The sequence below is a fragment of the Tachyglossus aculeatus genome, chromosome 26, assembly GCF_015852505.1.
Source record: "Tachyglossus aculeatus isolate mTacAcu1 chromosome 26, mTacAcu1.pri, whole genome shotgun sequence".
In the NCBI taxonomy this organism is placed as follows: Eukaryota; Metazoa; Chordata; class Mammalia; order Monotremata; family Tachyglossidae; genus Tachyglossus; species Tachyglossus aculeatus.
In genome coordinates this window covers 12,405,991-12,550,169 of record NC_052091.1, presented here as the reverse complement: position 1 = coordinate 12,550,169, position 144,179 = coordinate 12,405,991, and the positions used below count along the sequence as shown (strand labels likewise).

Genomic DNA, 144,179 nt, shown 5'->3' with positions numbered 1-144,179 from the left:
ATCCCTGCTCACATGGAACGTACAGCCTACAGAAGGAGACGAACATTAAAATAAATGATAGATGGGGGAAAAAGAATAAAAGGGTATTTACGTAAGTGAAGGTGGAGTGAGGATCAAAGTGTTCAAAAGGTACATAGCAAAGTTCATTAGGCCATGCAAAGGGGAAGGTGGGTAGTGGAAATGAGGGCTTAGTCAGAGAAGGCCTCTTGGAGGAGATGTAATTTTAGCAGGGTTTGGAAGGTAGAAAGAGTGGTGGTCTGTTAAATGTGAAGGGGGAGGGAATTCCATGCCCAAGAGAGGATATGGGCAAGGGTATTTAGAATCCAAAAGTTGAAAGGGACTTTAAAATAGTCATCAGAACTGATCCTCTGGGGAATGATTAAATTTTACAAAATGACTGTGGAGTTTGCTAAGCACTTGCTACTGCCATACTGAGTACAAGGGTAGAGACAAGATAATCAGGTCAGACACAGTCCCTGTTCCATGTAGGGCTCAGAGTCTAAGTAGGAGGGCAAACAAACATTGAATTCCCATTTTACCTATGGGGAAACTGAGGCTCAGAAGTGTCAAGTAATGTGCCCAAGGTCACACAACTGGCTAATGACAGAACTGAGATTAGAACCCACAACTTCTGATTCCCAGGCCTTAGCTCTTTCCTCTAGGCTTCTCATGCAGAGCAGATGGTGGCCACCCTATCTTTCAATATATTCAGGGATGTAATTTCTACAACCTCCCTCGGTAACCTGCTTGAGTTGGATTCCCCCTTAAAATCTAGAAGTTCTTTTTATCTGATCAAACTCTATCCTGCTTGCAATCTCTCTTATTTGTTCCTCAGAGATCAAGACCCTGCTTGTTCATTCAATTATTTATAGTGACTGAACCATCAGTGACCATTTTTATGCTTTCCCTCCTGATAAACTGCAAACTCCTTGTGGGCAGGGGATTAATTTTGGGTTTCTCCTGTACTCTCCCAAGTGCTTTGAACGGCACACAGCACTCACTAGGAGATCAATAAATACCACTCCTACTAATATTAATTGTGGTACTTGTTAAGAGCTTACTGTGTGTCAAGCACTGGTCTAAGGGCTGAGGTGGATGCAAGATAATAATTTTGAACACAATCCCTGTCCCACATGGGGCTCACAGTCTAAATTGGAGGGAGTAGGATTTTATCCCCATTTTACAGATGAGGAAACTGAGCCACAGGGAAGTTAAGCGTCTTGTCCAAGACCACGCAGCAGACTAATCGTGGAGTTGGGGGTTAGAACCCAGGACCTCTGACTCTTAGGCCCATGCACTTTCCACTACACCACACTGCTTCCCACTTACTTCTGAAAGTGGAAGTTGGGAACCGAAACTGAGGGAACCTGGGAATGTGGATGGGAGAAGGAAAGATGTTTGGAGCAGAGTCATCCCTCTGAAACATTCCGTGTATAGATGCAGCCATGGAAAGCTAGACAAGGCTGAGGCAGGGAGGCTTCTGCTACTTTCACTGCACGTGAGAAATTTCCTAATAGAAGCTGCCTTACCTGCCACTTTCTTTCACTGCCAATCTGTGATGATGAGTGATGAATGACATAAGGTCTGAAGGGTGTTTAAATAACTAGAAGGAAAATAAGTACTATATAAATTACTAATGATGAGGAACTTCATAAGAACCTTCAACATTTGAGTTCAGCGGAACTACTTTAGCCTCTTTGTAATTACTATGCCTTATTTTTTCTTGTTACCAAAAATATCCCAGATGATTGATAACTGTGTGTGAGCTTGAGTGGGAAACCTGTGTGCTAATTATAAAAATTCTTAATAGTTTTGGTACCTCAGACAAGCCGGGTAGTCACAACTGTTCCACGGAATCAGCGGCAGGGTGATTTTTTTTTTTTCAAAAAAGAGCTCCTCTCCTTCCCTCTCACCCATATCCCATGTAGCTCTTGCTAGCCAGCTGTTGACTGTTCACTGAGCACCCTGCTATATAATAATAATAATGGCATTTATTAAGTGCTTACTATGTGCAAAGCACTGTTCTAAGCACTGGGGAGGTTACAAGGTGATCAGATTGTCCCGGGGGGGCTCACAGTCTTCATCCCCACGGTACAGGTGAGGTAACTGAGGCACAAGATGCTTTTCACTTCTCTTGAATAGTGATAAAAAATAAATAGGGCAAAATCCCTGGTCATTTTCACCTTAATACTTCAAAAAAAAAATCATGATTTAGGTTCTCAGGTGCTTCTTCTGTTTCCTTCTGGCTGCCTAGGCTCCTCATTGATACAATCACACTTGCTTTTCCTTTTTCCTGAATAATAGCTCATGCAGGTTCCACCCTGTGGTTTTTCATCTCTAATGTTCCTTAGTCGGAATCGGAAAAAAAATATTTAACAAGGGCTTTTGTGCACGTGGCTGGTTGCTATGTGGATATTCAACCAGAAAGATTATAGTCATTTACAATCTGGCATTAATTTGACACACAAGAATGAACCTTTACAGCTCCCACTGAAGTGTGGCCAATGTTGGGTGGTCGATAAAGACTGTTTTTCATGGTGATAATCCAGGGACTGAAAAGCCAGTGTGCAGATTATCCCGATATTTTGCTTCTCTTTTTCCCATCCAGATATCCATTTGTGGGCCATTTCACTACTCATTAACCCTCTTGGCCAGAGGAAGGGATGAAGGTCAAGGGAAGAAAGAGAGGAGAAACCCATACCAGTCAATTCTGCTGCTTGGTGTTTCTTGGGAAAGGAAATGGTGAGAAAAGAAGTCGATTTTGTTGGCAAAGATTAAGTTTTGGAGTGTCTGTGGATTTGAATTAATCAAGTTTTACCTGGAGACCTGGGTTCTAGTCCTGACTCAACAAGTAGGGGATGGACTGGGCAACAGGAGAAGCAGTGTGGGCTAGTGGCTACATGGGCCTGAGGGTCAGAGGACCTGGGTTCTAATCCTGTCTCTGCCACTTGTCTGCTGTATGATTTTGGGCTTCTGTGCTTCAGTTTCCTCATCTATAAAATGGAGATTCAATCGCTGTTCTCCCTCCTACTTAGATAGCTAGACACATATGTGGCAGGGACTGGGACCTTGTCTGACCTGATCTTTTGTAACTCTCTTAGCACTTAGTACAACACTTGGCACACTGTAAGTGCTTAAACAAACACCGCAGTTATTATTATCATGAACATTTTGGCCTGAAGGACCACCTAAGGTTTCCGCGGGATGGATAGGCCCTAGCGGAATTTCTAAAAAAATACTGAGTTAATATTAGTGGCAACGACCTCAGTGGTGACCAAGGCCACCATCTTGCCAAGCTTTGGTCCTACGGCCCAGTGCACACCACCGTGGCAGCCGCAAATGGATCCAACATGGAAAAGGCCTTTGTGTGCCCTTGGAAATATGTGACACCTGTCTGCCTACTTGCTTCCCGCATTCATGGCCTAGAGGGTTCACAATGGGTAGGGATCACACTGTGCAAGTTGTGCCGCATAAAGCTTTAGCACCACAATCAGTGCCTCCATTCAGGTTCTTGGTCTGAAGAAGAATTGAGTCTCAGTATTCGTTCTTGATAGGAGACTCCATGAGAATAACAATAATAATAATAATAATAATGGTAGTTGTTAAGCACTCACTATGTGCCAGGCACTGTACTAAACCCTGGTGTAGATACAAGCTAAGCGGGTAGGACACGGTCCCTGTCCCACATGGTGCTCACAGCCTTAATCCCTTTTTACAGATGAGATAACTGAGGCGTAGAGAATAGAAGCGATTTACCCAAGGCCACACAGTCAGAAGGACCTAGGTTCAAATCCTGGCTCCACCACTTGTCTGCTGTAAGACCTTGGGAAAGTCACTTCACTTCTCTATGCCTCAGTTTTCTCATCTGTTAAATGGGGATTACAACTGGGAGCCCGGTGTGGGACAGGGACTATTTGCAACCTGATTATCTTGTATCTATCCCAGTGCTGAGAATAGTGCCCGGCACATAGTAAGTGCTTAACAAATGCCATTATTAGTAGTAGTATTATTACTGCCTGTGGACTGCAGGTGCAATCAGTCAGTTGATAAAGTCTACAGAGGAAACAGATATTAAAATGAATTATGGATATGTACATAAGTGCTGAGGGACTGAGGGTGAGGTGCTTCAGGAGCACAGATCCAAGTGTATAGGTAATGCAGAAGGGAGACGGAGTAGGGGAAATGAAGACTTGATTGGGAAATAACAACACCCTTCCAGTCATAACTCATAATACCTGCACACAAAGACCCTGAGCTATCTCTAATGATAGAGAATTCTGCCAGCTTCAAGGTGCCAGGAATTAAGTCCCATTATTGTCCTAAATTATAGATGCTTCTCCCTGACTGGAAGACAACATTTTTTTTCTACAGGGCAGTTAGGGAACATCAACTCAAATTAGTGCCTTCCACCCTAGATGGTGATTGGGCCTGAGGCATCAAAGGAGCTTCAGGAAACCAAATAAAAATAGACTTTATAGTTCTATGTTTGGCAACAACAAACGGTTGTCACAGAGAGAGGCTAGTTCAAGGCAAAAGCACAATCTGGCCACTGGTTAGGCCCTTATGACTCATTGGATATCAGAAGTGTGGGATCTAAGGGGTTTGAAATGACAGTAAAAGAAGGGCCTTATAAAAGATGCCAGTAGCATTAGCGAAATGCAGGGAATTATTCTTATTGAACCAATGAAAATATCTCATTTTGTTTCATTTGCAAGATGGTGCCACAGGGGCTGGTGTTGATTCCTGGTCCCAACATATAAAGATCTCAATATTAATGATGACCTTCTGGGTGTGGGGAGTAAAGCCAATGGGACTGAAGCTCCCTGAAAATCCCAAATCCAAAGAGAAACATCGGAATACACTCAGTTCTGCCGTCAGCATGTGCTTTTGATACACGTTTCGGTTAGAACACAATTAGGGGATTTGAGAACTTGCTTCCACAGCAAGAGTCCGTTTGGTTTCGGGGTGCGGCGTTAACAAAGAAATACCTCGGATGTGTGGCGACAGAGCGGGTGAGTACCGCAGTGCGAGTCCTCCCGATAGCAAGATTTTGTCAGAACGCGACTCAACTGGATGTAACACGGTTTCTCCTCAGTTATTCTCTTGGGTGTGGAGATTTTGAAGGAATCCTGTGGAATATTTAACGGTCACGTCTCTAACATGTCAGTAAGAAAGATGAAAACCCCTCAGGAATTCAGGGCAAACAGATTTCTTATTTCTGGAGCACTGACCTTTACGAGTCAAAAATTAAAAGGGATGGCAAAAGGCTAGTGGGAGAGTGTAGGAATTAATAGAGTCAGGCCCAGAAGCAGGAAATGAAATAGTCTGGAGAGGTGGTATTATTGCAACAGACAATCACCAGAAAATACAAGGTAAAAAGGGGGTAAATCAGCGACAGATAAATGAGTTTGAGTGGGCGGCTAAGACCCATTGAAATATCCTCCAGGGGTGATGAGTCTTTGATGGTCAAAGTTTTACTTTAGGTGAAAAACAGAGCGAATATACCCACCGTATCTGTGGCAGGAAGCGCGTTTCCACAGGATCCAGTGAAGACTATAGATATCTAATAGCTCCCAGGACCAGATTTTGTTATGAAAATGCCTTTGCCCTCTCTGGGGCCTGCTTGCACACTTGACTTGGGTGAACCATTCAGTCCAAACGCTCGGCAAGTTCCCCATCACTTTAATGAGTTGACAGTCACTTTGCTCCTTTACAATTCCAAAGCAATTTCACAGCTCACCTCTTTTACCCTTCTAAGGATGACAGGAATTTTGCCATTTGGGGTCAGAGAAAATGATTGCTGCCTCTCTCAGAGTTAGGCTTCCATCTCTCATTAACCCAGTGTGGCCTAGTGGAAAGAGCACGGCCCTGGGAGTCAGAGGATGTGGGATCCAATCCTACCTCTACCAGTTGCTTGCTGTGTGACCTGGGGCAAGTCACTTAACCTCTCTGGGCCTCAGTTTCATCAACTGTAAAATGGGGAGTAAATACCTGTTCTCCTTCCTGCTTAGACTGTGAGCCCAGAGTAGTGAAGTGATGTAGTATCTCATTCTTCTGGTTTTGTCCCAGAGCAAACTCGGTGTATTCTTTTGGAGAGGCTGAATCCTCAACTTCTCATAGTTTTCCTCACCCCTTACTAGCTTGCCTGAGCTCTTGTTGTTTCTGGGGTCAGATCCCACAGTGAGGATTTGGGAGAGAAAAATGCTTTGGTTTGGTTTGGTTTTTATGGTATTTGTTAAGCACTTACTGTGCCAGGCAGTGTTCTAAGCACTGGGGTAGATCCAAAGTAAGCAGGTTGGACACAGCCCCTGTCCCAAATGGGGCTCACTGTTTTAACCCTCCTTTTACAGATGAGGGAACTGAGGCAGAGAGAAGTGAAGTTACTTGCCCAAGGTCACACAACAGACAAGTGCAGAGCCAGGATTAGAACCCAGGTCCTTCTGATTCCCAGGCCCGGGCTCTATCCACTAGGCTCTGCTGCTTCTCTGAATTCCAGATGGATTCAATTTTTGCCAGCACAAGGGACCCTGATATCTACACGCAATTAGCCTTTACCATTTGTCAACAGGTTATTCCCACAAAATGCTTTTCCCAACTCTTGGTATAGGCTCTACACTTTGCAAGAATTTACGAAATACTATTGCTACCAGCACTGCTGCTGCTGGTGGCTCCTGGACCACTCTATGACATCACCCTTGTTTTACAGAATTGGGAATGGATCTCGAAATTCAGAAATATTAATTTTCCCAGCAGCACACCAGTGTATAAGCAGGCAGGCAGGGGCTCTTGGGTGACCCACTGTCATGCTGTAAGCAGCATGGCATAGTAGATGGAGCCCGGGCCTGGTAGTAAGCAGGTCATGGGTTCTAATCCCTGCTCTGCCACTTGTCTGCTGTGTGATCTTGGGCAAGTCACTTCACTTCTCTGAGCCTCAGTTACCTTATCTGTAAAATGGAGATTGAGACCACGAGCCCCACGTAGGACAGGAATTGTGTCCAACCTGACTTGCTTGCATCCACCACAACACTTAGGCACTATGTAACAGTACCTATTACACAGTAAGTGCTTAACAAATACCACAATTATTATTATTAAGCATAGCTGCTAATATAGGTACATATGAAGAACAGAGGATAGAGCATGGGCTTGGGATTCAGAAAGACCTGGGTTCTAATCCTGGCTCTGCCACTTGTCCAATGTGTGACCTTGGACAAGTCACTCGACTTCTCTGTGCCTCAATTACCTTATCTGTAAAATGGGGATTAGTACTGTGAGCCCCATGTGGGATATACAGTGCTTTGCACATAGTAAGCGCTTAATAAATGCCATTATTATTATTATATAGGCTGTGTCCAACCTGAATAGCTTGTATCTACCCCAGTGCTTGGTACAGTGCCTGGGACATAGTAAAATCTTAAAAGTACAATAAAGAAACTAAAAACAAAAAGCGACATAATCCCTACACGGGTGCAGAAGTAGTTGTCGGTGTGAGTTCAAGGGAGGAGAGGAGACAGGACATTAGGGAGAGGGCAAGCAGTGCTCAAAGACTTGAAATGGGATCTTTCCAGGCCTCAAAAGCTGTTCAGTCGGATCATTCTTTCATTCATTCATTCATTCATTCATTCATTCATTCAATCAATCGTATTTATTGAGTGCTTACTGTGTGCCGAGCACGGTTTTAAGCACTTGGGAAAGTAGAGTAGAACAATAAACAGACAGGTTCCCTGCCCACAAGAGACCTGGAGTGAGGAAGGTAGGCATCTAACCCCAAATATCGTAGAACGCCACGGGGACGATATCTCCCAATGTCCCCGTGAATCGAAGGGTACCTGCCCACGAGTCAGTGGATGGTATAATTACTTTAGCTGGTGCCCATTAACCTGGCATGAACGAAAGGCCTGGCCCAGAGTCAACCCCATCCTTTTCCCCAGACCTCTCCCCTGTGCATCCATTAAATGGGAAAACCCTTCCCAGGGCCCTAAGGGAATGAATCATCTGTGCCCTGGGTGCAGGCCCCGGGGATGGGGTGGGTGGGAGGGCCATGCCTCTCCTAGCTGTGCTTTTCTCTGGCTCACATCACGGTTCTGTCAGCTCCCTTGTGCGGCTGAGTTTCCCCTCTCTCCAAAGCCCTTTAAAAGGGAGGGATCCCAGCCCTCATGCAAGCTGAGTTCCACACAGCTGCTCTGCAGGGTCCTACTGCCCGTCTGGTCCAGGGATTTAATACCTCCAAAGCTCAAGTCCCTTTTTATTCTTCATGTCTGTGCCATCCTGACAGCTGAGCCCGTCTTCTGCAGTTTCTCCTAACGGCCGGTCCCCCTCGGCCCCTTCTCCCTGCCATGAAGAAGACAGACCGCCTCCTTCTCTTTGCAGCGGTTTCCCTCTTCTGGAATGGTGAGTGTTCCTGTTGTCTGGATTCTGTTTCGAGGGCAGGGAGGGGCCGTAGGGGAGGACCATTAGAAATGCATCTGGACTAACTTGCACGCTGACGGTCCGTTGGCGTGAAGCGGGGGAGGCGACCGATCGTTTTGAGCCATTTGGGCCGTGAGACGGCAGGGGTGTCCATTCCGGGGTGAGGATAGGCCAGGCCCTCAGAATAAAGCCAAAGAGTCCATCCCCAACCCCCAAACATTTGTGCCCGCCTTGTCACGGAGGTCAGCTAGTGATAGGGCTGTGCCGGAGAGCGGATGCCAATATGAAGAAAACACAGCAAAGCATCATCAGTCAAAACTTCAAATTCTCCCGGCAGCACGAAAACAGCACTTTGGCGACATTCACGCAACGAAAGCCGCTGTAAGATAGCAGGATCTGTCTGGTTTGGGTAAGAACAGGGCACCCCTCGGGGTTTTTTAGGTCCCTTCCTTTGACACAAACAGAGTTTAAAAAACTCTCATCTGTGGTCTAGCTATCTGACCAGGGGTGCGAAAGAAGAGTTTTGAACGAATGCTTTGCCTTCACCTTTCTCACGTCTTTAACCAGCTCTGCTAGATCTAGTAAGGTATCACGACTTTCAGAGTTCATTTTGGGGGAAGTAGTTCCCCTTAGAAAATGTCATCATCTGAGGCCTAGTCTAAATGAAAGGATAAAGGAGAGCTGGTTTTGCAAATGGCTGACCAGGGGAACGAATGTTTTTCAGTCAATTCAGTCAATCATATGTATTGAGTGCTTACTGTGTGCAGAGCACTGTACTCAGCTCTTGGAAGAGTACAATATAACGATAAGCAGACACAGTCCCTGCCCGCAACAAGCTTATCGTCCGGAGGTTTTTCCTTTAACAATTCCTGTGGATGGAAGAATCGCCATCCTTTTATGGCAGACTAGCCTGGGAACTAAATCCACTCAGGACCCTGAGGTGGAGGGTGGGGCAACATCATTGCCAGGCAAACTCCTCATGTCACAGAATTTGATTCTTATCATTTAGCTAAATAACAGGATTTTTTAATGGTATTGGTTAAGTGCTTGCTATGTGCACCGAGGTAGATACAAGCTAAATCGGGTCAGACGCAGTCCATGTTCTACGTGGGGCTCACAGTCTTAATCCCCATTGTGCAGATGAGGAAACTGAGATACAGAAAAGGTAAGTGACTTGCCCAAGGTCACACAGCCGATGAGTGGCAGAACCAGGATTAGAACCCAGGTCCTTTGACTCCCGAGCCTGGGCTCTTTCCACCAGACCACACTACTTCCTTGTCCAGTTCATATCTGAGGGTAGAGGGCAGGGGCTGGAGGAAGAGAGCTTTCGTACCCTGCTGGAAGAGAATTTAGCGAGAGGTCACAATCCAGCTTGAACGAGAATCACAAAGATCTGCAAAAACATCCAGATGTGGATGATCCGAACCGTCGAAGCAGGTCCAACGTGTGGCTGGACGGTGGTGGTGCTTTGAAAGGTCCATGGGATGTTTGCTTTCAGCCTTCCGGGTTCCATTTCAAGTGATTTGTTCAGCTCCTAGGGCACCGGCTCTCCTAGATCAGCACTCTCTTGATAGTATCACTGAATGATTGATCTTGGACCTCAGTCTCCCAGAAGAGAAGCCTTGGATTGGCACCTGAACTTGTCCCTTCTTCTTCCAGGAGGAAGTTCATGCTACAGTGAGGATAAACCCTCGTCTCCCACAGGTACCGTAAGCTACATAACTGACTGTTTCCTTCCGTCCAGAACGTGAGGGTGTTAAACGTCTTGCCTTTAAGAGGGCAGTATGGGAAACTGCCCTTTTGACCTCACTGGCCTCAGTAGAGTTTATTCTGGGGGTTATGGTCCATCAGGATGGGCAGGGCCTTAATAGTCTGCTTGACCAGTGTCTCGCTGTGTGACTTTGAGCAAGTCACTTCACTTCTCTGGGCCTCAGTTACCTCATCTGGAAAATGGGGATTAAGACTGTGAGCCCACCGTGGGACAACCTGATCACCTTGTAACCTCCCCAGTGCTTAGAACAGTGTTTTGCACATAGTAAGCACTTAATAAATGCTATCATCATCATCATCATCTTACACATCGACAGACAATCACTTTCCCTTCCTTCAAAGCCTTATTGAAGGCACACCTCCTCCATGAGGCCTTCCCCGACTAAACCCTCCTTTCCTCTTCTCCCAGTCCCTTCTGTGTCACTCTGACTTGCTCCCTTCGTGGCTCAGTGGAAAGTGCCCGGGCTTTGGAGTCAGAGGTCATGGGTTCAAATCCCGGCTCCGCCACTTGTCAGCCGTGGGACTTTGGGCAAGTCACTTAACTTCTCTGTGCCTCAGTTACCTCATCTGGAAAATGGAGATTAAGACTGTGAGCCCTCTATGGAACAACCTGATCACCTTGTAACTTCCCCAGCACTTAGAACAGTGCTTTGCACATAGTAAGTGCTTGATAAATGCCATTATTATTATTATTATTATTAACTCCCCTCCCAGCCCCACAGCACTTACGTACATATGTGTCATTCATTAATTATATTAACATCTGTCTCCCCATCTAGACTGTAAACTCGTTGTGAACAGGGAAGGTGTCTGCTATATTGTTATATTATGCTCTCCCCAGCACTTAGTACAGTGTTCTGCACACAGGAAACACTTAATAAATACTTTTGACTGACTGACTGACCTGTCCGGCTGAAGAGAACCGGGTCTCCACTCCAGTTGCCGAAAACGGTACTTGGAGATGTTCTCAGTGATCTTGCGGACATACGTGCCGGTGGCTTTTACCCTCTGGGTTACCTAGTGACGGGGCAATGTTAATTAGCACTGTGCAGAGAAAATGCAAGGGAAATCTACAAAAAAGCAGTTGTGGTTCAGACCCCCTTAAACCATTCGGGAAGAGTTATCTGTATATCCTTTAGAAATTGCTGACATCTAGTGGTGTTCATTTCCTCTCTCCAGTGCCGGAGTCTCTCCTATGTTCCTGACCACGTTTGGGTTACTCTCAGTTAGTCAATAGTATTTATTGAGCGCTTACTATGTGCAGAACACTGTACTAAGTGCTTGGGAGAGTGTGTTATAATCCTAAAACAAACATATTCCTTACCCACAATGAGTTTACAGTCTAAAGGGGGAGACAGACACTAATACAAATACATAAATTACAGAATATATGTAAGTGCTGTGGGGCTGGGGGTGGGGATGAATAAAGGGAGCAAGTCAGGGCAATACTGATGGGAGAGGGAGAAGAAAGGAGGGCTTAGTCAGGGAAGGCCTCTTGGAGGAGGTGTGCCTTCAATAAAGCTTTGAAAGGGAAGGGAGAGTAATTGTCTGTCAGGTAAGAAAAGGGAGGGCCTCACCGTACCTCGTTCTCGCCTGTCCCGCCATCGACCCCCGGTCCACCTCATCCCCCGGGCCTGGAATGCCCTCCCTCAGCCCATCCGCCAAGCTAGCTCTCTTCCTCCCTTCAAGGCCCTGCTGAGAGCTCACCTCCTCCAGGAGGCCTTCCCAGACTGAGCCCCTTCCTTCCTCTCCCCCTTGTCCCCCTCTCCATCCCCCCCATCTTACCTCCTTCCCTTCCCCACAGCACCTGTATATATGTATATATGTTTGTACATATTTATTACTCTATTTATTTATTTATTTTACTTGTACCTATCTATTCTATTTATTTTATTTTGTTAGTATGTTTGGTTTTGTTCTCCGTCTCCCCCTTTTAGACTGCGAGCCCACTGTTGGGTAGGGACTGTCTCTATATGTTGCCAATTTGTACTTCCCAAGCGCTTAGTACAGTGCTCTGCACATAGTAAGCGCTCAATAAATACGATTGATGACGATGATGATGATGATTCCAGGCCAGAGGCAGGATGTAGGCAAGAGGTCAGCAGTGAGATGGATGAGATCGAGGTACAGTGAATAGGTTGGCATTGAAGGAGCAAAGTGGGCAGGCTGGCTTATAGTAGGAGAGTAGAGAGGAGAGGTAGGAAGGAGCAAGGTACTTTAAAGTCAATGGTGAGGAGTTTCTGTTTGATGCAGAGGTGGATGAGGAACCACTGGAGTTTCCTAAGGAGTGGGGAAACAGGGGCAGTGGGGGAGAGTGATTGCCCATGGCCCCGAATTGTCTTGCAGAAGAGTCAGTGCTAGATGCTCTTGCCCAGACCAAATCAAGGTTCTGATAGGCGGAAGGCAAAGTAAGGCCCTCCGCAACCCAGATCCACTGTCAGTCTTTCCCTCCCTCTTCAGTACATTTCCAACTCTCAATGTTCTTCCTGGCATTTCAGGGGCTGCAATTCATGATAATAACAATACTAATATCTGTTAAGCGCTAACTCTGTGCCAAGCACTGTACTAAGCAATGGGGTAGATTCAAGATAATCAGGCTGGACATGTCTCTGTCCCGCATGGGACTCACAGTCTAAGTCAGAGAGAAAGCAGATATTGAGAAGCATTCTTAAAGCAGCATCGTAGCACTGATGAAGTGTGCATGACCTTCATGAATCTAAAGGGACAATATTACTTTAGTGATAATTGTAGTGTTTGTTAAACACTTACTATGTGCTAAGCACTGTACTAGGTGCTGGGGTTGATACAAGGTAATCAGGCCAGACCCAGTCCCTGTCCCACATGAGGCTTACGTTCTGAATAAAAGGGAAAATAGCCATTGAATCCCCGTTTTACAGCTGAAGAAACTGAGGCACAGAGAACTTAAGTGTCTTGTCCAAGATCACACTGCAGGCAAACAGTGTAGCCGGGATCAAAACCCAGGTCCTCTGACTTTCAAGCCCATTCTCTTTCCACTAAACTATGCTGCATCCAGTACTGTATTTTTATGGCCACAGTGTACGTATAGAACTCTTTTTTGTCCTCCAAGAAGTTACTGCTGATAGTGAAATTCTGCCGCTGCCCAACACAGGGGAGTTTATTAAGCACTTAATAAATACCATAACTATAGGCAGATAGGAGTGCCTCACACTGTGAAGCACGTGAGGTCTTCACGTATATTAGCCAGCTTCAGACAGAACCAAAACAAAAGCCCAGCTCTCCTGATTGCCAGGAAGTAAAGAAGAGCTTTGCCTTCCACCCTAAACATGTTAGTCAATACCAACTAAAGAAGTTAAATGGAAAGAAAAAGCAACATTTGGGAAATGCTTCTAAAAAGCAATAAATATTGCATTTGACCTAAATACTCCATGAAGCAGAAATTGCAGAGAAGCCTGAGAACATTCAGTTAGGCAACCCCTTCTCGACAGCTTCAATAAACACTGATTTAGACTGTGAGCCCACTGTTGGGTAGGGACTGTCTCTATATGTTGCCAACTTGTACTTTCCAAGTGCTTAGTACAGTGCTCTGCACACAGTAAGCGCTCAATAAATATGACTGATTGATTGATTGATCCTCTAGACTGTGCTAGGCATGATAATATAATAATGGTGGTATTGATTAAGGACTTACTATTTTTCAAGCTTGGTTCTAAGCATTGGAGTAAAGACAAGATAATCAGGTCAGACACAAGTTCCTGTAGAATAGGGACTTATAGTCAAATTAGGAGAATAGATATTACATCCCCATTTTGCAGATGAGGAAACTGAGGCACAGAGAAGTAACTTGCCCAAGGTCACTCAGCAGTCAGACTGTAAACCCCTTGTAGAACAGGGACTGTGTCTAACCTGATGATCTTGTATCTACCCCAACACTTAGACCAGTGCTTGACATATAGTAGGTGCTTAACAAATACCATAATCATTATTATTATTATAAAGTGGCAGTGCTGGGATTAGAATCTAGGTCCTTTGACTCCCAGGACCATGCTCTTTCTCTTAAGCCATTCTGCTTCTCAGAACAGTCAATGAAGGCGTCACAGTCCCTGATCTCAAGGACCAAACAGGGAGAAAATGAAATGACCCCACTACCCACCACTCAAAAATTCCATGTTCCTGCTGCCCTAGGGGAGTGAAGGTCAACAAACCACTGGAGACCATTCCATCTTTCCATTTTTCCTAGCGAACTTCAGACTTCTCTGAAACTCTCAACTTTGAGGTGGGCTGTGCAATCAAAGCACAGGAAATAATAATAATAATAGTAATGGTTTTTGTTAAGCTCTTACTCTGTGTTAGGCACTGTACTAAGTGCTGGAGTGGGTACTAGCAAATCGGGTTGGACAGAGTCCCTGTCCCACCTAGCGCTCACAGACTTTATCCCCATTTTACAGATGAGGGAACTGAGGCACAGAGAAGTAAAGTGACTTACCCGAGGTCACACAGCAGACAAATGGCAAATCCCCCCCCTTTTAGACTGTGAGCCCACTGTTGGGTAGGGACTGTCTCTATATGTTGCCAATTTGTACTTCCCAAGCGCTTAGTACAGTGCTCTGCACATAGTAAGCGCTCAATAAATACGATTGATGATGATGATGATGATGAAATGGCAGAGCTGGGATTAGAACACATGACCAGCACTTAGAACAGTGCCCAGCAGTTAGAACAGTGCCCAGCGCTTAGAACAGTGTTTGACACATAGTAAGCGCTGAACAAATACAATCGTTCATTCATTCATTCATTCAATCATATTTATTGAGCGCTTACTGTGTGCAGAGCACTGTACTAAGTGCTTGGGAAGTAGAAATCGGCAACATATAGAGACGGTCCCTATCCAACAATGGGCTCACAGTCTAGAAGGGGGAGACAGACAACAAAACAAAACAAGTAGACAGGTGTCAATACCATCAAAATACATAGAATTATAGCTGTATGTACATCATTAAAAAATAGAGTAATAAATATGTACAAATATACACAAGTGCTGTGGGGAGGGGAAGGGGGTAGGGCGGGGGGGTGATGGGGAGAGGAGGAGGAGGAGAGGAAAAGGGGGGGCTCTGTCTGGGAAGGCCTCCTGGAGGAGGTGAGCTCTCAGTAGGGCTTTGAAGGGAGGAAGAGAGCTAGTTTGGCGGATACGTGCAGGGAGGGCATTTCAGGCCAGAAGTAGGACGTGGGTGGGGGGTCGATGGCGGGACAGGTGAGCACAAGGTACAGTGAGGAGGTTAGCAGCAGAGGAGCAGTGGGTGCGGGCTGGGCTGTAGAAGGAGAGAAGGGAGGTGAGGTAGGAGGGGGTGAGGTGATGGAGAGCTTTGAAGCCAAGAGTGAGGAGTTTTTACTTGATTCAAAGGTTGATAGGCAGCCACTGGAGATTTTTGAGGAGGGGAGTGACATGCCCAGAGCGTTTCCGTAGGAAGATAATCCGGGCAGCAGAGTGAAGTATGGACTGAAGCGGGGAGAGACAGGAGGATGGGACATTAGTAAAGAGGCTGATGCGGTAATCCAGTCGGGATAGGATGAGAGATTAAACCAGCAAGATAGTTTGGATGGAGAGGAAAGGGCAGATCTTGGCGATGTTGTGGAGGTGAGACGGGCAGGTTTTGGTGATGTTTGGGGTGAACGGGAGAGTGGAGTCAAGGAAGACCTGCTAATCTCTGCTGCTAATCTCCTCCCCGTACCTCGTTCTCGCCTGTCCCGCCATCGACCCCTGGCCCACGTCATCCCCAGGGCCTGGAATGCCCTCCCTCTGCCCATCCGCCAAGCTAGCTCTCTTCCTCCCTTCAAGGCCCTACTGAGAGCTCACCTCCTCCAGGAGGCCTTCCCAGACTGAGCCCCTTCCTTCCTCTCCTCCTCGTCCCCCTCTCCATCCCCCCATCTTACCTCCTTCCCTTCCCCACAGCACCTGTATATATGTATATATGGTTGTACATATTTATTACTCTATTTATTTGCTTATTTATTGTACTTGTACATATCTATTCTATTTTATTTTGTTAGTATGTTTGGTTTTGTCTTCCCCTTTTAGACTGTGAGCCCACTGTTGGGTAGGGACTGTCTCTATATGTTGCCAATTTGTACTTCCCAAGCGCTTAGTCCAGTGCTCTGCACACAGTAAGCGCTCAATAAATACGATTGATGATGATGATGATGATGACCCCACTATGACAACCCTCTTCCCCAGAGCCATGAGACACAATCTTTGGAGGGCATCACTGGGTGACACTCTCCATGCTAAGACTGAGGCAAGGCTGGGTATGACCCACCCAGACTGAAATACCGTATTGTTCTTGTCTAAGGAAAGCAGAGATTACCTTCAGTATAGGTTTTAATTTTTCTACAGCAAGCAGGTCAGGAAGGAAATAGCCAAGAGTTCCTAGGGATGTGGCCAGGGTTTTCTTTGTTGTTGTTTTCCTTTTTTGTTTTTGTTATGGTGTTTGTTAAGCACTTACAATGTGCCAGGCACTATATTATTATTGTGGTATTTGATAAACGCTTACTATTTGCCAAGCACTGTGCTAAACTCTGGGGTGGATACCAGCAAATCAGGTTGGACACAGTCCCTGTCCCACGTGGGGCTCACGATCTTAATCTTCATTTTACAGATGAGGTAACTGAGGCACAGAGAAGTCAAGTGACTTGCCCAAGGTCACGCAGCAGATAAGTGGCAGAGCTGGGATTAGAACCTTCTGATTCCCAGGCCCGTGCTCTATCAACTAGGCCATCAATAGCATCAAAATAAATAGAATGAGAGATAAATACACATCATTAATAAAATAAATAGAATAATAAATATGTACAGATATACACAAGTGCTATGGGGCGGGGAGGGGGGTAGAGCAGAGGGAGGGGTCGGGGCGATGGGGAGGGAAGGAGGAGCGGAGAAAAGGGGGTATCAGTCTGGGAAGACCTCCTGGAGGAGGTGAATAAGGCTTTGAGGCAGGGAGAGTCATCGTCTGTCAGATATGAGAAGAGAACATTAGAGGCAGGCAGTTCTTCCAAAGACTGAATATTTGAGTCCGTTTCTGACCTAAAGTAGCAAACCCTTCCCTGTTTATTTGGTATTTCATCATCTAGTGAAAATAATAATGATGGTATTTGTTAAGTACTTACTATGTACCAAGCACTGTTCTCAGCACTGGAAGAGCATCCAGTACCAACTCTTCCACCTGCGGCACAAATCCCTTAATGCCTCTGTTTCCTCATCCGTGAAATGGGGATAAAATGCCTGTCCTCCCTCCCTCTTTAGATTCTGAGCACCGTGTGGGGACTGTGTCCAGTTTAATTATGCTGTTTCTACCCTAGTTCTGTGCATAGTGCTTGGCATGTAGTAAGTACTTAATAAATACCATCATTATTTATTGTTCCATTACAGGGAGCAGCAGCAAAACCAACACAGAAGAGAAGCTCATGGACTACCTTCTGAAGGAGCAAAAATATAATAAATTAATTCGCCCGGCTACCAACTCCTCACAGTTGGTGTCTATTGAGTTGCAAGTGTCACTAGCCCAGCTCATCAGTGTGGTAAGTCTAAGGAGGCTCTGCCATTTTGTTTATTGAACGGGGGCATTTTGTGAATGTGCATTCACGGAGTGGTTTTTTTATTTAGCAGCCTGAAGTTTTATACATGGAGTTGAATGAAAATGGACAACCTTAGCCAAGAAAGAGGCCTACATTTCCTAATTTTGTAAAAAAAATGGTATTTGTTCAGCACTTACTATGTGCTGGGCGCTGTACTAAGTGCTGGACTAATGAGGTGGGACACAGTCCCTGGCCCACATAGGATTCAAAGTCTTAATCCCCATTTTACAGACGAAGAAACTGAGGCACAGAGAAGTTAAGTGACTGGGCCAAGGTCACACTGCAGACAAGTGGCAGAGGTAGGATTAGAACCCAGGTCCTACTGACACCCAGGTCCACGCTCTGTCCACTAGGCCATGCCATTTCTCACAATTAAGGAAACTGTGATTAGAGATTTCTAAGGCAGAGGGGAGGTTGTAGGGTATGTGTAAAATAGAGACTCTCTAAATATCAGATGATATATTTAGGTCTGAACAAGAAGATGTCATTTTAGCCTTTATGTAATGAACCTGATACCTGAGAGTGAACGAAGGAGCTGGAGGTGAGGAGGGGGCAAGTATTGAGAACTGGATTAGGTCCTACCAGTGATTGAGGTGTTAGTGGTTCCTTGGGATCCGGGTAGTATTCATTCATTCATTCATTCATTCAATCGTATTTATTGAGCGCTTACTGTGTGCAGAGCGCTGTACTAAGCGCTTGGGAAGTACAAGTTGGCAACATATAGAGACGGTCCCTACCCAACAGTGGGCTCACAGCCTAGAAGGGGGAGACAGAGAACAAAATAAAATATATTAACAAAATAGAATAAATATGTACAAATAAAATAAATAGAGTAATAAATACATGCAAACACATATACATATATGTAGGTGCTGTGGGGAGGGGAAGGAGGTAAGGCGGGGGGATGGAGAGGGGGAGGAGGGGGAGAGTAGTAATAGTAGTAGTAGTAATCACACAATTCTCACTGTTCTCCAGCACTGTCAAGGTCCTAGGCAGAGTTCTCTTAAACCAGCCAACCAATCAATCAATTGAATTTATTGAGTGTTTACCCTGGGATAAGTACTGTACTAAGCACAATGGAGAACTCAATAAAATTAAAAGACGTGATCCCTACCCTCAAGGGAAGCAGCATGGCCTAGTGGCAAGAGCAGGGGCCTGGGAATCAGGGGACTTGGGTTCTAATCCTCGCTCCGCCCTTGTCCGTAATGTGACCTAAGACTTCACTTTTCTGTGCCTCAGTTCCCTCATCTGTAAAATAGGGATTAAAACTGTGAGGATTCTGTGGCATAGGGACTATGTTCACCTTGATTGTTTTATGTCTACCCCAGTGCTTAGTACAGTGCATGGCACATACTAAGTGATAAATACCATTAAAAAGAAAACATGCTATTCCTCATTTGAAATAATTATAATATTTATTAAGTTCTTACTGAGTATCAAAGTACTGCACCAAGTGCTGTGATAATCACAAAATAGTATGAATGGACATAGTCCCTGTCCCACAGAGGGATGTGTCTTCAGACCACAGATATATTAACGTCTGTCTTCCCCTCTAGACTTTAAGCTCATTGTGGGCAGGGAATGTGTCTGCTTATTGTTATTTTGTACTCTCCCAAGCACTTACTACAGTGCTTTGCACACTAAGCGCTCAATAAATATAACTGAATAAAGGAGGCAGTGGACTAAACAAGGTCTACTTTTGTTCAACCTATTAGAGGCGGCTAAAGCCGAGGAGGCAACAAGGAATCAAGAAGCTGGTTTAAGAATATGAATCTAGTCCTCCAGGAACTTGTTGATTTGGAAAATTTTAATAGCATCATTGAAAGTCCTTGAATTGGACATACGCTGATGACTATGCTCTAGAAACACACCTGCAAGGAAACCCACTAATGATTATGAAGCACTTTTTAGAATTAGCAAACATCACAGATTGAAAATTTGATTTGAAACCTAGATCATCATCATCAATCGTATTCATTGAGCGCTTACTATGTGCAGAGCACTGTACTAAGCGCTTGGGAAGTACAAATTGGCAACATATAGAGACAGTCCCTACCCGACAGTGGGCTCACAGTCTAAAAGGGGGAGACAGAGAACAAAACCAAACATACTAACAAAATAAAATAAATACGATAGATATGTACAAGTAAAATAAATAAATAAATAAATAGAGTAATAAATATGTACAACCATATATACATATATACAGGTGCTGTGGGGAAGGGAAGGAGGTAAGATGTGGGGGATGGAGAGGGGGAGGGGGATGGAGAGATAATGTGCAAGCCAGTACACACGACTAAGGTTCTCCATTGGTGACAATTCAGTTATGCCCCTGAATTCTGCTATTTGGGCAGCACTTTGCCCAATTACACAAGGATAGATCAAAAAGCAGGAAAGACCGTATCAAAAGGTCACCATTTCCTCTAGGAAACTAACTGAATATGGTGTCATCATGGCAAGTTTCATGCCGAACTGAAGTCTATAAAGTCAAAGCCAATGTAATGTTCAATCTTCTTTTTGGCTGTGAGACGTAGACTTACTAAGCAGCAGTGTCTGATTTCTAAAATCATTCCATCCCGGCTGTCGGCCCATTATACAGATCATCAAATGGCAAGGCATTCCCATAAACTATGAGGCCCTGGAATGAAGTCATGACACCAAAACTGAAATGATGCTTATAGAGATAACTCTTTTTCTAGTTAAGACCTGGGAAAAGAATGTACAATCAATAAATCAAATCTGTTGAGTGCTTACTCTGTGTAGAATATTGTACTAAGTGCTAGGAAGAGAACAACAGACACGATCCCTGCCCGCAAGGAGCTTACAGTCTAGACGAGGACCTTACAGCAAAATACTCCAAAATCTACTGGGTGAGCTGAAGTTGAGGGAGGAAGAGAAGAGGAAAACATTGTAAGCTGTGATTAGCTGGAAACTGGCCAACGACAGATGGACCAACCCTTGGTGTGGAAATGAGAGATGGAACGACGCTCAGAACAAACACTTGGCGATCACGATATTGAAAGGCAGACTCAAAAATGGCACCAGGAACAGCAGGAAGCAAATCTGACCACATAATGAGGGACAAGTCTTGCTTGTACATATGGTTCTCCCCATCTTCAAAGCCCTCCTGAAGTCCCACCTCCTCCAATTAATCAATCGAAGGGATTTATTGATCGCTTACTGTGAACTGTACTAAGCGTTTGGGAGAACAAAATAGAATTGATAGACTCATTCCCTGCCCACAATGAGCTTACAGTCTAGTGGACTGCATTCCCCCATTAATTTTTCTTCCCAGTTACTAGCCTTCCAGCTACTACCTCCACACTTATGTACACATCGTAGTCCAGTAAAAACAGCAAGTCAGGCAGGTGTTCACCTTTGCCATGGAAAAGTGCACCTCCAAGGGAGAATTATCATCATCATCATCATCATCAATCGTATTTATTGAGCACTTACTATGTGCAGAGCACTGTACTAAGCGCTTGGGAAGTACAAATTGGCAACATATAGAGACAGTCCCTACCCAACAATGGGCTCACAGTCTAAAAGGGGGGAGACAGAGAACAAAACCAAACATACTAACAAAATAAAATAAATAGAATAGAATAAAAATAAATAGAATAGAATCACTGGCCCCTTTCTCATCTGGAAGGACCAAACCCAGAGTTGCTGGAATAAAAATAAGGAAAGGATTAAAATACTTTAATGAATTCAGTGCTGAGAAAAAAAACCACCCAGAATATAATGATAATAATAACAATGTTGGCATTTGTTAAACGCTTACTATGTGCCAAGCACTACTCTAAGTACTGAGGTAGATACAATATACTACAGTCTCCTTTTGTAAAAGAAAGTCTTTGCTTATCCTCCACATTTTATATACCCGGCCTAAAGTCTGAGATTAAGGCTGAGTTGCCGAGTCCTTTAGCTATTCTCGAAAAAGACCCGAGTGGCTTAGCCAGGGTGGGTCTGTCAGCCACATTATAGCCTTAGCCAAGGACCATTTGCTTAATGACTGCTGAGACCATTTGAAAGAGGCTGCAGCTGCTGCTCTGAAATTGTCTTGATTAGCTAAATGGAGTTACCATTGGCAATAGCAAACAATCCGGGGAGGATTTACTGGGTCAGAGGTATCACTGGAGGAGAGGTTCTGTTTAGCGTATTTGGTCACGTGGTAGGTGGAATAATTCATTTTGATGTGAGGAACAGCCTGGCCCGAACTGAACTGAGCATGGGCCTTAGAGTAGGAAGACCTGGCTTCTAATTCTGGCCATCTGTCTGCTTTGTGACCTTGGGCAAGTCACTTCACTACCTTGTGCCTCAGTATCCTCATCAATCAATCAATCATATCTATTGAGCGCTTACTGTGTGCAGCGCACTGAACCAAGTGCTTGGGAGAGTACAAACAACAACATAACAGACACGTTCCCTGCCCACAAAGAGCTTACAGTCTAGAGGGGGAAACAGACATTAATATAAATACATTCTGCCACTAGAAAGCACCCTCGTGATATCAGACAACCTCCTTTCCTGCTCCTCTAGACTGCGACAGCCATTTTTTATCCTGACAGAGCAAATAGGCTTGAGTTGCAGCGTGAGAGATTTAATAATCAGGTAGACATAAGGAAAAACTTGCAGTCAGGGAGTGCTGTTGGCTGCAGAAAAGCATTGGAGAAGCAATCACCTGGAGGTATTTAAAGCCAGAAGAGATCCCCCTCTGTACTGGTGGAATAATAAGTTGTCTTTTCTAGAGGCGGGGACTGGAGGAGATGATCTCTTGATCATTTGCAGATTGTGTCCAACCTCATTATCTTGTATCTACCCCAGCGCTTAGTACAGTCCCTGGTACATAATAAGCACTTAACAAATACCATAAAAACGTGAAAGAAATGGGAGGGCCAGGATGAGAACCCAGGTCCTACTGACCCCCGGGCCCACGCTCTATTCAGTAGGCCACTGTGCTGCTTCTTTGATCTTTTATTCTGTTCCTGATCCTAACTTCACAGCTATGTTTCCCCATTTCCCTCCATCTCCCCCTCAGCGGTTGGTTGGATTTGCTTCCGGGTCCAGGAGCACCAAGAGGCAAGTGTTCAAGGGCGGCCAAAGGGATTTTTTCTTTTTAAATCCTACACTGCTAATCTGACAACATCATTCCGCTTTCATTAACGAATCCCAACCAACGCGCTGTTTTGGTGGAACGCTTACCAATCCTTTTCCTCCCTTAGAATGAACGCGAACAGATCATGACCACAAACGTCTGGCTTAAACAGGTATGTGTCCGACAAGGACTCCAGCACCGTCTCCCGGATCATCAATGCCCTTGCTTTCGAAGTGCCGGTCGACCCATTTGCTTCGTAAATAACGACATGCCATTTCCCACCCAGGAGTGGACTGACTATCGTCTGGCCTGGGACCCGAGTACGTACCAGGGAGTGAAGATCCTGAGGATCCCCGCCAAGTGTATCTGGCTGCCCGACATTGTGCTTTACAATAAGTAAGTGATGAGACCTAAACTCCAGCGGAGCAGGGGAAGGGCAGGAATCAGAGCTGAAGGTGAGACTTGGCAACCAGAGGTACTGTTCAAGTTTTGGGCACTAGACGACTGAAATCATAGCTCGGCAGCGAGGTCTTGAGTCCACGGAGGAAACCCAGGGCCCTGGGTCCGGTTAGAATAACCAGGAATCTGAATCTTGGTTGACCTCTCTGTCGATTTGGAATGATGGAGTTGGCTTGACCCACTGCCGGCCCATAAAAAAGTCTGGGAGCTGAGAAGAAATATCTGGGGCAGATCGCTGCCAGGAGGATTACGATGTGCCTGGGAGAGGAGAGACAATGGCAGATGCAGGGGTCACAGATTCTCAGACGGGTGCGGTTTCCAACGTGGGAGAATAGACGCAGTTAGCCATGCCTAGAGGTTAAAGGTGGCTAAGCTCTTTGAAAACAAGAAAGGTTGGCAGGGGAGGGAGGAGGAGGTGGAGTCAGCCCAAGTTTTGAAAACTGCATTTGGGAAAGGAGCCTCAGGGGGACCACAGAAGAGGCTCCAACCTCTAATATGTCCATTAAGTAGCAATTTACAAAGAATCATTTCTTAAATGGCATTTATAAAGCCATTTCATAATGATGGAGATTTATACTTGGCAACCTCGGTCACTGGCCGGACGTGTTTTAGGCTCATAAAGCATTCCTGTGAAAAGCAAGGCATCGGTTGCCAAAAACTTAATTATTCTGACTGGAAAGTCAGTCGGCGATATCTAAGTGCCAGAGAGTTACCCGTGTTTGAAGGGATTGAACTGCCTTAGAAACACACCAGGTCACAGAGGGGCTGGGTGGCTTGAAAGGTCCTCAGGAGATTCGACAGGCTCACCCAGAACTAGCTTCGGGGATTTGGGGATCAAAGTTGAAGAAATCAATCCACTGCCTCCTTCCTAAATTGCCCCCCAGCTGGGTGAGTGGGGAGAGAAAGAAGGCCCCAAGAGAGGAAATGTCAAGCAGTGTGGCCTAGTGGAAAGAGCACTGGCCTGAGAGTCAGGTGACCTAGGTTCTAATTCAAGTTCCACCACTTACTTGAGGTGCGGCCTTGGGTAAGTCACTTAATATTTTTTTTAATTGCTATTTGTTAAGGACTTACAATGTGCCAGGCACTGTACTAAGAGCCAGGGTAGATACAACCTAATCAGGTTGGACACAGTCCCTGTCCCACATGGGGCTGACAGTCAAATCCCCATTTTACAGATGAGGGAATTGAGGTACAGAGAATTTAAATGAGTTACCCAAGGTCACACAGCAGACAGCTAATCATATCAATCATTTTGATTGATTGTGTGCAGAGTACTGTACTAAGTGCTTGGGAGAGTACAATAGAACACAGTTGGTAGACAGGTTCCCCGGACAACAACAAGCTTACTGTCAAGAGCGGGAGACAGACACGTGCATAAATTATGGATATAGCATAAGTGCTTTGGAGCTGAAGGAGGGGATAACACAGGAAGGAGAGGGAGAAGAGGAAATGAGGGCTTAGTAGGGAAGACTTCCTGATGGAGATTTGCCTTCAGTAAGGCTTTGAAGAGCCGAGATTAGAACCCAGGTCTTCTGACTCCCAGAACGATGCTCTTTAATTTTCCTGCACTTCAGTTTCCTCAACTGTAAAATGAGGATTCAAAACCTGTTCTCCCTACTGCTTAGACTGTGAGCTCCATAGGGGACAGGAACTCTAATTTAGAACAGTGCTTGACACATAGTGAGCACTTAACAAAAATAATAACAACAATAGAGCGTAAGGATTGCTAAGCCCACTCCTCATCCAAGAAGGGTGACAAAACCCAGTTGCTGGTCTTAACCAGTGGAGCATAAAAGATACCCCATGATCCTATGTCATAGCCTCATTTCTGCCACTACACTACACTAGTGAAGCAATGTGACCTTATGGATAGAGCACGGGCATGGAAGTCAGAGCCCGCTGTTGGGTAGGGATTGTTTCTATCTGCTGCCAAATTGTACTTTCCAAGCGCTTAGTACGGTGCCCTGCACACAGTAAGCACTCAATAAATACAACTGAATGAAAGAAGGATCTGAGTTCTAATCCCAGCTCTGCCACTTGTCTGCTGTGTGATACTGGGCAGGTCACTTCACTTCCCTGGGCCTCAGTTTCTTCATCTGCAAAGTGGGGACTCAATACCTGTTCTCCCTCCTCTTTCGACTGTGAGCTCCAAGTGGGACCTGAATATCTGGTATCTACCCCAGTGCTTAGTACAGTGTCTGGCACATAGTAAGTGCTTAACAAATATCACAGTTTTATTATTATTATTATTACAGCCTGGAGTCTCAGGACCTCCCCCTAGCAAACAGTGGGACCCAATTCTTATTGCTAGGAGAAAGTAACCTTGGATCTGGCTTGTACGGGGAAAGAATGAACAATAATAATAGTGACATTTATTAAGGCCTTAGTAGGTACCATATACTGGGATAGTTACAAGATTCTCAAATCAGATACAGTCCCTGTCCCATGTAGGACTCAAAAATCTAAAACTCCCCATTTAATAGATGAGGAAACTGAGGCCCAAGGGAAGTTAAGTGACTTGCTGAAGGTCACAACGGCAGGCCATTAGGAGAACTGAACTACAGCACAGGTCTCCCGCCCCTCAGACCTGTGCTCTTTCCACTGGAGAAGCAGAGAAACATCTCGGCCTAGCAGAAAGACCCAACAGTTGGGAGTCAGGAGACCTGGGCTCCTACTGGCCTGCTGTTGTGATCTTGGGCAAGTCACTTAACTTCTCTTGGACCTCAGTTTCCTCACTTTATGCTGTGTGACCTTAGCCAAGTCTCTTTACTTCTACTGCGCCTGGGTTTTCCCATCTGTAAAATGAGGATTCAAAACCTGTTCTCCTCTCTACTTACACCGCGAGCCTCTTGTGGGGCAGGGATTCTTTCCGACTCGATTACCTTGAATTAACTCCAGGGCTTAGTGATTAACAAATGCCACAGCGATTACTTACTAAGCTATGTGGTTTCCTTCAGATTTGGCAACAGGATTCACAGAACTACAGGGCCAATTCTGCTGATTCTGCTGATTCTGAGAGGAAAGAGGGGGAGAGAATTCACATAATGTGCAGACGACAAGTTTGGCTTCCTTATCCGGTGGAGGGGGGGTACTCGGGATATATGTCTTCAATGCCCTTTCCTCATTTTCTCGCTCCTTCTTCCTCAGTGCGGATGGCACCTACGAAGTTTCTCTCTACACGAATGCAGTGGTCAGATTCAACGGGAGCATCTTCTGGCTGCCCCCAGCCATCTACAAAAGCGCCTGCAAAATCGAAGTCAAGCACTTTCCATTCGATCAACAAAACTGTACCCTGAAATTTCGGTCCTGGACCTACGACCACACCGAGATCGACCTGGTCCTGAAGAACTCCATGGCCAGCATGGATGACTTCACCCCGAGTGGAGAATGGGACATCGTCGCCCTCCCCGGGAGGCGGACCGTCAACCCGCTCGACCCCAGCTACGTCGACGTGACGTACGATTTCATCATTAAGAGAAAGCCGCTGTTTTACACCATCAATCTCATCATTCCTTGCGTGCTGATCACCTCTCTGGCAATTCTGGTGTTCTATCTCCCTTCAGACTGTGGGGAAAAGATGACCCTGTGCATCTCGGTGTTGCTGGCCTTGACGGTGTTCTTGCTCCTGATCTCCAAAATCGTCCCCCCGACGTCTCTGGACGTCCCGTTGATCGGGAAGTACTTAATGTTCACCATGGTGTTGGTAACCTTCTCCATCGTGACCAGTGTCTGCGTCCTCAACGTGCACCACAGGTCTCCCAGCACTCACAGTATGCCTCCCTGGGTCAAGCTGGTTTTCCTCAAGAGGCTGCCCACGTTCCTGTTTATGAATCGTCCCGAAATTCACCCGGCCAGACAAAGGCCCGGCCCCCGGAGAAGGAACAGAGCTGAAGCCACCAGCCCAGCGGAGCTCTACAAGAACTCCATGTACTTTGTGAACCCGGCCTCGGCCGGGAAGATCCAAGATACTGCCGACGGCACTGGGGGCCAGCGGGATTTCCGGTTAAGGTCGTCTAAGAAATATCAACCCGAAGTCCAGGAGGCCATCGATGGGGTCAGCTTCATAGCGGAGCACATGAAAAGTGACGACAGTGACCAGAGCGTAAGTAGTGGCAGATCAGGGTGGCTTCAGCTGAGAGGTCAGATTCCTCACTTCCAGGAAGCTCCGCACTCCCAAAGCTTAATCTCCAAAAGATCTAGTTTAAGAACCAATCTGCTCCATTCCTTTTCTCCCAGCTTCGGCCAGGCATCCGGAAACCTTCTCTGAGCTCAGAGTCTCTACCCAGAGGTTCATTCATTCAATCGTATTTATTGAGCGCTTACTGTGTGCAGAACACTGTACTAAGCATTTGAAAGAGTACAATACAACAATAAATAGACACATTTCCTGCCCACAAAGAGCTTCAGTCTAGGGATGGGGGGAGAAAGACATTAATATAAATAAATGAATTACAGATATGTACCTAAGTGCTGTGGGGCTGGGATGGGGGGAGAACAAAAGGAGCAAGTCGGAAAGCTGCAGATGGGAGTGGGGGAACAGGAAAGGAGGGTTTAGTCGGAGAAGGCCTCTTGGAGGAAGGGAGAGTAATTGTCGGTTGGATTTGAGGAGGGAGGGCATTCCAGGCCAGAGGCAGGAGGTGGGCAAGGAGTCGGTGACAAGACAGACGAATTCAAGGCACAGTGAAAAGATTAGCTTTAGAGGAGTGAAGTGGTGGGCTGGGTTGTAGTAGGGGAGTAGCGAGGTGACGTAGGAGGGGGCAAGGTGATTGAGTGCTTTGAAGCCAATGGTGAGGAGTTGGGGGGGATACAAGGTTGTTAATATGTTTGGTTTTGTTCTCTGTCTCCCCCTTTTAGACTGTGAGCCCACTGTTGGGTAGGGACTGTCTCTATATGTTGCCAACTTGGACTTCCCAAGCGCTTAGTACAGTGCTCTGCACACAGTAAGCACGTCATCCCCCGGGCCTGGAATGCCCTCCCTCCCAACATCCGCCAAGCTAGCTCTCTTCCTCCCTTCAAGGCCCTGCTGAGAGCTCACCTCCTCCAGGAGGCCTTCCCAGCCTGAGCCCCTTCCTTCCTCTCCCCCTCGTCCCCCTCTCCATCCCCCCCATCTTACCTCCTTCCCTTCCCCACAGCACCTGTATATATGTATATATGTTTGTACATATTTATTACTCTATTTATTTATTTATTTTACTTGTACATATCTATCCTATTTATTTTATTTTGTTAGTATGTTTGGTTTTGTTCTCTGTCTCCCCCTTTTAGACTGTGAGCCCACTGTTGGGTAGGGACTGCTTCTATATGTTGCCAATTTGTACTTCCCAAGCGCTTAGTACAGTGCTCTGCACATAGTAAGCGCTCAATAAATACGATTGATGATGATGATGAATAAATACGATTGATGATGATGATGAAGGTGATCAGGTTGTCCCGCGTGGGGCTCACAGTCCTCATCCCCATTTTACAGATGAGGGAACTGAGGTGCCGAGAAGTGAAGTGACTTGCCCAAGGTCACCCTGCAGACATGTGGCGGAGCTGGGATTCGAACCCATGACCTCTGACTCCAAAGCCCGTGCTCTTTCCACAGAGCCACGCTGCTCCTCTAACCTCACCTTGTAACCTCCCCAGTGCTTAGAACAGCGCCTTGCACATAGTAAGTGCCTAACAAATGCCATCGTTATTATTATCAGGTTGTCCCACATGGGACGCACAGTCTTCCGGGAAGCAGCGTGGCTCAGTGGAAAGAGCCCGGGCTTTGGAGTCAGGGGTCGTGGGTTCAAATCTCAGCCCCACCAGTTGTCAGCTGGGTGACTTTGGGCAACTCACTTCATTTATTTATTTATTTTACTTGTACATATTTATTTTGTTTTGTTAATATGTTTTGTTTTGGTGTCTGTCTCCCCCTTCTAGACTGCAAGCCACCGTAGGGTAGGGACCGTCTCTATATGTTGCCAACTTGTACTTCCCAAGCGCTTAGTACAGTGACCTCAGGAAATGTCTGGGTTGGAGAGCAGAATTAAAACGGAGCTGGAAGTTCATCCCTCTCAACTGAACCAACAATCAGAATATGTTAAAGGTTCACAATTTACAATTTTTAAGGGGTAAGCTCCTTTAAGGATGGACTACTCCCCACCTTCAAAGCCTTATTGAAAGCACGTCTCCTCCAAGAGGCCTTCCCTGACTAGACCCTCATTTCCTCTTCTCCCACTCCCTTCTGCAAAACCCTTGCACTTGGATTTCACCCTCTATTCACCCTTCCCTCAGCCCCACACACTTATGTATATATCCATAATTTATTTACATTAATGTATGTCTCCCCCTCTTGACTGTAAGCTCACTGAGGGCAGGGAATATGTTTACCAACTCTGTTATATCGTACTCTCCCAAGAACTTAGTACAGTGCTCTGCACACAATAAGCGTTCAATAAATATGATTGATTCATGGAAAATGAGACGAGCTTAATAATGATGGTAATTAACCACCTACTATGTGTCACGTATGTCCCAAAAGCTGGACATACAAAATAAAAGGACTGGGTCACTCACAGTTCCAGTCCCACTCGGGATTCCCAAGCACTTAGTACAGTGTTTCACACTCAGTAGGGGTTCAATTAATACCACAGAGGGTGATGACGATGATGACGACCATGACTTTCAGGTGGTAAGCAAATGAAGCACTGGGTCCCCAAATGACCTTTTTAGTTGGTAAAATCTGAGATCTTCCCTTTGGCCCAGGCCTAGTCGATTTTTCAGATTAAGATCGGAGTGGGGGAACTAGTTGATAATTTTTCCGTGCTGTACAGAGGGTAAGTGTATTTGCGATCCCTGGAGGCAATCATCTTACATCACCGCAAATGGGATTTGATGGTCCGTATTGCAGCCCGTAAAACCAAAATGTGGTCTAGAAAAGAGCACAAGGCCATTTATAATTATTTTAGCCGTGATAAACATCTTGACCATTTGAGAGGAAGGAAAAACCTTACCCGGAGATGAATGCAAATTTGTTAAGTGCTATTAACCTTTCTCTGTTTTTCTTCCAGGTCATTGAAGATTGGAAATACGTTGCCATGGTAGTGGATAGACTGTTTCTCTGGATATTTGTATTTGTTTGTGTTGTAGGGACAGTTGGTTTATTCCTGCCACCCCTCTTTCAGGATCACTCTCCACCAGAGAGCCCTTAACCCACATCTCAAACTGCAAAATATTTGGACAGACGTATATCTCTGTGTACTACAAGTGGTTTCTGGAAATTTATTTCATCATTTTCCATCAAAAGTGGAAACTGACCCCTCTGGAACATTGTTTCAATCTTATTAAAACCCAAATGTAACAGAGCTACGAAAATGACCCAATTTGCTAAAATACTCAATGACAGCAGAAATGATGAAGCTACTTTATACTCTGTTGGGGCCAATTTTATCCCAAGATTGCTATTTTATAGAAAACTATTGCTAAGGGCATTTGTTTTCTTCAAAGCTAGTCAACACTAGATAGCTATTCAAACGTCAAACTTTGAAAAGTCACTGGTGGGCAACAACCGTACAATTTGCAATTCCCCGGTTGGGGTCCTCTTAGATAAAGCCAAAAAAATCTACTGAGCAATCATCATCATCAATCATATTTATTGAGCGCTTACTATGTGCAGAGCACTGTACTAAGCGCTTGGGAAGTACAAATTGGCAACATATAGAGACAGTCCCTACCCAACAGTGGGCTCGCAGTCTAAAAGGGGTGCCCCCCCCCCAACAACCTGTCAAAGATTAAATACAATAAATCTCAGGAAGAAAGACCACAGCCTAAATCATGGAAGACCTTGCATTTACACCATTTTTCCTCCAAGAGTTCAAGTGCTTTATTATATTGTTATCATCCCTGAAATGGGGCTGGTTTTATTTATTTGGGGCACTTGGAGGTAAGAGGGCTAGTTCAAGGCCACCTTGAATGAGTAAGATTTCCTGGAAAAAATTCAGTGCCCACTAAAAAACATAGTGACTTGTGACCCTAACCCACCTCCCCACCCTCATTTGGTCTAGAAAAGTCCCTCCAGCACAGATCCGAGAAGCAGCATGGCCTAGAGGAACGAGTACACACCTGGGAGTCAAAGAACCTGAGTTCTAATCCTGGCTCTGTCAAATGCTGGCTGTGTGACCCTGGGCAAGTCACCTAACTTCTCCAATTTGTTTTTGATGGCATTTATTAAGCACTTACTATGTGCAAAGCACTGTTCTAAGCACTGAGGAAGTTACAAGGTGATCAGGTTGTCCCACGTGGGTCTCACAGTCTTCATCCCCATTTTACAGATGAGGTAACAGAGGCACAGAGAAGTTAGGTGACTTGCCCGAAGTCACACAGCTGACAAATGGCGGAGCTGGGATTTGAACCCATGACCTCTGACTCCAAAGCCCGTGCTGTTTCCACTGAGCCACGCTGCTTCTCCATACCTCAAGTCCCCTGTCCTCTCTCCTACTTAGACTGTGAGTCCCAAGTGGGACAGGGACTGCATCCAACCTAATTCTCTTGTATTTACACCGGTGATTAAAACCAGAGAAAAAGCCTGGCATAGTGGATAAAGCACCGGCCTGGGAGTCAGAAGGTCATGGGTTCTAATCCTGGCTCTGCAACACGCCTGCTGTGTGACCTTGGGCAATTCATTTCACTTCTCTGGGCCTCTGTTACTTCATCTGTAAAATGGGGATTGAGACTGTGAGCCCCACATGGGTCAAGGACAGTGTCCAACCTGATTTCATTGCATCCACCCCATCATTTAGTACAGTGCCTGGTGCATAGTGAGCACTTAACAAATATCACAATTATTATTATTAATAATAATAACAGTGTTTGACATGTAGTAAATACCGTTTAAAAACCCCCCGATGTGTCTGGTAGAGATAATAAGTTGACTAGGAAGGGGCTCCAGTTTGGGAAGATGGAAATGTCAGTTGGTTCAAAATGGACAAGGCAAAGCTGCTTCCCTGGGAAAGACTCTACCTGCCATTGGGATGAAATGTAACACTTCAGCATCACACCATTGGCATCCATATTCTGGCTGACTTCCCCAGCCTGTCCCAAATGGCGGAAACTGGAGGATTCCCAATGGTGGCATTAAAGCCAATCCTCTTCTAAGGAAGCCAGTGTAAACCTAGCATTGCTCCAAGCTATTTGGAAGCCAAATACCCCATTCGCCTATGTGAATTGGCTCTACACAGTCAGTTGGGATTTGCTCCTGGATTTTCACATTGGCTAATAACTTTTTAGACAGGGCCAACCAATGACTTAGCAGCCCCAGGAATTATCTCTGCGAAAGAACTCCATGAACCCTTGTCAATCAATCCACGAATGGTATTTATTAAATATTTCTATGCGCAGAACACTGTACTAAACACTTGGGAGTGTACAAAGAACAGAATTAGAAGACGCGGTCCCTGCCAATAATGATCTAACCCTCCCCACAGGGAGCTCAGAACTTGCTTCAGGATAATAAGAGGCTCAGGTCTTTAACCACCATGCTGCTGTTATTCTATTTAATGAATTTCTAGCTCCAAAGTGAGCAACTCCACAGTCCATTCCACCCAAGATTTAGACAAAAAACACACTCTCCTATGGTATCTCCCCCCCCCCACACACACACACTCACCTCTGCACAGCTGGTGTGATGGCTGGAAAATGACAGAAACCGGACTTGGATCTTTTGGAAATCTTCAGGAGTCCCTCATCCCGTGTCACCCTAGCTACTGCTCCAGTGGTGTTTGTTAGAAAGGCATTCCGGTATTAGGCAGTGGGACAACCCCTAATAATGCCCTGCAGAGGGGTCTGGGTGAAGGGTGGATATCTTTGCCATGGGATGACTGAGTTAAGGGTCTACGTCTTGAGAGCTTTCTGATCTTCATGGATCTGGCTGACCCAGAACAGTCTGGCGAGATGTAAAACCCAGTTCTGCCATTTGGCTTGGGCTGGACCGAGCAAAAAACCCCAGTAAGCTCCAACTGGGACTGCTCTGGAGCTGAGGATAGTGGAAGCCTCCTCTTGTCAAGGTGAAGCAGTGTGGAAAGAGCATGGGCTTGGGACTCAGAGGGATTGGGGTCTAATCCTGGTTCTTCCATTTGCCTGCTGGGTGACCTTGGGCAAGTCACTTAACTTTTCTATGCCTGTTACCTCATCTAAAAAATGGGGATTAAGTCCTCCTCTCTTTGATATAGACGACTGTGTATCTATCCTGTCTTTATTACAGTGCCTGACACATAATATGAGCTTAACAAGTACCATTAAAAAACAATCAAAAAAAACGGCTAGGTTAGGCTCACCCTTTTGAAGTGGAGGGAGAGGGAGGGGTTGGGTGTATAATGAAAAGCATGCTCTGATCATGACAGGAGCTGCAAAATGGAGCAAGGGTGTAGCAGCAGAGAACCACCTTGCTTCTTTGCCTACACTGACCCTAGAAGTTCCATAAACCATCTCTAGTGTGTTAATCAGTCAATCAGTTGTATTCATTGGGTACCTTTTACATACCAAGATTGAACTAAGTGCCTGGGAGAGTATAGTAGAATTAGAAGAAACCATCCATGACCACAAGGAGCTTACAATCTAGTGAGAAGACAATCACTAAAATAAATTATAAATAGAAGGAAGAAGGAGCATTGTTTAAGTGCACAAAAGTACTGGTGGAGCAGTTGGGATGGGGAAAATAGACATTCACCGGGGAAGGTCTTCTGTACACTCCCAAGTGCTTAGTAGAGTGCTCTGCACACCGTCAGCACTCAATAAATACCAATGATGATGATGATGATGATGGCGATGATGATGTGTTTTCAGAAGGGTTTGAAAATGGGAAGAGCTATTGAGCTGCCAGATTTGAAGAGGGAGGGAGTTCCAGGCGGGAGACAGCATGAGCCAGAGGTTGGCAAGAGAGAAAAGGATTAGGCACAGTGAGTCCATTAGCTTTAGAGAAACGAAGAATTCAAGCTGGGGTGTAGGACGAAAATAAAGTAGATTAAGCAGGAGGGAGAGAGCTAATTGAGTGCCTTAAAAACCGACAGTCCGGAGTTTCTGCTTGATGCAAAGAGGAATGGGCCAAGGCATTTTTCCGTGACCACTAATGGAGTTATACCTGTGATGAGTGGTCCAGCAAAGCACAAAGTCCCAAAAGCAAATGAGGTGTCTCTACACTAACTGAAATCAGACCTTCTAGAGAGATTTTCCTGGGAGAGGAGTTATGTTTTAAACCAGAAAGAAAAGAGTACCCTTGGAGAAGCCAACAATCTCCCCCAGGAAAGAGTTCCAATAATTCCAACTGTGTGTCACCAGTCAGCGATGTAAAAATCGCTTACAGAAAATTGCTTAGAGAAGCAGCGTGGCTCAGTGGAAAGAGCCCGGGCTTTGGAGTCAGAGGTCATGGGTTCAAATCCCAGCTCCGCCAATTGTCACCTGTGTGACTTTGGGCAAGTCACTTAACTTCTCTGTGCCTCAGTTCCCTCATCTGTAAAATGGGGATTAAGACTGTGAGCCCCCCGTGGGACAACCTGATCACCTTGTAACTTCCCCAGTGCTTAGAACGGTGCTTTGCACATAGTAAGCGCTTAATAAATGCCATCATTATAAAAAATACCTCCCTTGGTCACCAGAGGATAGGATCAGAGCAAAGGTAAAACCCATTTTCATTAGCATAATGGAATTAGAGGAATTACTGGAAGTTATCGGGCTTGGAGCCTGGAAATGATACCCTAGGACATGGGGGGCCAGGAATGGGATAAATAGATTCAAGAGAGAGGTCCAAGAAAAGTGACTTCTGAGTGTGGGGAAGGCTTTTGCGGTTGTGTTGGGGGAGGAGATGGGAAGAAGGGAAGGGGATGAGAGGAGGCCATATTCTGATGCCTTGATATCTGGAAACCTTGAAGAAAAGACCGCACAAATACATAGTTTTAGAGAAGCAGCATGGCTCAGTAGAATAGAGCGTGGGCTTGGAAGTCAGAAGGTCCGGGGTTCTAATCCCACCTCTGCCTTGTGTCTGCTGTGTAACTTCAGGCAAGTCTCAACTTCTCTGTGCCTCAGTTACCTCATCTGTAAAATGGAGATTCAATCCTGCTTCCTCTTCCTAGACTATGAGTCCATGGGAGATAGAGACTGGGTCCAACCTGGTTATCTTGCATCTACCTCAGTGCTTAGAACAGCTCTTGGCACTTGGGAATGCTTAGCAAGTACTAGAGAAGCAAGAAAAGCAGCATGGCCTAGCGGTTAGAGCAAAGCCCTGGGAGTCAGGAGGTCATGGGTTCTAATCCCAGCTCTGCCACTTGTCTGCTGTGTGACCTTGGGCAAGTCACTTCACTTCTCTGTGCCTCAGTTACTTCATCTGTAAAATGGGATTTGAGTCACTAGGCCCTACATGGGACAGGGACTGTGAAAAACTCCATTTGCTCCATCCACCCCAGCGCTTAGTACAGTGCCTGGCACATAGTGAGCACTTAACGAATACCATCATTATTAAGTATTATTATTGTTATTTATTAATAATATTAACAAATACCACTTCAGGAGAGACTCCCGTTGGTCCCAATTGCCCCAGCCTTTCCAGATTGTGAGGAATGGGGCTTCTCCCCAGCGATGGTGGGTGAAGAGGGAGGAGCCGCCTGTCGCTCAAGGGACTCACCACAGACCCCCACCCACCCACACACCAAAACGTGTGTTTATGTGAGTATTTTGTGGGGGTGGGAGGGCTACAGGTCACGAGGGCCTCACTTGAGTGAAGAGCCCTTACAGCCAATCCACCGGGTGGAGGGTTTGACTGCTTCTCAGGCTGTCGACGGACCGCACTCCATCAGCCCAAAAATCGGGATCCCGAGCCATGCACCCCCAGGCCAACACTCCTCATTGCCTCCCCTTATCCTACCCTCCTTTTCCCTCCCCTCTTTTCCCTTCTCCGATCACCTCTTTTTCCTCTCCTCTCCACTCTTCCCCTTCCCTCTCTACTCTTTCTCTCCCCTCTCTCCCCTTCCCCAACCCCTCCCCATTCCTGTGCTTCCTAGGCCCCCTCCTCCTTCCATTGCTGTTGTAATCCCCAAACAATTAATCAATCCTATTTACTCAACACTTTCTGTGTTCAGAGTACTGTACTAAGCACTTGGGAGAGGACAATATAATAGAGTTGGTAGACACATTCCCTGTGGACAATGAGTTTACAGTCTAGAGGGAGAGCCTGAGCTCCAACCCTGGATCACCCTCACAGATGGCTTCCTCTCACCCTGCACCCATGCAGCCTACAGAAACCCAGGTACCAGGGATGATTTCTGCTACCTTTCTTTTATTGTATTCAATCAATCAATCAATTGTATTTATTGAGCGCTTACTGTGTGCAGAGCACTGTACTAAGCACTTGGGAAGTACAAGTTGGCAACATATAGAGACGGTCCCTACCCAACAGCGGGCTCACAGTCTAGAACGGGGAGACAGAGAACAAAACAAAACATATTAACAAAATAAAATAAATAGAATAGATACGTACAAGTAAAATCAATAGAGTAATAAATACGTACAAACATATATACATATATACAGGTGCTGTGGGGAAGGGAAGGAGGTAAGGTGGGGGGGTGGAGAGGGGGAGGAGGGGGAAGAGGAAGGAGGGGGCTCAGTCTGGGAAGGCCTCCTGGAGGAGGTGAGCTCTCAGTAGGGCCTTGAAGGGAGGAAGAGAGCTAGCTTGGCAGATGTGCGGAGGGAGGGCATTCCATAAGCACGTACTATGTGTCAAACACTGTTCCATGGGTTGGGGTTAGGACATGCTGTGAGCCCCCTGTGGACTGGGATTGTCTCTATTGGTGTATTGCACGTTTCAATTGCTTAGTACAGTGCTCTGCACACAGTAAGTGCTCAATAAATACGATTGAACGAATTAGGTAGGACACAGTCCCTGTCACTATCAGGCATAAACCCCCTATAATCTCCCCTGTCCCTCCCCAATCCCTCCCTCCTCCTGCCCCTTCTTCAACTCTCCCATCTTTCCCAGCAATATCTCCAGAGGAGTTCTCCTTCCTTCTCTCAAAATCCAACCTCTCCACCTATGCATCCGACCCTATTCCTTTGCACCTTATCAAAACACTTGTCCCCTCCCTTTCTCCCTCCCTAACTGCCATCTTCAACTGTTCTCTTTCCAATGACTTCTTCCTCAGTGCTTTCAAACATGCCCATGTCTCCCTTATCCTAAAAAAACCCTCCATTGACCCCACAGCTCCCTCCAGTCATCACCCTATCTCCCTCCTACCATTCCTCTCCAAACTCCTTGAGCGGGTTGTCTACACCTGCTGCCTCAAGTTCTTCTCCTCTAATTCTGTCCTTGATCCCCTCCAAACTGGCTTCTGTCCCCTTCATTCCACAGAATTGGCCCTCTCACAGATCACCAAAGATCTCCTTCTTGCCAAATCCAACGGCCTCTACTTCATTCTAATCTTCCTTGACCTCTCAGCTGACACTGACACTGTCAACCACCCCCTTCTTCTGGGAACATCATCCAAACATGGCTTCACTGGCATTATCCTCTCCTGATTCTCCTCCTATCTCTCTGACCGCTCATTCTCAATCTCTTTCGCGGGCTCCCCCTCTGCCTCCCACCCCTTAACTGTGGGTGTCCCTCAAGGTTTAGTTCTGGGTTCCCTTATATCCTGCATCTACACCCACTCTCTTGGAAAACTCATACCGCTCACATGGCTTCAACTACCACCTCTATGCAGATGATGCCCAAATTTACATCTCCAGCCCTGATCTCTCTCCTTCTCTGTAGTCTCGCTTTTCCTCCTGCCTTCAAGACATTTCTACTTGGATGTCCTCCCGTCACCTCCAACCTAATATGTCTAAAACAGAACTTCTTATCTTCCCACCCAAACTCTGTCCTTTCCCTGACTATCCCATCACTGTAGATGGCACCGCCATCCTTCCTATCTCACAAGCCCATAACCTTGGCGTTATCCTTGACTCCTCTCTCTCTCATTCAACAAACATATTCAATCCATCACTAAAATCCTGTTGGTTCCATCTTTACAACATCACTAAAATATGTCCTTTTCTCTTCATTCAAGCTCCATCCTCCCACGTTAATCTAAGCATGTATCTTATCCTGCCTTGATTACTGAATCAGCCTCCTTACTGACCACCCCCAGCCTCCTGTCTCTCCCCACTTCAGCCCAAACTTCACTCTACTGCTCAGATCATTTTTCTATAAAAACGCACAGGCCATGTTTCCCCACTTTCTCATGAACCTCCAGTGGTTGGCCACCCATCTCCACAACAAACAGAAACTCCTCACCATTAACTTTAAAGCACTGAATCACTTTGTCCACTCCTATCTCACCTTGCTACTCACCTATGACAACCGAGCCCACACACTTTGCTCCTCTAACGTTACTTTTTTCACTGTACCTCAATCTCGTCTCTCTCACTGCCGACCTCTTGGCCACATCCTGCCTCTGACCTGGAACATCCTCCCTCCTCATATCCTCCCTCTCTCCATCTTCAAAGCCTTATTGAAGGCACATATCCTCCAAAAGACCTTCCCTAAGGCCTCCTTTCCTCTTCTCCTACACCCTTCTGCGTCACCCTGACTTGCTCCCTTTATTCATCCGCCCCTCCCAGCCCCACAGCATTTATGTACATTTCTGTAATTCATTTATTCATATTAATTCATATTCATATTAGTGACTCTTTCCCCCTCTAGACTGTAAGCTTGTTGTGGGCAGGGAATGTGTCTGTTATATTGTACGCTCCCAAGTGCTTAGTACAGTGCTCCTCACGCTGTAAGCACTCAATGAATATGATTGACTGACACTGATTCAATAAATACCATTAATTGTTTAAAAATAAAAACACTTGTATTAGCTTGTTTCTAGACTGTAAGATGGACATGTCTACCGACTATATTATATTGCACTCTCCATAGCACTTAGTAGAATGCTCTGCACACAGTGGATGCTCAAGAAATAAGAATTCATTCATTCATTCAAGCATATTTATTGAGCGCTTACTGTGTGCAGAGCACTGTACTAAACGCTTGGGAAGTACAATTCAGCAACAGAGACAATCCCACAGTGGGCTCACAGTCTGGGGGGGCGGGGAGGCAGATAACAAAACAAGTAAACAGGCATCAGTAGCATCATTATAAACAGAATTATAGATATAGACACATCATCATCATCACCATCATCAATCGTATTTATTGAGTGCTTACTATGTGCAGAGCACCGTACTAAGCGCTTGGGAAGTACAAATTGGCAACATATAGAGACAGTCCCTACCCAACAGTGGGCTCACAGTCTAAAAAGGGGAGACAGAGAACAAAACCAAACATACTAACAAAATAAAATAAATAGAATAGATATGTACAAATAAAATAAATAAATAAATAAATAGAGTAAAAAATATGTACAAACGTATATACATATATACAGGTGCTGTGGGGAAGGGAAGGAGGTAAGATGGGGGGATGGAGAGGGGGACGAGGGGGAGAGGAAGGAAGGGGCTCAGTCTGGGAAGGCCTCCCAGACATCATTAATAAAAATGTATAGAATTATAATTATAAATATGTACATATGCACACAAGTGCTGTGGGGTGGGGAGGGGGTAAAGCAAAGGGAGCGAGTCAAGGTGATGGGGAGGGGAGGGGGAGCAGAGGAAAAGGGAGCTTTGTTTGGGAAGGCCTCCTGGGTTGATTAACAAAGACTGTTAATATCAGTACTACCAGTATTGATGAAGCACCTCTTGTTGCAGAGCACTGTACTAAGTCCACAAAGCTGTCTATTGAGCACCCAACCTGTGCAGAGCACTATGCTGATCTCCTACAGTGTGCAGAATAGTGTACTGGTCACTAACTATGAGCCACGCATTATACTGAGTACCTAGTAAGTGCAGAGCACCGAACAACACATCCAATGGGGCAGAGCAGTGTTCTGAGTGATTACACACAGTTGTTCTTGGCTCTTGAAGGACATACTCTGGACAGTGAAGGATTCAACTATTTGTACAGGAAATCCTAACAACGTGAACAGCCAAAGAAAAATATTCTCTGACTATGGTTGTAACTGGGTACAGATTGAATCCCCAGTCTATTTAGGTACTAAGGGCTGTGATTATAAAGGGCTACTCATTTTGAGCAACTGTCTTCTCCCATTGTTCCCAAGCAGGTCTGCCCTAAAACGGTCTGACAGAGTCAGACAGGAGGTTGACAATAGGCAAGCGGACAGTTTCCTTGTGACTGATGATGCCTCTAGGCATCTGGTTTATGTGTTCCAAATTAGCTCTGTAATATGATGCACGAGCATCATTATGAGCATTTGTACTGTATTCTATGTGATGAAGTAAATCCCCAGTGGCACCTCATAACATGCACCAGTAGCAGCCACACAGGTCCTCTTAATCAATTTTTTAGGCTCTCTTATACATCTCTCCAAAACATCTGATAATACGGCATGTCTTTTTAGTGAACGTCGTCGTCGGCTGTTCTTCACCGTGGTGCCCCGGGGGCAGTGCTCACGTTACAATCGCCGAGACCCATCGCTGCCCTTCAACTACTCCCAGACACTGTCCAAACTGCCCCAGAGTCAGGCCTCACACCCCTGGGGCAAGAGAGGAAGGGTCTTTCCAAGGGGCTACCTTTGGTCCCCCTTTTGGGGGAAAGGCTTTTTCCCACTCCCTCATCAGTCTCCAAGAGGAAGCCCCCAGGTGCTTACCATAGTCTCTGGAAGGAATACATTTGGGACCCACAGTTGTAAATGACTTTTCTTCCACCAAAAACGATATATTGAGTGGGCTTGGGTGGCCCAGCATTGAACCAGGCACTTGAAATCTACATTAAAGAGCAGACGGCACCCTTCGATCAAAGAGCTGGCAAAATAATAGATTTCAGGTTATTTTTCTGATATGAAAATAGGGGGATCAGCATGGCCTAATAGACGAAACACAAGTCTGGAGCTAGAGGATCTGGGTTTCAACCCCAACTCTGCCACTTGCCTGCTGTGTGACCTTGGGCAAGTAACTTAAACACTCTGTGCCTCACTTTGCCCAACTGCAAAATAAGCATTCAATACCTGTTCTGCTTCCTACTTAGACTGCGAGCCCCACATTCGACAAGGACTGTGCCTGACCTGATTAACTTGTATTTATCCCAGCGCTTAACAAATTCCATAAAAATCATCCAGAGCTAAGCTATAAGCGTGACAAAAATGTAATAAGCTACATGTATTTTCTGTTCCAGTAGCTTCTGTGGCCAACTCCTTTTATGGTGTTACATCCATCCTCATACATCTTTCAGAGCTATTACGGCAAAACAAAACAAAACAAACCCTTCTCCAAGTAGCACAAGCCTCAGCAAAGCAAGATATAATGTTTACATGCACGCAGGGTGGAAGATGTTAATTTTGAAGCAAAACAATAAAAATTCATGACTACTGACAATCTTTATAAAATAATTTTTAGTCTCTAAAAAGAGGAAATTATGTGAAGGAAATTTTCCTTAAATTTGTCCTTCTGCACTCCGCCTCCCTACCCCCAACCTCCAATAAGGAAAGCAAAAAAAAAAAATTTCTAACCAGAATACCAATGGGGTTGTGGCCACCTCTTTACCCTCTTCCCCAACGACATGTGAGTTTTCTAGGGCGGCCTCAACTAGATTCTTTCTTCTCCCAGAGCCAAGATTTGGCCAATTCTAGCACTGATTCCTCCCTAAAAACCTCATAAAATGATTCTCCTTTTTTAGGGCATAAAATCTGAGTGGGCAGGAACCTTCCCAAGCCCTTAATCCAGCACACTGCACCCAATTACTACAAGAAAATGTCTTGAAGCTTTGAGAATATTCCTGCACCACCAGTGATGGGAAGGAGAGACAGGTCTAATGTCAGGAGGAGACAGGAAGAATAAGAAATGGGCTCAGCAGAAGAAAGTATGGGGGTGATTTTGACATAATTATTATTGTTTTGGTACTTGCTAAGTGCTTACTATGTGCTAAGCACTGTTCTAAGTGCTGGGGTAGATACAAGTTAATCAGGTTGGATGCAGTCCCTGTACTACATAGGGCTCACATTCTTTATCCCCATTTTACAGATGAGGGAACTGAGGCCCCGAGAAGTGAAGTGACTTGCCCAACGTCACACAGCAGACGTGCGGTAGAGCCGGGATTAAAACCCAGGTCCTTCTGACTTCCATGCCCCTGCTCTATCCACTAAGCCAAGCCGCTTCTAGAATGAACTTCTAGAAAGGAAGGGGAGTCTGGAGGGAGGAGAAAGGACAATCAATCAATCAATAATATTAACTGAGAACTTACTGTGTGCAGAGAACTGTACTAAGCGCTTGTGAGAGCACAATATAACAGAGTTCGTAGACGTGTTCCCTGTCCACAACGAGCTTACGGTCTAGAGGGGAAGACAGACAGTAAACTGTAAACTGTGAAAGCTCAAAGTCAGCAGCGTGACCTATGGATAGAGCATGGGCCAGGGAATCAAAAGGACCTGGGTACTTATCCCGGCTCTGCCACACGTCTGCTGTGTGACCTTGGGCAAACCATTTAATTTTTCTGTAAAATGAGGATTAAGACTGTGAGCCCTAGGTGGGACACAGATTAAGTCCAACCCGATTACCTCACCCCAGCACTTAGAACGGTGCCTGGCACAAAGTCAGTGCTTAACAAATACCACAACTATTATATTATATTATCATTATTATTATTATCTACTTATTATTATTAGCACAGGAAGGCATCCATTCTGTCTGTCTCCCCCTTCTAGACTGTGAGCCCTTTGTTGAGTAGGGACTGTCTTTATATGCTACCAACTTGAACTTCCCAAGTGCTTACTACAGTGCTCTGCACACCGTAAGCGCTCAATAAATACGGTTGAATGAATGAATGAATGAATGAATCCATTCCCCTTGGTTATGTTATTCAGCTTGTCCTCAGTGTGAATCCATATCCGGGCATTTTTACGGGCAATGGAATGGGGGTGGAGGCTATATTAGATTTATTTAGTAGGATATGACTCAATGATAGGAATGACGAGCTCAGCCCCAAAGTATCTGCAGGGAATTAAAGAGGAGGAACTGTAGTATGACAGCTCCAGGAAGACTTCCCCAATTAATTTACAATAATTAATTCACAACATCCCCAACATGTCAGCTTGGCCATATGTGTGCTTTTTTTTTCCTATCCCCAGCACTCATGTACCTATCAGTATTTTGAATATTTTGTTTCTACTTTGCCATTTTGTGATGGATTTGAACTGCTTCCTGCTTTATCCTTGTTGCTCCTCCACCTTTCACTCTCTATAAATAATTTTGATCTGTTCCCCCCCCCCCCACACACAATATAAGCTTCTTGAGGGGAGGGAATGCATCTCGTCAAGTGTTTTTAGTGCCTAGCCCTCAGCAAGAGCTCCTTCAAGACCACTGATTAACCTAGACTTAATACTGCAGATTGCCTTATAAGAAGCAATGTGGTCTAATGGATAGAACACAGGCCTGAGTGTCAGAAGGATGTGGGTTCTAATCCCAGCTCTGTCACTTGTCCGCTGTGTGATCCTGGGGAGGTCACTTCACCTTTCTGTGCCTCAGTTCCCTCATCTGTGGAATGGGGACTAAGATTGTGACCGTGTCCAACCTAATTAGCTTGAATCTACCCCAGCACTTAGTACAGTTCCTGGTACACAGTTAAGTCCTTAACAAAAATTGTTTAAAAGAAAAAAGAACCACAGCAAGGAGCTTGAGCTTAGAAAGCTGTTTTTCCTCCCTAAGTGATCCCTAACAGGCCTTTAGGGAAGTCTTGGAGGACCCTAACAGGACTTTTAGACTGTGAGCCCACTCTTTTAGACTGTGAGCCCACCCTTTTAGACTGTGAGCCCACTGTTGGGCAGGGACTGTCTCTATATGTTGCCAACTTGTACTTCCCAAGCACTTAGTACAGTGCTCTGCACACAGTAAGTGCTCAATAAATACGATTGATTGATTGATTGATTGATTGATTTAGGGGAGAAATCCAAAACTTGCTTAGCCTCCATTGTTTTCCTGACTCTGTCCAGCTAGTTCCCTTTTTAGCATTCATTGACTGAAGAAGTCATGGCAGGGGAACAAGCCTAGCCCAAATAAGCTTGGGGGATTAGGCTCCAGTTTACATCTTGGCCGTCCAGCTTGTGTGGCCAGAGGGTGGGTGGAGGGTAAAGTGGAGGAGCAGATGCAAGAGACCCTAGTCACACTCATTCACAGGTCAAGCAGGTTCTGCTACTTCAGGGCACAATCAAATGGCAACCTGAGTTGAGAATACCTGAAAAGAAAAAAAGCACCCGGTGGTGCCCAGGAAGAACATCCTTGGATTTCGAAGCTACAGGGAATAAGTCTACCAACTCTGTGGTACTGTACCCTCCCAAGAGTTTAGTACAGTGCTCTGCACACAGTAAGTGCTCAATAAATACCATTAATGATGAATGAGTCTCTCAGGGACTGCAGCCTGCATCCTCTGGAGGGGAGCGCCGAGTCATCTGCCATGACTGCCTTGTCATCATCATCATCAATCGTATTTATTGAGCGCTTACTGTGTGCAGAGCACTGTACTAAGCGCTTGGGAAGTACAAATTGGCAACATAGTACAAACTGGCAACATTTGTCGATACCCACTGCTCCACATTCCAGTTATGATGGGATTTCATTGAACTGGGCCTTCTGTCCAGGCTTGGACCCAAAGTTACCTACCTACAGGAGGGTCCTGATGAGGGGGTGGGAGGGGAGAGGGAGGAGGAAATGCTGAGGATGATTGGATTAGCAGGCTCATCATTTGATGGTCTCTTGCCCATGCTTCTTGCCAAATGCTTACTTTAACCCTAGGGGAACTAAAATCTCCTGCTCTCTGCAATTTATTTTGTGCTTGTCGCTCCCTCTCTTCATGACTATGTGGGCAGCTGGAAATGGGGCTGGACCTAGTTCTAATAGGAGCTTCATCAGGCAAAATGTTCTTCAGACTCCTGCAGTGTGCCTCTCCCTGTGATTTGATCCACAGAAAAGCAGATCTGTCTGTATTCCCAGTGCCGGCAGAGAAGCCCTGCGGCTTAGCACGACTCCAGGAGTCTGTACTGACGAGCAGGAATCTCTCCCGTCATGGAAAACAGACACTGGCTTTTTCTACTTACCGTGATCTCCTTCTCCATGAAAGGTAAGTGGCTGTGGGAAGGAGCTGAGGTGGGGTTTGCAGGTTTAGCTATTCTTTCTTTTTTAAATTGCAACTCTATATCGGTGGGAATTGTTCGTAATACCGCCCTGGGTTTAGTGGTGAAGGGTTTACTGAGACTTTAATAAGCAATGGCTGGTATTATATGATGCCTGCAGGATTCTTGCAACGTATGTTTTTATTGTTTGAAAATCCTAATTTCCTACTATTTAGAAACAAAAACCTGTTCTCCCAAGTCTTGGAGGACTTCAACCTTGCTAGAAGCTTAGAGTAGTGAAAGGAGCTCCTTTTTCTGGACGCTTAAACCTTGCAGTGCTATTCTCTAGTTGGGTTTCTTTCAAACTTGAAGACTAATGGCAAAGTATTTTAACTTAAAAGATGCACATGTCCGCAGGGTACAAAATAATCTAACTCCCAGAAAGATAATTGAAGTACAAGAAAGAGAGGAGGTGGTTAATGTACTAAGGAAATGCTGTTGAAGCATCTTAGAAGAAGGAATCAAAAGATGAAAATCCCATCCTTCTCTGGCAATTTACCATTAGGGCTCTGATTTGCCAAAGAATAAGGTGTATACCCATGAGCCTTGTTCACCTGAAAAGAACAGCACATTTCCTAATTACATAAATTGACGCATACAGGAGATTTGGCTAATGAGAAAACAGTAATCTTATCTTTCCCAGATTTTTTTCATTCCTCAGTTTTTAATTGTTTGTAGGATGAGGATTAGCAGCCAACACCATTTGTGTAATCTATTCCAAATTTTATGGGGAACCTTGCTTTGGATAGGTGGTACTGACATAGACCCTGAAGAGTCTCAGAATGGAACAGGAGAAAAATGGAAACAGTTCTCTCCGATTCCCCTCCCTGCTTGACCTCCCTCATACCCCCACCTCCATCACTGCCATTTTGGGATTAAACCCCTCGGTGACTGGGGGAGTTAGTGATAAGGCCTTATAACCTTTGGGATGGCCAATGTCCCTTGAATTCCAAGATAGAACTCGGCCTTTTCAGGAACTGTCTTGCTTAGAAGTAAACCATGCTCTCCCTTAATTACTAGAGATCAGAAAAGGACTGAGAAGCAGTAAGAATCTCAGCACTGAAGGAATCAATGGCTCTGTGTGTTTGTGTCTGTGTGTGACCTGAACTATAGTACTACCTTAAAGACCCCTGGACAGAGCATATAGCTGTGGGAGGGAGGAAAAAGGAGTTCACTTCAGACCTCAGTGATATTTAAATGATCTAATCTGAATTGCTGAATTGTACTTCCCAAATGCTTAGTACAGTGCTCTGCACCCGGTAAGTGCTCAATAAATGTGATTGAATGAATGAATAATCCCTTCATTTATATAGTAGTTACTTATCTGAAACTCATTATCAGTCTGAGGCCAAGACTCCTGCAAGAGGACCTAGAAGGGCAAGGATCAGCTCCTACCTTGGCTGAAGTCTTCCTGACAACCAGTTTGAACAAGTTAAAGATAATTTTGTACTGCCCCGTCCTTATACTGTGCTCTGTACACAGCAGGTACCAGCTAAATGAGGATTCTGAGCAGATCTGCTGGATTGAAATTCGCCTCTCCCCTTTCTTTAAACTAGGCAGAAAGCTCTGGGTCCCTCAGAAAACTTAGATCCACAGTCTCACTTTCCAATAAGTAGAAAGGGAAGGAGTCCACTGAACTTCTTGATTATTCTATTAAGAGTTATAGTAATGTCCTCATCGCTTTAATGGGTGTTTGACTAGATCTTTTAAAACCTGTTCTATGCAATGTCTATACTGGCTGAAGTATTAGGCTTCTGGCCATCTCTGCCTTTCCCTCCTCTCCCTCTCAGATCAAGCAGTAGTTTTGTCACCGGGCCCAGAGACCTCGACTCAATAAGTGGAACACGGTAAACGAACTCTCTGTGGAAACTGTGCAAAAGCTGGAGACGAGTCCCGGTCGGTGTCGGGTTTGAAACCATTCATTCTCTCAAAAATCAGATCGTCACTTTGGACGTCTCTTTGGAACAGGCCCATCGAGGCTTCCTGTCAGGCTACTGGGTGGAGCGCTCTACCAATGCCACCCTTTCCTCTCCCTCAGTTTCTCCAACAACTTTGCCCTCAGCTTCACCCTTACTTTCTCCTTCAGCTTCGTGGAGTTTGGGCGGAGTGGGTTTCAAATAGCCTATTCCACCCCACTGAAATTCTATAAACTGGAGAATGTGGATTCCCTGGCAGCCCGTGGTCCCTAATAACATTTTTGATACCCTCCCCATCTCTGTTAGCTGCATTTTATATAAAATACTAGTACTGAGTGGTTACTTCATTGACTGTCCAACCAACCTTTATCCTCTCAATTTCCCTTTTCCCCCACCAACCCACTTCCCATTCCTATCCCACCCTCCTCTATTCATGCTTTCTTCCAAATCAAAATCTAGCAAAAACCACTTGGTTTCTTCAACTAAAACTCTATCCAAGCCGGTCCATTCAGCTCAAATGGACATCATGTGAGCACTTGTACAGTCATTTCATTTCAAAAACAACCACATTTAGAGGATACCCATCAGAGAGTGGTGTTCTTCAGGTTTTATTGCCTTGCTTCATTACCGCTCACCTAACTATACATATTTTCACCTACCAAATCATGTTCGTTCCCCACACTTTTTCTCATTTTTACTCATTTCTCATCCTTTCTTCCCTTCCTTCTTGCACTTACAAATATGAATACATGTGAATAAGTAAGTCGAATAAGAATGTGAATGTAAGGAGGTGGGTGTTTGAATGTGTGGGATCGTGAATGAGGTTGGGTGGTTGGTTTTCGTTTTCAGGGGCTGGGGGAGGGATCCGAGATTGGGCTACTTTGGAAGCAGGAATGATAACTGTTTACTTGTACATATTTATTATTCTATTTATTTTGTTAGTGATATGCATCTAGCTTTGCTTCTATTTATTCTGATGACTTGACACCTGTCCACATGTTTTGTTTTGTTGTCTGTCTCCCCCTTCTAGACTGTGAGCCCGTTGTTGGGTAGGGACCATCTCCATATGTTGCCAACTTGTACTTCCCAAGTGCTTTGTACAGTGCTCTGCACACAGTAAGTGCTTAATAAATACAATTGAATGAATGAATGAAAGATGAGAGGGAAACCCAGAGGACTTTGTAGGGTACAAGGGGCCATGGTGTTTCTAGCCTATACTGGTGTTGGGAAGGAGGAGGGAAAGGGGGTTGGAGAGAAGGGTTTAGAGCATTGAAAGCAGCCCTCCTTTCCCCTGCATCTGATTCCTCTGTTTCCAGTCCCACACAAGGGATGGTAGCAGTAACCCTGCCAACAGTCACACCCAGTCGAGGCTGGCAAACAGGAGAAGCAGCATGGTCTAGTGGAATGAGCATGTGCTTGGGAGTCAGAAATGGTGGGTTCCAATCCCAGTTCTGCCATTTGTCTATGTGACCTTGGTCAAGTCACTTCACTTCTCTGTGCCCCAGTTCCTTCATCTGTAAAGCTGGGGTTAAGACTGTGAGCCCTCTGAGGGACAGGAATTATCTCGTATCTACCCCAGCACTGAGTACAGTGCCTGGCACACAGTAGGCACTTAACAAATGCCACAATTATTAAACAGCAAGGGTCAGTCTCCTGACTCCCACTCTCTGGACTCCTGTATTCTGGGGGTGGGACCAGTGATGTTTTTGTTTTGTTTCTTGTTTTTCATCCTGAGGCATGGTTATTTGCATGAGAAGCAGCGTGGCTCAGTGGAAAGAGTATGGGCTTGGGAGTCAGAGGTCATGGGTTCTAACTCCGGCTCTGCCACTTATCAGCTGTGTGACTTTGGGCATGTCACTTAACTTCTCTGTGCCTCAGTACCTCATCTGGAAAATGGGGATTATTTAAGACTGTGAGCCCACGTGGGACAAACTGATTACCTTGTATCTCCCCCAGTGCTTAGGACAGTGCTGGGCACATAGTAAGTGCTTAACAAATACCGAAATGATTATTATTATTATATTTTCAAGCTACATTAATATTTTCACCTATCCTCTTGCCTTCTCTCCAGGTGGGGGTGGCTCTGAAGCCGAGCACCGCCTGTTTGAAAAGCTCTTTAACAGTGGGTACAACGACATGATCCGGCCCGTAGCCAACGTGTCAGATCCAGTCATCATTCAGTTTGAGGTGTCCATGTCCCAGCTGGTGAAGGTGGTGAGTAATGGACCACTTCTTACTGCCTTCAAGGGAACAAAAGGCAGGAGAGGCCAGGGTAGCTTATAATCATGCAATTGAATAGTTTCCTTTCTTTTCCCTTATAACCAGGATGAAGTGAACCAGATCATGGAAACAAACCTGTGGTTGAAACACGTAAGTTGCGATGTGTGACCACACTCCACCCAATTGGCTTTCGTCAACTTTGGGTTACCGTTGGGTGTCTAATCAGCTTCCAGGGCTGAGGAATAAAATGGTTTAATGTCTGAGCTGCTCAGAGTGGGGATATTTGGGTTAATTTATAAAGCTAATCCAGACCCCCCACCGCTCCCCCCCACCAACTAGCCCAGCAGGGCTGCTTTAATCCCTAGGCAAACGGATAGGTTGTTCTGAAGGATTTCTCCAGCTAGGGTGGTCATGGGCAGCACTGAAGAATACTGGACCCTGTATTGTAACTTGCAGTTTAACATCCGGTATCACAAGGGCACACATGAAAAGATTCTTTGTGGAAATTCTTACAACATCTTTAGTTGTTGAGTGTATTAACGGGGATCCCCCGCCTCCTCACTTTGCTCTAGAGCTGTCTTCTTTCTGTCCCGGGTACCCGCAAACCAAGTTTCTCTTCTGAGCTATGGCCAATTTAGTGACAACAGTCGAGGCAGGGGAAGACTGGGTCCTGAAAAGAAAAATATGGGGCATACGGGGTGACCAGTGCCAAATCCATAATGGATGAGGGAACAAGCCAGATGAAAACCAGGCTGTCCAGTATAAAACCAGATGAATGGCCATTGTATCTCCTGCAGCCATCTTGGTACCAGTTTTTTATGCTTCCTCTCCACTCTTATCTCCTCCTTGCTCTTACCTCCACTGCAGAAACTGCTCTGGGATGAAAGGTGAACTTTGACCTGGAAGTGCCAGAAGGTCATGAGTTCTAATCCCGGCTCCGTCACTTGTCTGCTGTGTGACCGTGGTCATTTCACTTCTCTGTGCCTCAGTTATTTCATCTGTAAAATGAGAATGTTAGCCCAACATGGGACAGGGATTGTGTCCAACCTGGCTTGCTTCTATCCACCCCAAGTGCTTAGAACAGAGTCTGGCACATAGTAAGTGCTAAACAAATACCATTATTATTATTACTATTAATATTATTGGACTGCCACTATACCAGGATCCACAAGAACCTTCTTATGGCTGAATCTAGACCACCTCACTTTAGCCCCTGAACGCTGGCCATGGGACCCAGAAGAATCAGAAACTGATTATCGCCAACTGGGGGACCCTTGAATTTAAGTCAGATCCCGGACATTAGTGTGGCCGTTCATCCTGCTTTCAACCAGACCGTTCAAGTTTTCAACTGATCTGTACCCTGCCCAAAACAGATTTCGAATTGGTCATCCTTTTGTGTGATGTTTTAATTGTCAGCATCCAGCCTTCCTTTCCTGCAACTTCCCCTGCCAAGTTAAGTGGCTTCAATGCAATGCCTGAATTCAGTTGGATGTAGGGAATGCAAAGGATCCGGAGAAAGTGCTGGTGGGGGAGGTCATGGTACACGAGAATTGTGCTCTATCTTCAGGCAAATTTAGGGAGACTTTGGCAAAAATGGCATCCTAATAATAATAGTAATAATAATGGTACTTGTTAAGCATTTACCATGTGCCAAGCACTGTTCTAAGCACTGGGGTAGATACAAGTTAATCAGGTTGGACATAGTCCCTGTCCTACATGGGGCTCACACTCTTAATCCCCATTTTACAGGTGAGGCAACTGAAATCCAGAGAAGTGACTTGTCCGAGATCATACAGCAGACATGTGGAGAACTGGAATTAGAACCCAGGTCCTTCTGACTCCCAGGCTTCATCATCATCAATCGCATTTATTGAGCGCTTACTGTGTGCAGAGCACTGTACTAAGCGCTTGGGAAGTACAAGTTGGCAACATATAGAGACAGTCCCTACCCAACAGTGGGCTCACAGTCTAAAAGAGGCTTGTGCTCTACCCACTAAGCCACGCTGCTTCCCTCATTTGAAGCTGCTTGCCAGTGTCACAGGCATCTTGGCTTTATTTTTTTTTTGACTGCATTCACTGGCCACCCTGCTAATTACAGACAATTGCTAAGTGGTTTTGAGGTATTTTATTAGCATTGTTTCCCCCTCAAAGGAAAAATCCATTTCTGAGCTTCATCACAAATAAAATTTCTGGCCCATAACTAGCTCGTGAAATGTCTGACAGGCTTCCTAAAATACTCTTGTGGAAGGGAAATTTTCAAACGACAGGAAAATGGGAAGGTTGGGAAGCACAGACAGATCCCGCTTCCGAGCTCTACTCTTTCCTTGTGCAATGCTGACATCCAGAGGTTTTTGTGCATTTTGCAACAAGTCGCTAAATATGACTCTGGATGATCTCTTCTTCTATTCTTCTGTTGAAAAAGGCAGCCGGGCCTCACTCCTGCCCTTACCTTTTTATGGTATTTGTTAAGTCCTTATTATGTGCCAGGCACTGTACAAAGCGCTGGTGTAGATACAAGCAAATCAGGTTGGAAAAAGTCCATGTCCCACTTGGGCTCACGGTATTAATCCCCATTTTACAGATGAGGGAACTGAGGCATAGAGAATAATAATAATAATGGCATTTGTTAAGCGCTTACCATGTGTGAAGCACTGTTCTAAGCCTTGGGGAGATATAAGGTATATATGTATATATGTTTGTACGTATTTATTACTCTATTTATTTATTTATTTTGTACACATCTATTCTATTTATTTTATTTTGTTAGTATGTTTGGTTTTGTCTCCCCCTTTCAGACTGTGAGCCCACTGTTGGGTAGGGACTGTCTCTATATGTTGCCAATTTGTACTTCCCAGGTGCTTAGTACAGTAAGCGCTCAATAAATACGATTGATGATGATGATGACAAGGTGATCAGGTTGTCCCACATGGGGCTCACAGTCTTAAACCCCATTTGATAGATGAGGGAACTGAGGCCCAGGGAAGGGAAATGACTTGCCCAAGGTCACGCAGCGGACTAGTGGTGCAGCTGGGATTAGAACCCAGGTCCTCGTAACTCCCAGGCCTGTGCTCTATCCACTAGGCCACACTGTTTCTCAGCAGCCATGCTACTGAAGATGGAGAGGGGCTGTGGACTGTTAGATTACAGGGAGGAAGGAGTTCCAGCTGGTCAAACAGTACGAGAGAATGGAGGTGGGAGATTTGAGAGTGAGAAGTAACTAAAAGTTACCTTGGGAGGAACAAGGAGAGTGGAGAAGCAGCATGGCTTAGTGGAAAGAGCCTGGTCTTGGGAGCCGGAGGTCGTGGGTTCTAATCCCGGCTCTGCCGCTTATCAGCTGCGTGACTTTGGTCAAGTCTCTTAACTTTTCTGTGCCTCGGTTACCTCATCTGTAAAACGGGGATTAAGACTGTGAGCCCCACGTGGGACAACCTGATTACCTTGTATCTACCCCAGCGCTTAGAACAGTGCTTGGCATATAGTATGCCCTTAACAACTACTATTATTATTATTCGCTTAGAGGGGAAAGAGAGTGGATATATAAACATTAGGGGCTTTAAATGTGCCAAGCACTGTAGTAGATGCTAAAGACCAGATAGTTCCTGTCCTATAGAGGGTACACAATTTAAGAGCAGGTATTTTATCCCCATTTAGCAGATGGGGAAGCAGAGGCGTAGAAAGGCATAGTAATTTGCCCATGATCACAGAGTAGACCAATCACAGAATGGGATTAGAACCCAGATCTCATTTCCAGTCCCATGCTCCTTCAATAATGTGTATTGATCTACCTTCCTCTGACGTAGTTCCTATTAAATAGCAATTTAGCTATACTTAAACCTCACCTTTAACCACTGCCTGCTGAATTTGAGTGTTGGTGATCACTAGGGAGTCCTATATGGGAGTTTCCTTCCTCCTTCCCTGAAAGAAAGTGAATATGTTTTAGATGAGAGCTAAATCAATAGTACCCATTGAGCAACGACTTCGTGCAGAATACTGTACTAACCACTTGGGAAACTGCAACTGGGTAGGAGACATAATCCCTGCCCTCAAGGAGCCTACAAGGAGATAGGCAGACACAAGCCATTCACAAAAAGTTGGAGGAAGAAAAATAGCACTACAATTGACGGCAGAAGTACAGAAAGATATATAAGTGTAAATGAATTTGAGGAGACTAGGCAGAAATGCTGACCATAGATCAACAAATCCAAGTGATAAGGCAGCAGTTGGATGGAGGCAATCTGGGAAGACAGAGCTTGATCGGGGAAGGCTTCCTGGAGGAGGAAGGATTACAGGAGAACTTTAAAGATGGAGAGAGCTGTGGTCCAGTGGCTTTGAAGTGGGAGGGAGTTTCAAGCAGGAAGAAGAACATGAGCAAAGACACGAGGAAGGAAGAATTGAGAACAAGGTACAGTGAGGTGGTTAGTTTGGGAAGAGTGAAGAGTGAGGGCTACGTTTTGAGAGTTTAATCAAATACACACAGAAATGGAAAAGAGCTTTATAAATTCTCCTATAATGTAGTAAAAGCAAATTGTTGATAAACTCTTTTATCAAAGGCTCATTGTCTTCCTTGATGACCATTTCAGTTTTCCCAGGCTGTGCTGGGGCATTGTGCTGAGTTCTCGGGTTCTTAGCTTGCAGACATATTGGGCTATGTGCCTTTGACCTCCGAGACAAAGGGTAGTTTGCTTTATACACCTCTCCTGTTATTGGACCATCTTGTCTGAGCTCCCTACAACTTGCCAACAAGTGAGCTGCAATTTCTCTTCCTCTCAAAAGCGCTCTGTTGTTTCTATTCATTTTAAGAAACTAATTTTAAATGGAAAGTCAGTTACAAATATTCCACGACTGCTCTTTCTAGATCTATCAGACCCCTCTAACGGTTGTGATCGTGTAAGCAGTCAGTCACGGTTGTGGAGAAATTTTGCTGTGATGCTGGTGAATAGCCCTAAGCAGCAGGAGATCATTAACTCCTGTCGAACAGAAGAGCGGCTTAGGGCAACAGACTCCCTCAAATCAGAATCCAGTAGGGTGAACACACCACCACCTTACAAGTACACCCTGTGCACCATACCCCCTCTCCTCTCCACCATCCCACAGAATATCTTCTTATTGGTTTTTTGTTAGGATACCTGATAAAATGAGGTCTCACCTACCCGGGCTTGAAGGACCTACTACAAACTACTGTAATCCAACCTGCACATTTGGCTTCTCTAATGCCAACCTACAGTCTGAATTTAGCTCTCTTCTATTCCACTGCCACCCCCTTGCCCTCATCCTTCCTTGGACCTGGAACTCCCTTCCCCTTCATAACCGACAGTCCTCCACTCTCCCCACTTCAAAACCCTCTTAAAATCTTATCTTTTCCAAGAGGCCTTTCCTAACTAAAACCTCATTTCCCCTATGTGCTCTCCCCGCCTCTGCCTCTCCTACGCATTTGGCCGTGTACCCATCGAGGACTTTGATACCTACTTCCGCTCCACGGCATATATTCTTACACTTTATTATTTCCCTTATCTGTAATTTATTTTAACACCTGTCTTCCTCTGTGGTCTGTAAGCTCCCTGTGGACAGGGATCATATTTACCAACACTACTGTATGGTACTTGCCCTAGTGCTTAGTATAGTGCTCTGCACACAATAAGTGCTCACTAAATACAATTAACTGGACCAGATTTTCATGCAGGGCCTATATCTTTAAAGTCTCCAGTTAAAGACCTGAAACTACATCTTGAAAGTATCCAATTACAGACCCGTAACTTTCTGTGTTCATAATTTCTGTCTTCATCATTCGCTTGTCCAAAAATATAAGTTCAGGGAGATCTTTGTGATTACCCTTTGGAGAGGTATCTGGCTTTTATCTTTTACAGAACTTTTGTCCTTGGGAGGGGAGCATCCATCCATCCATCAATCAAAGGTATCTATTGAGTGCTTACGGTGGGCAGAGAACTATACTAAGCGCTTGGGAGAGGACAGTACACTTGGAAGACCCTATCCCTACCCTTCAGGATCTTACATTTGTGGGGACGAAGGAGGCGGGATGGGAAAGAAGATTACATTTTACACTTAAATTACAACAGGGAGGCTCACAGTAGAAGGTTTCTTGGGATAGGAATACTATCAAACAATCATCCATTACGCACTTACAGTGCAAAGCACTGGCCTAAGTACTTGGGAGAATACAAAATAATAGAGTTTGTAGACACGTTCCCTGCCCTCAAGGAACTTACAGTCCAGAGACGGAGACAGGTAATATGAATAAATAAATTACAGAGATGCACCTAAGTGCTGAGGGGTCTAGGATGGGGTGAATAAAAGTGCAAACCCAAGTGCAAAATACAAGTATGCTCCTAGAGGTCTAAAAATCAATATCCCTCCCTTGTTTCCAAGGAGTATTTTACTCACCCAGCAGGATCCGGCCATTGGGTCTGACGAACAGATGCTATAATCTCAACTGTTTCATGAAAAGTAATACAGGACCAAGGTCAGCAAAGTTCCTAAGATGCAAACACATGAAAAGCTGGGGGAGAGGAATTTTACTGCATAATTTAATCACTGTCATTTTAAATCTTTCCTTCGCTAGATATGGAATGATTACAAGCTGACGTGGAATCCAGCCAATTATAGCGGGGCGGAGTTTATTCGTGTTCCTTCTAAAAAGATTTGGAAGCCGGATATTGTTTTGTACAACAAGTAAGGACGCCTGGGGCTATTTTAATGAGTTTGCAGAAAATCAATCACATCTCAAAATTACATTTAAGATGGAATTTTATTTTCAATAGTACTCTCACTGCAGTCTCGGTCCTATCCAATGAGGCGGAACTATAGATATTAAAAAAGCAGGGCTAGATAATTCATCTTTTCCTAATGGAGCTAGGAGTCCCCTCACTAGGATGATAAATTTCTAAATCATCCTGTTCAAATATTACAAATACAGCGATATTACATTACATTTGATTTTAATAGCCATTTTTTCTTTGCTATCACAAAGGATGGAGACCTCACCTCTCCATTCGTGCCAGTGTCACTCTTTTATTACCCTAATCATTACGTAGTTCTTCACGTTTCCAACCAAATTCTTTTTTGTTTTTAGGGTATTTGTTAAGCACTTACAATGTACCAGGCACCGTTCTAAGCGCTGGGGTAGACACAAATTAATCAGGCTGGACACAGTCCCTGTCCCCCATAAGGCTAACGGTCTTAATTCCCATTTTGCAGATAAGGTAAGTGAAGTACAGAGAAGTGAAGTCACTTGCCCAAGGACACAGCAGACAAGTGGCAGAGCCAGGATTAGAACCCATGTCCTCCTGACGCCCAGGCTCTAACCACTATGCAACACGGCCTCTCTGTTGTAATTTCAACCCATTTCCATTGGTTTGGTCCTCTGGGGAACAACTGGTCAGGACCCTGCTCTAAACACTCTTCAAGGGCTAGAAAGGATTAATAGCACCCTGTAGACTTTCCTTCAAGTTGAACAATCCCAATTCCTTTAACCTTTTCTCATTTCTCCTTATTGTCTATATTCTCTGTCCCTCATACCTTTAAATACCCCAGGGATAAAGTGGAGAGGAAAGGAGAAGCAGCGTGGCCTAGTGAACAGAGCACAGGCCTTGGAGTCAGAAGGACGTGGGTTCTAATCCTGGCTCTGCCACTAGTCAGCTGTGTGACCGAGGGCAAATCACAACTTCTCTGTGCCTCAGTTGCCGCAACTGTAAAATGAGACTGTGAGCACCATGTGGCACACGGACTGTGTCCAACCCGATTAGGTTGAATCTACTCCATGCTTAGTACAGTGTCTGGCACAAATACCATCAGAAATACAGAAAACAAAAAAAAAAACATGGCACTGAGAGGGATCTGAGAAGCCTGCATTAAAGGGTTTTCTGGGAAGAAGGACTGCAGCAAGAGTAGAGTGGGAGCTCTAAATGTTAATGCCATCGTATGAAATGCCACCATTTTTTTTCATATGGTGGTGCTAGGGGAATCCTGTACTCACTGATCAAGTATCCTTTCAATCAATCAATCAATCGTATTTATTGAGCGCTTACTGTGTGCAGAGCACTGTATTAAGCGCTTGGGAAGTACAAGTTGGCAACATATAGAGACAGTCCCTACCCAACAGTGGGCTCACAGTCCTCTCCTTGGTCTCTAAACCTTCAAGAGTAAGACCTAAAGATGATTTATGAAATCACTGAGGGGACAGGATGTGGGCTGCTTTTCTGATCTCAGAGTTATTCTGTTCTGTGACCACAGTTTGATTTTGTTCATTCTGCCTGCTGTTTGGCAATAGGAGTTCCTGGTTGTACGGGACCGGGCAACAGTGTGTGTGATTGAGCACAAATCATCACCACTACTGCAAAAACAACTCAAGTGCAGGCCCTACGAGAAGACAACATATGGTTTTCTCTCAATCGTTGCTCTTCTCTCTTTTCATGGCATATTGTCAGATTGTACTTGTATTCAGAGCCTCCGTGCGAAACTCATGGATCTCACTGTCAGCATTGTTGTCTTTGAACCAAAAAACAGTTCTACACAACCTTGAAAATATTTTTAGGCCCCTTCTTGATCTTCAGCCCATTGTTGGGGAGGGAGCATCTCTATATGTTGCCGATTTGTACTTCCCAAGTGCTGTTCTGCACACAGTAAGCGCTCAATAAATACAATTGAATGAATGAATCGTCCTTAAAAAAAAAAAATAAGATGGGCTTTCTTTCCCCTAACTCCTTTTTTCTCTAAATCCATTTTTCTTTCTATTTTGCCTCTTTGGTGAAAGTCACGCATCTTCATCCAAAAAATCAAATTGTTTGAAATTACCTTCCCAAACCAGGTTCAAAGGGTCTTTTGTGCTCCCTTTTAAAAGGCATTAATATCAATAATTATTATTATTATGGTATTTGTTAAGCACTTACTATGTGCCAGGCACTGTAATAATAACAATAATATAATAATAATGGCATTTGTTAAGCACTTACTATATGCAAAGCACTGTTCTAAGCACTGGGGTGATCAGGTTGTCCCACGTGGGGCTCACAGTCTTAATCCCCATTTTACAGATGAGGGAACCAAAGCTCAGAGAAGTTAAGGGAAAAATATTGAAAACGTTGAAACCTAGGAGCTACTATTCCATTCCATTGACTATCATTTGGTGGACTTTTTTAGGACTAAAGGTACATTGTACTGAATTAAGTCCTAATTAAGAATTGGAAGGAAAAAGAAAATTTCAAATGACACATTCAGTGCAAGGGAAAAATCTGAAAAGCTTAAACTTATGACCCACAGGACAGAAATTTCACCCTCTATCACAGAAAAAAAAAACTTTCACTTTTTAGTAATTTAAAAAACACTTTTCCTTTGACAGCTTCTTACAAAATGTCCACCATATGTGGCACGTATTACCTAATTGGGGACTAGCTGGTTTGAGCACTTTGTACTGCTTTCATAATTCTTAAAAAAAAAAAGTCAGTTTCAAGTGCCTTCACCATTCACAGATGTTGACTGCTATTCATTCAGATATTTTCAGCTAAGATACCTTGCAATAAATCTTTACAGCTGGAACAATAATGATAATGATTTTGAACGGTTGATTGAAAAGGGAAATTTGATCATTCATTGCTCCACAAACCTTATTTTTTTTTTTCCTTACAGCGCAGTTGGGGATTTCCAGGTAGATGACAAGACCAAGGCCCTGCTGAAATACACTGGAGAAGTGACCTGGATTCCTCCAGCTATTTTTAAAAGTTCGTGTAAAATAGACGTGACGTATTTTCCTTTTGACTACCAAAACTGCACCATGAAGTTTGGCTCCTGGTCCTACGATAAAGCTAAGATCGACTTGGTTTTAATAGGTTCTTCTATGAACCTCAAGGACTACTGGGAGAGTGGAGAATGGGCAATTATTAAGGCCCCCGGATACAAACACGACATCAAGTATAACTGCTGTGATGAGATTTACCCAGATATCACCTACTCTCTCTATATCAGACGCTTGCCTTTGTTCTATACTATCAACATGATCATTCCCTGCCTGCTGATTTCTTTTCTAACCGTACTGGTGTTCTATTTGCCTTCGGACTGCGGTGAGAAGGTGACTCTGTGCATATCGGTTCTTTTGTCTTTGACTGTGTTTCTGCTGGTGATCACCGAAACCATCCCCTCCACATCTCTGGTGATTCCTCTGATTGGAGAGTACCTCCTTTTCACCATGATCTTCGTCACGCTGTCCATTGTCATCACCGTGTTTGTTCTGAATGTGCATTACCGAACCCCCAAGACTCACACGATGCCCGAGTGGGTGAAGACTATATTCTTAAACTTGCTGCCCAAGATAATGTTCATGAGCAGGCCAGGAAGCAACGGATGGGACGCACGGAAGCCGAGGCCGCTCTACAATGCGGAACTTGCAAATTTAAATTGCTTCGGCAGTTCGGGTTCGAAATGCTGCAAAGAAGGTTTTATTTGCCAGGATGTGACGTGCAGTTACTGCCATCAACGGCGGATCAAGATCTCGAACTGTAGTGCCAATATAACAAGAAGCTCAAGTTCTGAATCTGTTGATGCTCTGCTTTCCATCTCAGTCCTATCACCAGAAATGAAAGAAGCTATTGAAAGTGTCAAATACATTGCGGAAAATATGAAAATGCAAAATGAGGCCAAAGAGGTAAGCCTAATAATAATAATAATTATGGTACTTCTTAAGCACTTACTATGTGCCAAGCACTGGAGTAGATACAAGTTAATCAGATCGGACACAGTCCCTGACCCATGTGGGACTCACACTCTTAATCCCCATTTTACAGATGAAGTAACTGAGGCCCAGAGAAGTGAAGTGACTTGCCCAAGGTCACACAGCAGACTTGTGGCAGAGTCAGAATTAGAACCCAGGTCCTTCTGACTCCCAAGCCTGTGCTCTATCCACTAGGCCACACTGCTTCTCTACATTTGCTCTGTTCATATCCAGCATCATCCTAAACATACTAAATCTATTCCTCCATAAACCCATCTGGAGGCAAAGTGTAAAAGGATTTTCTTGACAAGTTTATCACTAACTTCTATAAAGCAATGAAAATGTTCTTCATATGGAAAACTACTCTATATGCTGGAAACTTGAATGCCATAAAGGGACACTGTAAATTTCAATGGAAAGCAAATGTTAATTCTAAAACTGTCAAAATTATTTTTATTATTACTACTTATAATACTAATAGTATTTGTTAAGTGCTTACTGTGTGCCAAGCACTGTTCTAAGCTCTTAATCTAGCCTTTACCTTCATTAGTTATTCCAGAATTAATCAGTAGTATTTACTGAACACTTATTTTGTGCAGAGTACTATGCTAAGTGCTTGGGAAAGTACAATACAGTTGGCAGACACAATTCCTACTCTCAACGAGTCAAGTACTATATATTTTGAGCCCTTAGTGCCAGTAATAATAATAATAATAGTACTTGCTAAGCACTTACTACGTATCAAGCACTGTATTAAGCGCTGGAGTAGAAGCAACATCATTAGGTTGGACACAGTCTCTTGTACCACCTGGGGTTCACAATCTAAGTCACAATCCAACTCACAATAGTTTAAACAATAGTTTAAAAGGAACAGATCTCTCATGAATCCTTTTTTATAATTCTGGCTTTGAATTTAGGAAAATAGGTTCTATGCTCATCATCTAAGCAATTTTCCCAAGCTATGATAGCTTTTTTACAAAGTGGAGGAAGACTTTTGAACTAGCAGATACTTTTTACCTTTCTGCTTCTCCAATGAAAGTTTCTGAAGATGAACTTTTTAAAGTGGGGAATTTCTACAACAGAGATCAAGGAGTTGGAATGAGAAGTCTTCTGCATAAAAAAACTATACCACTGTATATATAGAGCCTGTATTTCCACAGACAGAAAATCAGATTTTAAACTATTCATACTTTACCCAATTTTGAAGTTTAAACGTTGAAAATATATGTATTTTGGCGTTGCCCTGAGTTCCATATTTATGTTTTTCAGATACAAGATGATTGGAAATACGTTGCCATGGTAATCGATCGCATTTTTTTATGGGTTTTTATTCTGGTATGTATTCTAGGAACAGCAGGGTTATTTTTGCAACCCCTGATGGCAGGAGAGGAAATGTAGATATTTAAAACACATGAATTATAAAAGGCAGTCGCTACACCCACTGACAAAAGCTCACATTCTATGCTGGTATATTACATAAGGTTTCTTTCTGTATTTAACATTCCATTAGTATCACAAAGATTTCTCTTAATTTCATTGTAAATAACCTCTCTTTCCAAAATGTTAATGTTAATGTGAAGTAACAAAGTCAGAGTTGGAACACGGTGTCATTCAAGAAAAGGTAGAGACAACAGTGGAACTAATGTATGCATTTGTAATAATATAAGGATCTGGGTCCTGCATTGAAAAACAGTGCACATATCTGCATAAGCAAACCCGATGGTAGAGTGAAAAAAGTTCATGGAACCAACCTGTTTTTGTTAGTTTTTTTTAATAGCACTAGAATGACCTACTTCATTAATGAACAGAAGCTTTACAATAATAATTTTGAGGCAGAAATGGATCCAATAAGGATTTTAAAATGCTAAATTTGTCTGGGGCAGACAAAAGGCATCCATCAGTGCCACGGGAGGGCTTCTTTATACAAACCCCTCATTGGTAACTGCACATTTTTTTTAAAAAAACACCTGATTTTATTTTCTTCAGGAATCTAGGACATTTTAAATTTTGAAACTCGAAACCCCTTCCCAGCAAAGACTGCAGCTGCCGTCGTTCTCTCCCCCCTTTCCCCAATCAGATCTTTAATAATAAAATCATATTTGAACATTTCCTGTGTGCAGAGCGCTCTGCTCTACAGAGCTTGGGAAAATACAGTATAACGGAATTGGCAGAAGGCAACCAGATTAAGTCTAACAATAAGAACCTGCCTAAGGAGAACCGATCAGAGAAAGCAACGTTAAACACCCTGGAAAGCAATGTTTTCATCTGATAGAATCAAAGAATCAACTATTGAAGAAGGTCTTCCATTCTGTAGTCTTAGTACCCTAACAAGGCTGTTATCTTTGCAGTTAGTTGTGGCTACACACAATACCACTGGATTGTAACCCCTCAGGGAGAGGCATGGGATCTTTCACTTCTCTTGTATATTTATATTTTCCCAACCAGTACAGTGATTTACACACTGCAAGTGATCAATATATGTTGAGATGCTATCATTAGGTGGATTAACATTATCATTAACATCAGGGTTGCAGACTAGGGCTCCAAGTTAAGACTAAAGATATGTAGCTCTGTTAATGTTAACTTGGCATGATTCCACCGTATTAGATAATCACTTAGTATGAAACTTGCCTCTTACGTATTAAAGGAAAAATGAAACTTTTCTTGTATAAGTAAAATTCTCCAAGATGCACTTCCCATGCCGAATCTGAACAATATTTCAACTTGTCGCTTCTCTCTCCTATAATAATGGTGTTTGTTAAGTGCTTACGATGTGCCAGGCATTGTACTAAGCACTGGGATGGATATGAGTAAACTGGGTTGGATACAGTCCCTGCCCCATGTGGGGCTCACAATCTCAATCCCCATTTTACAGATGAGGTAACTGAGGGACAGAGAAGTGAAGTGATTTGCCCAACATCACACAGCAGACAAGTGGTGGATCCGGGATTAGAACCCTTCACCTACCGATTCCCAGGCCTGTGCTCTATCCACTACGCCATGCCACTTCATAAAACCCGATGTACTTCTGTGTAGTTAAAGGTTATCAAATACGGCTTGATGTAGATGAAAACAATTAAAATACTCAAGGGACTGTTCTGGGTTAAAAGTATAAATAGAGAAAATTTCAGCTGATAGGAGTGATGATGCCTAATGAATAAACCATCATTAGGGGCATCATGAGTGCTTAGTACAAGTGCTTAGTACAGTGCTCTGCACACAGTAAGTGCTCAATAAATACGATTGAGTGGTGATGAAATAAGGTCTGGAGGGGAGCAAGTGGGTCAGATTCTTTTCAGCCCCCCATCAGGTCTTACCAAAGACCTGCTAGGATAAATGAGGTCGGGAGCCCAGTCCAAAAGATGTGGGGAGGTAAAAGCCATTTTCTTAACCCCACAATAGAAAACATGGAAGCATCAGCCCTCATCATTCCTATAACGGTAACACATGATAACAATTGTAAAACATCTTTCAAAGAGTTCAAACCCTTTATAAAGTAGCACAATCATTACACTAGCCTTCTGAGACAGGGTAGGACCATGATGAGGATTGCCAGATATGTGTCAAGTCTACTAAAATGTATTTTGTCCTTAAAAAAGATTATATTTCATAGCCGTAAGGAAAATTGTGACCGCAAGAAGTGAGCGACCGTGTTTCTTAATTTCCTGAGCTTGCCGTTTTGCTGATGATTACTAATGATGGAAAATGAACATTTTTATTGTCTCCTTCCCTTAACTATGAATCATTATTTTCCCATGAAAAATAAAACCTGATAATCATAAATCCCTTTAACATATCTCAAGAAATCAATTTTAAGATAGACTGTAAGCCCAGTGTGGGACAGGACAGGGACTGAATCCATTTGATAACCTCCATCTGATAAGCTCCCCCTCCCTTCCATGTCACCTTGACTCGCTCCCTTTGCTCTTCCCCACCTCTCTCCACCCCACAGCACTTATGTATTTATGTATATCTATAATTATATTTATTTATATTGATGCCTGTTGAATTGCTTTGATGTGTCATAAAGATGTAACAATGAAGCAGGATGAGTCTTAGACCAAGATAGCAGCATGCTGTCTTCAGTGCAAACTGAATTCATATGGATGTATTTTCCTAGCAATGTGGAAAAGGGAATTTAAATGCATGTTCTTTCTGAGTTAACCTCTTTCACAGTGTAGCATCTCTTTGATTTACTAGTGCAGCTATGTAAATAAAGTTCCCCTGCTAGATTGTAAGCATTTTGAGGGCAAGGATCATGTCCACTAATTCTACTCTACTATCCCAAATACTTAGCACAGTGCCCTGCACAGAAGAGGTGCTCAATAAATACCACTGACTGAATGACTGACTGAATAGTATGCTGAGCATTTAAAGTTGGGGAAAAAAACTCTCAAATTTCCTATTTCCCAGTATTAAAAATGTCTTCATTTTTACAGAGTAAGACCAATATGCCAGTACACCCTTCTACAGCAAATAAAAATTACAATGTAGAGGGTTCCTTCATAGGTGTAACAGAGCTGGAAAGAACTTTATGAGATCATCAAGTCCAACTGCCTTCATCCACTTACAGCCAAATTTTCAGGTTGTTCATCCATGTCGGGATTTGATGGGCTTTGGACTGTTCAGCTTCCACGATCAGACAAGATTTCAGCCCAGTGACATTATAGAAAAACTTAACACTGTTTTCCAAATGAAGACAAGGATAAAAGCAACCCAACTGTTTTAATGCGCATCCAGTTACCAAATGCATCAAGATGGTTTAATACAAGGTTGAAAAATCCATTTCTTTAAAGAAAAAGTGGCATTTGTTGGCTCATTTTAAAGGACGGTCTTTTTTAAAAACCTAATAGGTTTACGATTATAAATGGACAATTAGGATGCAAGTGATGAATACTTAGTAAATTACTGGTTCAAATTACAATTTGCTAAATACTTAGCATCTCAAATCTTAATTATTCAAATAATACTGTTTGGTACCCTATTCATGCAAAGAGATAACCTTCTATAGGACTATTAAGAAAGATGTCGATTTTAATTACTAGGCTAGTATCTAAAGCAGACAAGAAAATATCAGGCTTAAAAGTTTAGCATGATTTACTATACCTATATTTTCACAGTTTTGCATTACGGAAGATTCCTTCTGACAACCAAGTCCATGAAAGATTGGGTCTTCCGGAAACCATCACTTATTTGCATTCCCAATATGAAGTGGCACTATTATGTTTGCCCATTTATAAATAACAGGAATAAAAAGACCAAGTGATCCGATTATTGAAACCAGAAGAAAAATCCATAAAAACATCCGATCAAGCACCTGGGCTATGAATTTCCAATCTTCAACAACCTGAAAGAAAAAAAAAAAGAATTGCTCAACACAGTGAATACATTTTTATTCTACTACAGTCTACCTTCAGAATCACTTCCGTTCACCATTTGATACAGCCTAAAATTCATTCATTCATTTAATCATATTTATTAAGCGCTTACTGTGTAAAGAGCACTGTACTAAGCACTTGGGAAAGCATGGTTTCTATGGGTGTGTTGATAAGAGAGGCAGCTTGGTGTAGTGGACAGAGCATGGGCTGGGGAGTAAGAAGGTCATGGGTTCTAAAACTGGCTCTGCCATTTGCTGTGTGACCCTGGGCAAGTCACTTCTCTTTTCTTCAGTTACCTCCCCTGCAAAATGGGGATCGAGACTTTGAGCAGGGACTGTGTCCATCCTGATTTGCTTGTATTCACCTCACTGCCTGGCACATAGTAAGCGCTTAACAAATGCCATAATTAATTAGCTCCACCAACCGTAACCCCGGCTCCCGTCCAGTGCGGCCCTTTCTCTATGAAAATATGGTGGTAACCCTAAGATCCTTTCTCCAGCCAATACTAAAGTCCAAGTTGTTTCCCTTTAAAACCAAGTGACATCTAGACATGGGGACAAGGTGATGAATGGTCATTTGGAAGGGATGAAAGCCTGTTTGTTTTGATGTCTGTCTCCCTGCTTCTAGATTGTGAGCAGGGCTTGTCTCTGTTGCTGAATTTTACTTTCCCAAGTGCTTAGTACCGTGCTCTGCACACGGTAAGTGCTCAATAAATATGACTGAATGAAGGAATGAACAATGTGGCAACTGGTGAATGGAGAACCCTGTCCGGGCTGGAAATAAGAACCAGACACTGGAACCAAGTCCAGGCTGAAGAGGAAGTGGATTCAAGCCTCTTTCTTGGTGGGATGATTGGAGGTTTCCTGCACATGGAAATTGGAGTTCATTCAATCATATTTATTGAGCGCTTACTGTGCACAGACAGCTGTACTAATTGCTTGGGAAAGTAAAATACAACAATAATCAAACACATTCCCTGCTCACAATGAGCTAACAGTCTTGGGGGTGGGGGGAGACACATTATCTCAGCCACTGTGCTGTAGCTCTTGTAGCCAAAACAGGAGGGCGGTGGAAAAACCGATAGGCTCTTTAACCTAGTCCAGTGATTTAGAGGAATCCTATTTAAAGTCAAGTGGCGGCAGGCTAAATGATGATCAGCTCCATCCCTATTGCTCCTATGATAAATGTTTGTGTTGTGATAGGTTTTATAGGTTAATATAAGTTTAGAATTAGAATATTCATATTCATTATGACAGTTACTAAAGTAAACAGTGGCGCAAGAGCTCAGATGTGAAGATTTGGAATAATCTTTGAAAATATTGTCAAAAATCAAACACAGATTCCCACATACCAGTCCAGGCAATATGATCACATATCACTATAAGTACATATTTGAAAAATCCATCTTGCTACAGAATATTTTATAAATAATTCTTTGTTTTTATACTCATTCATGAAGTTCAAACTATTTTAATAGTGGCAACATAATCCTGGAGTTTGGCATTAATTAGGAAACTGGATTTAAAATAAACATTTAAGGATGAAGACTTGTCATGGCCTGTGCTTGAAGTCTGACTTACAATGATACATCTGATTTTAAGACTCAAAGACTGTAGCATTTTCAAGACTCAGATTTTCTTGGGAATGATTATCAACAGGTCACAATGGGCCTCTATTCGAATACCAAACATTAAGACTAGTTAAAGGCAGCGCCTTTGGCTTTTTAAAACCTACATAGCTAGAGAGACAAGTGGCTCTGCTTCTATTCCTTAACAGTTTTGGTCAAGAGATCAAAACTAGCATGTTAAGTAACTTGGAGGATTTTTTCCAATTCATGCCATTACTGATATTATTTGTGTTGTTTAAATGAAAGTCATATACTTTTTCACTTCAATGGAAATGAATATGTGAGGGCAATGTGCTTTACTTAATAATATGAAATGGTGAAGTTAGATTTCTATCCTTACTGGTACACACAGACACTAGAATGCTCCTACGCAGAAGATGCATGTTAAATCACATGCACTTCACTGCATATATAGTATAACATGATGGTGTCACAGGTGCTGTTTTCTGGAAGAACACAGATTTCTCACAATTCTACACATTTCTCTGGGGGAGGGCACTCAATCCCCCACTTGATCCAGCATCTTTACATTAATAATAAAGTTAATGATATTTATTAAGTGCTTACTATGTGCCAGGCACTGTTCCACGTGCTGCAGAAGATACAAGATAATTGGGTTGGACATAGTCCCTATCCCACATAGGGCTCTCAGTCTTAATCCCCATTTTACAGATGAGGGAACTGAGGCCGAGACAAGTCATGTGAGTTGCCTAAGGTCAAGCAGCTGACAAATGGTGCCAATTTGTACTTCCCAAGCGCTTAGTACAGTGCTCTGCACATAGTAAGCGCTCAATAAATACGATTGATGATGATGATGGTGGAGCCGGGATTAGAACCCATGATCTTCTGACTCTCAAGGCCAGTGCTCTGTCCACTAGGCCATGCCTTCCCAGCCATGTGACATCTGGCACTGAACCTGAGCTATGGAACTCGGTGGCGGGATTCTTGGCACAGAGAGGCTGAGCGTTGAGGGAAAAAAACAAAAAATTAAAAAAAAAAAACCGGATGGAAAAGATCTAGTTCTGAATCAGAGCCGGGCAGGGGGCAAACCATCGGAAAACTGGACTGTCCAATAGCACACTGGGCTTCTGGCTACCCTACCAGGCACTGACAAGTCTTAACTTGTTTTACATCTTATCTCTCAAGAACGCACAGAGTCTTAGTATATATTTTGCTAACCTACTCACTGCACCTTGATCTCGTCTATCTCACCGCCGACCTCTCACCCACGTCCTGCCTCTGGCCTGGAACGCCCTCCCTCTTTGTATCTGACAGACGATGACTCTCCCCACCTTAAAAGCCTTAAAGAAGGCACACCTCCTCTAAGAGGCCTTCCCTGACTAAACCCACATTTCTGCATCACCCTTGCACTTGGATTTGCCCCCTTTTTTCACCCCTTCCTTAGCCCCAGAGCACTTATGTTTGAATCCACAATTTATTTATTTATATTAATGTCTGTCTCCCCCTCTAGACTGTAAGTGCATTGCAGGCAGGGAGCATGTCTACCAACTCTGTTATATTATACAATCCCAAACAGTACAGTGCTCTGTGCATAGTAAGTGCTCAATAAATATGACTGATTTTACTCCTTGTTTATGTGAGGAAAAGACTCAGTTGCACTGTGCCACTACGGTGCATTAAAATGAAAAATAATATTAAATGGACCGCAGAATAATCTAGATAAAAATATCTGGAGAGTAATGGAATGATTCACAGTGGAATCAGAAGCCATAATTCCCGGCTCACTGACTTTTCCGTGGTCCACTTCCCCCCAGAAAGAAATGCAGGCTTTCATGGAGCACCCAAAATTTAAACCCAAGCGTGACCTTCTACATCAGTTTGAAATCAAATACAGTATAATCATCACAGACCTCACGGACGTCATTCTCCTTCATGACATGCCTGGTAATATATCGAATGGAATCAAGAGCTGCTTCCAAGGTATTCCTAGAGGATTTCGACCCACTGGCATCCTCGGTTTCTTCTTTCTGAGTGAAGTACCGATCTACGTGACTTCTCATGCAAAGTAGTTTCGGAAGCTTATGAAGAAATATCTTGCGGACCCAAGGTGCCATAGCATTATGTGTTGAGGAGGAGCGATGGTGGATATTGATAGCAAAGACGGTTACCATAATTGACAGTGTCACAAAAATCATGGTGAACACTAAGTACTCCCCAATTAGCGGTATCACTTTAGAAGACGACGGTATTATCTCTTCAATAACCAGAAGGAAGACAGTCAGAGATACAAGCACTGAAGTGCAGAGAGAAATCTTTTCACCTTCATTTGAAGGGAGATAGAAGACGAGAACAGTTAGAAAGGAGAGTCCGATGCAGGGTATGATGAGAAAGAGTGTATAAAAGAGAGGTAAACGTTTAATTACAAACGAATACGTAACGTACGGATACCAGCAACCTCCATCAGTTCGGTTCCACTTGCTTCCAGTTGCACTTACTATTTCCCATTCTCCATTATCAAAGAAATCTCTCTTGTCTACCTCATAGTCTTCCAAAATGATATCAACCTGTGATCCATCATAAGTCCAAGAGCCAAATTTCATGGAGCAGTTTTGGAGATCAAATGGAAAAAATGTGACATCGATGGTGCAGGAACTTTTATAGTTCGCTGGTGGAGTCCAAGCCACGGTGCCATCGTACCTCACAACCGTTTTTGTACTAGCCCCTTCAAATCGGCCATCAGCACTGAAAAACACACACAAAGAATTAATTATGGAGGGGAACCAAATATTTATCTTAAATCTAATAAAGTATCAATCCATCAATGGTATTTGCTGAGCACTGTGTGTAAAACACTGTACTAAGTGCTTGGGAGAGTACAATAAATCTATTAAAATGCTAATTAACTGTATTAATTACCATGCAATGCAACCTAAATTCTGAAAAATTGAGCCATATATTTAAGGGACCTCAACACTTATCTGAAAAGCTGCCTCTGTAAGCATTAAAGTGGATCTCTTTCTCCAATGTAGGAGCTTTATTTGCTGCAGGGTCCCTGAACTTATGTTCCTCCAGAGGTAGATATAATTTAAGTACGAATCCCTTGCTTCAGTTCACTGACTGAAATTTACAGGAACGAATTCTAAGCAGTCGCCCAAGAAAGGCACTTAATTCCCGTGTAACAAAGCCTCCAGCCCAGGAATAATCAAAGCTCATCCAAATCACTGGATCCGTATTCCTGGAGCTGGCCTGGACTTAGCCGGAAACTGAAATGATTGGGAACAAATCAGGAAGTAAGGCAAAGCTCACTGGGGAATTTATTTAACATTGGGAATTCCAGGGTCAGCTGCAAACAGTCAGCAAGGCAGCCGCTGCAGGGACCACCAATAAGGACGGTGGCCATAGTGAAAAATCTGAAAATCCTCTCTATCCAAGTTAGAAGCGACACCTGGGTTAAAACAGGGACCTGGGGAGACAATTTAGCAGCTGGGAAATAAAAATGAGGATTCGGGGGCTCAGGAGTTTGGACCATCATTATGTTACACTGTATGGACAAGCATACAACATGATACAGTGATTCCACGAGCAACAGGAATGGGGTGATGGGATGAATTTTTCCCCATATCTGGATGACCAAATGCCTAGAGCCAGTACCGGGGAGTTCTCCTCCTCCTCACTACAACTAAGTAAACTTCTCTTTGACCCCTTTAACCTTTTCTCATTCCAAACTTCAGGATTGCTTTGCCCATCTGGCCACTACCATCCCCTTATCCACAACTCTAACTGGAATCCACTTTCTATATGAAGTCCACCCAGCTCTGATGTCTTAAGGATATCTCCAAACATTTCTGTCAAAAACATCATTCTTCTATAATGTCCACATCAAATCTACCAAAAAAAAAATAGACAAATAAAGATAGAATGAGAAAAACAAAACACATAAACATATAGAAATAAAAGGGTATGTGATGTTAGGTGAATGAATATATTATTTATAAATATTTGGTATGTAGACTTCTAGATGGTAGAGAATATGTCTCAGATGCAAAGTAAACTGAACAGTCAACTTTAAATCCAATGATAACAATGAAAGAAGAAGCCTTCAGAACTTATTAATATAGATGGAAGGATGGCTTTTTGATCCAGCTGAAAAATTATTGAAATTTTTAAGCTCTACTTAAGAAGGAAAGCAAGAAAAATGTATATATTAAGCATTAATATTAGCTTTCTTTCTACTTTGGATATACAAATATGTTAAAAATATCACTCTTACTTATCATACAATACAATGTCTGGAATCCAAATAGAGTCTGAAGGGACACGAATAGCTTTTATTCCAGCATAGTCATCAGGGTTCCATCTTAATTTTACATCTATCCATTCCTTAAAAATAAAGAACACCACACATCATAAGGAAAATCTCAATATCTACAAAATGGACAAGGAATTTATTTCAGTGACAATGGGCTCTTAACGTCCAACTTCAGACAAAAGACACGGGATATGTGCCCTTCTAGGTACAGAAAGTTAAAAAGCCTCTTTTACCCACCCTATTCATGACGGGGAAGGGGAAAGGCATTCCCTTTCCTCATGAAATAATTGCCACCCGCCTCTGCTCATTCCATCACAGGGTAATAAAGGCTTACTCTTTTCCCTCCCGAAGCGCTTCCTCAGAGCAGGGTAAAATGAGCTCGAAGTATATTAAATCTGTTTTTATGACTGTGAAATTTCTTAGTTTAATAAAAGGAAGGTCAATCCTATAATTTCCCAGCATGTGAACCCCTTGCTCACCATTCCCTGCCAAGGGCCTACTTCTTCTTATAGCCAAATGATAAAGTTGTAGGGCTTAGCAGGGGAGTAAAGGGGGTGAGGAAACAAAACAACAACCCAAACAATTTGGGTAAGTTGGGAAGGAAACTATGCCACGGCAAAGTGTTAAGAGAACATAAATAGCTGGAAGGAGAATTACAGCTTACTATATTCCTACTATTACTACCAGTGGAACAATGATCCTGAAAATACCAACTACCAACAGTGAGGAAGAAGGTCAGAAGCGGCTTAACCGCATGGCCTTTTACTGAATCAGGGAAAGGAGCCAGGTGCCTGTGCCTTCCTGTGACGCTGAATCTTCTACATACCTGTTTCAACCAGACATTTGTTGTCATTAACTGATTCTTTTCATCCTGTAAAATAAAAAAAAAGCCGATTTACTCAACAGATTTTACCTTCTCAATAGCATTTTCATATTTTTGTGCAAATTCATTCAATCGTATTTATTGAGCGCTTATTGTGTGCACAGCACTGTACTAAGCGCTTGAAACTACATTTCCTCTCTAGTATTCTTGTCTCCCATTATCTGCAGATAATCACAGGAATTCTAGAAGTAAATGGGTTATTGAGAGAAGCTGTGAAAATACCTCCACTCTTAAAGATGCTCGTCTTTCTGAAATGGCTTAGATGTCACTCCTGCTTGAAGTTTGGAGGGTGGACTTGATTATCTCTTCGGGCCCCTGACACACCTAATATTCTCTGATTCTCTCTGTTTTGATAGCCTTGATTTTTCCCTTACACTTTCTCATTCCAAAGTTTTAATACTGTGAATCCCTCCAAGCAGGCCAGAGACCACCTGGGCATCCTCTCCCAGCACTTACTACAGTGATCTGCACAAAGTAAGCACTTAATAAATACTATTACTACTACATTTATATGCTTGAGCATATGTACATATAAAAATATACACCACATACCACATCCACTAATTGGGAGATTGCAAGGCCAAACTTTATTTTTATTTTGTCATTCAGATGCTCCACAGGACGAACCCATCTTTGGTAGTCTTGAAATAAGTCTTTAAATAAATTATCTTCACTTTTCGCAATAAAGGACGGCTCCGATATTCCTGCATTAAACAAACGTAAAGAAATTAGTACCTAGCATTTTGATCTCATTCTGCATGACCTATATTCAAGAAGTGTATAGCATTAATTTATCAAAGCACTGCATAAAAAAATGCTAAAATTATACCATTTTAGATTATTGCTGCTATTTAAAAAACGTTTCAATTGACAGAAGAATGTATGTTATAAATGAGGATTAAATTATAATTTCACTTATAGTGTTTTAGTACAACTTGAATTAGATTATCTGTTTGGGAGGGCACAGTACGGCAAAAATATTTTCCTAAATTAGTTCAATTCTACCAGATTGTGACTTTAAAAAAAAATTGAAAAATGTTCAGAGGTTTAAAATTTGATATGATCAAATGGCAGGCTGGTAGTAGGAATTGAATGAGGTAAGCTAGGAGGGGGCAAGGTAATTGAATGCTTTAAAGGTTATGGTAAGCAAGCACCACCAAGGTGGCAGAGGAACAGGAGTGGCAAGGAGAGGAAAATTACCTTGTACCTGATTACCTTGTGTCTACCCCGGCGCTTAGAACTGTGCTTGGCACATAGTAAACGCTTAACAAATACCATAATTATTATAAAGGGGGATGGGCATGGTACACCAGGCCTCGGAAAGCAGCATGACCTAGGGGAAAGAGTTCAGAGAGACCAAGAACCGGGGTTTTAATCCCAGCTCCACCACTTGCCTGCTATGTGACCTTAGATAAGTCATTTAACTTCTTTGTGCCTCAGTTTCCTCATATGAAAAATGGAGTGTAGATGTTCTTCCTCAGAATGTGAGCCCCATGTGAGATAGGGACTTTGTATCTACTCCAGTGCTTCGTACCGTAGTTGGCACATAGTAAGCGCTTAACAAGTATTATAAAAAATAATAATATTGAGTGAAATTTCCAAGAAATGTCAGGCATAAATTAATCAATGCAATTTATTAAGCACTTACTGTGTGCAGAGCATCATCATCATCATCATCAATCGTATTTATTGAGTGCTTACTATGTGCAGAGCACTGTACTAAGCGCTTAGCACTGTACTCAGCGCTCGGGACAGTATAACACAATCGGTAGACACAGTCCCTGCCTAGACATACAGTGCTAGGGAAAGTTGGCAGACACACCTGACACTGCAATTCTTTTTCCAGTTTAAAGCTGATTCTATAATTTTATATTTTTTCCTACTTCCTTAAGCATTACTAAAAAAAGATGCATAACCCTTAAAATTTCATCTAAAAACTAGATTTCTTAAACATCTCTGAAGCTCCCACAATTTTTAAAAGAATATTTTGTCGAAAATCAAATCTGCATATTGCATTTGATTTTAAGATAGAGGGAAAAGTGTTAATGAAGAGGAATTTTAATTCACTGCCTAGTTCATCAATAGCATTGAAAATTAAAAAGTTACAGGCACTCTGTTAAATTTAAAAAAAAAAATTAACACAGCTGAATGATGTTGAGATAACAGAACTTAGGAGTTGAATCTTGAAATTTTTCCCTTCCTAAATATATTTTTAGCTCACTATATATGCATGGGAAGGTTCACAACAGCAGCGTGGCTCAGTGAAAAGAGCCCAAGCTTTGGAGTCAGAGGTCGTGGGTTCAAATCCCGGCTCCGCCACTTGTCAGCTGTGTGACTGTGGGTAAGTCACTTAACTTCTCTGGGCCTCAGTTCCCACATCTGGAAAATGGGGATAAAGACTGTGAGCCCCACGTGGGACAACCTGATTATCTTGTATCTATCCCAGCGCTTAGAACAGTGCTTTGCACATAGTGAGCGCTTAACAAATACCAACATTATTATTATTATTATTATTATTATTTTTATGCATAATGCAAGGATGCCAAGGTCACAAGTTAAATATACTGCAATTTTTTGATCTGCCCACCAGAGTCTGGAGGGATCCAAGACATTTCCTAAGATAAGAATGCATAAGGATAAGAATGCATTTTGCTCCTATTCTGCATCGTATTACTTTCCTCTTCTTATGGCTGGTGATTCAGTGAGGCTCAGAATAGAGCCTCCAAGATACAATTGGACAGTGATTAAAAACATTAAATTATCAAACATTAACAATCGCAGCATAGCTCAGTGGAAAGAGCATGGGCTTGGGAGTCAGAGGTCACGGGTTTAAATCCCGACTCCGCCACGTCTGCTGTGTGACCTTGGGCAAGTCACTTAACTTCTCTGGGCCTCAGTTCCCTCATCTGGAAAATGGGGGTTAAGACTGTGAGCCCCACGTGAGACAACCTAATTACCTTGTATCCCCCCCCCCCAGCGCTTAGAACGGTGCTTTGCACATAGTAAGCACTTAACAAATGCCATCATTATTAATAGAAGATACAAAATAAAAGTAAAAAGGAGTCCAAGTCCTATCTGAGGAAATCTTGAAAATCAAAGGAAAGGCCTTCAAGTAAACTGCAGTGAGAAGATTTGAACTCAGGACAAGAGATTTCCACAATTTCCTAAATCCCACTAACTGAAGCTCTGCTCTTTACACAAGCTTAAGTGTTTGATGAACCTGCTAAAACCCATTTCTCCTAATCTTCAACTTCCCTTATTTTCTCTAATTTATTTTATACTGAGGTAATTAAAATCCTCTTGATCCCCTCTTGGTCACTATGGTTACTGAACATAACTTCCATTTATTTGGTGAATGGAATAGGAAAGATGAATACGAATAAGGCCTACTTAAGTAATTAACCATTTAGTGGTATTATTGAGTGCTTACTGTGAATCATTTTTTCTCATCGTTTTTCAATAATATGGGCCCCTCTACATATTCTTAAAAAAAAATCACTAAGGTTTGAAAATCTTGCAAAAATTGTTTCTCGCATCTCCTCAATCTCCCAGGTTCCTCTTTTACTTTTCCCCTCTCCATCTCACTTGCCATTCTCCTCCCTTTCTTCCCATACTATCAGTTATTTTTCCTCTTTCAATAATAATAATTGTGGCTTTTGTTAAGTGCTTACTGTGTGCTAAGCACAGAGTACAATACATTAGAGTTGGTAGACACAACCTCTTCCCACAAGGAGCTTACAGTTTAGATAATAATAATAATAATGTTGGTATTTGTTAAGTGCTTATTATGTGTGAAGCACTGTTCTAAGCGCTGGGGGGCATACAAGGTGATCAGGTTGTCCCGCGTGGGGCTCACAGCCTTAATCCCCATTTTACAGATGAGGTAACTGAGGCACAGAGAAGTTCATTTATTCATTCAATCGTATTTATTGAACGCTTACTGTGTGTAGAGCACTGTACTAAGCGCTTGGGAAGTACAAGTTGGCAACAAGTTAAGTGGCTTGTCCAAGATGTGAAGGCAGGCAGTAAAATAAAGTACAAAGAGTGGAAATGGCAGAATATAACGATATGTACATACCAACAACATATCCAACAATAGTATTTGTTGAGTGCTTACTGGGTGCCAAGCACTGTATTAGGTGTGAGGGAGAGAAAAAAATACAGTAGAGCTGATAGACACATTCAATCAATCAATCAATCAATCAATCGTATTTATTGAGCGCTTACTATGTGCAGAGCACTGTACTAAGCGCTTGGGAAGTACAAATTGGCATCACATAGAGACAGTCCCTACCCAACAGTGGGCTCACAGTCTAAAAGGGGGAGACAGAGAACAGAACCAAACATACCAACAAAATAAAATAAGTAGGATAGAAATGTACAAGTAAAATAAATAAATAAATAGATAAATAGAGTAATAAATATGTACAACCATATATACATATATACAGGTGCTGTGGGGAAGGGAAGGAGGTAAGACGGGGGGATGGAGAGGGGGACGAGGGGGAGAGGAAAGAAGGGGCTCAGTCTGGGAAGGCCTCCTGGAGGAGGTGAGCTCTCAGCAGGGCCTTGAAGGGAGGAAGAGAGCTAGCTTGGCGGATGGGCAGAGGGAGGGCATTCCAGGCCCGGGGGATGACGTGGGCCGGGGGTCGATGGCGGGACAGGCGAGAGCGAGGTACAGTGAGGAGATTAGTGGTGGAGGAGCGGAGACATTCCCTACCCACATGGAGAAATTACCACCGTATATTAGAATCTGTCTCCAGGCTTGATTTTATCAACATGGTCATCTTCGGGTTCTCTCTATCATCAAATGACAAGGCAGAATAAGTAACAATGAAATTCTGAAACACAGTTCACCATATACTGATAAAGTAAAGGATGGATGACATCTCTGAAAATCAGACGGAAGAAAGAGACCTCAAAATGAAAAGTTCTCTTCCGGGGGCTGAAAAATCGTTTAAGCTTGATTTTAAACTATAGTGCAGTCCGACTTCAAAACATACCTGAGGTAAACTTCAAAAAAAGATGCTGTTGGGTGTGCTATCAGATGCCTAGAATCAATCAATGGTATTTACTGAGTCCTTACTCTGTGCAGAGCACTGTACTAAGTGCTTGGGAGAGAAGCGGCATGGCATAGTGGCTAGAGTACGGGCCTGGGAATCAGAAGGTCATGGGTTCTAATCCCAGCTCCGCTACTTGTCTGCTGTGCGACCTTGGGCAAGTCCTTTCACTTCTTTGGGCCTCAGTTACCTCGTCTGTAATCTGAAGACTGAGACTAGGACCGGGACCTTGTTAAACCTGATTTGCTTGTATCCACCCCAGCGCTTAGTACAGTGCCTGGCACACTGTAAGCACTTAAATACCACAATCCTCTAGACTGTAAGCTCATTATGGGTAGGGAATGTGTCTGTTCATTGTTGTATTCTACTCTCCCAAGTGCTTAGTACAGTGCTCTGCACACAGTAAATGCTCAGTAAATATGACAATGAATGAATGAATACAACACAACAGAGTTGGTAGACAACTTGTACTTCCCAAGTGCTTAGTACAGTGCTCTGCACACAGTAAGCGCTCAATAAATACAATTGATGACGATGATGATAGACACTTGGAGAAGTAGCAGGCCTAATGGGAGTCAGAAGGGCATGGGTTCTAATTCTGGCTCTGCCACTTTTCTGCTGCGTGACCATGGATGGGCAAATCTCTTCACTTCTCTGGGCCTCAGTGACTTCATCTGTAAGCGCTTAATACAGTGCTTTGCACACAGAAAGCGCTCAACAAATATGATTGAATGAATGTAAAATGGGGATTAAGACTGTGAGCCCTATGTGGGACTGGGACGGTTTCCAACTTGATGACCTTGTATCTACCCCAGCGCTTAGAACAGTGCTTGACACACAGTAAGCTCTTAACAGATACCATTATTATTATTGTTTCCCTGCCAACAACAAGCTTACAGTCTAGAGGATGTGCTTTCAGCCTACAGTCTAAAAGTCACCTTAGCCCCTGTTCTTTTCCTCTTCCATCCCAATAACCCTAACCTTACCCCTTCTTCCTCAATGACTCTTGGCATTTTGGGCTCTGTAGCAGCTGCATCTCTAGCGTGTCTGATTAAGTGACCCCAGTTTGGAAACACCTGAGGCTGGTATTACCTAAGCACACCTGACTTAGAGGTTTCTTACATTTTATATGATTCATTGGTCATTCTTAGATGCAGACATCTACTCCAGTCTAAACCAAGTAGTGCATCCTACTGAACTCTACTGAACTCTATTTTAGCACCCAAGTCTTCTACAATTTGCCATGCTATGCCTGAAAAGTCTGAGGCATTTTTGAACGACTGCTCATGGGAACGCTCCAGGAATATTCACACTGTCTCTCTCTAATCAGGAACTTTGATGATCACCCGTGGGTTGTCAGATAACTTTTCCAAACCTGGCTTTCCTCAAAAAAGGATGCTGTGGTTCGGCAAAATAGGCAAATAAGCAAAGACAGCCTCAAATACTATCAAAACCAAAGGGTTATAATTTTTTTTCCTAAATATTCAGTAATAATAATGGTATATGTTAAGCGCTTACTATGTGCCAAGCATTGTTCTAAGCACTGGGGGAGACACAAGGTTTTCAGGTTGTCCCAGGTAGGGCTCATAGTCTTAATCCCCATTTTACAGATGAGGGAATTGAGGCACAGAGAAATTAAGTGACTTGCCCAAAGTCACACAGCTGACAAGTGGCAGAGCTGGGATTAGAACCCAGAACCTCTGACTCCCAAGCCTGGGCTCCTTCCACTAAGCCACACTGCTTCTCTGTCACCCTATCTCCCTCAAGTTCTTTTACCTGGCTTAAACAAAAGGATGCTAAAGAAATCAATAATGTGCTTATATCACTGGACCCTCACCATTTTCTAGAGTAAAGACATGACAAAATAAAGTCATTTGCCTTTTAAAATGAGATTGATTTTATCATATTTTGAAGGACTTGTGAGTTCAAGTGCCTGAATTAGTGTAAGGCAAGGATGTCATACTAAAAAATAGTAATGTGTCAAGTCCAAAACAGAATTCCTTATCTCCCCACCCAAACCCTGTCCTCTCCTTGCCTCTCCCATCACTGCAGAAAACACCACAATGCTCCCTCTCTGACAAGCCGAAAAGCTTGGTGGTGTCCTTGACCCATCTCTCTCATACAATCCACATATTCAATCTGTCACCAAATCCCGTTGGTTGACGGCACTACCATCCTTCCCGTCTCACAAGCCCGCAACCTTGGTGTCATCCTCGACTCCGCTCTCTCATTCACCCCTCACATCCAAGCCGTGACCAAAACCTGCCGGTCTCAGCTCCGCAACATTGCCAAGATCCGCCCTTTCCTCTCCATCCAAACTGCTACCCTGCTCATTCAAGCTCTCATCCTGTCCCGTCTGGACTACTGCACCAGCCTTCTCTCTGTCTCCCATCCTCGTGTCTCTCTCCACTTCAATCCATACTTCATGCTGCTGCCCGGATTATCTTTGTCCAGAAACGCTCTGGGCATATTACTCCCCTCCTCAAAAATCTCCAGTGGCTACCAATCAATCTGCGCATCAGGCAGAAACTCCTTACCCTGGGCTTCAAGGCTCTCCATCACCTCGCCCCCTCCTACCTCACCTCCCTTCTCTCCTTCTACTGCCCAGCCCGCACCCTCCGCTCCTCCACCGCTAATCTCCTCACTGTACCTCGTTCTCGCCTGTCCCGCCGTCGACCCCCGGCCCACGTCATCCCCCGGGCCTGGAATGCCCTCCCTCTGCCCCTCCGCCAAGCTAGCTCTCTTCCTCCCTTCAAGGCCCTACTGAGAGCTCACCTCCTCCAGGAGGCCTTCCCAGACTGAGCCCCTTCCCTCCTCTTCCCCTCGTCCCCCTCTCCATCCCCCCATCTTACCTCCTTCCCTTCCCCACGGCACCTGTATATATGTATATATATGGTTGTACATATTTTTTACTCTATTTATTTATTTATTTTACTTGTACATTTCTATCCTATTTATTTTATTTTGTTGGTGTGTTTGGTTCTGTTCTCTGTCTCCCCCTTTTAGACTGTGAGCCCACTGTTGGGTAGGGACTGTCTCTACGTGTTGCCAATTTGTACTTCCCAAGCGCTTAGTACAGTGCTCTGCACATAGTAAGCGCTCAATAAATACGATTGATTGATTGATTGATTCTACCTTCACGACATTGCTAAAATCCACCCTTCCCTCTCCGTCCAAACGGCTCCTTCGCTGAACCAAGCACTTATCCTCTCCTGCCTTGATTACTGCATCAGCCGCCTTGCTGACCTCCCTGCCTCCTGCAGCTCTCCACTCCAGTCTATACTTTATTCTGCAGACCGGATCATTTTTCTTAAAAACCATTCGGTCCGCATCTCCCCACTCCTCAAGAACCTCCAGTGGTTGCCCATCCACCTCCGCCTCAAACAGTAACTCCTTACCATTGGCTTGGAAGTATCCCATCCGCTTTCTCCCTCTTACCTTACCTCACTGATCTCCTACCACAACCCAGGAACACACTTTGGTCTCCTAACTCTGTTTTGCTCACCGTGCCCCAATTTCGCCTATTCCTCACCCAACCCTTTCCCCAAATCCTCCCTCTGGCCTGGCAGACCCTCCCGCTCCATGTATGCCGGACCACTACTCTCTCTACTTTCAAAGCCTTATTAAGGTCATATGTCTTCCAAGAGGTCTTCCCCAGTTAAGCCCTATTTCCCCCAACTCCACCCATCATCTCTGCATCATCTCTGCTCTTGGATCTTTACCCTTTGGGCACCCTCAGAATTTACGTATATATCTATAAATTATTTCTATAAATGTCTTCCCCCGCCTCTAGCCTATACGCTCCTTGTGGACTGAAAGCTCTTTTGCATTGCACTCTCCCAATAGCTTAGTACCTTGTTCTGTCCATAGTAACAGCTCAGTAAGTACCATTAATTGACGGATTGTCAGTGACTTGAGGCAGTCCTACAGAGTGTAACTCACTGCCCATTTCAAAATAAATCTGGGAGATCCAAACCCAATTTAAATAACTTTCTAGTGAGCCACCTAAAACTTGCAAAACAGAGAAAAACAAATGACCTTCAAACAGAAGCTGTAAATATAAAAGGACATCAGGATGACTACTGCATTCTTAAAAAAAATTGAAAGGTAAAATATTCAACACAAAGGGTAAGGGAAACAAGTTACATAAGTAGTAAAGAAACAGCTTAAAAGACTTCAATTGGTTCTCCGTTCAAAATATTGCACTAATATTATGGGGGGTATTTAGCAAAAATTTGACTGTATAGACCTTTCAGAGAAAATAGAGAACGAACGCATGAGTTTAATTCTCAGGTTACTAAAAATATAAACCCTTAAAAATCCACCACGATGTACTGTACATTCAAATAAATATGTCTCATTCATCTGGATGCAGAAAATTATTTTAATATTAACTAATGAACTTTAATATTAATTTTATTAAAAATAAGAGCCTTTATTAACTCACATCGTACCAGTAATTGAGAAATAGTTTCAGGAAAATGAATTATCTTGAAAAACAGTGGATGATATTTTCACTAAATCAGAGATGCAAATGTAAAAACATTTTACAAGTATGTTTCAAATCCTATATGTCTTAGGCATATTAATATTCTACTTACTCAAAAATCAACACTGTGAGGTTTTAAATAAAACAATAGCATGGTAGAGTGAGCATTTAATAAGTAGGATAAAATATAGACACTTCATTTATAAGCTTAATTCCAATGTGACCAAAAGTACATTTATTAAAAGCTACGATGAGCTTCAAATAAAATGCAGTAGTTCTCAGATTTGAAAATTTTTATTACGCTTAATATTGATTTTTGTTCTGGCATTTTAGAACAAAAAGTTTCTCCGCATCTGAAATAGTCTTTAGCAAACTTAATTTAACATCTTTCCCTGTCAACCTCCTAGAACACACAGCCGTTTATAACCTTAAGCTGGGTTAAAATTAGTTCCGATCAATAGCTTCCGTGAGGACCAGGAGGGACAGTTTTACACTAAAATTAAACAGTGTACCCTTCAGTCAAGTAAATGCTTTCACTGTTCAAATTTTTAAGTTGCTTAATTCTTTGAAGGTGTCATGTATATCTGTGAGAAATTTTCCCATCCTTTATTTGCTTTTTAACCTTCAAATTCTCTCTGCTAACCCTATTTTTTCCATAAAGCCTTTCGTTTATCACCTACCAATTAAACGAATACCCCCTTGTGGATGAAGGGTGTCAAAAAGCTAAGAATAATAGTAATTATGGTATTTGTTAAGCACTTAAGTGCCAGCACTGTACTAAGTACTGAGAAAAGGTGTATGCAAAATAATTCTAACCGATGTCTAGAACTAACATAGCATCTTTCTTCCAAGGTATTCAAAATCCCCTTCCCGTCCCTGCTCCACTCCCTCTCCACCCCATGCCACACACAGCCCCAACTTCCCCACACTATACCCCCTCTCCTGACCTCTCCGCCCCATGGTGGGGAGGGTCATCATCAATCGTATTTACTGAGCGCTTACTATGTGCAGAGCACTGTACTAAGCGCTTGGGAAGTACAAATTGGCAACATATAGAGACAGTCCCTACCCAACAGTGGGCTCACAGTCTAAAAGGGGGAGACAGAGAACAAAACCAAACATACTAACAAAATAAAATAAATAGGATAGATATGTACAAGTAAAATAAATAAATAAATAGAGTAATAAATATGTACAACCATATATGGGTTCGAATCCCAGCTCCACCACTTGTCAGCTGTGTGGCTTTGGGCAAGTCACTCTGCTTCTCTGTGCCTCAGTTACCTCATTTGTAAAATGGGGATTAAGACTGTGAGCCCCACATGGGACAACCCGATCACCTTGTATTCATTCATTCAATCGTATTTATTGAGCGCTTACTGTGTGCAGAGCACTGTACTAAGCGCTTGGGAAGTACAAGTTGGCAACATATAGAGACGGTCCCAACCCAACAGCGGGCTCACAGTCTAGAAGAGCCCCCCCAGCGCTTGTTTCCCCCCAGCGCTTAGAACAGTGCTTTGCACATAGTAAGCACTCAAAAAAATACCATCATTATTATTATTATTAGTGCAAAGAGTGTTACAACTAAAAATCTTCAATATGTCTGAAGAACACGAGTAGGACTAGAGGAAGGTGGTAGGGTGGGGGGAAAGCAAGCTGTTAAATTGTCCCTGGCTCTTCTGTTTCAGCCCCCAGGGAAGGGATGCCTTTGTCAGAGGAAACCAGTAAGGATGTCGGCTCCAAGAGGAAACCATGGCAGTGGTTGCTATGGTTTCCATGGTTTCCTCTTCTGGAAACTCTTCCCCCCAAATCTCCACTGGCTTGCCAATTCCTCCCCCCCTACATCCCCACAAGGCACTAAAGTAGCACAGCCTGCCCATTAACATCTGGCCAACATTACTTGCAGTGAGATGTGGCTCAGTAATGGCCTCCTCAAGCACTGCCCCACTCTTGAGGCAATTCTGAGAGCTCATTAAAGTCAATAAATCGTATTTACTGAGCACTTACTGTGTGCAGAGCACTGTACTAAGCGCTTGGGAAGTACAAGTTGGCAACATATAGAGACGGTCCCTACCCAACAGTGGGCTCACGTGAGGATGTACAAAAACCACACAACTAAGGGTCTTATGTGTAATCCCCAAAGGTCATCTAATTCATCTCCCACTGCAATCGAATGTATTGACTGAGCACTTACTCTGTACAGAACGCTGTATTAAGCACTTGAGAGAGTACAATATAACAGAGTTGGTAGATTTGTTCCCTGCCCACAGTGAGCTTACGGTTTAGATGGGGAGACAGACATTGACATAAATAAATAGCAGATACGTATGTAAGCGCTGCGGGGCTGAGATTAATAAAGGGGGCAAATCCAAGTGAAAGAGTGATGCTGAAAGGAGCGGGAGAAGCAGAAGTAAAGGCTTGGAGGAGGCCTTAGACTGCACCTAAACCATCCCAGAAAGTTGGGTCTTCAACCTGTTTTTAAAGAACTGTGACTGTCCAAGCTAGACTAGTTCTACCACAAAGATAAGGGGGTGAGGCCCAGAAGTTTTAGAGGAGAGACACAACTCCCTCCTTAGGACCCCACCCAAAAAGAAAGCTGTTAGACACAGGATGTCAACACAACTGAAGCAGCGTGGCATAGTGGAAAGAGCCCGGGCTTGGGAGGCAGAGGTCATGGTTTCTAATTCCGGCTCCACCACTGACCAGCTGTGTGACTCTGGACAAGTCACTTGACTTCTCTGTGCCTCAGTTCCCTCATCTGTAAAATGGGGATTAAGGCCCCACGTGGGACAACCTGTTTACCCTGTATCTACCCCAGCACTTTTCAGCGCTTAGAACTGTGCTTTGCACATAGTAAGTGCTTAATAAATGCCATTATTATTATTATTGTTATTATCTGGTTAAAATCATCTAAAGTGCAGCCAATTATGGGGGAGGAACTGGGAAAGGAGGAAGGGTCAACTAGACAGACTCTTTAGCATCTCTCAGTTTTAAACTCAATTTACTTATCTGGGAAGTAGGGGAATGCAGTGTAGCCTCATACAAAGAGCACAGGAATTTTATTTCTATTCACGTCTGTTTATTTGTATTGATGTCTGACTCCCCCCCTCTAGACTGAGCTCGTTGTGGGCAGGGATTACCACAGTTTATTGTTGTACTTTTCCAAGTGCTTGGTACTCTGCACACAGTAAGTGCTTAATAAATATGATTGAATGAATAAATGAATGACAGGGAATTTGGAGATTTGGGTTTCTACGCCCAGCTCCCACACTTGCCTTCTGTGTGACCTTGAGCAAGTTAAACTTCTTTATGTCTCAGTGCCCTCAGCTGTAAAATGGGGATAAAATATCTGTTCTCCCACCCTCTTAGACTGTTAGCCTTGAGTATGTCAAAGACTGTATCCTGTCTGATTATCTTACACCTAACCCCAGGACTAAGCACTGATTTCCTACTACAGTCTTCTACCTCACTTCAATTTACTGAGAATTAACAACACTGAATAATACTGAAATCTTCTGTCAAACCAAAATTCAAGAGATATTTTGCTTTTCACATCAGCAAGGCAGTCAAAATGATTTCACATTTAAATTGTGTCTTACATTAAACTATCACCAATCAAATAGTAAATACCCTTGTGGCTGCAAATGTATTGAAAGTAAGAGTAATATCATTGAAGGCCAAAACAATACTCTGGGCAGCATTAACAAATATTTTCTACCTTCCCAAGCATTTACTATGGTGCCTGCACAGTAAGCGCTCAATAATTATGACTGATGGATTTTTCTACGCTGAAACTTCAGAAAGTGCTCAATAAATGTCAAGATAGTAGCCAGGGAGCAAAACACTTAGGAAATAACTGTCCTACCAAGCAGCTGTTTGGAACACCCCACACTCCTGCTCTACATTCGCTTAGCCTCAATGCCACACATGGACATGTCTTTTTTCCTACACAAAACAGGGACCCTTTTCAGGTAGAAAAAGCTCTGCTACTTGGGAAAAGACAATGGTAAAAAATGGATTTTCATATATACAATTCTCCAAAATTAGTCCAGTGGCTTCTTACATTGTTACTATTATGAACTGAGTTAAAGAACACATAAAAATGAAGTTTCAACTATTTTGTCTATTATAACTCATGAGCATAATAGGATAGTGATTCTCATTTCCGTAAATCCGAGTTCAGAATTTGATTAGGTTACAGTCTAAAAGGTTTGTATTTTATAACGCTGAATGTCAAAAATCCTCAAACATCCAAAATCCACAGCTCCCAGCCTTGCGCTCAGCAGGTGAGACTCTCATTGCTTCTCCCAAATGGCCAGGTCCTTTCTTCCCTTCTGAGATCCATCTGGCAGCCCTTGATTCCCCGCTCACCTGGATACGAGCTATTCAGGGAATGTCACACGGGGGAATCTTTACATAGTCAGCGGGATACTGGGCAATAGCTTCCCTTGTCCGGTTCTGCTATAGTACCGGATGTTTTGTGCCCTTTTTTTTTTTTTTCCATTTTTGGAATCGAGCCTCCTTCTGCCACTGCTCCTGCCACGGGGTTTCACGGTTTGGGAGCTGTGCTGGATTTCATTCTGACCCGGAAGGAGACCTTAAAGGCTCAGAAGCAAGTAGGAAGTTCAGGGATCCTCTTGGAGAAGCACTCTAAGATCATTCAAGTTCCACAAAATGGCTCAGATTTCAATTACCTATGCTGCACACTTCTGCGTCATAACATGCATCTCCTTGTCCGGGGTTCAGGAAGGCAGCCAGTGGTCACCCAATTGGTCACCCACCTCAAAAACAGCTCTGACTAGTCTTCAAGTCAGTAGCCCCCTTAAAGCAATAAATAGCCACATCTCTAAATTCAGCAAAAGTCCTTACCACACACATTGTGTGGTCCCAACGTAGTGGATTTCCAATCTTCTACCATAGCACTTACTACCCTACTAGCAGAAAGTGAAGAAAATTCGAAGGGCTTATTATTAAAAGTTAAGGAACAGAGTAAAAAGATGGGCCTACATTTGAAGGTCAAGAAAACAAAGATCATGACAGCTGGAAGCTTGAAGACATTTGTAGTGGATGGAGAGAAGATTGAAATTGTTGATAATTTTTCTCTCCTAGGATGGCCTGTCAATAGTAAAGGAACTAGTAGTCAAGAAATACATCAAAGATTAATCAATCAATCAATCAATCAATCGTATTTATTGAGCGCTTACTATGTGCAGAGCACTGTACTAAGCGCTTGGGAAGTACAAATTGGCATCACATTAATGTTAGGAAGACTTGCCATGAAGAGCCTGGAAAAAAGTCACGAAACATGTTGACGTAACAATTGCCACAAAAATACAAATTGTCAATTCTATGGTATTTCCAGTGACAATGTATGGATTCGAAAGCTGGACGGTGAGAAAACAGGATTAAAAAAAAAGCATCGATTCTTTTGAAATGCGGTGTTGGAGAAGGCTTTTGCGAATACCACGGACTGCCCGAAAAACAAACAAATGGATTCTGGAGCAAATTAAACCAAAGTGGTCTTTGGACGGCCAATGACTCGACTTAGATTAGCATATATTGGAAACATAATCAGGAGGACCAATTCTCCGGAGAAGACACGAATTCTAGGAAAGGTCCAGGGAAGATGTGGAAGAGGCAGACCGTCAGCTAGATGGCTAGAGACCATAACAATGATAACGGAAGAACCGTTACAAAGGTTACGGATTATGGCAGAAAATACATCCACAGAGTCGCTATGAATCGGAAACGGCTCGGCAGCACTTGATAGTAATAACCAAAGCACTAATCATACCTTAGTACAGTGATACTCGATTTCCAGTAGAATCTAGGCTCAAACTGAAGACTGGGGCTTGGGACAAGGAGGGGGTCTGCCCACCCCCCCTGCCCCCAGTTTCAAAATAAATGTTTCCATTTATATTGAAACTGCAATTCTTTAGTACACTTCAGTTTTTTATATTAAAGACTGCCTGATGAAAAAGAAATCTGCAAAGCCGAGTATAAAATCTGTACTGTACGTCATTATTTTATGCTTTATAATTTCAAGGTTTGCATGCATCAGCTTCTGTAAAATGTGTTTGCTCTTTCTGGTAATACTTTGGAATGACAGGCACTGTTTACGCAACAGAAACTGAAATTGTAGGGTAAATCACAACTACTATATTGAAGTCCAAGCCGGGCAATTCCAAAAGCCTTACTAAAAACTTGTTTTTTGTATACAGATTCTAGATAATTGTTCCTTCCTTCAAAGTTTCAAAGAATCCACTTTCAAAGAATCCACTACAATCCAAAAGATGCTATTTATTTGTAAAGCTTGTCTCCAAATCTGCTGGCTAGAGCAGAACTGGGTACAGAAGGATTTCTGTTGAAGCCTTGTTTACCTCAACTAGGTCAGTTGAGCTCCCCCAAAACCCACCAGGGTTGGGGGCCACATTCAAACACCTCCAGTACCGACACTTGCTCCCAATCAGGGCTGGATTCACATTGCAGGGTGACACGAGATGGTTTTGCTTCCACAATTCACAGATATTATTACATTATGACTAGCAGAACCACTCAGAAATAGAGATTAAGCATCCTTCCAGTTCCAACCACATGTGGTCAGTTTTAGGAAGATTCCAAAACTCAGTCCAAGCCGGGACCAGAACCAAGGCGAATCTAGCCCACACAGGGCTATAGTCTCCCATTTATGTTCTTATCTTAAGTACTGACCCTCACACCTCTTTACTTCCAAAGACTAAGCATAAATTAACTTACTCTGGTTTGAAACAACCTCTATAGTTCAAAGATTTTTTGTATTATTAAAAATTCTGTTTTTAATCTTCATACAAAGGAAACAAATGCCCTGATTTTAAACACTCACACAGTAGATAACGTAAACTTGAAATCATAGCAATGTTGAGCTTTCGCCTCCCCTCACTGTCAGATTTTTGCTTCCTAAGGGCATTTCTTGGAGAATGAATTACAACAGTGGTCAGTGTTATTGAAAAACTTAATATTTGTAAACTATTGTGCAAATACCTTTTGGTTATTATTTTCCCCAGCACCTATAAGATAAATTGATATCTCTGTCCTCATATGGCTGAGAAAGATGAGGCAAGGGCAAAGTTAAATGACTTGCCTGGATTTCTGCAAGTAGAAGAGCAGGAATAGAATTTACAGTCTCTTGCTTAGTCAACAAGCCAGTCTACCTTGTTCCTATGAGCAAATGCATGATAAATACACTTAGGACAAAGTTTTATCTTCATGCCCGAGAAAGGGGAAGAAAATATGAATGGCTATTATATGAGGTGGCACCGCATCCAGACAAAGCTTTGGGAAAAAACTGAAGACCGAGAGAAAATGGCAATAGGAAGAAAGACAAGGAAAAACAGGATGAGAGAAGAGCAATGAAAGCATGGATAGTCTACATCCACTGGATAAACCAGTCTAAGACAAATTAACACAAAATTATAGCACTTAGACATCAGTACCTCCTCCCCTAAAACGAACAATACAGAAGCCACCGTCGATGTATAGTTAAACCCTAAAGTGGATTACGTTTCTCTTCATTCTAAAGACTATCATTGAACATCTCTAAGTAATAGTTTCAAAGTCCAATTAAATGCCACACTAGTTAAAGCGCGATACTAATTATTAGCAAAAAAAAAAAAGTCCTTCCCAACGGCCGCTATTAATAAACCTCCAACTCGGTCTCCATTCTTTTCAGGGGTTTCAGTTCCAGCTTTTAAAATACATCTGCTCCTTCTAAAGCCACCCTAGCCCAAATGAAAAAGAGGGCTGGGAATTAAACGGTAAACACACGCACACATATAAACGAATATATATTCATTCATTCAATCGTATTTATTGAGCGCTTACTGCGTGCAGAGCACTGTACTAAGCGCTTGGGAAGTACAAGTCCTTCCTCGCCCCCCTCTCCATCCCCCCGTCTTACCTCCTTCCCTTCCCCACAGCACCTGTATATATGTATATATGTTTGTACACATTTATTACTCTATTTATTATTTTACGTGTCCATATCTATTCTATTTATTTTATTTTGTTAATATGTTCGGTTTTGTTCTCTGTCTCCCCCTTCTAGACTGTGAGCCCACTGTTGTGTAGGGACTGTCTCTATATGTTGCCACCTTGTACTTCCCAAGCGCTTAGTGGAGTGCTCTGCACACAGTAAGCGCTCAATAAAGACGATTGATTGATTGATTACAAGTCGGCAACATGTAGACGTGGTCCCTATATGTGCATATTATCATGTATATCTGTATATATATATAATGCATATATATGTATATATACACATGTACATATACATACATATGTACATATATGGATATATGTCTATATACACATGCACATATACATATACATGTATATTATGCATATATATGTATATATAAATGCATATATACATATATACGCATAACATACATATATATGTATATATTATGTATATATGTATATATATTATGTATATATATGTATATATACATGTATATATACATATATACACACATATATGTGTGTGTATATATATGTGTATATATACATGTATACATACATATATACACACACACACACATATATATATATGTCTTCAGGTGTAAGCAAACCTACTTAAACACATCCAAATGTATGAACAGAGAATAAAGAAAAAAAATTAGGTGCTGGGAAGAGCTCTTTCCTAGCGAAAGCCACAGGACCAATTTCAGCCCCCCAGATGTTGAGTAGGAGGATTTGCAGAGAAGAATGAAATCCGTCCCCCTTCCCCGAGCTCGTTAGGGGCAGGGGACGTTATCCCCTAATTCTGCTGCCCGGTCCTCTCAATCAATCAATCAATCGTATTTATTGAGCGCTTACTGTGTGCAGAGCACTGTACACTAAGCGCTTGGGAAGTACAAGTTGGCAACACATAGAGACGGTCCCTAACCAACGGTGGGCTCCTAAGCGCTTAGTAATAATAATAATAATAATGTTGGTATTTGTTAAGCGCTTACTACGGGCCAAGCACTGTTCTAAGCGCTGGGACAGGTACAAGGTGATCAGGTTGTCCCACGTGGGGCTCACGGTCTTCATCCCCATTTTCCAGGTGAGGCCGCTGAGGCCCGGAGAGGTGAAGCGACTTGCCCAAGGTCACCCAGCCGACCTTAAACTGTGAGCCCACTGTTGGGTAGGGACCGTCTCTGTATGTTGCCAACTTGTACTTCCCAAGCGCTTAGTCCAGCGCTCTGCACATAGTAAGCGCTCAATAAATACGATCGATGAGGACAAGCGGCGGGGTCGGGATTAGAACCCACGACCTCTGTTGCCAATCTGTACTTCCCAAGCGCTTAGTCCAGCGCTCTGCACATAGTAAGCGCTCAATAAATGCGATCGATGATGACAAGCGGCGGGGCCGGGATTAGAACCCATGACCCCTGTTGCCAATCTGTACTTCCCAAGCGCTTAGTCCAGCGCTCTGCACATAGTAAGCGCTCAATAAATACGATCGATGAGGACAAGCGGCGGGGTCGGGATTAGAACCCATGACCTCTGTTGCCAATTTGTAGTTCCCAAGCGCTTAGTCCAGTGCCCTGCACATAGTAAGCTCTCAATAAATACGATCGATGCTGATGACGACTCCCAAGCCCGGGCTCTTTGCATTGAGGCACGCTGCTTGTCGGCTAGTAAGCGGTCAATCAATCAATCAATCAATCGTATTTATTGAGCGCTTACTATGTGCAGAGCACTGGACTAAGCGCTTGGGAAGTACAAATTGGCATCACATAGAGACAGTCCCTACCCAACAGCGGGCTCACAGTCTAAAAGGGGGAGACAGAGAACAGAACCAAAGATACCAACAAAATAAAATAAATAGGATAGAAATGTACAAGTAAAATAAATAAATAGAGTAATAAATATGTACAATCAATCAATCGTATTTATTGAGCGCTTACTGTGTGCAGAGCACTGTACTAAGCGCTTGGGAAGTACAAATTGGCATCACATAGAGACAGTCCCTACCCAACGGCGGGCTCACAGTCTAAAAGGGGGAGACAGAGAACAGAACCAAACATATCAACAAAATAAAATAAATAGGATAGAAATGTACAAGTAAAATAAATAGAGTAATAAATATGTACAATCAATCAATCAATCGTATTTATTGAGCGCTTACTATGTGCAGAGCACTGTACTAAGCGCTTGGGAAGTACAAATTGGCATCACATAGAGACAGTCCCTACCCAACAGTGGGCTCACAGTCTAAAAGGGGGAGACAGAGAACAGAGCCAAACATACCAACAAAATAAAATAAGTAGGATAGAAATGTACAAGTAAAATAAATAAATAAATAAATAGAGTAATAAATATGTACAACCATATATACATATATACAGGTGCTGTGGGGAAGGGAAGGAGGTAAGGTGGGGGGATGGAGAGGGGGGCGAGGGGGAGAGGAGGGAAGGGGCTCAGTCTGGGAAGGCCTCCTGGAGGAGGTGAGCTCTCAGCAGGGCCTTGAAGGGAGGAAGAGAGCTAGCTTGGCGGAGGGGCAGGGGGAGGGCACCACTCGAGGTCGAGGAACACCACTGACGGCGGGCTGACGGGGGGAGCGGGGGGGGGGGGCTCTATTCCTTTGTTTCCGAGGCGTTGGCGGGAGGGGAAGGGAGGGGACGGGACGGGAGGGTCCGGGGGGTCACCTGGGGGAGCGGCGCTCCGCACGGCTCCGGCGACCACCCGCGGCCCCAGCAGCGGCGGCAGGAGCAGCAGCAGGAGCGGCGGCGGCGGCGGCGGGCGGCGGGGGGCGGCCATGGGGCCGGAGGGGAGGGGAGGGAAGGGGAGCGCCGGGCCCGGCCGCCCCGCGCCGCTTCCCTCCGGGCTCCGGGTGTCGGAGGCGGCCGCTCGCGGGCTCGGCAGCCCGGACCCGCCGTCCGGCCCCGCCCCGCCCCGCCCCGCGGCTGCTCCCCGGGAGAGCGGCCGGGGCTCTGAGGGGCCCGGGCGGCTGTGAGGGGACGGGGGCGGCTCTGCCGGGGGGCGTGGCCGCGGCGGCGAGGGGGCGGGGCTGCCGGGGGGCGTGGCCGCGGCGGTGAGGGGGCGGGGCCGGCTCTGGGAGGGGGCGGGGCTGGGGCAGGGCCTGGGATGGGGGCGCCAACTTGGACTTCCCAAGCGCTTAGTACAGCGCTCTGCGCACGGTAAGCGCTCAATAAATACGATTGATTGATTGATTGAGCTGCGAGGGGCGGGGCCGGGTCTGTGAGGGGGCGGGGCGGGGCTGCGAGGGGGGCGGGGCCTGGTCTGGGAGGGGCGGGGGCGGCTCTGGGAGGGGGGTGGCCGGGGCTGCGAGGGGCTGGGGCCGCGCCTGCGGTGGCGCCAACTTGTCCTTCCCAAGCGCTTAGTACAGCGCTCTGCGCACGGTAAGCGCTCAATAAATACGATTGATTGATTGATTGATTGATTGATCTGCGAGGGGCGGGGCCGGCTCTGTGAGGGGCGGGGCCGGGTCTGCGAGGGATCGGGGGCGGGCCTGGGAAGGGGGCGGGGCCGGCTCTGGGAGGGGGCGGGGCCGGCTCTGCGAGGGGCTGCGGCAGGGCCTGGGAAGGGGGCGCCAACTTGGACTTCCCAAGCGCTTAGTACAGCGCTCTGAACACGGTAAGCGCTCAATAAATACGATTGATTGATTGATTGATTGATTGATTGATCGATCTGCGAGGGGCGGGGCCGGGCCCGGGAGGGGGCGCGCCCGGCCCTGTGAGGGGCCGAGGCCTGGCCTGGGAGGGGGCGGGACCGGATCTGGGAGGGGCGGGGCCGGGCTCTGGGAGGGGCCGTGGCTGGCTCTGGGAGGGGGCGGGGCCGGGTCTGCGAGGGGCTGCGGCAGGGCCTGGGAAGGGGGCGCCAACTTGGACTTCCCAAGCGCTTAGTACAGCGCTCTGCGCACGGTAAGCGCTCAATAAATACGATTGATTGATTGGTTGATTGATCTGCGAGGGGGCGGGGCCGGGCCTGGGAAGGGGGCGTGTCCGGCTCTGTGAGGGGCGGGGCCGGGTCTGCGAGGGGCTGCGGCAGGGCCTGGGAAGGGGGCGGGGCCGGCTCTGGGAGGGGCGGGGCCGGGCCTGGGAGGGGGCGGGGGCGGCTCTGTGAGGGGGCGTGGCCGGGGCTGCGAGGGGCGGGGCCGGGCCTGGGAGGGGGCGGGGGCGGCTCTGTGAGGGGGCGGGGCCGGGCCTGGGAGGGGGCGGGGGCGGCTCTGTGAGGGGGCGTGGCCGGGGCTGCGAGGGGCGGGGGCAGGGCCTGGGAAGGGGGCGCCAACTTGGACTTCCCAAGCGCTTAGTACAGCGCTGTGCGCACGGTAAGCGCTCAATAAATACGATTAATTGATTGATTGATCTGCGAGGGGCGGGGCCGGGCCCGGGAGGGGGCGGGGCCGGTCTGCGGGGGCGTGGCCGGGTCTGCGAGGGGGCTGGACCGGGTCGGCGGGGGGCGGGGCGTGGCCTGGGAGGGGCGGGACCAGATCTGCGAGGGGGCGTGTCCTGCTGTGAGGGGCGGGGCCGGGCCTGGGAGGGGGCGTGGCCGGGCCAGAGAGGGGGCGGGGCCGGCTCTACGAGGGGCGGGGCCGGGTCTCCGAGGGGCTGCGGCAGGGCCTGAGGGGGCGCCAACTTGTCCTTCCCAAGCGCTTAGTACAGCGCTCTGCGCACGGTAAGCGCTCAATAAATACGATTGATTGATTGATTGATTGACCCGCGAGGTGCGGGGCCCGGCCTGTGAGGGGGCGGGGGCGGGGCTGCGAGGGGGCGGGGCAGTGCCCATGGGGGCACCAACTTGGACTTCCCAAGCGCTTAGTACAGCGCTCTGCACACGGTAAGCACTCAATAAATACGATTGATTGATTGATTGATTGATCTTTTAGACTGTGAGCCCAATGTTGGGGAGGGACTGTCTATGTTGCCAACTTGTACTTCCCAAGCGCTTAGTACAGCGCTCTGCACACGGTAAGCGCTCAATAAATGCAATTGATTGATTGATCTTTTAGACTGTGAGCCCAATGTTGGATAGGGACTGTCTCTCTATGTTGCCAATTTGTACTTCCCAAGCGCTTAGTACAGTGCTCTGCACATATTAAGCGCTCAATAAATACAATTGATTGATTGATTGATCTTTTAGACTGTGAGCCCAATGTTGGGTAGGGACTGTCTCTATATGTTGCCAGTTTGTACTTCCCGAGCGCTTAGTACAGGGCTCTGCACATAGTAAGCACCCAATAAATACGATTGATGATGATGATGATGATGATGATCTGCGAGGGGTGGGGCCGGGCCTGGCCCTGTGAGGGGGCGCGCCCGGCTCTGTGAGGGGCGGGACGGGCCCATAGACAGCCATCTAAGGACATTAGAAAACATGAAATCAAAATAAAAACCATTACTCTTCACACTTTAATACATGTAGTTATTTCTGCCAAAGTTGTCTGTTCTCTTTCAATAAAAATAAGTACGCTTCCTATATTTTTTGATTTTATTCCCTAAAAAAAGCAGGCTTAGGTGACTCCAAGAATACAATCTGGGAAGCATTTACGTTCGTGAAAAGTAATCATCGAATTAAGGACAAAACAAAAACCCACACCCCAAGTACAGACTGTATGGAAGTAACAAGGGCCAGATTCAGGGAGTAATGTCCTATTTCCTCATGGGAGAACCTCAGGGAAAAAAAATTCCCAAGACTGCTCACGTGGAATTCCACCAACGTATTTTAAGTTGAAAAAGGCCCTAAATTATGTATTTTAAAAAAAGATTTCACATCCTATTTATCCTTCTCCTTCTGCTCCTTTTCTTTTTTCTCTCGTTCGGCTTTAGCTTCTTCCTCTTCATGCTTCTTGATTAACTGTTCAACTTCTTTTTGTTTTAGAACTCTTATTGTTGTCTTCCCATTCTCTCTTGTTAATGTTGCAATTTCAACTGGAACAAGAAATACATATTGCATGGCAGGTAAAAATTTAGAAAATACTTAAAACAGCCAACTTAGGTATCCAACAGTCTTCATTTATAATTGCAGTTGGTATAAATTAACTGCCTACAACATACATTTATTATTGCTGGCTACTGTATTACACCTCAATTATTGTTTGCCTTGGTTGTAGTTCAGCAAAACTCAGTTGTAACTAAGTTGAAGAAAATCCCTGGAATTATCACTGTTTCATCTCAGGAAAACAGTTTAAAACTGAATGCTAATAATGGGAAAAGTCAAGCATTTGGGCTCTGAAGTATGCATTTTAAATGTGCCTAAATAAAAGATAATTAGCTTACTTCGAAGGCCAGGTGTAATCACAGCCAAAACCTCAACAAATAATACCAATAATCCAACTGCTCTAGAAGCTGGAAAAATATGGCAGAATCACAAAACAAACAGAATTCGGCGACACTGAATTGTTAGACAAGGATAGAATTAGACCTACAGTGCGACAAACAGCATCATCGGTTTTTCGCATCAGAGGATCGCTATTTCAACTCTGGTCAGTGTTGATCCTGGAAAGCTTGATTTTATGAAGACTATTTAGGTTCATGCTACCATAACTGGAGAAGAAATATCCAAAGGACAATACGGGAATGGAACATCAGAATCAAGTCACCTCAATTTTCAGTGAAAGTTACACAACTGAAAAAATGGCAAGAGTCGAGCATCCTTAGAGAGACTACTACTCAATTACTAGTCACGATTCCAAAACAGAATAGGTATAATGCGACTCTTTTACTAAGAAAATACCAATATGTTCAGCTACAACCCACATGGGGCATGTAATAAATGTTACCTTTTTCAGCAGAGAGTTTACTGACATCCATAGTCTTATTTAGCACTTTGATAGCTAAGGCGAGAGCTGACTTCAGGGTCATTCCTCCTTCTTTGTAGTCTTGTTTTAACATTGACACTGCTGCCTGGAGAAAAATGAATACCCAGTTTCTTTAAAGTTCAGAGTAACTACAAAGTAGTGAAATGTTACGGAAACTGTTGTTTCACCAACAACATTTTGGTGAAAAAACAGAAACAAACAGAAGCGGAGAAGTCTAGTGGATAGGGCACAGGCCTCGGACTAAGAAGGATCTGGGTTCTAATGCCTGCTTTGCCGCTTGCCTACTGTGTGACCTTGGGCAACTCACTTCACTTCTCTGGGCCTCAAGTTACCTCATCTGTAAAATGGGGATTAAGAGTGGGATCCCCATGTGGGACAGGAACTGTGTCCAACTTGATTAGCTTGTACCTACCCCATTATCATCATCAATCGTATTTATTGAGCGCTTACTATGTGCAGAGCACTGTACTAAGCGCTTGGGAAGTACAAATTGGCAACATATAGAGACAGTCCCTACCCAACAGTGGGCTCACAGTCTAAAAGCGTTTAAAACAGTGCTTGACACATAGTAAGCACTTAAATACCATCACTATTACTTTCTAGAAGTAAACCACTCTAAAAAAAAAGTGGCTGAAATCTGAAGCCCGAGAAGCAGAGAAGTCTAGTGGATAGAACATAGGCCCGGGAGTCAGAAGGACCTGGGTTCTAATCCCAGTTTCACCATTTGTCCGCTGTATGACCTTGGGCAAGTCACTTAAACTTCTCTGTGCCTCAGTTTCCCCATCTGTAAAATGGGGATTAAGACTGTGAGGTCCACATGGGACAGGGACTGTGTCAACCTGGTTTGCTTGTACCTCACCCCAGTGTTTAGGTCCAGTGCCTGGCACATAGCCCGCGCTTAACATATACCATAAAAAAAGTCTGAGAACATTGTGCATTAAATGCTCTGTTTCGGTGGATGGTTTGATTCCAACAGAGAACTCACTGTGTGAGATGGTAGAGCAAAAGAGTTGATAAAACACCCACAACTGGGAACACCATCTACTTTTCAAAACTAAGTACATTGGGGTAAATACTTATATTGACACTATGTGGCTTAGTGGAAAGACCACAGGCCTAGGAGTCAGAGGACCTGCCAGCGTGGCTCGGTGGAAAGAGCACAAGCTTTGGAGTCAGAGGTCATGGGTTCAAATCCCAGCTCCGCCAATTGTCAGCTGTGTGACTTTGGGCAAGTCACTTAACTTGTCTGGGCCTCAGTTACCTTATCTGTAAAATGGGGATTAAGACTGAGCCCCCCACCTTGGGTCAACCTGATCACCTTGTAACCTCCCCAGTGCTTAGAACAGTGCTTTGCACATAGTAAGCGCTTAATAAATGCCATCATTATTTATTTATTATTTATTTACTCCTGGCTCTGCCACTTGACTACTGTGTAACCATGAGAAAATCACTGACCTTTCCAAATGTCTCAGTTCCTTCACCAGTAAAATGGGGATTAAATCCTACTCCCTATTTATTTAGATGTGAAACCTGTGTGGAACAGGAACTGTGTCCAATCTGACAGCCTTATATTCATCCGCGCTTAGTACAATGCTTGCCGCAAAGTATCGTAGTAGTAATGATTTTTTTCAAAGTTTCTGCAAACTTTACATCAGGCCAATATAAATAACAGTTGGAAAACTTGAACATTCCCTAGTGCACCCATTTTCTATTGCAATGAAAAAAATTAAATCACTTACAGCACTATTATTCCCAATGCACGTGGCTTTCCACCCTCCATAATTTCCACTGGGGTCACTTTGATACAGCTGGAACCCGTAATGTTTATCCCAGCCAATGTAGAGCAGTGAAACACCAAAAGGACGTTTTCCTATTAAAAACAAAAAGGCACTTGTGATCCAAATTGCGAATCAGGAGAGTGGCACGTGACTCTATTAAGTTCAACCGAAATGACCAAATCCTTCCCTATGAATTAAATCTTTCGAAACCTGCTTCGGGTTTCCCCTACTTTAGATAAACTCTATTCTCTGTTTGTTTTGAGGACTGGGTCAGGAAGTAAAAAGAAGCAACGTGACCTAGTGGACAGAGTAAAGGCCTGGGGAGTCAGAGGACCCGGCTCCACCACTTGTCTGCTGGGTAACGTTGGGCAAGTCACTGAACTTCTCTGTGCCTCAGTTACCTCATCTGCAAATTGGGGATCAATACTGTGAGCCCTATGTGGGACATGGACTGTGTCCAATCTCACTATCGAATCTACCCCAGCACTTAGTACAGTAAGCGCTTAAAATACCATAAAAAAATTAAGTGCTCATTTCAAAATTTTATTGCTAAAACAGTATCCAAATCCAGCTTTAAAAATATTTCACTCCCATATTTCGAACTCACATTTCCACTGCTATCTTCTTCATTGTAGGAAGTGATAAAATTTGAATGAACCTGCCTAACTTCTAGTTCTCACTTACTGGAAGTCTAAATGATTCCCCTCTGAAGACAGCATTTTCAGGCCCATTTTTCCAAAAGAAACTGGGGGAATTCCTTTCAAAGACATTCAGTTTACGTTTCGAAAAAGCAGAGAGGGTAGGATCATGAACCAGTACCTCCAAACTGTGTATAAGCTTGCTTGATATCACACAGAGCTGTAACTAACTGCTCACAAGGAATCGGCTCCTGATACTGTAGAAGGTACCTAATATCCCCCCCCCAAAAAAAAGTTTAGAGTAAATGAGTAACAAAACCTCAACATACCTTTCAATCAATCATATTTATTGAGGGTTTACTATGTGCAGAGCACTGTACTAAGCACTTGGGAGAGTACAACACAACAGAATTAGCAGATACAATCCCTGCCCGTTACAAGTTTACAGACTAACGTATTGACCGCGATAGCAAAATACAACAGAACAGTGGGAACAAGAGGGATGGAAAGAGGCTATTCTTTGGGCCTTTGACCTAAGGACGATTGAGGTGGCACTGCCCTGACCCCTAGCCCAACTGGCTCTGAGCCTTCTGCTTGCCCCAGGGCAATCCAAGGTGCCAAACTGGGCAGGCAGGCCAATGCAGCGCTAGAAACTACAGTCACGCTGGCTGCCCAAAGGGCCTTACCCTTAATTTCCTCCAAGAGGACTTCCCCACCTAAGTCCTCATTTCCCCTTCTCCCTTCTGTGTCACCCTTGCACTTGGATTTGCTCCCACCCACAGTCCCACAACACTTACGTACATATCCAAAATGTATTTCTTTTTATTAATGCCTGGAAGACTAAGTTACTCTCCGTAGTGGTTACTAGGGTGCTCTGCACACAGGAAGTGTTCCATAAATGACTGATCCCTCGGCTCAGAGCCTGAACTTGAGGCACCTGTTTCCCCATCTGTCTCACTCTAATTCTGCCATTGGTTTGGGGAAATGATACATTCACAAGTTGCACCCAAAATTAAGTCATAAATGTTTGTTTTAGAGAAAAGTTACACATCATTCTAAACTCTTGATGAGTATAGATTGTTAAAATTGAGAACTCCTCCTTATTTACTCTTACGATTTCTTTGCCAGAGACACATTATTCTAATTATAAAAACTCAGCATATTCTTAGTGAGACGAGGTAAGTACAAATGTGGTACATTGATAGAATGATTGAAAAACGTATCCCAATAGAGCAAAAATATAAATTAAGTTTTTGCTGCCGGACTGAGTAAACCATTCAATAGCTTCATATTCTAGCAAGTTAATGTAAAACACTGATTAATATCGCAGAAAAGTCTTCAGGATTTTCTATTCTGATTTTATGTAATTTGTTCAGGGAAAATAGAAAGATTTACGTTGCTCCCGACATTGCACTGTTGTTAAATACAGTATTAATAAACAAATTAAAATGGCTCTTAAGATACGGTCAGCCAGTATTATGTAGAGATGAAGTTTCTCTCCCAAATAATGACCAAATACATCATTTTAGAGTCATACCTTTGTGCAATGAGCCTCAGTTCATTTGTGAGAACATTAGCATCTGAAGTTATGCCAGCAACACTGCAAGCCATATCCCTGGGGGAAAAAAAAAAAGGATTAAATGGTGGAAATTAAAAGCTTTGTAAACATTAATATTCTCAACAAATTTTCAGGATGCTAAATCCTAGCAAAGAAATAGTTAATTTGTTACATTATTTAGGTGTGCCTCTAGATTGTAAAATTCGCTACGGGCAGGGAACGTGTCCCAGCAACTCTGTTGTATTGTACTTCCCCAAGCGCTTACTCCAATGCTCTGCATGTAGTAAGTGCTCAATGATGATGATATAACTAATCGAAAATGCTTGCTAGAAAGGATCACAAAAGGAACTACCAATGGGGCACCTTTAAAGTGTCATATTCAATAGAACATAAATGCAATTTGTTCTATTCCTGGGTGGGTGGAGTAAGGAGTTGTCATTAAAATATTTATTATAGAAGAAAAATACAATCAATGTTTGTATTCTCAAAGAATTATACTGTCCTCTTCATAGGCAGGAATGCTAATCAATGGTATTTGAGTGCTTACTGTGTGCAGGGCACTGTACTAAGCGTTTGGGAGAGTATATTAGAAGCAGAGTTGGCAGACCCAATCCCTCAGAAAGAGCAAATAAGTCTAGAGGAATTAAGGCCTATACTAAGTGGGCTCTTGAGGTGCAGATGAGAGACCAAATGCTACATGCCTTCTCTCACCAACCAGGTCTTTTATCTGCACTCACTTGTTCATTCAATCGCATTTATGGAGCACTTTCTGTACGCAAAGCACTCTACTAAGCATTTGGGAGAATACAATATACTCTCTGCATGGGCAATAGTGTAAAACAGACATGGTAGACGTCCATGCGCTTACTATGTAGCATATTGAAGGGAAATGGCTCCATCTTTGCTAGGATAATTTATGCAGACAATTTATCCTATTTGTTCCTACTCCTTCCTCCAAGTCTGTGGTAAGGAAGAGGCAGGGTTGCCGACAAAGAATATTCAAGCAGCTATGTCCGCTGCTACGGTTAGAACAGAGGTTCACCGAAGCCTGCTGTCACAGCGCTTAAAGACATGACCAATTTCTGCTTGTTATTGCGGGCTGTCAGTGAATGTACAGATGGTTGGCAGCCCTGGTATCGGGCAACAGATCCAATTCTAGGAACTCAGCAGCCCCAACTAAGCATGCTTTGATCTGGATTTGTTGGGCGGGGTGGACAAGGGTTCACTTCCTGAACCATCTTGTCTCCAAATGGAACCCATGAGGCACTGTTCTACAAACCCACCCCAGGTGGTGGCTATTTAAGAAGTAAAACCACTGCAGCAGCAAGAAATTTTTCTCTTTAAAATTCCACAACTGGAACCCCAGTGCTTGGCACATAGTAAGCGCTTAGCAAATACCATCATTATTACCCCCAAATCCAGTCTACAGACAATCTTGCCTTGGTTACTGCATCAGCCACCTTGCTGTCCTCCCTGCCTCTCAATCGATCAATCGTATTTGTTGAGCGCTTACTGTGTGCAGAGCACTGTACTGCTCTGCACAGCAGAGGACAGGAGCAGAGGAGTGCCTCTTCCCACTTTAGTGAATACTCCAGTTTGCTGCCTGGATCATTTTTCTACAAAACCATTCAGACCACATTTCCCCACTCTTCAGAACCTCCAGTGGTTGCCCATCCACCTCCACATCAAACAGAAACTCCTCCCCATCAGCTTAAAACCAAACACCTTGCTCCCTCCTTCCTTACCTTACTGCTGTTTTACTACAACCCAGTCTGCGAACTTCGCTCCTCTAATGAGTACCTATTCACTGTACCTCAATCCTTCGCTCTCACCGCCAATCTTTCACCCATGACCTGCAACTCCCTCTCTCTTCCTATCTGGCAGACCACCTTTCTCCCCACCTTCAAACCCTTATTAAAAGCACGTCTCCTCCAAGAGGCCTTCCCCAACTAAGCCCTGATCTCCTCCTCTCCCTACTCCCTTGTGTTACCCTTGCCCTCTTTATTCACTCTTCCCTCAGCCCCACAGCACCTAAACATACATCTGTAATTTCATTTATTTACATTCATGTCAGTCTTTCCCTCTAAACTCTCTGTTTGCCAGAAATGTGTCTACCAACTGTGTTATATTTTACTCGCCCAAGAGCTTAGTACAATACTCTACACACAATAAGCAATCGATAAATACCACTGATTGAGCCACGAAATGCAGGCTTGCCTGGGACAGTCAAACACTCCTGGCATTGGGTGGGTTTCCAAATACCACCTCTTTTGATAGAGGAATCAATCAGTGGTATTTATTGAGCGCTGTGTGCAGAGCACTGTACTAAGTGCTTGGGAAAGTACAGCACAACAGAATTGGTAGACGCATTTCCTGCCTAAAAACGAGCTTACAGTCGAGTGACACACAGACATTAAAACAAATTTCGAATAGGTACATAAGTGCCCTGAGGCCGAGGATGAATAACAAGTGCTCTAAGGGTACAGATCCAAATGTGTAAGTATATGTTGCCAACTTGTACTTCCCAAGCGCTTAGTACAGTGCTCTGCACACAGTAAGCGCTCAATAAATATGATTGATGATGATGATGATGATGATGAAGTAACACAAAAGGTAGAGGAAGTAGGGGAAATGAAGGCTTCATTTCCCAAAGTGATCATACAAGGAGCACTGCCCCTAAGAGGCAACTCTTTAATTCTAATGCTCCTGAACTAAATTAGAGTGGGCATAAAAGAGATGCTTTAAGTATCACTATATTTAACAAGCTTTACAAGAACTCCTATAAAAAAAAAACACACTGCAAACCTGCTTCCTTTAAGGACACTTACTCATTGAGTTTGTATATCTTTTCGGAAAAAAAGACTTCATCAAGCAGCTTGTGGATGTTTCGTCTTTCAGCCGCTAGCAAAACACCATCGTTTGCTAAGATTCCCAAGCAGGTGCCTGCATGTCCGATGGCTTCCATAGCATACTCGACTTGATACAAGCGACCTACAGAGCACGATAACAGGGAACAACTTTTAAAATTCTTCCTATTAATTTTGTGTAGTTGGTGGCCAGAAGAAATCACAATTGCTTGCAGCACTGTCTGGCTTTGAATGGGAAATTCCATTCGTAACTTTTATGCAGCATGTAATGACTTGTGGAAAACGCTGCCAGCAAATAACAAAGGCAGAGAGCTTAGAAATTTTAAAAGTTAGAACACAAATTGTAGCCATGACCACTCACGGATGTTAGTGACGTTGTTTTCGTATGGGATGCCCAAAAATGGATTTACCTTCTGGAGAAAATATAGTGGTCCTGGAGTCATATCTTCGAGACTAATGGGAAAAAAAAAACCCAAACATAAATCCAGTGATTTGGCATGAATCCCACCCCAGCACCTACAGATTGCCTTTCAAAACTCATCAGTGCCTAGTATATTGATGAGGTCTGATGTTTACAAGAACGCAACGTATGGTTATAGCTCTTTAGGTTTAGTGCCCTCAGCTATTAATGCGAGCCAATGACTTGAAAAATGTCAAGATTTTTAGCTAGCAAAATCTTGCTTGCATGATGGCAATGAAACTGGCATATAATAAATAACTCACCATGTTTTCTGTTGTCTATAGTGTTCCTGCAAAATAAAACAGCCCAATTAGCATTATAAAAACTACAATGGTTTAGATCAACTTTTTTATGGTTGTATTACGAGCTTACTATGTGCCAGGCACTGTACTAAGCGCTGGGGTACATAGAAGCTAATCACATTGGACATAGTCCATATCCCACGTGGTACTCAGAGTATTAATCTCCATTTTACAGGTGAGGTAACTGAGCCAGAGAGAAGTGAAGTGACTTGTTCAAGATCACACAACAGACAAGTGGCGGATCCAGATTTAGAACCTAGGTCCTTCTGATTTCCAACCCGGTAAATTAGGCAGGGGGGCTGGAGGGACCACAATAACTCGGAAAGAAGTAGAAGCCTCTGGGCAGGGAATGTGTCTGGTTAGATAGTGTACTCTCCCAAGCGCTTAGTACAGAAAGCAGAGTAGCTTAGTGGATAGAGCACAGGCCTGGGAATCAGAAGGTCATGGGTTCTAATCCCAGCTCCACCACGTCTGCTGTGTGACCTTGGGCTAGTTATTTCTCTGGGCCTCAGTTACTGCATCTGTAAAATGGGGATTAAGAGTGTGAGCCCTAAGTGGGGCAGGGATTGTATTCAACTTGACTATCTTGAATCTACCCCAGTGCTTAGAACAATGCTTGGTACATAGTAAGTGCCTAACAAGTACCATTATTTTATTTAAAAAAAATTTTCTACAGTGCTCTGCACACACTAAGTGCTCAGTAAATACAACTGACTCAGCCACTCCACTTATTAAACTCCCCCCCACCACTGGGGAAAATTTCAACCTTGGAAGCACCAAGATATTTCCCTTGACCCTGAGAAGCCCCAACCAACAGTATTTATTGAGCCCTTACTGTACGCAGAGCATTGTACTAAGTGCTTGGTAGACATGATCACAGCCCACAAGGACCTTACGGTCTATCAATTGCATTAATTGGGCGCTTACTGTGTGCAGAGCACTGAACTAAGTGCATGGGAGAGAGCAATAAAAGAACTGGCAGACATGTTCCCTGCTCGAGCTTACATCTAGAGACAGACAGACATTAATATAGAGAAATAAATGCCAGATCTGGACCTAAGTGCCGTGGGGCTGAGGGAGGGGTGAATAAAAGGTGCAAATCCAAGTACGAGGGTGGCACAGATGGGAGTGGGAGAAGGGGAGATGAGGATTTAGTCGGAGAAGGCCCCTTGGAGGAGATGTGCCTTCAATATAGTCTGTCAAAAGTGTCCAGTCCAGCTCCTCCACTGTAGTCTAGCCTGTGCAGTGATTTAAGCAATGGCATGGCCTGGCACCTCAAAGGATGGAGAGCTCGAAATGCTCATCTCTGGGAAAGCACTCTGGATGTTATCTGTTGAGCTGCTGTGAGGAGTAACTAGTAAAAATGAATAACAAACACTGTGCAGTGTTCTAAGGTTCAGAAAACTATTATTCTGCTCAGAGCAGCAGTATGGCTTAGTGAAAAGAGCATGGGACTCAGTGGACGTGGATTCTAATCCCAGCTCCGCCACTTACCAGCTGTGTGACTTTCGGCAAGTCGCTTAACTTCTCTGTGCCTCCGTTACCTCATCTGTAAAATGGGGATTAAGACTGTGAGCCCCACGTGGGACAACCTGATTTCCTTGTATCTACCCCAGCGCTTAGAACGGTGCATAACAAATGCTATTTCTATTATTATTATTACATTAAGACGTTTAAAGCAGAGTTTGTCCAACTGAGTAGCCAATCAGCACAAATGTAGCTTCAATCGATTCTCTAAAACTGTTCTGCTGATTTCAGCCGAGTTAAGGCATAGGATAGTCATTTCCCGGACTTCGCCAAGTACCAGGCAAAGTGACACTTGCAAACCGTCATGGTTTTTGGTGGAGACACACTAAGGCGATTTGCAGATGAAGGCAGCCTGCCTTCCGATTGCAAAGCTTTCCGACTAACCCCACAAATACAACTGGGAACACACCCCTAACACAGAGAACCTAAAGTCACAGAAAAGCCAAACAAAATTGTCCCTAAAACCAATGGGCTAAGAGTATTTCCCAAAGATATCATGTCTCCTGCCCTCGGAGCCCATAATTCAACCCCAAGAACCCCTTCCTCGGCCCCATCTCATTCCTTCATTTGTATTTATTAAGCGCTTACTCATCAATCGTATTTATTGAGCGCTTACTGTGTGCAGAGCACTGTACTGAGCACTTGGGAAAGTATGATACAGCAGTAAAGAGTGACAATCCCTGCCCACAGCAAGCTCACGGCCTACAGTATAACAATAATAATAATGGTATTTGTTAAGCGCTTACTACGTAATGTTCTAAGCGTTGGGGGAGATGGAAAGTTATTGGGTTGTCCCACGTAGGGGTCACAGTCTGAATCCCCATTTGACAGATGAGGTAACTGAGGTACAGAAAAGCAGCGCAGTGTAGTGGAAAGAACCCGGGCTGGGGAGTCGGAGGTCATGGGTTCTAATCCCTGCTCCACCACATCAGCTGGGTGACTTTGGGCAAATCACTTCACTGGGCCTCGGTGGCCTCATCTGTAAAATGGGGATTGAAACTGTGAGCCCCATGTGGGACAACCTGATGACCTTCTATCTACCCCAGCGCTTAGGACAGTGTTTTACATTCACTCATTCAATCGTATTTATTGAGCGCTTACTGTGTGCAGAGCACTGTACTAAACGCTTGGGAAGTACAAGTTGGCAACATATGGAGACGGTCCCTACCCAACAACAGGTTCACAGTCTAGAAGGGGGAGACATTCATTCAATCGTATTTATTGAGCACTTACTGTGTGCAGAGCACTGTACTAAGCGCTTGGAAAGTACAAGTTGGCAACATATAGAGACGGTCCCTACCCAACAACAGGCTCACAGTAAAGAAGGGGGAGACAGACAACAAAAGAAAACATGTGGACAAGGGTCATCAGACAGACAACAAAATACCATCATACCATAATAATGATGCTGTTTGTTAAGCACTTACTATGTGCAAAGCACTGTTCTAAGCGCTGGGGGGGATACAAGGTGATCAGGTTGTCCGACGTGGGGCTCACAGTCTTCATCCCCATTTTACAGATGAGGGAACTGAGTCACAGAAGTTAAAGTGGCTTGCCCAAGGTCACACAGCTGACGAGTGCTCAGTGGAAGGAGCCCGGGCTTCGGAGTCGGACGTCATGGGTTCAAATCCCGGCTCCGCCAATTGTCAGCTGGGTGACTTTGGGCAAGCCACTTCAATCAATCAATCATCATCACCATCATCAATCGTATTTATTGAGCGCTTAGTATGTGCAGAGCACTGTACCAAGCGCTTGGGAAGTACAAATTGGAAACATCTAGAGACAGTCCCTACCGAACAGTGGGCTCACAGTCTAAAAGGGGGGGACAGAGAACAAAACCAAACATACTAACAAAATAAAATAGAATAGATATGTACAAGTAAAATAAATAAAGTAATAAATATGTACAAACATATATACAGGTACAATAAATACAATCGTATTTTTTGAGCGCTTACTGTGTGCAGAGCACTGTACTAAGCGCTAGGGAAGTCCAAGTTGGCAACATCGAGAGACGGTCCCTACCCAGCAGTGGGCTCACAGTCTAGAAGGGGAAGACAGACAACAAAAGAAAACATGTGGACAGGTGTCATCAGGCAGACAACAAAATACCATCATACCATAATAATGATGGCGTTTGTTAAGCACTTACTATGTGCAAAGCACTGGTGCCAAGGTGATCAGGTTGTCCCACGTGGGGCTCACAGTCTTCATCCCCATTTTACAGAGGAGGGAACTGAGGCCCAGAAGTTAAGGTGGCTTGCCCAAGGTCACACAGCTGACGAGTGCTCAGTGGAAAGGGCCCGGGCTTTGGAGTCGGGCGTCATGGGTTCAAATCCCGGCTCCGCCAATTGTCAGCTGGGTGACATTGGGCAAGCCACTTCAATTAATCAATCGTATTGAGCGCTTACGGTGTGCAGAGCACTGTACTAAGTGCTTGGGAAGTCCAAGTTGGCAACATAGACGGTCACTACCCAACAACGGGCTCACAGTCTAAAAGGGGGAGACAGGCAGAGAACAAAACCAAACATACTGACAAAATAAAATAGAATAGATATGTACAAGTAAAATAGAGTAATAAATATGCACAAACATATATACAGATACAATAAATACAATCGTATTTATTGAGCGCTTACTGCGTGCAGAGCACTGGACTAAGCGCTTGGGAAGTCCAAGTTGGCAACATATAAAGACGGTCCCTACCCAGCAGTAGGCTCACAGTCTAAAAGGGGGGGGGACAGAGAACAAAACCAAACACACTAACAAAATAAAATAAATAGGATAGATATGTACAATTAAAATAAATAGAGTAATAAATATGCACAAACATATATACAGGTACAATAAATACAATCGTATTTATTGAGCGCTTACTGCGTGCAGAGCACTGGACTAAGCGCTTGGGAAGTCCAAGTTGGCAACATATAAAGACGGTCCCTACCCAGCAGTAGGCTCACAGTCTAAAAGAGGGGGGGACAGAGAACAAAACCAAACATACTAACAAAATAAAATAAATAGGATAGATATGTACAATTAAAATAAATAGAGTAATAAATATGCACAAACATATATACAGGTACAATAAATACAATCGTATTTATTGAGCGCTTACTGCGTGCAGAGCACTGGACTAAGCGCTTGGGAAGTACAAGTTGGCAACATAGAGAGACGGTCCCTACCCAACAGTGGGCTCACAGTCTAAAAGGGGGGGGGACAGAGAACAAAACCAAACACACTAACAAAATAAAATAAATAGGATAGATATGTACAATTAAAATAAATAGAGTAATAAATATGCACAAACATATATACAGACACAATAAATACAATCGTATTTATTGAGCGCTTACTGCGTGCGGAGCACTGGACTAAGCGCTTGGGAAGTCCAAGTTGGCAACATCGAGAGACGGTCCCTACCCAGCAGTAGGCTCACAGTCTAAAAGGGGGGGGGGACAGAGAACAAAACCAAACACACTAACAAAATAAAATAAATAGGATAGATATGTACAATTAAAATAGAGTAATAAATATGCACAAACATATATACAGACACAATAAATACAATCGTATTTATTGAGCGCTTACTGCGTGCAGAGCACTGGACTAAGCGCTTGGGAAGTCCAAGTTGGCAACATAGAGAGACGGTCCCTACCCAGCAGTGGGCTCACAGTCTAAAAAGGGGGGGAAAGAGAACAAAACCAAACATACTGACAAAATAAAATAAATAGAATAGATATGTACAAGGAAAATAAATACATAAATAGAGTAATAAATATGCACAAACATATATACAGGTAAAATAAACACAATGGTATTTATTGAGCGCTCACTGTGTGCAGGGCACTGGACTAAGCGCTTGGGAAGTCCAAGTTGGCAACATAGAGAGACAGGCCCTACCCAACAGTGGGCTCACAGTCTAAAAGGGGGGGGGACAGAGAACAAAACCAAACATACTAACAAAATAAAATAAATAGAATAGATATGTACAAGGAAAATAAATACATAGAGTAATAAATATGCACAAACATATATACAGGTAAAATAAACACAATGGTATTTATTGAGCGCTCACTGTGTGCAGGGCACTGGACTAAGCGCTTGGGAAGTCCAAGTTGGCGACATAGAGAGACGGTCCCTACCCAACAGTGGGCTCACAGTCTAAAAGGGGGGGGACAGAGAACAAAACCAAACATACTAACAAAATAAAATAAATAGAATAGATATGTACAAGGAAAATAAATACATAAATAGAGTAATAAATATGCACAAACATATATACAGGTAAAATAAACACAATGGTATTTATTGAGCGCTCACTGTGTGCAGGGCACTGGACTAAGCGCTTGGGAAGTCCAAGTTGGCGACATAGAGAGACGGTCCCTACCCAACAGTGGGCTCACAGTCTAAAAGGGGGGGGACAGAGAACAAAACCAAACATACTAACAAAATAAAATAAATAGAATAGATATGTACAAGGAAAATAAATACATAAATAGAGTAATAAATATGCACAAACATATATACAGGTAAAATAAACACAATGGTATTTATTGAGCGCTCACTGTGTGCAGGGCACTGGACTAAGCGCTTGGGAAGTCCAAGTTGGCGACATGCAGAGACGGTGGCTCCCCAGCAGTGGGCGCCTCACAGTCTCGAACCACCGCCGGGGACGGTGGCCGCCAGGGGCCAAAGCAGGCCGCCGCCGCCGCCGCCTCAGCGGCCTTTGCGCAGTCATCCTGCCGCCCACCCCCGCTAGGCCCCGGTTCCGAGACTTCCGGGCGGGCGGGCGGGCGGGCTCGTCACCCCCCCCCCCCACACACACACACACACACACCACAGCGACGGGAGGCCGCGCCCAAACCGAGCGGGAACGGGCACTTACCGACTGACCGACGGACCGCGACGGCCTGCCGCCGACTCCACGGGCCTCTCAGCGCCCGACTGGACACTCGCAAAATGGCCGCCCGCGCCTGCGCGGTACCGCTCGAGGGGCGGGGCCTAGCGTGAGGGGGGGACTGGCGCAACGCGCGCCTGCGCGGTGCCAGTCAAGGGCGGGGCGGGGGAGGGAGGCGCCTGCGCAGTGCCGCTCAGGGGGCGCGGCGTGCAGCGCAGTGGCGTCTTCGGGGCGGGTGTGGGGGGGTCTCCCGCGCCTGCGCAGTGCCACTTAGGGGCGAGGCGTAGAGCGCAGCGGGATCCATGGGGCGGGTGTGGGGGCCGCCCGCGCCTGCGCAGTGCCACTCAGGGGCGCGGAGTGGAGCGGAGGGGTCTTAAGGGAGGGTGTGGGGGCCTCCCGCGCCTGCGCAATGCTACTTAGGGGCGAGGCGTGGAGCGCAGCGGGATCTAAGGGGCGGGTGTGAGGGCCTCCCGCGCCTGCGCAGTGCCACTTAGGGGCGCGGCGTGGAGCGCACCGGGATCTAAGGGGCGGGTGTGGGGGCTGCCCGCGCCTGCGCAGTGCCACTTAGGGGCGCGGCGTGGAGCGCAGCGGGATCTAAAGGGCGGGGGTGGGGGGCGCCTGCGCAGTGCCACTCAGGGGCGCGGAGTGGGGCGCAGCGGGGTCTTAGGGGCGGGTGTGGGGGCTGCCAACGCCTGCGCAGTGCCACTTAGGGGCGCGGCGTGGAGTGCACCGGGATCTAAGGGGCGGATGTGAGGGCTGCCCGCGCCTGCGCAGTGCTACTCTGGGGGTGCAGCGAGGTCTAAGGGGCGGGTGCGGGGGCCGCCGGCGCCTGCGCAGTGCCACTCAGGGGCGCGGCGTAGACCGCAGCGGCGTCTTAGTGGCGGGTGTGGGGGCCTCCCGCGCCTGCGCAGTGCCACTTAGGGGAGCTCACCTCCTCCAGGAGGCCTTCCCAGACTGAGCCCCTTCCTTCCTCTCCCCCATCTTACCTCCTTCCCTTCCCCACAGCACCTGTATATATGTTTGTACATATTTATCATTCTATTTATTTATTTATTTTACTCGTACATATCTATTCTATTTATTTTATTTTGTTAGCATGTTTGGTTTTGTTCTCTGTCTCCCCCTTTTAGACTGTGAGCCCGCTGTTGGGTAGGGACTGTCTCCATATGTTGCCAACTTGTACTTCCCAAGCGCTTAGTCCAGTGCTCTGCACGCAGTAAGCACTCAATACGATTGAATGAGTGAATGTTGGGTAGGGACCGTCTCTATATGGTGCCAACATGTACTTCTCAAGCGCTTAGTACGGTGCTCTGCACACAGGGAGCACTCAATAAATACGATTGAATGAATGAATGAATGTTGGGTAGGGGCCGTCTCTATATGTTGCCAACTTGTACTTCCCAAGCACTTAGTACAGTGCTGTGCACACAGTAAGTGCTCAATAAATATGATTGAATGAATGAATGAATGAGAACCATAAGTGGGTTCCGGACCAAGAGCAGCTGAGAAGCAGCGTGGCTCAGTGGAAAAGAGCCCGGGCTTTGGAGTCAGAGGTCAGGGGTTCAAATCCCTGCTCTGCCACTTGTCAGCTGTATGACTTTGGGCAAGTCACTTCACTTCTCTGGGCCTCAGTTCCCTCACCTGTAAAATGGGGATGAAGACTGTGAGCCCCCCGTGGGACAACCTGACTACCTTGTAACCTCCCCAGCGCTTAGAACAGTGCTATGCACGTAGTAAGCGCTTAATAAATGGCATCATTAAGAAAATGGCCTGCCGGGGTGTGACTTCTTGATCCCAGCCCCTACTTTCACTTTCACCCTGATGGCAGGCGTGTGGGATTGATGCAGCATCGCTTTTCCCTTCAAGGCCCTACTGAGAGCTCACCTCCTCCAGGAGGCCTTCCCAGACTGAGCCCCTTCCTCCCTCTCCATCCCCCCGCCTTACCTCCTTCCCCTCCCCACAGCACCTGTATATATATGTTTGTACATATTTATTACTCTATTTTACTTGTACATATTTATTCTATTTATTTTACTTTGTTAATGTTTTGTTTTGTTGTCTGTCTCCCCCTTCTAGACTGTGAGCCCGCTGTTGGGTAGGGACCGTCTCTGTATGTTGCCAACTTGGACTTCCCAAGTGCTTAGTACAGTGCTCTGCCCACAGTAAGCGCTCAATAAATACGATTGAATGAATAAATCACGACCCCACGCAACTCGTCTTCTTGAGGACTTTTGATAAACTTGATGGAGTGTTGGAATATATTAGTGTGGCTCATCCAGTAGATTGTAGGCTGCTTGGCAAGAGACCGCAGTCTAAATGATTTATTTGGGCCTTCTGAAGAAGTGGGCCTTAAGAAACCAATCACTTCCTCCCCATTCTCTCCAACTGTGGACTTTAAGATTTACTATATGCCAAGCACTGGGGAAGACACAAGATAATCAGGTCATAGACACTCCCTGTCCCACACAGAGATCACAATTTAAGTAGGAGGGAGAGCAGATATTAAACCCCTGATTTTACAGATGAGGTAGCTGAAGCACAGAGAAGTTACGTGGCTTGCCTAAAGTCACACAGCAGGCATATGGCAGGGCTGGGATTAGGATCCAGGTCCTCTGACTCCTAGGCCTGTGTTCTAAGTACTAAGCACTCAAATACTAAAAGTCCATAATCAATTCTATTTATTGAGCACTTATGTGCAGTGTACTAAGTGCTTGGGAGAGTGTAATACAACAGAGTTGGTAGACATGTTCCCTGTCCACAAGGAATTTACAGTCTGGAGAATTAGCTTTTACAGCCCATACAAAGGAGACACCCACGGAGCCAGCATGGGCCAACACAAGGTGAACCCAGTTAGGGTGGGCTAGATTCAAATGCCCCTCCAACTCCCCATCTTAAGGACTTTTGGAATTAGGGGTGCCTGATATTATCTATATATATATATATCTGTAATTTATTTATATTAATGTCTTTCCCCCACCCCAGACTGTGAGCTCACTGTGGGCAGGAATGTGTCGTTTTATTGTGCCCTCCCACGTGCTTAGTACATTGCTTTGCCCACAGAAAACACTCAATAAATACAGCTGAATGAATGAAAACCTTCTTCTCTTGGTTCTAGCTTGGGTTTGCCCCCACCAGTTTTGGGTTTTTGTCTCCAGTACCGCAAGCCCTTTCCTTTAAGCTTCTTTATATCTGTCCCTCTTCCAGCAATCCAAACTGAAAAGTAGCTCCCATATTCTATCCTAACCTTTCTTTACATAGGATTATATGTCCCTTTTTGTATAGTCAATTCTTCTGTTACATGGGAGTTGCATTCCTGTAGAACTTCACATTAAGGGATACTCATTTTATATTCCCTGATGTAACTAATCCACAAATGAACACAACTCTTTTTTCCGGTATCACATCATGTTTTATAAAGACATATGTACCAGGAGTAGTTTTTATTGAGCACCCACTTGGTGCAATGCGCTGTAATACGTGATTAGGAAATACAGAATAAACAAGTGATACAATCCCTGTCCATAATGAGCTTATACTCTACCAGGGGAGACATAACAATATAACTAGTATGGTTAAAAAAAACCCCACAAAAAAGCAGTTGAATAAACATGTATACAATCAATTGTACTTATTGAGCGTTTACTGTGTGCAGAGCACTACAGAAGAGTCCTAAGGATAGGAATAAATTCATAAATGCTAAGTTGGCTAATGGCACCATACTAAGTGCTTGGGAGAGCACAACAGTAGCAAGACTCAGGTTCCCTGCCCTCAAATTTATAATCTAGTAGGGGGAGTCAAACATTTTTTCCAGGTATAAATGAAACTATCCCAACACATTACCCTCATGAAGCATCCCAAACAGAAGACATTATAGGCAAATCAACCTTCAGTTGCTCTAACTCCCAGATGTAAAATCCCTTAGCGACACCACGGTAATGTGGTGTGGCGATTTTGTCATCCGGGGCCCAGCAGGTTTAATGTCTCTGGTCCGGCTTCTTTTGTGCACCAACAGAACCATTTCAGTCGGTGTAGAGTCCACCATTCGCCTAGTGTAGCGTCAAGGTCTGGACAACCAAGGGCACCACACCATGATCCCCATCCTCTTGAGAGCCCAAATCCAGGACAGTGTTGGGAAGGAGAAACTGGCTGAAAACCAGGAGTTGGAGACAGCTCCCTGGACAGAGAAATCCTAGAAGACAGCATGGAGATGCCCAAGTGCCCTCACCATGCATAGGGAAGCACACTATGGTGACCAAAGGGTTTCACGAAGTTACACCTTAAAGTCCCTTCACTCCACGTTGCCTTCGACAATTGGAGTTGTTGGGCAGAAGGGCGGACAGTGGATACAGATTCCACTAGGCCAAGTCATGGTGGAAGGAACTTACGGAGCCAGCATTCCCAAAGTAGGAACCCAAGGGGCCAAGGTTCGCTCCAGGATTTAGACAGGGTAATTTGGCAGGTTCAGGGGGAATGAAGAATGGGAAAGGGCAACAAACAATAGGAATATGACTCCACCCAGATCCCAAGAGGCAGCCAGAGCCCAGGTGGAAGAATCACATGGTGCCGGGAAGGAATCCTTGAAGACAACACTGAGTTGTCCAAGTGCTCTCGCTGCACAAAGTCAAAACACGCTGTGGTGACAAAAGGGCAATTTCACTGGGATTTGCCTCCGTCCTTCCACATCCGTTCCTCCACATCCGTCCCTTACTCTCTGCCCAGCATCAACCTTGACCGGATGATGAGGTGTAAAGAGTGAGGGCCAGTCCCCAGTCCAGAACCCACCCTAGGAGGGCATCACCATTGCCTCAACTCTGACAAATGCAACCACGGAATCAGAAGTGTTTCCATCCTCAATCATACGTTCTACAGTGAAAATGAAGGCTGATGAGAAAGACCTTGCCAAAACTCCACTGGGAGAAATGGAGGAAATTCCTTAAATCGAGAATCAAGGCCCAGTGGTAAGGGCCTGATCAGAAAATCTGGCCCTGGGCACACTGTCAGTGCTTCAGCAGTTAAGGGTGCCTGGGGAAACACACATTAAGGTTCCAGCATTCTAGGATTAGAAAGCCACCGGACTCTCCGAACCCGAGTGATCAAGGCTGCTCCCAGGCATTTAGAAAGGGAGATTTGGAAAGACAGAGAAGCACAGTCCACAGAGAAAGAGACCCTCAACGATGGAGGAACTCAAGGGAACATAGGGAGACATCGGCCACTAGCGAAGTGGGACGGAGGGGGAGAAAGGATGGTCAGAGGGACACCTCTCAGGGGGTCAGAGGAATGGGGAGCCTTGACCAAGTCCAGGTTGGGCCCTTGCTTCCCTCTCAGGTAAACCTGCTTATGTTGGAGGGGTACCAAGACGGTACCAAGGGGTACCAAGACGGACCAAAACGGTGCTTTGCACATAGTAAGCGCTTAATAAATGCCATTCTTACCAAGGAGACCACTGTGGATCTGGTCCTGTTCCACGAGCCTTAGTTAGATGCTGGGAAACTGGGAGTCTGGAGAGAAGTTCTCCCATGCCCTCTTACCCTCTCAGTGGAGGCTACAGCCTCTCCCCAGTGGTCTTGAGAATCACAGGGGAAATCTCCAAGGATCTAGAACCGAGGAAAGTTCATCTGGAAGCCCTGAAGCAGCGTGGCTTAGTGGAAAGAGCATGGGAATGGGAGTCAGAGGTTGTGGGTTTTAATCCCGGCTCTGCCATTTACTCTGCCAGTCACTTCACTTCTGTGCCTCTGTTACCTCATCTGTAAAATGGGGATTAAGACCATGAGCCCCACGAAGGACAACCTGATTACCTCGTATCTACCCCAGTGCTTAGAACAGTGCCTGGCACACGGTAAGCACTTAACAAATATCATTATTATTATTATCTATACAGAGCAACCCCAATCTAGGTGAGCTACCTGTGGACTGTGGAGAGTAACGGCAGGAATTAAAGAAGTGGGGGTATTCTGGGACAGGGCCATGACCTTCACCCGTAAAGAGAGGGAATATTTGGACCCTGTTCAGTCCAAGCAGGGCACAATATGATGCTGGAAAATTCCAGAAGCCACATGTCCCTGGTATTTCCAGTAGCCAAACCTGACGTGATCCTCAATCTGGAGGAAGGGTAAGACCTGTAGCACTGGAATCTGCCAGAAGCTGAGGGACTGTATAACAATAATAATAATAATGGCATTTAATAAGCACTTACTATGTGCACAGCACGGTTCTAAGCACTGTGGAGGTTACAAGGTGAATGGTTGTCCCACGGGGGGCTCATAGTCTTAATCCCCATTTTACAGATGAGATAACTGAGGCATAGAGAAGCTGACTTGCCCAAGTCACATAACTGACAATTGGCAGAGCCGGGATTTGAACCCATGACCTCTGACTCCAAAGTCCGTGCTCTTTTCCACTGAGCTACGCTGCTTCTCCGTATCCAATCTGATGATAACAGATATGTTATCTGCCCCAGCTCTTAGTACAGTGTTCGGCAGATAGTGTTTAACAAAAACCACAATTATTATTCCAAGACCCAACCTGAGGCTAGGGAGAAAGTTTTCCCAAAATATGACCCGAGTGAAGAAACTGATTTACATAGGGCTTTGGGGGAAAGATGCCAACAGATTATTCTCCTAGGGTTGGTGGCTAGGAAGACATTTGAAACGAGGACAGGTTAGAAAAGCAGCACAGGAAACACACTCAAGACTTAGGATATTCCCTGATAAGGATAAAGATTGCAGAATCTCTGTAAAATGAGGATTAAATCCTATTCCCTTCTACTTAGACTATGAGCCCCATGTGGGACAGGGACTGTGTCCAGTCTGATGAACTTGCATCTATCCCAGCGATTAGTTCAGTGGCTGGCACATAGCAAGGGCTTAAATACCATTAAAAAAAAACACCACAAAAAAAATCCACAGAAAAGAGGTCCTAGCAACGGGGGAAAAAAACTTTATACTGAGTTCAGGCCCTACGGAGCATTAAGGCTACTAAAGTCCCATACTTTATCCCATATCAAGTCACCAGGAGGACAGTCTCTGTGGGCTACCCAAAGGGCTACCAAAGCCAGATCTAGGGCCCAGACCAGCCCAGAAATTAACTGTCATAACAACAATCCCTACTTCAAGTGTTCTATCCAAAATGGGAAGTGAGAACATGTTATGGAGTAGCCTGTATTTAACTGGAAAGACAAAAACAGATAGATGGGTAGGACAGTTGGCACTTCATCTAGATCTAAGTTTTCTCATAAAATAATGAGAATGAGAAAGAACAAATCATGTGTTCAGAACTATTAAACTGGCACGTCATAGTTTGTTTTAAAATTGATCCATTCAATTGGTCCAAACTCACAGAAATGTAGGCTTAAGTTACAAGAAAAATTGGCTTGTGTCAAATGATTCCAAGCAAGTCTTTACCTAGAATGGTGTTTCTGAACTTTTCAACTGCCACCTTCTTGGATTTTACCGCACTTGGACAGTAAAATCCAAGATGGAAGTGTTCAGAATTGGGGGACCTTCCTGCCATTCTGGACACCAGCATCTTGGGCTTCATTATGCTTATGCGGGTACACTTCCAAACTTGAGTGAAATTAAATACGGCTGCAGAGTAAGATCCTGAGGCCCAGCTGGAGGCTCCCAGAGCATAGTGATGCACTGCTTGGGGAAATCCTGACTTGGTGTACCCAAATTAATAGCGCTTTCTCTGCAAAATTAAAGAATCATACTGGCTTCCCCGGTGGGTAGGACTGTGCAATTTCAAACCAGATATTTTCTACAGCTTTCTGACCCATGCCAAACATCTGCTGTAGGTGTTTCCAGCCAGCTTTGGCCGTAATCATGAGGTATTCCTTGTTCTCAGGATACAGTAAGCAAGTATATGCAGCCATGACCAGGGACTGAGAAAACCGACTACATACCAATAGGAAAAGCGCATCTCTCTCTTCGGCTGTCAGGGGCACGATGCTTTCAAACCCTGCAAGGACGTGGCCTCCTACCAGAAGAGGGTTCTTGCTCTCAATCATCATATACATGATCGTTATTGCCACTTCAAACACATAATACCCGTAGCTCATATCATCGAAGTCCAGAATTCCAGATATGCAATAAGAGGCATCTTCAGGGGAAGCCCTGCTGACATCTACTAAAATGTTGTGGTCATTAAAGTCCCCATGATTGATACCTGAAAGTAGAAACAATACAAAGCTTCTAAGAAAAGGAGAGCTAAAAAGTCTAATTACTTTTCTTCAAACATTTTTCAGTGAAAGAAAATGCACATTGCTTTGAAGAGCGGTAAATGAAAAGGAGCCCAAACCATTTAGGATATTACTTTTTTTGAAATGAAGGCATATCCACTTAAGAACCTAGATAAAAGGTACTTCTATCTATGTGAAGCAAGGCTAGGAATTTGGTAAGTAAATGTGAACGGAATAATGAACACTGGAGGAGGGAATTTAAACAGGGCAAAAAGTCTCTGTTCTAAAGTATTTTCAATCATATTACAGTAGAGTTGCAAATAGCAGCAAAAGAACTATAATATACTGATCAATCGTAGCGTTTTTCCCCTAGTTTTTGCAAGAAAGTGAAAAAGATCACTTCTCACTATCACACTTAGCATTGGTTTACCAAACAGGTGAAGGCATAAGTTAATCAGTTGTATTTATTGAATGCTTACGGTGTGCAGAGCACTGTACTAAGTGTTTGGGAGAGTACAATACAATAGTTGGTAGGCATGATGCCTTCCTTCAAGGATCTGACAGTGTAGTGGGAAAGTTTACAATCTAATGGGCACAGGAGTGTCTACTGCTGATGAGTTCTCAGAGATATTCTGTTCTGTGCCAGACTGACCCCGTTATTCCTGTCAGCCAATTTGCAATGCACATCTCTGAACCTAGCGGGAACTGGTCAAGAGAGTGTGGACGGCTCAACACAAACCATCATCACAAATGCAGAAACAATTCAAGTCTGTATCCTGCTAGTGGCAGGTCATTACTTTTCCCTCTTGACCACTGGGGTCCAAGCAATGCCCCTTCCAAACTGTAAATACCCAGAAAAGGTACCCTGTGGTCTTTTCATGGGCACGATGGACAAATATGTCAGATTCTCTCTCAGCAACACCTACTACTCATGGATCTAATCTGGCTTTCAGCAGCATCTTCAAAAGTAAGGCCAACTTCACTGTAACATTTATATCAGAGTGACTTCATGAGTGTTGATTATTCTACAGTGTCTTTCCTCTGATAGTCAAAGCTTTAGAAAAACAAACAGGTGGGTGTGCAAGATATGCAAGAATCTGTCAACAACAAGCAACACGTCCCTTACTCTTGACCCATTTCACCTTCCCCACTCTAATACTTCATCACTAGTAATCATACGATTGATGATGATGATATTTATTACTCTTTATTGATTTATTTATCTTGTACATGTCTAATCTATTTATTTTATTTTGTCAGTATGTTTGGTTTTGTTGTCCGTCTCCCCCTTTTAGACTGTGAGCCCACTGTTGGGTAGGGACCGTCTCTATACGTCGCCAAGTTGTACTTCCCAAGCGCTTAGTACAGTGCTCTGCACACAGTAAGCGCTCAATAAATACAATTGATGATGATGATGACAGTAATGACAGCTACTGGTATCAAGGACAGGGGCAGAGAGTCCTATATAGAAAGCAAAGAAACAGAAGCAGAGAAAGACCAAAAAATATTCTGTGTGGTTAGTGGGAGGTACTCACATGATCGAAAATGATTTAACTTGGGCAATATTTTGTCTTTGAACTGTTGAATAACTTGATCCACGATCTCACGATTTCCATTCCCATCTAAGGCGTGAACATATTTCTCCAAAAGAGGTACATTCTTTAAGTTCCAGATAAAGTCCCCTCGATGGAGACTATTTATTCCTGGGTGGCGGAATTTCTACAGAGGGGGAAGAGACTTAATATAAGACTTCTGATTTTTTGAGGAGATCTGGGATGTTCAAGCAGAATTCCTTGAAAGCAACGTGGAGTAAGGAAAGGATGGAAACAGGGATAGTGTTGGGATTGGTGAAGGAGTACTTACGTCTCAGACTACTAACAGCCTTAAAATGCTATTGCCTTAAGCTAGTGGCAGCGGAAACACCAATGTGAGGATGAATAGAGAGACACGTCTCTTATAGTGTACGGGTTGCACGTTTGCTAGGCCCTTTTATTAAGGAAAACTTATAGCCTCTGTGCCTGCGTACAAACAGGTTCACATATTTGGATGGAGATTCCCTATCTCCTTAATATTTTATCCAAAACACAGACTGAAGACCCAGATTATGACAAAACTGAGTTTCCAGGGTATCTCAGGATAACCAGCTCAAGCCTGCAGCAGCCCAATTTGTATGTGAATGAGCTCTAATTCAGCTACTTTAGACAACCAGACCTGCTGAACCTGACTCGTTCAGAGACCCAGAATTTGTTTCCCCTTAAGGTACTGGTCAATCTATGCCTCATCCTCTCAAGGAATGGATATTTGGGAAAGTGAATGCTATCAGGATAACCCTCAGAGATCCTTGGTTAAAGGATCTAGAGAAGCAACATGGCCTAGTGGCTAGAGCACAGGCCTGAGAGTCAGAAGGACCTCGTTACTAATACCAGCTCCACTACTTGTCTGCTATGTGGCCTTGGGCAAGTCACTTAACTCCTCTATGCCTCAGTTACCTCATTTGCAAAACGGGGGTTAAGACTATGAGCCCCATGTGGGACATGAACTCTGCCTCAATTACCTCATCTATAAAACGGGGATAAAGATTGTGAGCCCCATGTGAAACATGGACTATATCCAACTTGATATACCCCAGAGCTGGTAGAGTTCCTGGTACATAGTTAAGTGCATAGAAAATAACATAAAAAAGGATTCTATTGAAGTATAAAGTTGAGGCATTTATCTCATTTGCGATTAATATTTTTCCCTTTGTCAAACATAATCTCCAAAGAAAAGCCGTGTTATTAAACTGCAAGATAGCAATATCAGTGATGTGAATGTGGGTGACTAGTCTGTGCTTTGAAACTGATTTTGCCATTTAAAGAAGTGGAAATTCAAATGACAGTAGTCCGTACATTAGATATCTGTAGTCCTGGCTGAGATAAGGTTAATGAAAAACACTAAAGGGCAACACATTTCCTTAATAAAACAGAAACTCATTTAAAGAGTTTCTTTTTTTTAGTGGACTTTGGCTACCTTGTTTAGTCAAGGATAAAAGGTAAGCTTCACTTTGCATTCCATTTGGTTCAAATATTTGACTAGATCTAACACTTGGAAGAAAATGTACTTAAAAGCTATTTCTGAGTAGACTTGTCCTTTTTCTGCCCAATCGAACCTGCATTTCTTTTGCTAGGGTGCAAATGAATATTAAGCAGGAGTCAGCTCCAGACACCTTAAAATGAAAAATATTTCTCCAGAACCTGTTTTCCCCCTGTTAAGTGACTGGCAGGTGAAAAAAAATCATTTAAATTGCAAAAAAACTGACAAGTTTTTTTGCTCCAACTCATCGGGTTGGAAGACTTAGAATATATCTGACAATTACTCTCCTATCCTTCAAAGCCTCACTGAAGGCACATCTCCTTCAAGAGGTCTCCCCTAACTAAGCCCTCCTTTCCTCTCCCTTCTCCACTACCTTGACTTGCGCTTTATACAGCCTCCCATCATTTATGTACCTATCTGTAATTTTATGTATTTATATTAATGTCAGTCTCCCCCTCTAGACTGTAAGCTTGTTGTGGGTAGGGAATGTTATCTTGTACTCTCCCAAGCACTTAGCACAGTGCTCTGCACACAGTAAAGGCTCAATAAAAACAACTGACTGACTGCCTCGGCTCTCCAATTCTTGTTTAGATCTATTTGGGACAGCTCAGATGAGATTTAAAGACTCTAACCCTCATAACCTTCCTGTGAGGGAGAAGACACAAAACCAAAAGAGAACGTGTAATAATTCATCTTGGATTTGGAAATGTTGGGAAAATGCTGACTAATGGGCTTTTATGACATATATGAAAATCAATCGTAAATATTGAGTGCTTACTATGTACAGAGCACTGTGCTAACTGTTCGGGAGAGTACAATACAACATAATTAGCAGACACTTTCCCTATTCATAAGGAAAGCGAGTCGGTCACCAGGTTAGTTTTTTTCTTCAGCAGCATCCAACATACCTTACCTCTTCCAAAGTTTTATCCATCTTGGCTGCTACTTTCCCAATCTCATATAAAATTGAAGGAGTGGTGGGGACTTGTGCTATGGGTCTTCCTGGGAGGTAAGTCAATAGCCTCATCATGTAACTTTTGGTTTCTGAGCCACAGTCTAGTAGATGGGAAGAATTGCATTACTAAAACATATGCGATTATATAATACAAATTACATACAATATAAAAGAATAGTACTGTATTGAAGGTCATCATGCTGGGAATGGAAAGGAAAATATAGCTATAGAGGAAAAAGATAAAAAATTGCTACGAAAAATTCAAGAATTCAAATCGCGAGCAGTGTGACCTAGTGGAAAGAGCATGGGCCCGAGAGTCAGGTGGTCATTAGTTCTAATCCCAACTCTGCCACTTGTCTGCTGTGTGACCTTGGGGAAGGCACTTTACTTCTCTGTGACTCAGTTACCTCATCTGTATATTGGAGATTGAGACTGTGAACCCCACGAGGGACAGGGACTGTGTCCAACTTGATTTGCTTGTATCCACCCCAGCGTTTGGTGCATAGTAAGCACTCAACAAATACCATAATTATTATCATTATTCATTCTGATTCCTGAATGTACCAAGCCTAAACTCATCCTCTGTTGCCCGTTAACTTTCCTTACTACTGAACAAAATAGCTACAGCTACAAATTTCTGTTGTTGTCACATCCACTGAGGAATTACGTTAGTATGACTTTGTTCCAACAAGACATTAATAATAATCATCAACTTTATTAAGCGCTTACTAGATGCATGGCCTAATGGACAGACCATAGGCCTGGGAGTCAGAAGGACCTAGGTTCTAACCCCAGCTCTAATACTTTTTTATTTTTATGGTATTTGGTAAGTGATTACCATATGCCAGGCACTGTTCTAAGTTCTGGGGCAGATACAAAGTAATCAGGTTGGACACAGTCCATGTTCTACGTGGGGCTCACAGTCTTAACCCCCATTTTACAGATGAAGTTACTGAGGCATACCAAAGTTAGGTGATTTGCCTAAGGTCACACAGCTCAAAATCCCCCCCTCCCCCGTGCATCCGATCCCATTCCTTTGCCTCTTATCGAAACACTTGCCCCCTCTCTTCTTCCCTCCCCAACAGCCATCTTCAACTGTTTGCTCTCCAATGGCTTCTTCCTCCATTGCTTTCAATCATGCCCATTTCCTCCCAATCCTAAAAAAAAATCCTCCCTGGACCCCACGGCTCCCTCCAGTTATCACCCTATCTCCCTCCTACCATTCCTCTCCAAACTCCTTGAGCATGCTGTCTCTACCTGCTGTTTCAAATTCCTCTCCTCCCTTGACCCCCTTCAGTCTGGCTTCTGTCCCCTGGACTCCACAAAAACCTCCCTCTCAAAGGTTACCAATTATCTCCTTCTTGCCAAATCCAATAGCCTCTACTCCATCCTAATCCTCTTCAACTTCTCAGCTGCCTTTGACGCTGTCGACCACCCCTTTCTCCTGAAAACATTACCCAACCTCGGTTTCACTGACACTGTCCTCTCCCGGTTCTCCTCATCTCTCTGGCTGCTCCTTCTCAGTCTTTTTGTGGGCTCCTCCTCTGCCTCCCAACCCCTAACTGTGGATGCCCTTCAAGGTTCAGTTCTGGGTCCCCTTCTATTCTCCATCTACATCCACTCCCTTGGAGAACTCATTCACTTCCACAGCGTCAATGACCACCTCTATTCATTCATTCAATCGTATTTATTGAGCGCTTACTGTGTGCACAGCACTGTACTAAGCGCTTGGGAAGTACAAGTTGGCAACATATAGAGACGGTCCCTACCCAACAACGGGCTCACAGTCTAGAAGGGGGAGACAGACAACAAAACATGTGGACAGGTGTCAAGTCACCAGAATAAATAAAAATAAAGCAAGATACACATCATTAACAACATAAATAGAATAGTAAATATGTACAAGTAAAATAAATAGAGTAATAAATCCGTACAAACATATATACAGGTGCTGTGGGGAAGGGAAGGAGGTAGGGCGGGGGGGGTGGGGAGGAGGAGAGGAAAAAGGGGGGCTCAGTCTGGGAAGGCCTCCTGGAGGAGGTGAGCTCTCTGATACCTAAATCTATATCTCCAGCCCTGATCTCTCGCCTTCTCTGCAGTCTTGCATTTCCTCTTGCCTTCAAGACATCTTTACTTGGATGTCCTCCTGTCAGCTCCAGCTTAACATGTCCAAAACAGAACTCCTTATCTTCCCACACAAACCCTGTCCTCCCCGTCACTTTCCCACCACTGTGACTGCACCAGCATTCTTCCTGTCTCACAAGCCCGTAACCTTGGCACCCCTTCTTTCAACCCACATATTCCATCCATGACTAAATCCTGTCAGTCCCACTGTCACAACAATGCTACAATCTGCCCTTTCCTCTCCATCCAAACCGCTGCCACGTTAATACAATCACTTATCCTATCTCGGCTTGATTACTGCATCAACCTCCTTGCTGACCTCCTGACTCTCCCCACTCCCCACTCTGTTGCCCGGATCATTTTTCTACAGAAACATTCAGGACGTTTCCCCACTCCTCTAGAAACTTGAGTGGTTGTCCACCCACCTCCGCACACAACAAAAACTCCTCACCACTGGCTTCAAAGCACTCAATCACCTTGCCCCCTCCTACCACATCTCGCTACTCTCCTACTACAATCCTGCCTGCCCACTTTGCTCCTCTAATGCTAGCCTTCTCACAGTACCTCAATCTCATCTATCTCGACGCCGACCCCTCGCTCACGTCCTGCCACTGGCCTGGATCGCCTATCATCCTCAAATCCGACAGACAATTACTCTCCCCAGCTTCAGAGGCACATCTCCTCCAAGAAGCTTTCCCTGATTAAGTCCTCCTTTCCTCTTCTCCCACTCCCTCTGCGTCACCCTGACTTGCTCTCTTTATTCATGCACCCTCTCATCCCCACAGCACTTCATTCAAGGTATTTACTGTGCTTACTGTGTGCAGAGCACTGTACTAAGCAGCTTGACTCAGTGGAAAGAGCCCGGGCTTTGGAGTCAGAGGTCATGGGTTCAAATCCTGGGTCCACCAACTGTCAGCTGTGTGACTTTGGGCAAGTCACAACTTCTCTGGGCCTCAGTTACCCCATCTGTAAAATGGGGATTAAGACTGTGAGCCCCCCGTGGGACAACCTGATCACCTTGTAACCTCCCCAGTGCTTAGAACAGTGCTTTGCACATAGTAAGTGCTTAATAAATGCCATCATTATTACTATTATTACTAAGTGCTTGGGAAAGTACAATATAACAATAATGTACAGATCTGTAATTTATCTGTATTAATGTCTGTCTCCCCCTCTAGACTGTAAGGTCATTGTGGGCACGGAACGTGTCTGTTTATTGTTATTTTGTACTCTCCCAAGCACTTAGTACAATGCTCTATACACAGTAAGCACTCAAATATGAAAGAATGAATGACAGAGTCGGGATCAGAACCAACATCCCTCTGGCTCCCAGGCCAGTGCTCTACCCACTGGGCAGCTGTGTGACCTTGGGCAACTCACTGCACTTCGCTCTGCCTTAATTCTTCTTCTTCAAATGCTGTTGAGTCGTTTCCAACCCACATGCCTCAGTTCCCTCATCTGAAAAACAGGGATGAAAACTGTGAGCCCTGTGTGGGACACGGACTGGGTCCAACCTATCTTGTATTTACCCCAGCACTTAGTACAGTGCATGGCACATAGTGAGCACTTAACATACCATTTAAAAAAATACAGCAGCATCGTGACGAAGTACAGGATAATCAGATCTGACACAGTCTCTGTCCTACCCAGTACTATCAATCAATCAATCAATCGTATTTATTGAGCGCTTACGGTGTGCAGAGCACTGTACTAAGCGCTTGGGAAGTATAAGTTGGCAACACATAGAGACGGTCCCTACCCAACAGTGGGCTCACAGTCTAGGAGGGGGTGACAGAGAACAAAACCAAACATATTAACAAAATAAAATAAATAGAATAGATATGTACAAGTAAAATAAATAGAGTAATAAATACGTACAAACATATATACATAAATACAGGTGCTGTGGGGAAGGGAAGGGTGTAAGGTGGGAGGGATGGACGGGGGAGGAGGGGGAGAGGAAGGAGGAGGCTCAGTCTGGGAAGGCCTCCTGGAGGAGGTGAGCTCTCAGTAGGGCCTTGAAGGGAGGAAGAGAGCTAGCTTGGCGGATGTGGGGATGGGGGGCAGTCCAGGCCAGGGGGTGTATGGTGGATGTGTAGGGGGCCAAAAGCGAGTAAAATTGAGGAGCTGGATGTTCCCCAATACTGCAGGTGCCAGATCCAATTTTTCTTCATAAAACTGAGTAACTAAGCAAAAGGGTTCTGCTGAAGCGGTAGCAAGCCGAGACTAGATGGCTCCATCTTCACGCCTCCTAAAGATGATTTCTTCCTTTGTCATTGGCAGGCATTGACTGAAAACGTTTGCCTGTGGGGTGTGATGAAACCAATCCAATGATCTGTTTTTAACGCCCAACTCCTCCTCTAAACTCCTTGTGGGCAGGGGTCATCATCATCATCATCAATCGTATTTATTGAGCTCTTACTATGTGCAGAGCACTGTACTAAGCGCTTGAGAAGTACAGATTGGCAACATCTAGAGTCAGTCCCTACCCAACAGTGGGCTCCCAGTCTAAAAGGGGGAGACGGAGAACAAAACCAAACATACTAACAAAATAAAATAAATAGAATAGATATGTACAAGTAAAATAAATAGAGTAATAAATATGTACAAACATATATACATATGTACCGGTGCTGTGGGGAAGGGAAGGAGGCAAGATGGGGACGAGGGGGAGAGGAAGGAAGGGGCTCAGTCTGGGAAGGCCTCCTGGAAGAGGAGGGTCCCATCTACCGACTCTGTTGTAGTGTAGCCTCCTGAGCGTTTTGTGCGGGGCTCTCCACAAAGCGAGCGAGCGCTCAGTACATAGCAGGGATCAATCGATAACCATCGACAGATTAGCAGTATGGCATAGGGATAGGGCATGGACCAGGGAGTCACGAGGTTTGCTGCCATTTGTCTGCTGCATAGGGATAGGGCATGGGCCAGGGAGTCACAAGGTTTGCTGCCATTTGTCTGCTGCATAGGGTTAGGGCATGGGCCAGGGAGTCACGAGGTTTGCTGCCATTTGTCTGCTGCATAGGGTTAGGGCATGGGCCAGGGAGTCACGAGGTTTGCTGCCATTTGTCTGCTGCATAGGGTTAGGGCATGGGCCAGGGAGTCACGAGGTTTGCTGCCATTTGTCTGCTGCATAGGGTTAGGGCACGGGCCAGGGAGTCACGAGGTTTGCTGCCATTTGTCTGCTGCATAGGGTTAGGGCATGGGCCAGGGAGTCACGAGGTTTGCTGCCATTTGTCTGCTGCATAGGGTTAGGGCACGGGCCAGGGAGTCACGAGGTTTGCTGCCATTTGTCTGCTGCATAGGGTTAGGGCATGGGCCAGGGAGTCACGAGGTTTGCTGCCATTTGTCTGCTGCATAGGGTTAGGGCATGGGCCAGGGAGTCACGAGGTTTGCTGCCATTTGTCTGCTGCATAGGGTTAGGGCATGGGCCAGGGAGTCACAAGGTTTGCTGCCATTTGTCTGCTGCATAGGGTTAGGGCACGGGCCAGGGAGTCACGAGGTTTGCTGCCATTTGTCTGCTGCATAGGGTTAGGGCATGGGCCAGGGAGTCACGAGGTTTGCTGCCATTTGTCTGCTGCATAGGGTTAGGGCACGGGCCAGGGAGTCACGAGGTTTGCTGCCATTTGTCTGCTGCATAGGGTTAGGGCATGGGCCAGGGAGTCACGAGGTTTGCTGCCATTTGTCTGCTGCATAGGGTTAGGGCATGGGCCAGGGAGTCACGAGGTTTGCTGCCATTTGTCTGCTGCACAGGGTTAGGGCATGGGCCAGGGAGTCACAAGGTTTGCTGCCATTTGTCTGCTGCATAGGGATAGAGCATGGGCCAGGGAGTCACAAGGTTTGCCGCCATTTGTCTGCTGCATGACCTTGGGCGAGTCACTCAACTCCTCCGTGCCTCAGTTCCCTCATCTGCAAAATGGGGCTGGAGACCGTGAGCCCCACGTGGGATAGGGAGAGGGTCCAACCCAATTTGCTGGTTCCCACCCCAGCTCTTCGAACGGTGCCCGGCACGTGGTAAGTGCCTAGCAAACAAATAATAATAATAATAATGATAGCATTTATTAAGCGCTTACTATGTGCAAAGCACTGTTCTAAGCGCTGGGGAGGTTACAAGGTGATCAGGATGTCCCACGGGGGGCTCACAGTCTTCATCCCCATTTTACAGGTGAGGGAACTGAGGCTCAGAGGAGTTAAGTGACTTGCCCAAAGTCGCACAGCTAAGTGTACATATCTGTTTTGTACATATCTATTCTATTTTGTACATATGATAATAATAATAATGATGGCATTTGTTAAGCGCTTACTATGTGCAAAGCACTGTTCTAAGCACTGGGCACTGTTCTATTTATTTTATTTTGTTAGTATGTTTGGTTTTGCTCTCTGTCTCCCCCTTTTAGACTGTGAGCCCACTGTTGGGTACGGACTGTCTCTATACGTTGCCAATTTGTACTTCCCAAGCGCTTAGTACAGTGCTCTGCACATAGTAAGCGCTCAATAAATACGATTGATGACGAAGTGGCGGAGCCGGGATTTGAACCCATGACCTCTGACTCCAAAGCCCGGGCTCTTTCCACTGGGCCACACTGCTTCTCATGCAAGTACCACAGTTATTATCATTATTATTAGTATTATCATTAACTGGGCCGCCCCTTGAATTAATTCAGTCCCAGCAGGAGGAAGGAAAGGATCATCGCGCCAAGCCCGTTTCACAGATGGGGAAACTGAGGCTCAAGGGATCCGAAAACCCCAGATCAGGCTATTAACAATCTAGGAGACAGGGAGAACAAGTACCTTTATTCATTTTACAAATGAGGCACAGAGAGGCTAAGTGACTTGCCCAAGGTCACCGAGCAGGCCAGTGGCAGACCTGGATCCAGAACATGGATCTCAGGACGCTCGGACCCATGATTTTTTTCCCCTGCTACATGCAAAGAAGGGAACCGTAGTCTTTTTCGGAAAACTGGGTCATTACTTACCTACAGTCATCAGAAAAGTTATGTTGCCTTCTTTAGTACTTTGCAGGGCAGCTGTTGGAAAACCCTCCTTCCTCAGAAACATGATGGCATGGCTTTGCACTTCAATCAGGTCAGAGTTCTTACTAGACTCGCTATTTGTGATTTTCAGGACATATTCCGACAACTCTTCTGGAGCTCCGTTATCTTTCGAAATGTGCACGTGAAAGTTCTGATCATCGTAGCTGGGGAGCGCCCTGACCTTGGAAACTTTTAACCCAAAAATTGACTCTACCAGTGTGGCGGCTTGCAACTCGCTGAAAGATGGTTTGGTGAGCAACTGTGATTTCTGATCGTTTTCATTTGACATCGTGTCTAGGGGAAAAATGGAGGCAAAATCACTGCAAGTGTCAGAAACATTTATGTGATGGGACTGCTTACTCTAGCAGGATTTTGAAAGAAGAATTTAAAGTTCTGCAACTTACTGCGGTCCTCAGATCCAAGACCTGAAAGAAGTGCGGCCATAAGAGAAGTAAGGATTTCAATACAATTTTAAAATGCCTCTTCAAGTCTCTTTTTCTCTCTCCAAATATCTATTAGAACAAGGCGAACCTAGGCTGAAAAAACGGGTAAAAAATGCAGTTGGGTTAACGTGTGCGCTAAGCCTTTCCACCACTGAATCCTTTAGACGAATGTTTCTACCAAGTCTGTTATACTGTACTCTCCCAAGCGCTAACAGGATGCTCTGCACACAGTAAGTGCTCAATAAATACGATTGATTCCCTTAAAGCCTGTGCAGCTACTATAAAAAGCAGAAACAACTTCCTTGGAGCAAAACTTGCTTTTGGTGGGGCAGGAGTAGAAAGGGCAGAAGACAGAAAGATTCTGAGTAAAATGGTTTTGAATATATTCAGTTTTAAGTCAGTTTAGAGCCCAAAATGAGACTGCTACCACTCCCATTGCTGTTGTTTCAGGTGTGGTGGAAGGTTGGGAGGGAGGAGAGGAAGAAGGGAAATGCAGAAAAGGAGGGCTTGAAGACTGAAAGGATTTGGAGATATGGCCCTGTAGCTTGAAGACATATTCCCTGGATTTGGATTTGAATTATTTTGGTACTGTTCCTTCTCTGCAGGGGGCTGGGGTGATATTCAGAGCTCAAATTTTATATTTATTGAGTACTTATGATGTGCAGAGCACTGAACTAAGCGCTTGGGAAAGCACAACCAAGTTAGCGGGCATGTTCCCGGCCCATTGTGAATTTACAGTCGCGAGAGATGGTGAACAGTAGTCTTCAGACAGTAAGCATTCAATAAATACCACTGATGGAGCCTTACAGTCTAGAAGGACTGAACACTGTTTTTATTTATCTTGCATCTGTGGTGTGCAAGCTCTTTGGGAGTGAATAAATTAGTGTTGCTGAAACTGGGATCAGAACCATCGACACTGGACTCAAATTTGCTGGAGAAGCAGCATGGCACAGTGGAGAGAGTCCTGGCCTGGGAGTCGGAAGGTCATGGGTTCTAATTCTGACTCCATGTGTTTGCTGTGTGACCTTGGGTAAGTCACTTTACTTCTCTGCATCTCAGTTACCTCATCTGTAAAATGGGGATTGAGACTGTGAACACAACGAGGGCCAGGGACTAGGTCCAACCCGATTTGCTTGTATCCACACCGGAGCTTGATACAGTGCGTGGCACATAGTAAAGCGCTTAACAAATACCATTATTGTAGGGAAGCTGCGTGGCTTAGTGGAAAGAGCCCGGGCTTGGGAGTCAGAGGTTGTGGATTCTAATCCCGGCTCTGCCACTTGTCAGCTGTGTGACTTTGGGCAAGTCACTTCACTTCTCTGTACCTCAGGTACCTCATCTGTAAAATGGGGAATAAGACTGTGAGCCCCACATGGGACAACCTGATTACCTTGTATCTACCCCAGGGCTTAGAACAGTGCTTGGCAAATAGTAAGCACTTAACAAATACTATTATTATTATCATTAACTCTGCTCCCAAAAGCCCTACCAGGAAATTAGAGTTTTGCCAATTGGGCCTGCTCTTCTCTCTACAATTTCAAATGGCCCGAAGCTCCATTAAGTTCTGGGGGCCTCTGATTTTCTTTGCAGGTCTAGGATTCTATGCAATCCTAGAAGAGTGATGTTCAGAGTATCTTGAAAATTATAATTCACTGTAAATTGAGGACAGGGATCATATATCTACTAATTTAATTGTATTCTTCCTAGCACTTAATATAGTGCTCTGTACACAATATGTGTTTTGTAAGTACTATTAACTGATTCTAAAGGAAGCCTTTCCTACTAGGTGGAACTTAATTGCCTTTAGACTATAAAATGGTTGTGGGCTTATCTGCCAACTCCTACACTGTTCTCTCCCAAGCACTTACTACAGTGCTCTGTAATAATAATTATGGTACTTGTTAAGCACTTACTATGTGCCAAGCACTGTACTACACAGTAAGTGCTTAATAAATACGATTGATTCCATCTGTTTACTGGGATCCTTGTTCAGGTTTGAAAGATTCTTAAATCTTGTGTTGTTTTAAAGGAAGTTTCCTTGTTTGACTAGGGTGCTTTCTTTTTGCCAGGCACAAAGTTTTCTTTATTTTTTTCCTAATGAAAGTTCTTACTCCAAGAAGGGTGTTACGTGCTTTACCCAAGAAAAACTTTTCAGTACTAAGCGGCTTTATATTTTATGGACCTTCATTCTGAACTAGGATAATTTGTATAAGAGGGATGACAATTAATTTCGTTCTAAAAAAAATTCAAGTCTTTGGCAGAAGGTTTGCTTGCCTTTAAGACCTGCCCCGACTCCATACCCCAGAAAAGACTTTTCCTCCCCTGCATCACGTTTCCGGATCAAACGACTGAACTTCTCCCATTCTTCAAGACCTGAGATGTTAGAATAGTAATGATGGTATTTATTAAAGGGCTTACTATAAGCCCAGCATTATGAACTTCATAAACTCTGAACTCCTTTTCAGTGTGACCTCTTAGATACTGCAAGCTTGTTTTTCCACTTTGCTATTTTTTACTGGAGGGATGACCCTTGAATGTCATAAGACAACCCAAAAGCTAAAAGAAGGTGGGGGCAGGGGTAGGAAGGAAGTGGGAGGGAGGGAAGAACAGCCCAGGCACTTTCATTTTCGTAAGGATAGATTAGTGGTAATAAGGAAAGAGGAGGAAGGAAGGGCTAACGGCCTTGTCTGGGGCCAACTGCCACAACAACTGCCACCCACCCATCAGTGGTATTTGAGCACTTACTGTGTGCAGAGCACTGTACTAGGCACTTGGGAGAGTATACTATAACAGAATTGGTAAGCACGTTTCCTGCCCACAACGAGCTTACAGCCTGGAGGGGGTGACATACATTAATATAAATAAATAAATCACGGACATGGGAAGCAGTGCAGCCTATTCGAAAGAACACGGGTTTAGGAGTCGGACGACCTGGCTTCTAATCCCAGTTCCACCCCGTACTTGCTGTGTGACTTTGGGTAAGTACTTAACTTCTGTTGCCTCACTTAAGCGCTTAGTACAGTGCTCTGCACACAGTAAGTGCTCAATAAATACGATTGATTCCCTTAACTGCAAAATGGGGATTCAATACCTGTTCTCCCACCTTCTTAGATTATTAGCCTGATGCTCTTGTATTTGCCCCAGCGTTTAGTACAGTGCTTGACACATAGGAAGCACTTAAATATCACTATTATTATCCGTTTAAGTGATGTGGGACTGGGGGAGGGGGTGAGTATAGGGTGCCAATCCAAGGGCAAGGGGGACTCAAAAGGAAGTGGAAGAGGGATTGAATTTAATCAAGGAAGGCCTCTTGGAGGAGGTGTGCCACCCGTTCCCATCCCACCCCAGGGTCCTGGATGCCCTCTTCGGGGTGGGTGGAGAGTGGAGAGAGACTACTTTATGATAGACTGACGTCCTGGGGAATGGTACATTTGTCCCTTCCTTCCTCTCCCCCTCTCCATCCCCACCATCTTACCTCCTTCCCTTCCCCACAGCACCTGTATATATGTTTGTACACATTTATTACTCTATTTATTTTACTTGTACATATCTATTCTATTTATTTTATTTTGTTAGTATGTTTGGTTTTGTTCACTGTCTCCCCCTTTTAGACTGTGAGCCCGCCGTTGGGTAGGGACTGTCTCTAGATGTTGCCAATTTGTACTTCCCAAGCGCTTAGTCCAGTGCTCTGCACATAGTAAGCGCTCAATAAACACGATTGATTGATTGATTGATTCTAAATCCTGCTGGCAGAGAGTCTCCAAAGAACTTACAGTCAGCGGGGGCTTCCCCAAGCCCAGGCGGGCCTGACGTCTCCGCTGCGGGGGACCCTGGAGTCCCGGGTGGTGGGACCCCCGTCCAAACCAGGCTCACAGCTGGGAAAGGGGGGAAAGGACTCACAAAAAGAGGGACAAATGACACAAGTGTCGAAAGGAGGGACTCACAAAAAGAGGGACAAATGACACAAGTGTCGAAAGGAGGGAACCGTTACGCCTTCCGGGCGCAAATGGGAGGCTCCAACTCTTTTCAACGGCGCGGCCTTGGCTCCTCATTGGTCGAGGGAGATCCAGGCCGCCCCCCGTTACCATGGCAACCGGAGCCCCCATCCCACCCCAACCCCACGATTCGGAGATTATGGGCCGGTGCAGAGCGAGCAGGGGTCATTCATTCATTCATTCAATCAATCAATCAATCGTATTTATTGAGCGCCTACTAAAGATGATTTCTTACTCTGTCATTGGCAGGCATTGACTGAAAACGTTTGTCTGTGGGGTGTGATGAAACCAATCCAATAATCTGTTTTTAACGCCCAACTCCTCCTCTAAACTCCTTGTGGGCAGGGGTCATCATCAATCGTATTTATTGAGCGCTTACTGTGTGCAGAGCACTGTCCTAAGCGCTTGGGAAGTACAAGTTGCCAACACGTAGAGACGGCCCCTCCCCAACAGCGGGCTCACAGTCTAGAAGGGGGAGACAGAGAACAAAACCAAACATAGTCACACAATAAAATAGAATCGATATGTACAAGTAAAATAAATAGAGTAATAAATACGTACAAACATATATACTTATATACAGGTGCTGTGGGGAAGGGAAGGAGGTACATTCATTCATTCATTCGTATTTATTATTATTGTTATTGTTAATAATAATAATAATGGCATTTATTAAGCGCTTACTACGTGCGAAGCACTGTTCTAAGCGCTGGGGAGGTTACAAGGTGATCAGGTTGTCCCACGGGGGGCTCACAGTCTTAATCCCCATTTTACAGATGAGGGAACTGAGGCACGGAGAAGTTAAGTGACTTGCCCAAAGTCACACAGCTGAGAATTGGCATAGCCGGGATTTGAACCCCTGATCTCTGACTTCATAGCCCGTGCTCTTTCCACTGAGCCACGCCGTTTATTTATTCATTCATTCATTCAATCGTATTTATTGAGCGCTTACTGTGTGCAGAGCACTGTACTAAGCGCTTGGGAAGTACAAGGCGGCAACATATAGAGACGGTCCCTACCTATCAACGGGCTCCCAGTCTAGAAGGAGGAGACAGACAACAAAACAAAACATGTGGATGGGTCTAAAAATCGTCAGAACAAATAGAACTAAAGCACATCATTAACAAAATAGAATAGTAAATATGTACAAGTGTACAATATGAGAGCTCACCTCCTCCGGGAGGCCTTCCCAGACTGAGCCCCCTTTTTCCTCTCCTCCCCACCCCCCCCCCGCCCTACCTCCTTCCCCTCCCCACTGCACCTGTATATATGTTTGTACAGATTTATTACTCTATTTCTTTTACTCGTACATATTTATTATTCTATTTATTTTGTTAATGATGTGCATCTAGCTTTACTTCTGTTTATTCTGATGACTTGACACCTGTCCACATCAATCAATCAATCAATCATATTTATTGAGCGCTTACTGTGTGCAGAGCACTGTACTAAGTGCTTGAGAAGTACAAGTTGGCAACATATAGAGACGGTCCCTACCCAACAGTGGGCTCACAGTCTAGAAGGGGGAGACAGAGAACAAAACCAAACATATTAACAAAATAAAATAAATAGAATAGATATGTACAAGTAAAATAAATAGAGTAATAAATATGTACAAACATATATATATATATATATATACAGGTGCTGTGGGGAAGGGAAGGAGGCAAGACGTGGGGATGGAGAGGGGGACAAGGGGGAGAGGAAGGAGGGGACTCAGTCTGGGAAGGCCTCCTGGAGGAGGTGAGCTCTCAGCAGGGCCCCGAAGGGAGGAAGAGAGCTAGCTTGGCGGGTGGGCAGAGGGAGGGCATTCCAGGCCAGGGGGATGACATGGGCCGGGGGTCGACGGCGGAACAGGGGAGAACGAGGCCCGGTGAGGAGGTTAGCGGCAGAGGAGCAGAGGGTGTGGGCTGGGCTGGAGAAGGAGAGAAGGGAGGTGAGGTCTTTCGAGGAGCTGGGGGTCTGATTGTCGTTAAGTCCAAAGAAAATAATCACTCACATCACATCTTCCCTTTAATAGAATCCTCAACTGTGCGGTCGTACCCACACTCAATTGGCAAACCCAAGAGATAAAGTTATTGGGGTCCTCCTGTTACCCCTTTTCTTTTTACATGTATCACGTAAGAATGAAAAAAGCTACAAACACCCTAAAAACTGATGCTCACTTGGTAGGCAATTGATATGCATTTGAGGTATGGACTTAAAAGCCAAATATATAAAAGAAATACAAAATGATATATAAAATATAAAATGATAAGGCCCAAACCTCGGGGAGGGTGAGGGGGTTGACTGCATTTTGGTTTACTGAAGTCGAGTCCGATTATTCTGGGTTGATGCAGTTTTGAAAGAGACTGTAGAAAATGTTTCAGTGGCCCGAGTATAGCAGACCTATTTAGGCCAGATTCACTGTATGACGAGCCCTGATAAGGAATGCAGCTGTGCTCCTTGGCGATGGATTTGGCCTAGGCTTGCTGGCACTCGATCCTCATTCTGTTTAGCCATTTGGGTCTCATAAAGCCACTCGTTGAATCAGAAAGACCGGGCCCAGGCTTATGTTTGAGATAGGGAAATAAGTCATTTGGCACTCCCACCAACCAGTCCAAATCTTTTAACTCTCTCCTGAAGCTAAATAGCACACTGTCTGATTTGATACTAGACGGTCCAGCTTTTAGCTAGTTTTGCCCCTCGTCTGGTAATGATACAGTGTCGGATCCCTTTATGTCTGGTATTTTTCAGCAGCCAGCCTCCTTCCACTTCCGCTCCTGCTGCCAAGTCCCGAGGTTTAGAAGCGGCGCTCACATCTACGCGGAACCAGCAAGGGAATGCAACCACCATGGAGCAAGTGGGAGGGTCAGCGGCCCCCTTGGAGAAATGTTCTAGCTTCTTTAAAAATGGTACTGTAACATCGCCTTATGGTATGTTTGGTGCAATATCCAGTATTCCCCAGTGTAATCAGCGGTCTCTCTCTCAGAAGTCCACCACTGATGCCTGCCACCTTCTCCCTCTCTAGACCCCTTTAGTCCTTGTCAACTACTTTGTTGGTAAAATAGAAACCAAGGCTTTCTATTGTCCTGCCCCACTGCTCTCATTCCTTGGAATGACCTAGTGGCTAAATCAATCAATCAATCAATCAATCAATTGTATTTATTGAGCGCTTACTATGTGCAGAGCACTGTACTAAGCGCTTGGGAAGTACAAATTGGCATCACATAGAGACAGTCCCTACCCAACAGTGGGCTCACAGTCTAAAAGGGGGAGACAGAGAACAGAACCAAACATACCAACAAAATAAAATAAGTAGGATAGAAATGTACAAGTAAAATAAATAAATAAATAAATAGAGTAATAAATATGTACAACCATATATACATATATACAGGTGCTGTGGGGAAGGGAAGGAGGTAAGACGGGGGGATGGAGAGGCTAAAGCCTGGGAGCCAGAGGACCTGGGTGCTAATCCCAGCTCTGCAAGTCACTTGATTTCTCTGTGCCTCAGATCTCCTATTTTCCCTAGACTGTGAGGCCCATGCCGAACAGGTACTCTGTCCAACCTAATTATCTTGCATCTAACCCAGTGCTTGGAACAGTGTTTGACACATAGTAAGCATTTAACAAATGTCATTTAAAAAAATTCCTTCTTTTTCTTCCCAGTTGTCTGTCAAGGCCTTCCACCTGCTCTCAAAATGGACTCCTCTACCTATGCCTCTAACCTTATTCATTTACTCCTTCAATTGTATTTATTGAGCGCCTACTGTGAGCATTCCCCCTTTCAGACTGTGAGCCCACTGTTGGGTAGGGACTGTCTCTATATGTTGCCAATTTGTACTTCCCAAGCGCTTCGTACAGTGCTCTGCACATAGTAAGCGCTCAATAAATACGATTGATGATGATGATTCCTCTCTCACCTCCTAAAATTACTTACTCCTTCTTCCTAGCCACTATCTCTTACTCAGGTTAGTTCCTTTCCCTCTGCCTTCAGACATGCTCGTCTCCCTTATACTAAAAAAGCCCATTCTGAGAACTTCCCCAGCCAAGTCCTCATTTCCGCTTCTTCCATTCCCTTGAATTTACACCCTTTATACCTACTGCAACCCATAGCATTCATGGTATATATCCTTAATGTCTGTCTCCCTCTCTAGACTGTGAGCTCACTGTGGGCAGGGAAGAGCTCTACCAACTCTTGTTATATTGTACTCTGCCAAGCACTTAGTATAGTGCTCTGCATAGAGTAAGCTCTCAGTAAATAGAATTGATTGACTGTTCCACAGAAACCTCTAATGGCTACCTGTTTCCGTGCGGAACAAATAGAAGCTCCAAACTAACTGCTTCAAAGCTCTCCATTTTAGTAACAGTTATTCCCAGCTGTAGCCCAGTTCATCATCATCATCAATCGTATTTATTGAGCGCTTACTGTGTGCAGAGCACTGTACTAAGCGCTTGGGAAGTACAAATTGGCAACATATTCTATTCTTCACTCCTCCCTGGCTCACCTAATTGTACACATAGCCTAATGGCAAGAGCACGGGCTTGGGAGTGAGAGGTCATGTGTTCTAATCCCAGCTCTGCCACTCGTCTGCTGTGTGACCTTGGGCAAGTCACTCAATTTCTCTGTGCCTCTGTTACCTCATCTGTAAAAATAGGGATTAAGACTGTGAGCCCTATGTGGGACAACCTGATTACCTTGTCTACCCTGGTGCTTAGTACAGTGCTTGGCACATAGTAAGCACTTAACAAATACCATAATTATTATTACTTCATTCTTGACTCCTTTGCCTGTGACTCCCTGCTGATGCCATTGCCCCTGTCTGTTACTCCCTACCCCTTCAAAACCACCAGTTCACAGCTCTCTCCACCTTCAAAACATTGCTGAAATCCCACCTCCTCCAAGAGGACTATCCTAATTAATTCCCACCACCAAATTCTAGTAATCTCAAGTCCCAGAAGCACTTATGTATCCACCAATAAACAGATCACTTAAAAAAAAAGCATTTATAAAGCACTTACCATGTGCAAAGCACTGTTCTAAGCGTTGGGGAGGTTACAAGGTGATCAGGTTGTCCCACGGGGGAGCTCACAGTCTTAATCCCCATTTTACAGATGAGGTAACTGAGGCACAGAGAAGATAAGTGACTTGCCCAAAGTCACACAGTTGACAACTGGCATAGTCAGAATTTGAACCCATGACTTCTGACTCCAAAGCCCATGCTCTTTCCACTGACCCACGCCGCTTCTCGTAGTATGTCAATCTGTGCACACTCCTATATTCAACTATTTATTCATGTATTTCACCCTCTCCTAATCTTACTACCTCACGCTGAATTCTTGTTCTCCCTCAAAATGGACTTCTCTACCTGTGCCTCTAACCTTATTCATTTATTCCTTCAATTGTATTTATTGAATTGTACTTAATAGTCCAGTGCTAAACTGGGTACAGTGCTTTGCACACAGTAAGTGCTCTATCAATCTGTTAAATTGATAAATTTGCTTATGCCTCCCCTATTAGACTAAGCTTCTAGAGAGCAGAGAACAGAGCACTTAGAACGGTGTTCTGCATACAATAGGTGCTCAATAGATACCATCATCATCATCAATCGTATTTATTGAGCGCTTACTATGTGCAGAGCACTGTACTAAGCACTTGATTAGCGCTTATACCATTGTTACTATTGTTATTGCAGATACCACTGTTTGATAAGATCTGAATTTGCATTTGGGATAAGGTTTCCTTGGGATATTGAATTTCTGTAGAATCTTTCCTTTAAGCACTAGGCCTCCCTATCTAACCGATGAGCTGACAATACTTACACCCATCCAACTTTGAGAAAACTGTTAATAAAACTGTTAAGACTAATAATAATTAATAATAATAAAAATAATAATAATTAATAATAATAAAAATAATAATAATTGTGGGATTTGTTACGCACTTACAATGTATCAGGCACTGTACTAAGTGCTGGGGTGGATACAAGCAAATTGGGATGGACACAGTCTCTATCCCACGTGGAGCTCCCTGTCTCCATCCCCATTATACAGATGGTGTAGCTGAGGCCCAGAGAAGTGAAGTGACCTGTCCAAGGTCACACAGCAGACAAGTGGCAGAGGCAGAATTAGAACCCAGGACCTCTGATTCCCAGGCCCACGCTCTATCTACTACACCATGCTAAATTAGAACTTCCTGATTTTATGGCCATGCTAAGCCACTAGAACCAGACAGACATAAAAAAGCATGAGTTTATCTACACCTAGATATTATTCTTGCAAGAATTATCCCTAAGCAGAACTGTTTCTAAGGATATTTTAAAGTACCCTGGTTTATTAGAGCCCAGTGACCTAAATGGAAAGCCCAAACTCCTGGGCTGTGATCTGATTTCTGGGGGGGACCGAGGGGAGGGGAGAAGGGCTGATGATTGCATTCCCCTTTGAACAATACCTACCGGTCAGTAATGAGGAGTGTTTTTGATCTTTTCTAGCTGTGCTGAGGACATTTGGATACAATCATATGGTAGCACTCATTTGACACATTAGTTCAAAGTGTCCTAGTTTCAGTATAAAGCAGATTTATGAACTTCTACATGAGGAAAAAAGTCATTTCCTGTAATCTGAAAGCTGTAGCCATGGTATGCTAATTCCTTCCATAGTTTCTTTTGACATTCCCTTTTGATCCAATTTCAAAACATAAGATCAAGTCCTCTGTTAGCAACTGAGGACACAATTCCAAATCTGAAGCATTAATATGGCTTTTTGTCCTAATTTAGCACTAGACAGCACAGTCTAGTGAAAAGAACAGAGGACTGGTTGTCAGGAGATTCAGATTCTACCACCAGCCTGCTGGGTGACCTTCATCAAATCGCTTAATCAATCAATCAATCGTATTTATTGAGCGCTTACTGTGTGCAGAGCACTGGACTAAGCGCTTGGGAAGTACAAGTTGGCAACATATAGAGACGGTCCCTACCCAACACACAGTAAGTGCTCAATAAATATCACTGGCTGATATACTATGCAGTTGGGCTGTAAAACAAAAGTACATCACATTTCCTGTCTAGAAGGAATTTATACAAATCATTGTAATATCTAAGTCCGTGTATCCCCCGTAGGAGCCGTCTTGAGTCTAAACAGGACAGGAACAGAAACAAAGTCTAATTTTGGGGAAAGGTGATATTGTCAGCTTATCAAGTGATATTTCCTGTGTAAACGGGATATGGCAAGAGGGTTTTCGATACTGAGAAGGATATCTGCCCTCCAGGAGAAATTCTAACTATTGAATACAAATTTTATTTCCTCTATTTACATTCAGCACTTAGAAAAGAGTTGGTCTTTCGCTTTGGAAGTCTCTTACTCTCAAATAACTGAAATCCCAGTGGGGAAGTTCAGGTAAATAATATTTCCCTTCAAAATCTTGATTATCCAGTTCAACTTTTATTATTTGCATAAAAAGTTGACCTTCCATGAGCCTTCCGACCTTTACCTTTCTTGAAAAACGAAAACAACTGGATTCAGCCAATTAAACAAAATATTGCTAAAATGTCAAATGAGGTCAAAGGGAGGGGGAATCCAAAAACACTAGGTTTTGTTAACTAAGCACATCAAGTGCTAACTCTTGGACAGAAGAAATTCAAATCATAATACTATTTCTACATCTCAAAGTTATTTCAGAACAAAAATGCGTTAGAATACAATTTTCTTTATTAAAAATAATTTACAACATCGGTAACATATGCACAATTGTCATCAATCGGACTTTGCCTCAAGATATATTTCTATACAATACTTAAACTTGTTATACTGTCTTGCTGACTAAACAGTAGACAATGATTCGCAGTCATTTCAATGCTATGAATATATACATGGTACTTTGTCACATACTAGGTGTGTACAATTTCTAGAAACATCAACACCAACACAGTTTGGGGGAAGAAACACTTAGAAATACTAAATAAAAATTCCCCACCCCCCCCCCCGGCAAACTCAAACCAAGAAATCAATTCTAACAAAAGGGTCAGCGTCCTCCTTCCGAGCTCTTCTCCTCAAAAGTAAATGAAAAGCATCCTTTAATGGGATCGCACCAATATGGTGGTCAGCCTTAATTCCTCCCCCAGTTCCACCAATGCGTCTCTAGAAGAATGGACATAATTTCGCCCGTACATTCAGGAAACACAACGGTGGGGTTAGGGACTTGGATTGTTTTCCTTCCTTCATGGTACTGCTTCTTTGAATTAAAAAGGGAGCAGTGTTTCACTGTTCATTCTCACACGTGGCCAGAGACTGCAGGATAGATGTAAATTTACCAATCAAAATGCTGTGTGTGATTGGGATATTCAAGCAGGTTTATTTCACTAGTTTTAAAACGAAGGAGCTGCCGAACTAATAGAGTCCTATAATTGGCACGCTACCAAAACACAAGGTTCAGTTGAGCGGGCTTTTAAATCGCCCTTCAGTCTAAATGCTGATTGTTTTTCATGTGTCTAGAAATCATTCTCCTTTTCTTTTGTATTTTCTGATGTCAATGCATGAGGGTGTACTCTGCTCAAGAAATGGTGACGGCAAATGGGAGACGATGAATTTAAACACCTGGCAAACGGTCAGTGTTCACCACAGGTGAGCTAGGATTACTATCATCATCAATCGTATTTATTGAGCGCTTACTATGTGCAGAGCACTGTACTAAGCGCTTGTACTAAGCGCTATGACTTCACAATGAAACATTGTTTTACTGCCCCAAGAATGCAAATTAAATTTCGGTTCCCTTTAAACAGTCACTTTGGGAATAAAAACTGAAAAAGGTTATGTAGTTAATATGAACTATTCAACAATACTTTAACTACACATTAAAGGTAAATTAAGAATTTTTATCAGCTTCATCTATGGCCCAGAGACTGCAGCAAAGCCTCAAACTGGGAAAGATTTCCCACGCAGACTGGATTTTCTGAAGTTAAGCAATTTCTTCTCACACACGGATGGAAAGTTAGGCTGTTAAATTTAATGCTCAGACTGAGGCAACTCCAAATGTTACTTGTGTTTATCCGGAAGGAGAATACGTGCACAGAAACATACGTCTGAACATTGTGAAGGGTCAAGGCAACAACTCCGAACATGGTTCAAAATGATTCTCGTTTAAAAAGGATTTTCTAATAGAAAAAGTTTAGATGATATCCAGTAAACCTTGTTGCCCGAATAGATGTTGGTATTGTAATTTAGTTTTATATAATTCGATTGGTATGTGCAATGCTGACTTACTGTGGGCCATTAGTTTTAGTTGAAACCATTCCCAACATTAGTTAGCAGTCTTCAAATTTTAATGCTCAATGTTTCAAAGGTGAATCATATCACATTAAGTTCAAATTGCATTTTTAAAACTGAAGTTGGTTTAGTCATTGCCAAACTTTGGTTGGGAAGGCAGTAAATTGGGTGAGCAAGTATTACACACTTTTAAGAA

The 144,179-nt window shown here is 44.2% G+C and overlaps 5 protein-coding genes across 7 annotated transcripts; 2 read left to right on the top strand and 3 right to left on the bottom strand.

Annotated features, from left to right (window-relative positions):
* Positions 1-8,222: 8,222 nt before the first annotated feature.
* CHRNB4 (cholinergic receptor nicotinic beta 4 subunit) lies at positions 8,223-30,715 on the top strand. Its single transcript, XM_038767281.1, has 7 exons — positions 8,223-8,391; positions 10,069-10,113; positions 17,582-17,730; positions 23,013-23,057; positions 23,172-23,281; positions 26,492-27,446; positions 30,385-30,715. The coding sequence occupies exons 1-7, from the start codon at positions 8,337-8,339 to the stop codon at positions 30,523-30,525; spliced, it is 1,500 nt and encodes a 499-aa protein (XP_038623209.1). The 5' UTR covers positions 8,223-8,336; the 3' UTR covers positions 30,526-30,715.
* Positions 30,716-45,280: 14,565 nt separating this feature from the next.
* On the top strand, positions 45,281-62,456 carry CHRNA3 (cholinergic receptor nicotinic alpha 3 subunit). The gene is made up of 6 exons (XM_038766958.1): positions 45,281-45,503; positions 49,543-49,685; positions 49,797-49,841; positions 56,269-56,378; positions 59,331-60,342; positions 61,678-62,456. Exons 1-6 carry the CDS (start codon positions 45,449-45,451, stop codon positions 61,804-61,806), a joined length of 1,494 nt encoding a protein of 497 aa, XP_038622886.1. The 5' UTR covers positions 45,281-45,448; the 3' UTR covers positions 61,807-62,456.
* CHRNA5 (cholinergic receptor nicotinic alpha 5 subunit) lies at positions 61,649-92,856 on the bottom strand. Of its 2 annotated transcripts, none has more exons than XR_005456337.1 (6): positions 73,119-73,194; positions 72,510-72,554; positions 71,645-71,754; positions 69,285-70,116; positions 65,515-65,755; positions 61,649-61,782 (listed from the first exon to the last, which is right to left on the bottom strand). XR_005456337.1 is itself a non-coding variant. In XM_038766959.1 (6 exons), exons 3-6 carry the CDS (start codon positions 72,534-72,536, stop codon positions 65,594-65,596), a joined length of 1,131 nt encoding a protein of 376 aa, XP_038622887.1. In that variant the 5' UTR covers positions 72,537-72,554; positions 73,119-73,270; positions 92,789-92,856; the 3' UTR covers positions 65,115-65,593. The 2 variants fall into 2 exon arrangements, 1 of the variants encoding a protein (XP_038622887.1); XM_038766959.1 differs by lacking the exon at positions 61,649-61,782 and adding an exon at positions 92,789-92,856 and having other exon boundaries at positions 65,115-65,755; positions 73,119-73,270.
* A 3,020-nt stretch (positions 92,857-95,876) lies between these two features.
* Positions 95,877-100,948, bottom strand: PSMA4 (proteasome 20S subunit alpha 4). Its single transcript, XM_038767002.1, has 6 exons — positions 100,875-100,948; positions 99,519-99,607; positions 98,661-98,791; positions 96,883-97,006; positions 96,380-96,448; positions 95,877-96,031 (listed from the first exon to the last, which is right to left on the bottom strand). The coding sequence occupies exons 1-6, from the start codon at positions 100,946-100,948 to the stop codon at positions 95,877-95,879; spliced, it is 642 nt and encodes a 213-aa protein (XP_038622930.1).
* Positions 99,586-134,727, bottom strand: HYKK (hydroxylysine kinase). Of its 2 annotated transcripts, XM_038766966.1 has the most exons (11): positions 134,519-134,727; positions 130,707-130,838; positions 130,246-130,596; positions 123,110-123,252; positions 120,660-120,843; positions 118,849-119,111; positions 104,486-104,511; positions 104,173-104,215; positions 103,724-103,886; positions 100,875-100,952; positions 99,586-99,607 (listed from the first exon to the last, which is right to left on the bottom strand). In XM_038766966.1, exons 2-9 carry the CDS (start codon positions 130,744-130,746, stop codon positions 103,818-103,820), a joined length of 1,119 nt encoding a protein of 372 aa, XP_038622894.1. In that variant the 5' UTR covers positions 130,747-130,838; positions 134,519-134,727; the 3' UTR covers positions 99,586-99,607; positions 100,875-100,952; positions 103,724-103,817. The 2 variants fall into 2 exon arrangements, with proteins under 2 accessions (XP_038622894.1, XP_038622893.1); XM_038766965.1 differs by lacking the exons at positions 99,586-99,607; positions 100,875-100,952; positions 103,724-103,886; positions 104,173-104,215; positions 104,486-104,511 and having other exon boundaries at positions 117,839-119,111.
* Positions 134,728-144,179: the final 9,452 nt, after the last annotated feature.

What these genes read in the sequence shown, in the direction of transcription:
- CHRNA5 (XM_038766959.1), bottom strand. Translation starts at nt 72,536, where the DNA reads ATGACAACAAATGTCTGGTTGAAACAG. An exon ending in GACATTGTATTGTATGATAA is followed by an intron (nt 70,117 to 71,644) that starts GTAAGAGTGATA and finishes TGTGTTTTTCAG; the next exon opens with TGCTGATGGCCGATTTGAAG. An exon ending in AGGAGAATGACGTCCGTGAG is followed by an intron (nt 65,756 to 69,284) that starts GTCTGTGATGAT and finishes TTTTTCTTTCAG; the next exon opens with GTTGTTGAAGATTGGAAATT.
- CHRNB4 (XM_038767281.1), top strand. Translation starts at nt 8,337, where the DNA reads ATGAAGAAGACAGACCGCCTCCTTCTCTTTGCAGCGGTTTCCCTCTTC. An exon ending in TAGCCCAGCTCATCAGTGTG is followed by an intron (nt 17,731 to 23,012) that starts GTAAGTCTAAGG and finishes TTCCTCCCTTAG; the next exon opens with AATGAACGCGAACAGATCAT. An exon ending in GACATTGTGCTTTACAATAA is followed by an intron (nt 23,282 to 26,491) that starts GTAAGTGATGAG and finishes CTTCTTCCTCAG; the next exon opens with TGCGGATGGCACCTACGAAG.
- CHRNA3 (XM_038766958.1), top strand. Translation starts at nt 45,449, where the DNA reads ATGGAAAACAGACACTGGCTTTTTCTACTTACCGTGATCTCCTTCTCC. An exon ending in GATCTCCTTCTCCATGAAAG is followed by an intron (nt 45,504 to 49,542) that starts GTAAGTGGCTGT and finishes CCTTCTCTCCAG; the next exon opens with GTGGGGGTGGCTCTGAAGCC. An exon ending in GATATTGTTTTGTACAACAA is followed by an intron (nt 56,379 to 59,330) that starts GTAAGGACGCCT and finishes TTTTCCTTACAG; the next exon opens with CGCAGTTGGGGATTTCCAGG.
- HYKK (XM_038766965.1), bottom strand. Translation starts at nt 130,746, where the DNA reads ATGGCCGCACTTCTTTCAGGTCTTGGATCTGAGGACCGCA. An exon ending in TCTTGGATCTGAGGACCGCA is followed by an intron (nt 130,597 to 130,706) that starts GTAAGTTGCAGA and finishes TTTTTCCCCTAG; the next exon opens with ACACGATGTCAAATGAAAAC. An exon ending in GTTAAATCATTTTCGATCAT is followed by an intron (nt 119,112 to 120,659) that starts GTGAGTACCTCC and finishes TTCTACTTTCAG; the next exon opens with GTATCAATCATGGGGACTTT.
- PSMA4 (XM_038767002.1), bottom strand. Translation starts at nt 100,948, where the DNA reads ATGGCTTGCAGTGTTGCTGGCATAACTTCAGATGCTAATGTTCTCACA. An exon ending in CTGAGGCTCATTGCACAAAG is followed by an intron (nt 99,608 to 100,874) that starts GTATGACTCTAA and finishes GGGGGATATTAG; the next exon opens with GTACCTTCTACAGTATCAGG. An exon ending in TAAACTCTCTGCTGAAAAAG is followed by an intron (nt 96,449 to 96,882) that starts GTAACATTTATT and finishes ATATTTTTCCAG; the next exon opens with CTTCTAGAGCAGTTGGATTA.